Raw genomic sequence first — 122,287 nt, 5'->3', positions numbered from 1 at the left:
AGGGGTTTGGATGGGTCTTATGGTGATAGAGTGCTGAGGCCCGTTTTCAAAGAGCTGTGTGGCTAGTTGCCTGTAATAAACTTCCACCTTGGGTGATTTTAGACTGATCATTGAGTAGTGTAATGGACCCTTAAAGCAGGGACTGCCACCAGAGTGGGGCCCTGGCTCCCTTGCTGGATGGACACGGCGCTTGTGGATGGTACTATGAGAGGCGCTGCTGGGGGGGGCATGGCACCCGTGGAGGTCCTCCTGCACTGGGAAGCTATCCTCACCCAGTTGCAGAGAGGCACCAAAGACGCTTTCTTCAATGGACACAGCTCTGGACTATACAGTCCTCCCACCTACCGTGGGGTAGGGGGCTAGAGATGGGCCCCAGTTAACTCTCTGGGCAGAGTGTTCAGGGAGACATTGTGAAGGGCTCCTTTGTAATTATTGTGATTACTGTATAACTTGTGCTGTTGCTGTAGTCTGTTTGTTTATGTAATATACCTCGCTCCTCGCACAGGGACCATCATGGAAGATACCTCTCATGCTGGTAGCCGAGGCCAAGCAGGTTTGCAGTGAATTCAGGCCGACGGTAGAGGAACTGCAGAGCCGGAAAGTGTCAGGCTATACCCATTTATTGGAGGTTCACAAAGACCGGGGAGCAAATAACAAAAGAAAAAGAGCTCATAAAGGAAAAATATGCTTTTTGCAGTGAAAGGCAAAGGAGCAGGGAAAACCGCACCTCACAAGGGCAGGAGAGCAGTCTGGGAGAATTGCCGCCCAGGGGAAGCACCCGCAGCCTTACATAGTCCGCACACACATGGTGCTGCCACACACCCACGCACCAATCAAGCAAAGTGGTTGCAGCCGGTAAACCCTCGAGTAAGCCCAACACAGCCATTTCCCCCACAATATCTGTTGCATAGATTGAGAGGCAAACAACCCTGAAGGGGTGGAATGTTGGGGAAGCAGCTGTTAGGCTTGCTCGCTTGTACTTTGCCTAATTAGTGCGTAAGCACGTGACAGCTCCACATGTGTATATAGTCTATGTAAGGCTATGGGTGCTTGCCCTCGGTGCAGATTGAGGATTGTCTGCTGCCACCGTGAGGGCTTGTTTTAGCTGTCTGTTGATTGCTGACGTGAGGAGAGGTTTTCCCTGGCCTGTATGCTCGTCTGGGACTATTAAACGGGAATGGCCCAATGCTTTCTGGCTCTGCAGTTTCTCTACCGTCTGCTGGAATCCAGTGTGAACCTGCCTGGCCTCGGCCACCAGCATTACAACATACAATGGAATAAATATTATTCAGCCTTACAAAGGAAGGAAGTTCTGACATGTGCTACAACATTGATGAACCTTGAGGATATTATGCTCAGTGAAGTAAGCCAGTCACAAAAGGACAAACACTGTGTGCTCCCACTTCTATGAGGTCCCTAAGGTCATCAAATTCATAGAAAGTAGACCAGTAGTTGCCAGGGGCTGGGGGAGGGGCAACTGGGGAGTTTAGTGCTTAATGGGGACAGAGTTCCAATTTGGGAAGATGAGGAAGTTCTGGAGAAGGGTGCTGGAGATGGGTGCACAACATGCGAAGGTACTTAGTGCCACAAAACTGTATACTAAAAATGGTAAAATTGCTATGTATCACAAGTTTTAGAAAAGGGGGATTGGCAGAGGCGGATTTAATGGTGGGCACACCAGGTGTGCCCTGGGCCCCGACTTCTGAAGGTCCCCACAAAACCGCAACTTTACATTTTTTTCTAATGACACCAAGTTTGGTTTCATCTGTGCAGTTTTAACATTAATAGTACATTATATTGCCTGACCAGGCGGTGGCGCAGTGGCTAGAGCGTCGGACTGGGATGCGGAGGACCCAGGTTCGAGACCCTGAAGGTCGCCAGCTTGAGTGCGGGCTCATCTGGTTTGAGCAAAGCTCACCAGCTTGGACCCAAGGTCGCTGGCTCAAGCAAGGGGTTACTCGGTCTGCTGAAGGCCGGCGGTCAAGGTACATTTGAGAAAGCAATCAATGAACAACTAAGGTGTCGCAATGTGCAATGAAAAACTAATGATTGATGCTTCTCATCTCTGTTCCTGTCTGTCTGTCCCTATCTCTCTCTCTCTCTCTGACTCACTCTCTGTCTCTGTAAAAAAACAAAAAACAAAGTACATAATACTTTTTATTTATTTAAAAATATGGTTAACATGTGTTTTTATTTTCCCTGTCTCTCTCTTTTTTTCTTAAGGGGCCCAATATTTTCTTCTGCGCGCCAAGCCTCAACCAACCTTAATCCACCTCTGGGGACTGGACTAAAAGAAATGAGAGGCCCTGGCCGGTTGGCTCAGCAGTAGAGCGTTGGCCTGGAGCGTGGAAGTCCTGGGTTCAATTCCTAGCCAGGGCACACAGAAAAAGTGCTCATTTGCTTCTCCACCCTTCCCCCTCTCCTCTCTCTCTTCCCCTTCTGCAGCCAAGGCTCCATTGGAGCAAAGTTGGCCCAGGTGCTGAGGATGGCTCCATGGCCTCTGCCTCAGGCACTAGAATGACTCTGGTTGTAATGGAGCAACACCCCAGATGGGTAGAGCATCGCCCCCTGGTGGGCATGCCAGGTGGATCCCAGTTGGGCGCATGTGAGAGTCTGTCTGTCTGCCTGCCTCCCCGCTTCTCACTTCAGAAAAATACCAAAAAAAAAAAAAAAAAAAGAAATGAGAATGTGGCAGAGGAAGCACATGATCTGAGGGCAAGAAACCAGGAAGCCTGAATTAACTCATCAGAACCACGGAGCATCTGCAGCAGCATCTCATTTAGCTTTCACCTCTTGGGCTGCACTGGACCCCTGGCCACACTCCTGCCCCATCACTGTCACTCCATTCAGCAGATGACAGGTAAGGTCATGCTTCTCACCTCCCTCTTGGCAAAATGGAAAGGGTTTGGGATGGAGTGTCCAGGACTGAGTTTCAGTCCCTTCCCCTCTCTGGGCTTCAGTTTCCCATGCATGAGCGTGGGGGCTGGAGATCTGAGTTCCGTCTGGCTGGATGTTCCCAGCTCTGTAACTCTGGTCTGCTATCTCTGGGCTCTGCTTTCACAGTGGCTTCCTGTTTTTGTCCTTCCACTTCCTCTCCAGCTCTGCCATTGGGGTGACAGATTCAGAAGTGTGGAGCTACCTTTTTGTCTAGGGGCCCATGTGGGTTCCTGGGCCATCTGTGCTGGGCCAGAGCGAATACCTAACGGAAGGGACAGTCCCCTCCCTCTAGGGCTTACACCTGGGGTCTATGACAAACCTCATTTAGTGAAATCCTCTCTTGCCAATGAGAGGGGGACTTCCCTTACATTCCCATGGAGCCTCCTCTTCTTTCTAGACATGGAGGAATTTCTCTTTCAACTTAATGTCTGACATATATGTAACATACAAGTATATTATACACAGCACAATAATATGTTCAGCTCCAAATCCACCACTCAGCGCAAGGACGACATATTCCTAAATCTTGCATCTATCTGTGTGTTAGCACCCACCCAGATGTGACGACCCTCCCAAATTTGGGGTTTTTTGTTTTCTTGATTTTTTTAGTGTTTTATCACATATGCATGCCTGTTCTTATTCTATGAAGCAGTTATATAACATTTACTGTGTGCTAGGCACTGTTTTAAATACTTAAAAGTATTAGCTCCATTTTATTAAATCACCTTTGCATACCTGTGGTGAGCTCCACTTGGATGTGATGTCTTACATTTTTTATACATTGCTAGAGTTGGTTTGCTAAGTATTTTTTTTCCCTAATTATTGCTTCTATATTCATGAATGAGACTGGATACTAATTTTTCTTTTTCATCCTGTACTTGTCTCATTTTGGTGTGAAGGTTACCGCTGGCCTCATAGAAGCAGTCATAGAGGGCCCCAGCCCTCCCGTTCTCAGAAATAGTTTTATAAAATTAGAGTTATCTCTACTTAAATTTCTGTACAACTATCTGTACTAGGTATTTTCTTTGAGGGACGTTTTAAAATTACTGATTCAATTTTTAAAAACAGTTCTAGAACCATTGGGGCTTTTTATTTCTCTTAAATCAAGTTTCATAGCTATATTTTTCTAATATTTGATCTACTTTTTTCATATTTCTTGGAATAAATTATAGCCATTTTTAATTGTGGGTAAAGTACACATAACACAAAATGTATCATCTCGACCATTTTTTTCTGTCTGCTTCATTATTTATAGTTGAGGGATGTGTTTTATTTATTTATTTTAGAGAGAAAGAAAGAGAAAGGGGAGGGGGAGAAGCAGGAAGCATCAACGCGTTGCGTCGTAGTTGTAGTCACTCATATGCCTTGACCCGGCAAGCCGGGGTTATGGAACCAGCAACCTCAGCATTCCTGGTCAACGGGTGACCTCAACTTTCCGGGTCAATGCTTGATCCACTGGGCCACCACAGATCGAAGTGAGGGAAGTGTTTTAAAATGCCTTGCTATGATGGTGGCTTGATCTGTTTGCAGTTTTTTCAAGATTGGTGCTTACAAAGTTTAGAACCATTCAATCTTCTTGGTGAATTGACCCTTTAGTTTAGGCACTCGTTCTATCTCTAGTAAGTATTTTTGTCCTAAAAGACCTCTTTGTCTGATAGCAATAGGTGGCTGCTCACGCACATCCACGTTGTTTTGCAACTAACCTCTGGAATTTTCTTATACAAACCGGAAGTCCTACCCAGTAAACAACTCCCCATTGCCCCACCCACCCACCACAACCGTTACAACTGCCACAGTACTTCCTGTTTCTGTGAATTTGTAACGTGTCCCTGTTTTCATTCCTAATAATGTATACTCTGTTTTTACCAGAGCTTTGCCCATTCCATTAGTTTTTTCAAAGAACTAACTTCTGGTTGTATTGATTCTGTCTACAATATCTTTGTTTTCTATTTTATTGATTTCTGCACATTGTTATTCTGAGTTTATTTTTGGGTTTACTTTGTTTTGTTTGATTTCTTCTCTTTATTCCCTTTTGTGTCACATTTGTATTAACTTTTTCTAACAACTTGACTACTTAAATTGGATACTAATTTAACACTCTTTCCTAATATAAATATTCATGGCTAAAAATTTTCTTCTAAGTACCACATTTGATGTATCTCATAAATTTTAATGTTTTTTTCATTACCAGTCAATTCTAAAGATTTAAAAATGTGCTATTACTATTTTTTCTTTGACCCATGGGTTATTTAGGGCATGTTTTTATATTAACAAATATATGGAATTTTAAAGTTTTTAAAAATTTTGTATTCTCTAATTTATAGGTACATATCAAGCTTTTAAATTGTGTGTTTCAGCTCTGCTATTCATTTACTGATTATTTTTGTCCGCTGCATTATTCATAGTTGAAAGTGTATTAAAATTTCTTGCTACGATGGTGGTTTTATTTCTTTGTAGTTTTTTAAAGCTAGAGGTATACAACTTTAGAACTTGTATAACTTCCTGGTGAATTGACCTTTTAATTTAGGCACTTATGCTCCTCCTAAACATTTTTATCTTAAAAGTCCTCTAGTCTGATATCAGTAGAGTTTTCCTGGCTTTCTTCTGGTTAGTGTTTGCCTGGTCTATCTTTTCCAAACCTTGGACTTTCAACAATTCCATACTCGTGTTAGGTATGTCTTGTAAACAGCATAAAATGGTTTTATGTTTTATTTTATTTTATTTTTTTTTGGAGAGAGTGGGTGGAGACAGATAGGAAGGGAAAGAGATGAGAAGCATCAACTTGTGGCACCTTAACTGTTCATTGATTGCTTCTCAAACGTGCCTTGGTGGGAGGGGGAGGACACTCCAGCTGAGCCAGTGACCCCTTGCTCAAGCCAGCGACCTTGGGCTTCAAGCCAGTGACCTTTGGGCTTAAGCCAGTGACTCCATGCTCAAGTTGGTAAGCCCATACTCAAGCCTGCGACCTCGGGGTTTTGAACCTGGGTCCTCAGTGTCCTAGGCTGATGGTCTATCCACTGCACCACCGCCTGGTCAGGCTCTGTTTGTTTGTTTGTTTGTTTTTGCGAGAGACATAGAGTGACAGAGAGAGGAACAGATAGGGACAGAAGACAGGGAGGGAGCAAGATGAGAAGCATCAATTCTTCGTTGTGATACCTTAGTTGTTCCTTGATTGCTTTCTCATATGTGCCTTGACAGGGGGAGGGGGGGCAGCTACAGCAGACCGAGTGACCCCTTGCTCAAGCCAGTGACCCCGCGCTCAAGCTGGTGAGCCCGTGCTCAAGCTGGCGACCCTGGGGTTTTGAATCTGGGTCCTCTGCATCCCAGGCCAACGCTCTATCCACTGCGCCACCACCTGGTTAGGCTGTTTTAATCTTTTAAAAATCTAAACCGAGATGAGTTGTTAGAAATAACTGAGTCCATGACTTTCACTAAGCCCTGCTAACTAAAAACTGAGTTTAAAAGCCTGCACTTCAACAACAATCCATATTTGGTAAAAACCCTAACCCAGAATATTCTCTTCTGAGGTTGCGTTTGAACTATAAAAAAGTTTAAACTTTTTAATAGGTGTTATTTTTTAGAGTAGTTTTAGGTTTACAACAAAATTGAGGGGCTGGTACAGAGAGTTCCCATATACTCCCTGCCCCCAATATATGCAGCCTCCCTCACTGTCAACACCCCCAGCAGAGTGGTACGTTTGTTACATTCAGTGAATATACTGACCCCTCTCACCGAAGTCCGTTAGGTTTCACTCTTGGGTTGTACATTCTGTGGTTGGGACAAATGGATAGTGACTTGTATCCACAATTATAGGATCATAAAGAGTCGTTTCACTACCAAAAAATCCTGTTCTCTGCCTCTTCCCTAACCCCTAGCAGCCGCTGACCAGCCAGCCAACCTCTTGCTATTCCTAAATTTTCATCTCTGCTCTGTCGCCTAACAGCTCTGTGTTACGGGTATGTTAGTTATTCACCTGAGCCACTGCTCCTCATAGGCACAATCAGAATGCTCTTTCTGTTTGTAGTGTGGTGTGATAATGAAATAGTATGTATATATTAAAACCATAGCTTAGACCCTAGCAAAGAAAAGGCATCAGCTAAATGTTAGTTTCCTCTTTTCTGCCTCCTTCTCTTAGTCATCTGAAATCATGTTTTGCTGAGAATAAGATAGAGAAAAGTGCTCTGGTCACAGTATATCTCACCAGAAATCCAAGCACAGGGGAGGGGAGGGAGGACTCCCAAACCCTCTTTCCAACTTGGAAAATCCCTCTCCTTCTGCTTCCTGTTAAGAAAGTATTTCCAGAAGCTAAGTGATTTCAAACCGAGCTATGCATACAAGGTGGCAGGTAGCTGGGGCATCAGAGAGACTCAAAATCGAGGTCATGCCCATTGGCTCATCACATTGAATCTTCTGGTTTCCAAGGGAACCAGTCTGGATCACATGGAAAATTAGAGGATTTGTAAGGGTCATAGGCCCATGCACTAGTCCTCTTCTCCTGGCTGTTCCAGTGTCACTGATGTATGAATATGAGGCGCTGCCCTTTCATTAAACCCAGACATCAGACAGTAATAGATGAACACAGGGCAAGGATTAAAAAAATCAGACAGTCTCTTTGAACTGTAGCTAATTTTTTTTTTTTATCTTTCTTGTGATTATTAACAAATTTTTACTTTTTTTTTTTAAGGGAGAGGAGGGGAGATAGTGAGACAGAATCTTGCATGTGCCCCGACTAGGATCCACCTGGCAATCCCTGTCTGGGGTTGATGCTCAAATCAACTGAGCTATTTTTAGCACCTGAGGCTGAGGCTTGAATCAACTAAGCCCCTGGCTGTGGGAGGGGAAAAGGGAGGGGAGAGGGAGAGGGAGGGGGAGAGAATCAGATGGTCACTTCTCCTGTGTGCCCTGATCGGGAATCAAACCCTGGATGTCCATACACCGGGCCGATGCTCTATCCACTGAGCCAGCTGGCTAAAGCCAACAAATTTGGACTTTTTAACAGTATCTTTTAAAAATTTACATTTATTTAACTTTTTCTATGCATTTATCCTTATTTGATTTGTTTAATTGATTGGATGTTTGTTTCCATACCATATTAACTATTTTTTTTTTTTTTTTGTATTTTTCTGAAGCTGGAAACGGGGAGAGACAGTCAGACAGACTCCCGCATGCGCCTGACGAGGATCCACCCGGCACGCCCACCAGGGGCAACGCTCTGCCCACCAGGGAGTGATGCTCTGCCCACCAGGGGGTGATGCTCTGTCCCTCCGGGGCATCGCTCTGCCGCGACCAGAGCCACTCTAGCACCTGGGGCAGAGGCCAAGGAGCCATCCCCAGCGCCCAGGCCATCTTTGCTCCAATGGAGCCTCGGCTGCGGGAGGGGAAGAGAGAGACAGAGAAGAAGGGGCGGGGGTGGAGAAGCAAATGGGCGCTTCTCCTATATGCCCTGGCTGGGAATCGAACCCGGGTCCCCCGCACGCCAGGCCAACGCTCTACCGCTGAGCCAACCGACCAGGGCCAACTATTCTAATGGTTTAGAACTTATAAACTCTATCTCTTCTAGTCTTCCTTGAAATTTTTTTTTAATTTTTTTATTTTTTACAGGGACAGAGAGAGTCAGATAGAGGGATAGATAGGGACAGACAGACAGGAACGGAGAGAGATGAGAAGCATCGATCATCAGTTTTTTGTTGAGACACTGTAGTTGTTCATTTATTGCTTTCTCACATGTGCCATGACCAGGGGCCTTCAGCAGACTGAGTAACCCCCCACTCGAGCCAGTGGCCTTGGGTCCATGCTAGTGAGCTTTTTGCTCAAGCCAGATGAGCCCGCCCTCAAGCTGGCAACCCCGGGGTCTCGAACCTGGGTCCTTCCGCATCCCAGTCCGACGCTCTATCCTCTGCGCCACCGCCTGGTCAGGCCTTCCTTGAAATTTTACCATACTCCTATAACTGAAAGTGTTCCTTCCCTTCTGCACTACATAGGACTCTATAATGCTTTAACTATAATCATTTCTTATACATTATTGCCCAGTATGTTAGTTTTGAAGTTTATAAAACTTCTCAAAAAATATTATTATGGCAGACAATGATTATTGGGAGTTCCATACTCACTTGCCATTTTATTTTTTCATCTTTTCTTCTTGCATAGAAAAGTGTCCTGCAGTCATTTTTAGTTTTACCTGAGCCCTGTCTTTAAAAGTTCCTGTAGGGTTCTCATCTTGGGAGCAAGCTCTCTCAGACTTTTATTTGTATCTTTAATTCACCTTAATTCTTGAAATACAGTTTTTTTTTCAGAAATATGGTTCTAGGCTGAAAGTCATTTTCTTTCAACAAGAATATAAGTGATAGAGGTCCCTGGGTTGAGACCTAGGCAGCCCTGTGGAAGAGATGAGCTCACCTCCTAAACCGAAGCTCCAGTCTCTCCTCCCCTCAAAGTCTCTGCTATCTTCCAGAATCTGTGATTCCTTCCCCCTGGTGTCCAGCTACCCACTCTCTTGTACACATAGCTCGATTCTAAATCATTTAGTTTCTGGAATTGCTTAAAGGATAAAGAGTGCTTTTGTGTGCTTGTCAGATGTAGGTTGAGGGAGTTGGACTAAGAAAAATGGATGAATGGATTGTTACACTCCTGACAGAAGTGTTCAGTCATCAAGGGCTGGCCTTGTCAGCTGGACCCAGGGAAGCAGAAGGGAGGGGATTTTCAAGTTGGAAAGAGAGTTTGGGGCCCTGGCTGGTTGGCTCAGTGGTAGAGTGTCGGCCGGTGTGTGGATGTCCCAGGTTCAATGATGTCCCAGGTTCAATTCCCGGTCAGGGCACACAGGAGAAGTGCCCATATACTTCTCCACCCTTCCCCCTCTCGCTTCTCTCTCTCTCTCTCTCCCTCTCCCCTCCCCTCCTGCAGCCATGGTTTGATTGGAGGGAGTTGGCCCTGGGCACTGAGGATGGCTCCATGACCTCTGCTTCAGGCGCTATGAGGGGCTCAATTGCTGAGCAACAGAGCAACGCCCCAGATGGGCAGAGCATCACCCCCTAGTGGGTTTGCCAGGTGGATCCCTGTTGGGGTTAATGCGAGAGTCTGTCTTTCTTTCCCCCCTCACTGAATAAAGAAAAAAGAAAAAGAAAGGGTTTGGGAGGCAGTAACTGGAAGTGCTCTCTTTTCCTCTTCCCTCCCCTCCCCTGCTTTTGTCCCTTCTACTGTGGAACTCAGAGAGACTTAAAAAATAAGCCAGGGAGTATTTGATGGGGAAACAGTGGTCTGGGAAGGAACACCTGAGTTTCTTCTCTCTTCCTCATGATGTTCGGTGGCCTCCATCTCTGAGCAACTCCTTGGCATCGGAAGCTTGCTCTCCCCCTTTATTTGGAAGCAGTGATTATGGCATTCTAGGGTCTACTCATCATCAGCCCCCAAATCCTCTTCATTCTCTCTCCCAGAGGCTTCCTGGGAAGTAGACAGCTCCACCCCCCACCTTACCTCCCCTCTTGCCCTCAAAATCTTGTGAGGCAGAACGCACCCTGTGGGAACTCCCTTTATACAACGACCCACGTCTAGCCCTTACTCTCAAGGGCAGGTTTGAAGGGCCAGAACCTTCCACTGATGCCTGGCCAGAAAAACTCTTTCATTCCTGTAACAGAGAAGCATCATCAGCCACTCCCCACAACCCCCCACCCTCCGGAGCCCACCCTGCCCCCCCCCCAGCCAAGCACATTACCTGTGATAGTTCTTTGCTCCACCATGGAGCCTTCGCTCTGTTGGCTTCTTCACTCACAGGGGTTGGTGGGCAGAGGCAGGGGCTGGTGGGTCAGGGGCAGGACCTGGGGGCCCCAGAAACCTCACTAGGTCCTGTGGGGAAGGAGTCAGGCTGGCCGGGCTGCGTGGGCAGCTGGGGTTCACAGGCATTGTCTCTTCTAAGAATTGGGGCTCTCCGGGCATGAACAAAACTGCCTTTCCCGAAGCCTGCATGGCAGGGAAGGCCCCAACAATATCTCTGGCCATCTGTCACCTTGCATTTCCCTCCCAAGGATCTCCTGGGGATCAAGCCCCTAAGAATCCTTCTCTTGCCCCTGCTCTGGTGGGTTTCAGCAGTCACCGGGCTGCCTCTCATTCATTGTGCCCATTCACTCTCTCCTTAGTGCGTGACCTTGGGCAAATCACTTAAAAACTATATCGCTCTGTGACTCAGTTTCCCCATCTTATAGATGGGGACAACAGCACTACCTACCTTGTGGAGTTTGGGGTTTAATTAGTTAATATTTCTATAATGCGTATGCCCTGTAGTCAATAAATGTTCACCATTGTATTATTGTCGTTTTTGTTGGCAGAGACAGAGAGAGTCAGAGAGAGGCAGAGAGAGGGACAGATAGGGACAGATAGACAGGAAGGGAGAGAGATGAGAAGCATCAATTCTTCGTTGCGGCACCTTAGTTGTTCATTGATTGCTTTCTCATGTGCCTTGATGGGAGGGGGGTTACAGCAGAGCAAGTGACTCCTTGCTCAAGCCAGTGACCTTGGGCTCAAGCTGGTGAGCCTTGCTCAAAGCAGATGAGCCCATGCTCAAGCTGGTGACCTTGGGGTTTTGAACCTGGGTCCTTTGCATCCCAGTCTGACGCTCTACCCACTGCGCCACCGCCTGGTCAGGGTATTTCTTTTGTTGTTATTATTGTTCTTCAGATTTGGTGGAGACCACAGAGTTGCCACCAGAGCAGGACCTGTTGTGTGGGCCCCTGGGGCTGCCCCCTCAGTCTCCAGCTTGGATGGGAGGAGTGTTTCCTGAAGCCACACAGACTCAGATCCCTGGGCTGGGGTTCAGCCTGGCTCTCTTGTCCACCTTCCCTCTGTATCTTTCCGAGGCCCAGCTCCGGTCCTAGGGCTTCCCAGGTCCTGGCTGACAAGGCCAGCCCTTGATGACTGCACACAATGGTAAAAGCCTTTGGCCTCAGCAGCCAGAGAGAAGGGCTTGACTTCACCCTACCCTTCCCGCCCAGGACCGAAGTTTGGCCTGAGCCCTGAGAATGCAGGTGCATTCCTTTGGAGGGGCCCCATCTGGGGTGCCCCTGAGAAGGTAAGGAGGCCTGCCCCTCTCCTGCCTCTCCCAGCCCAGCGGTCCCAGGTCCTCCTAGCCTAAAAAGACTGGAGCCGTAAAAGGTTGGATGAGTCAGGATCAAAAGCCTTCTGGCAAGATCCTCCCTACCACTAGAACCCCCTTTTCCCCGGCTCACTGCTTCTGAGGAGCCCCGCCACAGGCGACAAAGCCTCCTAGAAACACATCGCAACTTGTTGGGGCCCTAGTCTCCTCAGACTAAGGCTGTCTGCCTGAATGGGCAGGGAGAACACCCCGTGCATGAGTCAGGTCTGGAAAGGGAGGCTGAAGATTTGGGCTACAGCTAGACTGACCCCCACGACCTCTGTCTGTGCCTGGGCTGCTGGGGGACTATCGCGGGGCACTTCCCGAGGCTCTGAGCCTCAAACTGTCCCTGGACCAGCTGAGTCAGGGACAGGCTGAGGTTGCAAGCTAGTCGAGTGTTAAGGTTTAAGTAGACTTGTGCTGAGCTGTTAACTGGAGCGCCTCCCGTTCCCACCTACATTTTCCGGGAAAAGCTCAGCTCTGTCTGTTTCGCTGCAATGACCCTGTGTCATGGACACGTCCTGACTTTGGATATTTCCTTCCCAGAGGGGACCACAAAAATGTGTCCTATGAGATTTGGGGTTCCCCAGATCTATAGCTTGTAGTGATCACTGTCTTCTGTGCCCACACAGCACACTGAAATCCTGTGTGCACACTCGTCACTCACACACATGCACTAACACACCCGTCACCGCCCTGCCCTCCACAGGAGCATTGCCCGAGGACTGGGTTACGGCCCGCTTATCAGCAGCTTCCCGGCTTCCTCTGCTAGATTCTTACAGGCCCAGCCCTGGGAGCCCACCTTCCACGTGGCCTCCCAAGAGCCGCTCAGATAATGAGAGGAAATGCAGTCACCAGCTTACAAAAGGCTGGAGATTCCAGGCTGCCACTGCAGGCCACCACTCCCTGATTGCACCCTCCGTCTCTCTCCAGAGTTGCTGTTCTCTGCAAGCCTGTGGATGTCACCTGAAATGTCCCCTTTTGGTTGCTGGGGCCTGCCCGCGGCCCTTCTTGCCCTGCTCTTCTGCCCAGGTGAGCCAGTGCCCGGGGTTCCTGACTTGGTATGTGCCAGCCCAAAGGGCGGGCCGCCCGCCCCCCCAGCTTTAGGTGGGGGGAGTGCTGTCCCTGAGGTCTCTGAGGCTTTGAATACAGTGGCTGTTGCCATGGATACACCTGCAACCTGGCTTCCCTGTGACCCAGGGCAGCAGGTGGACGTCCTGACCTTTTGGACACCAGGCTGAACGGCCCCACAGCTTCATGGCATCTGGATGTGGCAGGTCTTGGAGGCTGAAAGGTGGGCGGGGTAGGGGCCTGAGGAGGGGAAGGGGCTTCAGGAGGAGGTCAGGGCCTGCCCCTGCTCGTCTTCAGATAGGGCCTAGGAGACAGAAGGGGGTAGCAGAAGGCCTCACCTTCTGGCTATCCTCAGAGGAAAGCTGAATCCCCTTTCAGTGGGTCATGGGGACTGTGAGGGAAAATGCTACCGTGTGCCAAGCACTGTGTTTTGGACAACCTGGCAGGTACTTTTAATGTGCTCTCTCTGAACCTTCACAACAACACTGGGAAAGGAATTGCTAGCCCATTTTACAGGTGAAGAAACTGAGGCTCAGAAGGAGAAAACACCTTGCCTAAGGTCACATAGATGGTAGATGGTGAACTCAGGACACAAATTCAGTTTGCCTAATGGTAAAGTCCCTCTCTTGCCACTTCATTATATACTACGATCTGAGGGCTGAGTGGCGGCATGTGGGCGTGGCATTAGCACAGGACACAGGCTGGGCCTCGGTGGCTGGAATCGAGGACCTTCCTGGTCATTGCTGAAGGAGAGGTGAGTGCTGAGTCTTCATGGATCAAATACTTCCTGAGCCTGTTCACACAAGACATTGTGCTAAGCACAGTGGGAAACAGAGCCCTGCCTTCTAGAGGTTAAGGAGAGTCAACACAAATATGAATCACTGGTTCAATGGGTCATCGGCAAGGTGGTCCCATTTCCTCTCTGACCTCCTCCCCTGCCTTTGTCCTGGCTGAGCTTGAGCACCCTGGCCACCTCACTGTTCCTCGGACACACCAAGCCCACCCTGGAGCCAGGGTGTCCAGCTGCAGGTCCCTCTCTCTGGAACACTGTTCCCCAGCTACCTGCAGGGTTCGCCCCCCACCTCTCTCACGTCTGTGCTCTAACGACGTTCCTTCAGAGAGGCTTGTGCTAAAATGGCCACCCTACCCCACTCCCTATATTTCCTTTCCTTTGCCATCCGATGGCTTGCATATTTGTTTATTACTGTCTGCTTCGTTCTCTAGAATGTGAGCTCTGTAACGGCAGGGTTGGATTTGCTTTGTTCATTCCTGCAGGGCCGAGAACAGTACCTGGCACATAGCAGGCGTTCAAGGAAGAAAGGAAAGGAGGGAGGGATGGGTTGAACCCTGGGCCGCAAGGGGCTCAGAAGACACAGTCCACCTCCATCTCAATGAGGCCTTCGTGGAGGAGGGTACATTAGGGTCAGGCCCTGGTGGTCAAAGAGGATCCCTCTCCATGGACAGAGAGGGTGTGCATGAGGGAGAATAATCCGGAGGTGATGGGCTGGAAGAAGGACAACCAGAGGCAGGGAGACAGCCCGGGGTGGGAGCAGCCTCCTCGCTCTACACTCGGGGCAATAAGGCCCGAACAAGGGTAGAGCAGAGGGACCATGCCTGGCCTTTCTTCTGGGCCCCTCCTTCTTATTTTTTAATTTTTTAATTTTTTTTGTATTTTTCTGAAGCTGGAAACGGGGAGAGACAGACAGACTCCCGCATGCGCCCGACCGGGATCCACCCAGCTCGCCCACCAGGGGGCGACGCTCTGCCCACCAGGGGGCGATGCTCTGCCCCTCCGGGGCATCGCTCTTTTGCTACCAGAGCCATACTAGCGCCTGGGGCAGAGGCCAAGGAGCCATCCCCAGCGCCCGGGCCATCTTTGCTCCAATGGAGCCTTGGCTGCGGGAGGGGAAGAGAGAGACAGAGAGGAAGGAGGGGGGGAGGGGTGGAGAAGCAGATGGGCGCTTCTCCTGTGTGCCCTGGCCGGGAATCGAACCTGGGACTTCTGCATGCCAGGCCGACGCTCTACCACTGAGCCAACCGGCCAGGGCCTCTGGGCCCCTCCTTCTTGATCAGACTGTTAGTGACAGGCAGCTCCACTGCACAGGACAGAGGGGACATCTGCTGCTGTGTTTCTGGTTTTCCAGGGTCTGATGGGGAGGTGTATGTGTGGCCAGAGCAGCTGGTGGTGAAACACGGAGGGTCCTTGCAGATCAACTGTAGTACTAACTGTCACAGTCCCGAGAGGGGTGGTATGGAGACATCCCTAGACAAGACACTGGTGGAAGAGGACACTCGGTGGAAGCAGTACTCAGTCTACAACATCTCCGAGGACACGGTCATGCTTTGCTACTTCACCTGCTCTGGGAAGCAGGAGTCAACGAATGTCAGCGTCACTGTGTTCCGTGAGTGCTTCACACAGGGCCCTCTTCCCCCCACGGCAGAGCCTGTGTCTACTGCATGCTCCTGCCCCCAGGCCTTCCTGTCATGGCCGCCTCATTCCTGGGGCTCCTGGGGTGATGGGGAGCAAGACCCCAGCCAGGGGCTCAGAATCTGCTCACACCCTTCACTGGCCTCCTTGAGCCTGCTGGCAACCCTGGTTTGGAGCCTTGCTCAGAGAGGGTGATCCAGGCAAATTTTACAGATTTAAAAGTCCCCTCAGTCGCAGCTCCATCACCAGAACACCTCACATCCCATGACAAGTAGTGGGGCACCCTCAGGAGGGCTGCAAGCTCTCCAAGCCCTTTCACCTCGAGAGAGAAGGGGGAAACGTCACCAGGTGGTTTTATCTGCCCGAGAGCCCTTGGCAAATGTGAGACTGTCACACACACCTGTGCATGGGCCATGGAGACCGGGGTAGGCCAGGATTCTCTCTCGTCTTGGGACTAATGGTATTGCTTGGGACCTCCCCCCTTACTGATGTCAGTGGATCAAATGAATAGAAAGATGTCCTAAAGCCAACATAGTACCCTGGGGGGATGGAGGGGAGATATTCTGGTTCAAAGGGAAACCAAGGCCACACTGAGGGTCCTGTTTGATAAGAGATTGAGGTGGCTGTAAACCTGACCCTAGAGAACTAAGTCGGGTCAGACTTCAGCCCCCACCTCTTAAGGGAGAACCTCACAGTTCATGGCCCGGTTCCAATGAGTACCCCCTTCTAGTCTCTCTGAACATAATTATACAACTGAATTTTTGAAATTAGTTTTTAATTTCTGGAGAGAAAGGAGACAGATGCAAACATTTATATCTTTCTAGTTGGCCACTCAGTTTCTGTACCCTTTCTTTGTAGACACCTGACCACCTCCATTCTTGTCCATTCCAGAAGCCATCATGTTTGTAACACTACCACCCAGTACATCCTTCACTCTAAACTGCTTCCTGCTTCCTCTTTGTACTCTCGAGCAGGCCAGGCCCCAGCCAACTTCCTCCTCTACAAGTCAGCCAAGGACCTGAGAACACTGTGCTGATGGGGGATGCTCTTGGCCAGGTGGGTCTACTGGAACTGCACCCCCACCCTAACCAGACACCCCACTTCTCCCTGCAGACCCTCCAGAGGAAGTGCTGCTGAAACTGCAGCCCACTTGGGTGACTGTGGGGAGATCCTTCACCATAGAGTGCTGGGTGCCCACTGTGGCACCCCTTGAGAAACTCACGCTCACCCTGCTCCGTGGCAAGAAGCCCCTGTACAGACAGACCTTTGTGGGAACAACTGCTGTCCCCCAAGAAGCCAAGCTCACACACAACATCACAGCTCAGAAGGAAGACGGTCACCACAACTTCTCCTGCCTAGCTGAGCTGGACCTGCAGTCTGGTGATGAGAACATCATTCGCATAACCTCACAGCCCCAGATGCTTGACATCTACGGTGAGGGGGAGCCCCCTAGACAGAGGAAGGGAAGGAGAAGGCACTCACTTTAGGCTCGATGAAAAACCAAAACCTTAGCCCACTCTCTGCCAGCTCACAGGGTAGGCACCTAGGGGCCCCCCACCGAATCCTGAGTTCCCTCTTATGCTCCCTCCTCCCTAAAGTTCTCTCCAAGTCCCCAGGATGGACCTGGACTAGTTGGCTGACTACTAGTGAGCTGTGTGACCTTGACCAAGTCAACCTCCTCTCTCTGGCCTTGGCTCTACAATGAAAAGTTTGACCTAATTGACCCCTAAGTCTTTTAGAATTCCACTGTTCTGTGCTTCTTGATGGCCAAGGTGTTCCCTGTCTTCAGAGAGTCTGGTGGAAACTCACTCAGCTCTGCCCAGGGAGGAGTTGGCCTGAACCATATGCCACTGTCCAGGCCATGGTGTCCAGAGACCACACGCTGGTGGCAGGAGCTGATGGCAGGGGCACATCTGCCTTCCCAGTCTCAACTGAGGCCTGGCTGGTAGCCTGGACCCCAGCTTACCTTTCCCCTAGTTAGTACACCATTTGCCACTCATCTCTGTAGCACAGGGTTTCTGCATGATGGACGAGGGGGGTGTGGGAGGTTGGTGGTTCTCCCTTCCCCTTGGGCCCCCGCACTTAGGCCCAGAAGACTTCTAAGACCACTGCCCCCTTCTCTCTAGAGCCTGGGCAGGACAACCAGATGGTCATCATTGTTGCAGTTGTGTCAGTGCTGCTGTTCCTGTTTGTGACATCCGTCCTGCTGTGCTTTGTCTTCGGCCAGCAGTGGCACCAGAGGCGAAGTGGCAGCTATGGGGTGCAAGCAGCTTGGAGGAGCCTGAGACGGGCCTACCGGGCACAGCCTGTATGACTGGCGTGGCTGCCATCATGGCAGCCACTGAACTCGGTGTGGTTCCTCAGGGGTGTGGTCCAGCCCTGGCTGAAGGACAGTGAGAAGCAGCAGAGGACTCTGGGAACATTTCCTTTTCTAGTCTGAATACAAACACCTGGACGTAACTCTGTGCCTCACTGTCCCCTCCTGGGAGGATACTCGGTGACTGGGAGGTGGCTCAGCAGGCCCAGACCTGTCTCCCTTTCCTTCACAGGGGTCTTCTGGCCAGCAAAGGCTCTGCAGTGGCCCCATGCTGACCAGTCCAGACACCAGAAACCTGATGCCCACCCTTGTTGGGTTTTGAATGACAAATTCCTCCTGGGGGAACACTGGGGAGATGCACCTTGGCCCAGGAACTCAGGCCACGCCCAGTCTGGACAGGACATAGCCAATAGAGCCAGCTTCCTGGGAGGAGGGTGGGCCCAAGGGGACTGGCTCAGCTCCAGGACCCTCCCCGTCAGGACTCTTGCCACTCTCACTCTTGGCCTTTAGAGAGCAGTGGACAATAAAACCCGCCTTCTCCTCCCAGCTCCCACTCAGTGATTAGGCCAAATTGAGCCAAATCCTGCAGCCCTGGCCTTCCCAGAGAGAGGGGTGAGGGCCAGAGGTCTGGGAGGAGGGCTCAGGTTCCTGGCCTCCTCCTAGCCCCGGCAGGAAAGAGTGGGGCAGAGTTGGGTTTTCATGTGGCCCCCAGGCCTTGAACAGGACTCTAACTAGCTCTTCCTCCCGAGAAAGGATCAGTCTGGTTCAAGGTCTTAGTGGCCTGGAGAACAGACTGATTCATCCAGGAGGGGAGGGCCTGGCTGGGGTTGAGGCCAGAGAAGAGCTGCCAGGGATGGCTTCAAGCACTTGAGGGGCACTTGGGGGGCTCCAGGGCTGTCTCCAGTCCCGCAGAGAAGCTGGTGTGGGTGCCTGGCCCGGCGTCTGTCTTCATGGTAGGCTCTCCGCATCATAGTAATCTGGGGAAGAGACGGCAACCTTGTGCTGACTCCCTTCTACCTCAGTGGATCCCAAGAGAAAGGGGAGGGGATAGGCCAGTTGTCTGCAGCAGTGACAGCGGTAGTCCTCCCTCAAGGGAACATGGCCCTCCTGGCTTCTGGACCCCTCCCTAGGCCTGGGCCCCACTGCCCACCCACCCCGCCCCTACCTGAAGCCGGGGGGACATCTGCACCTACAGTCCCTGTGGCACTGGGCGGCGGGGGTGGGGGCACAGCTCTCCTGAGGCAGGGATGAAAAGAGAAATACCCCTCCATCAGAAGTGGCCTCTGTGGTTTCACCCATAAGGATCCCCACCCCACTCCACCCCCAGAACAGGGTCCTGACAGCGCCGACCCCGCCTCACTTACACCCCCCTTTTCCTGGAGGCAGGATTTCGCTGCTGAACCCTGGGTGCATCCTGCAAGTGGGTCCGAGGTGGGGGAGGAAGGAAGGGTGCTGGCCAGGGTGGCAGGGGGCCCGGCACAGGCAGCACACCAGGCAGGTAGTGGTGGTGGAATACCAAAGGCCCTTCCTCTTGGGCTTCCAGCTCCTCTTCCTCCTCCTCCTCACGCTCTTCCTTTAGATCCTGCAGGTAGACCTGGGTGGGGGGGAGGAGAGGGGGGTGGTGATACCGGATCTGGCTCTCCCCACCCCCGCTCCTCTGGTCCTCGAAGTCATTTTTCCAGCTACACATTAGGAAATGACTGCTGTTGACTGGTATTACTACACTCAGCAGGGCACTTTGCAGACATTTTATCCCTTATTTTGCAGGTGGGGAAACTGAGTCTGAAAGAGGTTGAGCAACTTGTCTAAGGTCACCCAGCTAACAAGAAGCCAAGCAGGAACGTGAAGAGTCCAGGAGTGACGCCAGAGCTGGGGGAGGGGGGTCCAGCCAGCTGCCCATGGCCTGCTGCCAGGCCCTGGGCCCACTCATCCCAGGGCCCCTTGAGGGCTCTGCCCACCTAGATGGCAGATACACGCCTCACCTGCAATCATCAAAGTCCCATCTGACTTTCAAGGGCTTGTTCAAAGGCCACCTGCTCCTCCAAAGAGCCTTTCCCCTCCCCCCAGCCAGTGTACCTCTCCTCTGCCAGTCACAGCCAGCATTGCTTTGTGTTCATAGTTGTTCATTCACTTGTTCAACAAACATCAACTGAGCCCCTAATAAACACCAGGCATCCCGCAGGCCCGGGCACAATGGCGCCTGTCCTCCTGGTCCTGCAGGCCAGTGAGGGACCATTGCGGGTACATCTCCTTGAAAACACCACCTGAGTGGTCTGGATTTAGGGACCCTCACCCCCCAATCCATGGAGGTTGGCACAGGACCTGGCACAAAAGAGATGCCAAACAGACCCAGGCAATTAGGGGCGGACCGGCTTCCCTTTCCTCTTTCTCACCTGGTCCTTTCTCTCACCGGGAGACTCCAGATAGATCCCCACCCCCGCCCTGCAGGTGGGCGGCTCCAGGGCCCACCCCCAGCCCTCGCACCTGCTCGCTGGGAAAGGCCGGCCAGGGGTTGAGCGCGGTCGCTGTCAGGCGACTCAAGAGGAGCTGGTGCATCTGCGCGTTCTGCAGCACCATCAGCTCCAGCAGGTCTAGGGGGTCGGGGGTCAGCGGGCGCGCCAGCCCCCTCCCGCTTAGCCCCATGCCCGACCCCAGGGCCTTTTCCCAGACGCCCAGCCCCGGGACTCAGAAGGGGTGGCGATGCGGCCCCAAAGCCCAGGCGAGTGCTGGGGTGGAGGGCGCACAGGGGCGGGGGGAGCCCGTGGCCTCACCTTCCTTCATGCGGCCTGGCTGCGGGGGCGGCAGTGGGACAGCCCACGGGAGGGGCTGCAGGACGGTCACCCAGGGCTGGGGGGAGAGGTGGCTCAGCCAGGCTAAGCGGAGTCGGGTTGGGGGGTCCGACCTCCCCCAGCCCGAGTTGCCTCCCCTAACCCGCAGGGCCTCGGACTGCTGGCCCTCCGCGCCCCTCTTGGCCTTCCCGCTCCCTGCCAGTCTCTCCTTCCCCGGCTGGGGTCGCTCTCCTCACCCCACAGAACTCCCTCCAGAATTCGTCCCCCACCTCTCACCCCGGGACGGCTTCCCAACTCTGCCATCGCCCTCCGGCCTCCCCGTAAAAGCCGCTCTGCGTCCCAGCTCAGCCCTCAACGTCCGGGCTGCACTCTGCGGTGGGGGTGACTCCAGCTCCCTCCACTCCCAGAGGCCACAGCCCGCGTCCTCCAGCAGGGTTGCCTTGGCGACACGACTCCAAAACCTACTCCCAGGCAAGCGCAGGTCCGGCCCCACCCGCTCCGGATGCCTGGGCGTTTGCTCTCGGTCGCTGCCTTCTGCTCTCCTCTCCCCACCACCCAGGACTTGGAGTCCCCAGGACGCCTCCCCGCAGGAGGCCTGTCCTTCTCCCGGGTGTCCAACCCCCCTGCTCCGGGAATGAGCATCATATCTTATTCCTCGGTGGAACTGCGACCCTTGTGTACCCCAGTATCGGGCCTGGTGGGGGTGGGGGAGGGCGGCTGTGTTTGTTGAGTGAATGAGTGAGTGGCTGGGGAGGCCCGCCCTAACTCAGAACTTTGTTTTTGTGTTTCAAAACTCAAATGCCTAAAATGATAAGTTAAGCAAAAATAGAGACTTCTGGGTTGTTCAGTGGATAGAATGTCGGACTGGGACGCAGAGGACCCAGGTTTGAATCCCCGAGGTCGCTGTCTTGAGCGTGGGCTCATCTGGTTTGAGCGCAGCTCACCAGCTTGAACCCAAGGTTGCTGGTTTGAGCAAGGGGTCCCTCGGTCTGCTGTAGCCCCCTGGTCAAGGCACATATGAGAAAACAATCAGTGAACAACTAAGGTGCTGCAAAAAAGAATTGATGCTTCTCATCTCTCTCCTGTCTGTCTACTGTCCCTATCTGGGCCTCTTTCTGTCTCTCTTTCTCTGTCTCTGTCACCAAAAAAAAAAAATAGAGAGACTTCTGTAGGATCAGGCCAGGCACGAGGGGCAGGTGAATGAGGAGGGCGGAGGATCTGCTGTCACTCTGAGTAAGAGGGGAGTTTTTCGCCAAGGGTGGTTTCTAGAGCAGACCAAAGAAGGAACCACCAACCAAGTTCACAGGAAAAGGCCAGGCCCTGGACAGAAACAGGTGGCTGGCCCCTTGCCTTCCCCCTGCCCCCTTTTAGTTGTTTGCTCCCTGCTCCGTGGCCAAGGTGAGCAGCTACTCCGTAGTCGGCAGAGCCTGGGGAGCTCAGCAGCAATGCCCCACTGTTGTCCCTCATCTTGGAAAAATGACCAAAGCATACATTCTTTGACAGGAAGTTATCAAGTTATTCTTTGCTTAAAAACAGGTGAGAGGAGAAATCTATTTCAGTAGTTGTGAATGTCCTGAGCAGCAGTCAAGGAAAATCAGAACAGGAAGCTGGGATTAGCACCCCCTCGATCGCCCTTCCCCCACCCTTCACTTGTGCTCAGCAACCCTTCCTGGCCATCCTGGTGTATAAAATCAGAAAGCCTATTTCCACCTCCTACTTTGAGCCCTCGTCCCTCTCCCCAGGGGCCTGTGGATAGTGCATTAGCTGTCCTTGTGGGACTTACAGCTTCAACAGCCATCAACAAAGAGAGATCAGGCCCTGTGGTCACAGGCCCCTAGGGAGTCAGAGGACACAAATGCGTCTTTCCATCTCCACCCTCATCCAAGGAGGAAGACAAAACCAGTCCTGTGCTCATCGTCCTCGACCTTGACCCAGGAGCTGCCTGTGTACCAGGCACCCTTCTGAATACTGAGGCATGGTAGTGTGTGCTCGCTAGTTCCAGTATGGTTGGGAAGTGTAAACTTCTCCATGAAAAGAGAGTGAAGGCCCCGGCTGGTGGCTCAGTGGATAGAGCATTGGCACAGTGTATGGATGTCTGTGGAGCCAGTGGCCAAGGCCATCATCACAGCCGCCTGGCCCATGCAGGTTTGCACTGGATTCGGACAGTTGGTAAAGAAACAACGGAACTAAAAGCTGATGGACCATCATCTTTAATCCTAGCTTGCACCCAGCAGGCAAAGTGAGCATAATATATTTTATCTGCCCAACAATCCACCCCTATGCTCACTTTACTACCCACAATCTACACCACCAGCATCCCTGTGCAAGGAAATTAGGCACATTACACAAATTACAACAGCACAAATCATACAGTTTCAACAATCACAAAGGTACACTTCACTAGTCGCTGAGCACTTTGCCCAAAGCTCAAAAAGTCCTCGGCCTTCTTTCTAACCATGGGAAAAGCTTCCTGGGGCAGGGGAGTGCTTCCAGCAAAGTCACCCCCCACCCCCATCAGGGTATTTCACATTATCCAAAATCCGTAAGTCTATCCAACAAAGGAGCCAATGCCCACTCTGGTCGTAGTCCAGGAATCAGTCCATGCACATGAGACCTCAGCCACCCCCCTCATCCCTGCCATTCTGGCAGGTCTTACACTGTCCCAAAGAGGAGCACGTGGCAATGGCAGTCAGCATTTCCATCTCTGCTCTGGAGAGCATGATGGCGACCAGCCCTATGTCCCAAAATTGCAGACCTACCGGGGCCGTAGTAGGTGCTCCTTCCAGCTGGGCTCTCATCTTATGGAGACTGCAGATTGCAACTCCAGCCCGATTCTCCTCATCCTCCAAAGAGGAACCGAAAACACCAGCTCCCACTGCCAGGCTCGAGTCCTGGGCTGCTGTCACCTTCTGCTCCGCAGACCTTGCAGCTCCGGACCCGGCCTCAGCCTCAGCCTCAGCCTCAGCCCCAGCGTCCCGCTGTTGCTGGCTCTCCACAATGTCCAGGGCAATCTGCAACTCACGAACCTGTAAATCCTCCTCCAGCAGTTGCTGTATTTCCAAGTGAATCTCACGAACCTCGTCAGCCTCCTCTGGTGCTTGCTCCAGCTCCAGGGTTGGCATCTCTTTCTCCCATGTTTGCTCCAGCACCTTCCACTGCTCAGTTTGCAGGTCCTAGGCAGCGTCTTCCACAGAGCTCTCAGTTTCCTCAAGCATGGCTGTAAAAGTCAGCCAGCCTATAACCCCAAAAGGACAGCCATGGGGAACCATAACAGCAACCTCTACTATGTACATCAAGGGTGGCGGCTCCATACTGATCTCCGAATCCTGCCGACTACACCAAATGTGGAGTCAGTGGCCAAGGCCATCATCACAGCTGCCTGGCCCATGCAGGTTTGCATTGGATTCGGACAGTCGGAAAAAAGACAAAGGAGCCAAAAGCTGATGGGCTATCATCTTTAATCCTAGCTTGCACCTGGCGGGCAAGTAAAAACACACACTGGGCTCCAAAACCCACTCATTCAGTGCTCACAAAGCTATTGACTTATCCGAGTTTCCTAGAATCAAAGGTTTCTAGCTCACCAGCCTTATTCACCTCTGTTCCCCATCTCCTTCCTTCTCCCTGTACAAACTCTGCACAAACGGGATTCTCACTCATCACTCCATCATCTTGGCTGCTTCTCCTGGCCTCCTCCACATGGCCTTTTTCTGCTCTCTCTTCTAATGCTAATCTCAGGAACCGAGAGAGAGCAAACTCCCGGTCTGCCCCCATTTTATAGTGTAGAAATCAAAACCTTTAATCCAATATACAAAATAGGGAAGTCTCTAATACAAAGTCACTTATCTGAGGCATGATGGGATTATACCACCCACATCAAAAAGGGTGGGAAAGGCTTAGTCCTAAAACCAAGCCCCAGGCTATAAGGATCCTGCCTGCCCACAGCCCGCCCCCAACACACATTAATATCACCTGGGTGACAGGCTTCCATGTGGGCAGTGCCATCTTTAACAAAGTGAGCATAATATATTTTATCTGCCCAACAATGTCCTAGGTTCGATTCCTGATCAGGGCACGCAGGAGAAGCCACCATCTGCTTCTCTTCCCCTCCCTCTGCCCCTTCCCTCCGCTTCCCCTCTCACAGCCAGTGGCTTGATTGGTTCAGGTGTGGCCCCAGGCACTGAGGAGAATTGGTGTTCCAGCATCTGCTCCGGATGGGTTTGCCAGGTGGATCCTGGTTAGGGCACATGCAAGGATCTGCTTCACTATCTCCCTTCCTCTCACCTAAAAAAGAAAATAAGACAGTGAAGATATAAGACTGTGCAAACTTTCCCATGAATGAGACACACAAGAAGGGGTCATGAAAAAAAGAGGACTCAATCACTGAGGGCTGAGTTCTGAAGGAGGGGAGGCCCTTGGGATGGGGCCCAGCAGTATGGAAGGGAGAGGGAACTCAGGCTGAGGACACAGCCTGAGCAAAGGTGCAGACGCAGGAATGGACAGGGCCTGCCATGACCCAATGGGTCAACCTTCCTGGCTGTGCTGGAGCAGGGGCAGAGAGAAGCTCAGACTCAAAGACCTACTTATGGAGTTTGGGATTCAACATGTGGGTAATGGAGAGCTCCTGGTGGGATCCGAGCAGGAGAGAAAAAAGGTACGACATGCACACAGCCATGTTTTAGGAAGATTATTTATCTGGTTCCTCACACCTTTGTTTATGTCAACCAGGATTAGAGAGAACACGTCTGATGGGAATGTGCCTTCCCAGGTAATGCTATTCAGTCACTGACAGTTTTGATATAGAATGTATCTGTTGGTGTGGAATGATGTCCAAAAGAGTTGAGCAAAAACACTCATTAAGCACAGTAAGACCTTATTTCTGTTTTTAAAATCACGTGTGTGTGTGTGTGTGTGTGTGTGTGTGTGTGTGTGCATGCACAGAGAGGGAGGAAAGGAGGAAGAGAGAGGAGAAAGAGAGAATGGTACAGAGAATAAGGAAGGAGGGAGGACGGACTGGAGGCAGGCAGGAAGGCAGGAAGAGCGAGTTGCTGCCAGGGCCTGCCCACACCCCCTAACCTCCCCAGGAGTCTCCTGCAACTGCTTCCTGCAGGAACCTGCAGTCTCTCCGCCTGGGGGCGTTTTCCAGCCACAGCCACAGGGAGGCTGTCCTGAGGTCATCCCAGGAGCAACCTTGAAGCATTAAGGGACAGGAGTTGATGGTAAGTTTCCCAGCCTCCTGGCCTCAGTAGGACACGTCTGAGGGGTCCTCCCCACAGTCTCTCAGGGGCCCAGTGGCCTTGTGCCGCTCACAAACAGCACACTTTATTGACTTTTTCCTCTTCTTGTCACTTCTCCAGTCCCTCACAGCACTGCCTGAGATTTCTTTTTTTTCTTTTTCTTCTTCTTCTTCTTCTTTTTTTTTTTTTTACAGAGACAGAGAGTCAGAGAGAGGGATGGACAGGGACAAACAGGAACGGAGAGATGAGAAGCATCAATCATTAGTTTTTCATTGCACACTGCGACACCCTAGTTGTTCATTGATTGCTTTCTCATATGTGCCTTGACTGCGGGCCTTCAGCAGACCGAGTAACCCCTTGCTCGAGCCAGCGACCCTGGGTCCAAGCTGGTGAGCTTTTGCTCAAACCAGATGAGCTCGTGCTCAAGATGGCGACCTCGGGGTCTCAAACCTGGTCCTCTGCATCTCAGTCCGACGCTCTATCCACTGTGTCACCGCCTGGTCAGGCTCTTGAGATTTCTTTCCCAATAAACTGCATGTGCCCAAATCTCCATCTCAGGGCTCTGCCTTTGGAGAATTCCACCAGCCTCCCACTTGCTCCTTGTCTGTCCCCAGGCTGCTGAAAACTCCTAGCCAAAGCTTCCAGGATAAATTTGTGTTTAAGTGAAGTGAAATACTGAAATAAACATTGTAAAATATTTGTCTAGAAGTATAGTGGTCAATGAATTAAGCTGAGGAAAACTGGAGTCCAGGAGGCAGCAAGAAGGCCGCCACACTCGTCAGTCTAACAAAAAACCCAGAGCAGGCTGGACGTGATGGCGGAAAACAGGCAGGAAGAGGCGATCAGCGGTCAGGTCAATACCTGCAATGAAAGATTGCGTGTTAACCCTGCGTGAAACTTATGTTTTGGAAGACAGGGCTGAAATAAAAACTACGGGGTTCTCTTCAATTAGATAGAGTTCTTTGTCAAAGGAAACTGAAGCATTAGCTCTATTGGAGGAAAGGAAAAGCCACACACATCTGCCAGAGCTATTTTGTTTACAGAAGATCTAACATCAGTGTAACGTGGAGGAGGCGAGTTTCCAGCTACTTTCCTGCCTACTCTTATTTCCTCTGAGTCACTGACCACTCCAACTATTTCCTTTCACTTTTTCTCAATGGGGACTCTTGTTTGCATCTTTGGGTGTTTTTTTTTTGTTTGGGGACTTTTTTTGTTTTTAATGTCCCAAGACAATATGTACCCAAAGTCCTCCCGGTTGGCATTGGTAAAATCTATTCCTGGGACTAAGCTAAACATAAAACAAAATGATTTCTAATCAAATGTGTTCATCACTGGGTTATTTTTAAGAGTTGAACATTGAACATTACCCAGTGTCTATAAATAGGGGAGTGCATATGTAAAACCAAGGGAATTTACTAAAAGGAAGACTGTGCAGTCATTAAAAGCCAGAGAACTGAAAAAGGAACTCCCTCCTCCCTTCCTCCTAAAGGACTAGAAAAAGGCCCAGTCTAAGAATTTAAGTGGTATTTTAGCGCTTCTTTCTGGTACAGAATTAGAAGCACCAAGCAGGAGGAAGACCCAGCAATGGGCCCTTTTCTTGGGTTTAGTTCCTAAAGAGGCATGAGTTGGAAGGAGCTAGAATATGAGGGCTGGAGGAAAGGAGGTACATGCTGCTTTACAGAACGACAGGACTCCCTGGGTGGGCCAAGGAGCCTTAAAAACACAGCAGTGAGGAACTTCCTGTTTTGTTTTGTTTAGAAACTCTGACAGTGCTGTTTCTGCAGGTCATGGTCATCCTTGTGAGGTGTGGGGGGCGGTTTTTCTAACAGGCCCCCAGTGGTACCTTTGGGGACTTATAAGGACATAGATTGCATCGGTGGGATGCCTGGTGGTGGGTACCCGGTTTCAAGGCCTCGTCCGCCACTCTCAAGCTGTGGGATGGTTTCAGAGACCTGCCCTCCCTGGCTTCCTGGAATTGAGGTGCCAGCCACCATTAAGTAACACCTCCTGAAGCTTCCAGAATGTCACCCCTCAGAAACTGAACAGCTCGGGCTGGGGCTTGGGGGTGGGACAAGGTGTGAAAAGGCCAGTTCCATTGAGTCAGGGTGGCATTTTCTGAACGGTGGTTCTGTTTTGCAGAACTCTCGTTTGTGGGCAACTGCAACTCAATCTAAACTGGCTCTCTGGCTCCCGTGTGTGGAAGGACGGGGATGGAGCTGCTCTGTAGTTCAACTGGCTCAGGAGTCAAAAGGTGTCTTCAAGGCCCTTTTCCTTCGTCTCTCCCTCTCTTTGGTCTCTCTCTCTGCAGTGGTCTCACTGCCTCCGCCTTCAGACAGGTGGGAGACACACCGCAGGTACTTTCAGACTTTCCCGTGACTCCAAACCTAGAGGGTTCTGAGGAGAGTGAGACCCCTTTCATCTGCATCAATACTTATAGATCCCGGGAGGACTGAGACTGCCCGCTTGCCTTCAGTTACATGGCCAGCTTTTGGACCAACAACTGTGGCCAAGAGGATTGGCCAAACCTAGGTATCACGGCCACCTCTGTGGCTGGGCGGGTGGCCATCCTGCAATCAGCAGCCCTACCAGAATCACATATTTGGAGTAGGCAAGGAGCAGTTTCCCAAAGGAAGGAAGGAAATTATCATGAATAGGAGGAAAAGAGTCATATTTAACATAAAGATTTGTTTTCCAATCAGCTCCATCCCTAATCCAAAAGACCTTGTGCAAATTAGAAATTAGCCCCTTCTTCTAGACATTTTATTACCATCTGCTGGAAAATGATCATTTTAAATACACTAACCTACAATGATGACAAATGTGATTGTTTCCCAGAATTGTACAGTGTATAACCCATACAACCGAAGGCAGCCACCCTGCCACCTTATATGCTGCAGTTCACTGTAATTACCCCAATTCCTCATTAAAGGAAGTCTTATCCCATAGAGCTTTGGACAGTGGCCAGGCAGAGACCAAAGGGGCAGAGCCATAAAGGGAATGACAGCTGCCTCCCACCACCTTGTTTCCAGTGCCAAGGGAGCAGAGTGCTATCAGTGGGACAGCGACCAGGAGTTCCAGACAGTGGCCATCAGCAAAGCAAACTAGAGCCAGAGCAGGGCCAGGAAAGATGACAGGGACCCCAAGGAACAGCTCTGGGGAGACAACTTGGGAAGGATAAGAGACAAAACGTTTGCTTTTCTACTGAATGCTAGAAGCAGCAGACCCTTGTAAAGAAGAGGCCAGGGTGGGCAGGCCCTGGATGACATTAGCAATAAAGCTGTGTGCGAAGGGTCAGGTCAGGGGGCAGAGCAGGATGAAGGACGGCACAGAGAAGACCAAGTTCCCATGTTGGCCTAGAAAACACACCTCTGAAGGTATGAGCTGATGCTCAAACTACAGCTAGGCCTGGCCCCCAGGGAGAGGTCTGCCTGAGGAGGCTGTATCCACAGAGTCCCTGGGAGGAGAGGTGCCATTGGGCCCCCGCCCAGGATGGAGCCACTCCCCAGGTCTCCATGAGCCCATCTCACAGTCCGCTCTGTTCTGGACTCAGCTCAGCTGGGGTGAGCAGGGGGGACGGGATGATGGCAGGGAGATCTGGGGGACAGGGTTCTGGATTTGCCCAGGGGTTCTCGCATTAATTAGCCTGTGGTAGGCTCTGGTGGGCAGGCTGTGAAATGGGGCATTTCACAACTGCTCCACTAGGGGTCACCGCAGCCCCAGAGTGGAGGAAGGTGGGGTAAAACCAACCTCATCCGTCCCCCACCACAGCCCTTCCCCAAGCTCTGAGAGAGATCTAGCCAGTGGGGTGTAATGGTGGAGAAATGACCCTCGAGACTGGTGTGTGTGTGTGTGTGTGTGTGTGTGTGTGTGTGTGAGAGAGAGAGAGAGAGAGAGAGAGAGAGAGAGAGAGATATGTGTGTGTTTGGGTGTTTTGTGTGTGGTTATATCTAGGTATTTTATGTATAGGTGTGTCTGGGTGTCTCAAGTTTGGGTAAGGGTGTGAGTGTGTCTGGGTGTGATGTGCAGGTGGTCTGGGTGTGTGATATGTAGGCATGAGTGTACAGATGGGCATCACTTGGTAAAAATCTAGTGACCACAGGTACACATATGTACATGTAGACAGGAGGGTGTATATGGGCAGAGAGCAGCTGGGTGTAAGTAACAACATGCATGGGAATGCAGGCAGAATGCATGAGTGCGACTGTAAGTGTGAGTACGTGCACACAGATGTACACACGATGAAAGTCTAGTGTCCGGGCGGGTGGCATTCGTGTTCACCTGACAGGACAGTGCATAGGGCTACATAATATAATAATGCACCTGTGTGCACACGCCTGCTGTGAGTGCAAAGTGTGTCTGTGGGTGTGAGCAGTGCACTGTGAATGACACGTTTGTGTGGATGTAGGAAGGGTGATTTACAGGGATGGCTGAGGGTATGTAAGTATGCAAGCACTAGGGGGCATGGACATGAGTGTGTCAGAGTGTGTGAGTGTGTGCCACAGGAGTGTTCCTGGAAATGAATGTGAAAGAAGGTTCACATATGAGAATAAGCTTTGTACATTTGTCATGGGAGGGAGAGCAACTGTGTGTACGGACTCGTACGTGTGCCCCCGTGAGTGTGTGTGCATGAGTGTGAGTGTGTTACGCTGTCACTCGGGTCAGAGGGGCCCAGCCCAGGCAGTCCCAGGCTGAGCCAGAGCACACCCGGTAAGGGAAGTGCGGCTGAAGCTCCCACCTGAAGATTGGCCCAGTCCTCAGGTTTCACTCATGACCCTGTGACATCAGCGGCAGCAGCTGTCTCAGCCGGGCCCGGCCCCCCGGCCAAGTCCCCCAGAGTCCCAGCCTTAGCTCGAGGTGGGCATGACAGCAAGCACTCTGCTCCTGTCTAACGGTGAGTACTGCGCCCCTCTGCACCCCTCCTGGGCAGGGCTCCCTGAAGGCTGGCCACCCAGACAGGCTGGGCACCCTGGCCCCAAGCCCAGCCTGGCTCCAAGAAGTCACCTCTTTGCCCTGGGCACCACTGTCCTGCCCACACCGGGCCTTGCTCTTTGGCTACCCCTGCGGAAGCTCCTGCTGCCTTGACCCTCTGTCCCCAACTTGCCACTCTGTCTTATCCTCTGCTCTCTGTGCCCCTGCATGGCTGGCTGTCCTGCCCTCGGCCAGGGTCTTTATTCTGATCACCAATGGCCCAGTGCTAAGTCTGAGCTCTGGATAGGCACGGGGTCGCCCAAGAGACAGAGCTGGGCTGCGTTTCTTCAGGAGGGGACAGTGGAAGAGCCAAACCAAAACAGAGTCTGGGTTCTGCCTGTTTGCAGCGCAGAGGCAGGGGTGTGGGGGGGAGGGCGGCAGGAGGCCGGTGGGGGGTGGCAGGCGGCCAGCGGCCCCTTTGCTCTGCTGAAATAGGAATCTGTGAGATGCCAGTGGAGGACACTTCTCAGGCGGCGTGGCCCGCCTGCCAGGCTTGCTTGCGGCAGACCCGGCCTCTCAACTCGCGTGGGGCACAGTTGGGCCCGTTTCCTAAAGAAGCGGGAAGGGGAGGGGGCTTGAGGAGTGACCCCACACAGCAGCCAGAAAGCCCTTTGTAAGGGAGAAAAGATGAAGCCAGCCAAGAGAGGGGACCCCTCCCCACGGGGAGGGGCACTCAGGAGGAGACTTGAGGTCAGGGCAGGAGCTCGGGGCCGAGGTGCCACACCAGGGCAGAAGGCAGCCCCCTCTCCCGCACTCAGGACCCCGGGGAGGGTGGGTGTGGCTAGCGGGAGAAGGAGGGGTGGTCTGAGCAGAGCTGGGAGGTGGCATTAGATGGCGTGTGTAGCTGAAGGGCAGTGGGCCGTGAGGGTTGTTGCTCACCAGAGGGGGCATTTATTCAAAAGATCAGGAAGTCCTGTCTAGAGGGTTCTGTGGGTGGGCTGGGGGCTGCGTGAGGTTTCCAATGCACTGGTGTGGGAGGGAGGCCTGAGTCCCTCCCCAGTCACTGGGTTAAGCACTGTGATTGACTGCTCATCCCCCTGATGGGGGGGCACTGGGTCAAGGAAAGGGCTCACAGCATCCCACTGTTGGGGAGGTGGCCCTCCAGGTGGGGACTGGACATGTCCCACTCCCACCCATACCGCCTGTAGCGGGGACTGCCCAGAAATAAATCACCCCAGGGCCTGAGAGGGTTAGAGCCCAAAGGAGCCTCAAAGGCCATTTCATTCAGCCTCTAATGATGACCCAGCTCAGGAGAACTGCCAGAGACAAGTTCGGGGCCAGCCGGGCTGGTCTGGAGAGAGGGGACTGACAGAAGGTGGGATGGGGCCAGGGGGGGCATTGTTGTCTCTCGGCTGTGACCAGGGCTGTGACTGTCCCATGGGGTCCTGAGCTAAGCTAAAGAGATCCCAGGAATGCAGGTCTGGGATTGAAGGCAGAGAGAGCTGACTCTCCCAGGGCCCTCCAAATTCTTCTGGGGTCACCCCCAACCCCTGGCCATGGTGGGCGGCAGTGTGGACAGCTGTGGTCATCTCACTAGCATTTGAAGCCACATCACCTGTGGGGGACGCCACAAGGGCCCAGATGTAACCCAAGGGCCCACCCTCATCTTCATCCCTGACATCTGCCTCTCAAGGGATTGGCTGGAACTCTGTCGGGATTTGTGTGGCCCTGTCCCGGCCCGGTCCTGCTTGTCATTTCTGGTTGGGAACCTCCATGGGAAGGGGGTCAGGACTCGAGGTCGCCTTCCCAGCTCTCGGCTGGCCTGAGGGCCAGGGCTACCCAGAATCTTCTGTCGCCAGGGTTTCTGTGTTCCGACACCAGGCCCAGGCCCGGGGAAGTCCTGAGTCAGGCGCTGAAGACATAAAACTCTTGTTGGGGGTGGTCCTCACAAGGTCCCTGCCTTTGGGCACCACTCTGGCCACCAGAACAGAGAGAAGTGTAGCTAGTGTCAGGGAGGGGGTGGGGGGCACGGTGGGGGTGAGGTTTGGAGAAGGCTCTGAGGGGAGGAGGGGGAGATATCATCAGAGAGGAGAGAGGAGATAGGTTCTTACAGAGAAAAGGGGCAAGTCCCTCTCCAGGTGACAGGAGAGAGACTCATTGAAGGAAAATAAAAAATCAGAGCCTTGGGGCCTCATAGCAGGTAGGAGGACAGGAGGGGACAGGGAGGGGACATGTCAACAACCGCAGTACAGGTTATACAAACCTCAAGCCCTCGACTCCTCTTACCAGGAGAGGTCAAGCCAGAGGGTCCCGTCACTTATTGGGGACACATGCTAGTGAGTGACAGGGCCCTGTCCTCAGTGGCCAAGGCCACTGTTCCTCAGGGAGGAGCTGACCCTGGTACAGGCTGGTGGGGGCAGAGCTCATTCCTGAGACCTGAGAGGGGAACAGCGGGTCCCCATGGGCAGCCCTAGAGTGTGGCAGGGACAGACCAGGGCTCCCTGGGGCTCCATCAGAAGGTGCTGCAGGGGCTGGGGAATCCCAGGTTTCCTCCACCTCCAGCGCCTGCCCCAGACCTTTCCTGTGCTCTGGCCCCCAACCTGCCTCATCAGCAACAGCTATTTTTATTCCCTGCAGTTTTCAGTCAACAGGGAAGGGGGAGGGGCTCGAGGAACCCAGGGCTGTCCCCTCCATGGTCAGGCTGCCCACCTCCCCGCAGGACCCTTAGCGGAGATGGAAAGTGCAATAGTCACCCGACCCCACTCTGTTTTAGAACTGGTTTGTGACCCTGCACCAGATAGGCTCTGGAAGGCCACGCAATATAGCTTGGTAGTCAAGAGTCAATGTCTTTTTTGTGAATGGAGAGCAGGGCTTCCAGCCCTAGTGTATTATGTAAATAACAACCCCCTGGGGGGTTCCTTACCTTCTCTGTGCCTCAGTTTCTCCATCTGTGAAATGGAGTGATAACAATAGGATCGTGGTGAGAATTAAGTGAGCTTATGACATGAAAGGTGCCCAGAACAGTGTGTGGCCAGTAGTTGTGTCTACAGAAGCATTAACTAGCAGTACCGACTGCGGATGTCCGTTCCCAGCTGTGGTTCTGCAACAAGTGTCTCGTTGTTGTGGAGTTGGGGTAACAGATGGGGAAGGAGCTGCAGGAAGAGGGGTCTGCCCACAGGGAGCAGGGCAGAGTAGCAGGGGCGGATTTCTCAGGTGAGGGAGGTCCTTTGTAAAAGCCCTGCAGAGCTGTTTCCATGAGGGTCCGGAGTTCACCAATGTCGTCGCTGTGAGACCCAAGAGCCAAGAAGCCAAACAGCAAAACAAAGCCCCTCTGGCTGTAGTATTAGCAAGTCCTGCCAGTGACTCTCAGCTTTTCTGGGGCTTATAAATTCTCCATCAGCCTCATTTTGGAGAAGACTCTTTTACCAGGGTAGAAAGTGAGGAAGCATCCCTGGAGGAGTTTCTGGGGTTGAAGTTCTCTGAGCAAGTGGTAGTCAGTGGATGGCTGGCTGAAGGGCAGGACTTGGTCCATCAGCCTTCCTTGGGGGTTTCAGGTCATAGGAGGGCTCCTCAGACAATTAGAAGACTGCTCGTCCTAGTGCTGGTGACCATGACCCCAACTCCTAAGGGCCCGGCTGGGGCCTGGCTGGGGCCTGGGACCTGAGCCCACCCTCCCCAGATGGTTAAGTGTGGGAGACTGCAAGCTGGCAAAGCCCTAGCAGTTTAAGGCTTAAGGATCTGTTTTGCACAGTCCTCTTGGCCTCTTGGTGGACTCAAGGCAGGAACAAGACCTGTCAGCTGTGGTCTGGGAGGGGCGAGGGCACCGGGCAGAGAGAGAGAGAGAAGAGAGCAGAGGTGAGATGGAGGCAGCATCTTGGGGTAACACAGGTAGGGGCAGGCATGGGGGGTGAGGGGTGGAGGGAGGCGGCCCTGTGAACAGGGGAGGATTTGCCCAAGGGCCGTGAGGTGGATCTAGACATAGTGTAAGAGAGGATGTGCACGCACAAGTTTGGAGGGGACATCCATGGAGCCGTAGTCACCATGCTTGTTGGTACCTTAGAAATTGCCAAGCCAGTGGAGGGTAGGAAGTCCCAGGCCGGAACTGATCAGCCTGACCATCTTCTGGAACAGCTGGCAAATGACTCATAGAAGCAAGGAGTGTGTGTTTGTGTGTATGTGTGTGTGTGCACAAGCAGGCTGCAGAGGGAGTTGGGGTATATGGGGGTCAATAGTGCATAGAAAAACTAACCCTTGAAGTAGTCTCTTTATCAAACTGTTGACCTGTAGGCCTCACCACCCATAGCTCCCAAAGCAAGGTTTTAGGAGCCTGAGCCTGGTTCCCCCAGAGCCTGCCAGATGCTTACCCCAACCCACGCCTTTCAGGGGCTTGGCCCAAGGACTCTGGTCTGTCCTTTGCAGAGAACAAACAGGTGAGGCTCAGACCAACCCAACCTGGGTGTGCCCTGTGTTGGGAAGGGTGGCTATGCCCAGCCCAGTTCTCCAAAGGGCTGGAGGAAGGTGGCATTTGTAGTAGTAGGCACTCAGGTTTGGCATCAAAGAGCTGCATTCGAATCCTTGCCCTGCCACTTGTTAGCTGGGATGATGAATTTGAAGCACTTGGAGTAGTGTCTGGCACACAGTAAGCACCAAATGAACGTATCCGTGGTTGTTTTTCATAAAAAAATATGTCTTAAGCCTCTACTTCATGGACCTGTGCATTTGGGGACCAGAGGAACCAATCTCTCTATCCCAAATAGACTCTTTTCCAAGTCGACAGAAGCTTGGAATTCAATATATTTATTTTATTTGAATGATTGATTTTTAGAGAGGAAGGTGAGAAGCATCAACTCATAGTTGCTTCACTTTAGTTATGTATTTTTAAAGATTTTAATTATTTATTGGTTTTTACAGAGAGAGAAATGGGGGTGGGGGGAGAACGGGAAGTACTTGCTTCACTCTAGCTGTTCATTGATTGCTTGTTGAATGTGCCTTGACCGGGCAAGCCCAGGGTTTCAAACCCATGAACTCAGTATTCCAAGTCAGAACTCTATTCACTACATTATCGCAGGCCAGGCCAGGCTAGAACTCTTCTATATTTTGAGGTGAGATAAATTCCTCTGATTTAAGGCTCAGTCTTGGAAGGGGAAACCCACTCGCAGGCCTTTGCTTCCAGAGAAAAAAGACTTCCAGGACCCACAGATGAGCTGGAAGGAGTTGGTCGGAAGAGAGCACAGCTCACAAAACTCAAAGACAGCCCATTGGTGGAGTGTTATTTCATCAGGTTCCTAACCAACCAGAAGCACTCTGAGTGGAGGGAAAGGTCAGGTTTGGGAGGAGGAGGCAAGTTGGAGGAAAACTGACCAATGTTCTTAGAGGGCCTTTGGGAATTGGCAGAGTACAGAGTACAGAGCTGATTGGGGGAGGAGTCGTGGGGGCTACCAATATATCCTGAACAGGAAGCCAAACTTGGCATACAGTAAGTGCACGGTAAATGTGGCCACCACTGTCATTCTTACTCCTTAGGGAGGACAGATCATCAGGCTGATTGAATCAGGTACCTAAAAAGGGGGGCTTGTTTTGACCCAGTGAACCTCACATAGAAAATACAATCAGCATCAGCCCACCCCTCACTCAGGAGCACCCCATGTGACTCAGATTGTTTCCAGAACTCTCAGGGCTCCTGAGAGTCCGGAGGTTTCTGCACTAGGCTCCAGGCTTCAGGCTGCCCTCCAAGACCTCTTAAAGCCAACTTCCTCTGCAGAGATTGTTAGACTGGGGGGGGGGGGGGGGAGGGTCATCCAAGCGACTTCCTCTAGGCCTTTGGCTTGTCAAGGCCAAGGCCTTAAGTGCTGGCAAAGAAAAACACAACTATCCTTCCATCTCCACCCCCAGCCTACCCTTGCCCTAGCTGATAAAAAGTTGTAACTTGAGATTTACAACTAGGGGGACATAGGGATCCATGTTGTATTCTTGGAGTTAGGCCACAGCAGGAATGCAGGAATTTGGGAAGTAGGCCACCCGGATGCCGGATGCTGTCTTTGGCCAGGACAGAAAAAGTTTGGACCTGTTTCAGTCTCCCAGGAAATCCTGAGGTTGAGCCCCACTACTGGTAACGCTTGAGGGGTCTTCACTGGCCACGTACAGCTCCGGGTGATTTTGCTCCCAATCCACAGAGAAACCAAGAAGTCAGATGCTAGTGGGTGACCGGAAGCTTTGCTGGATATGAAGAGCTGGCTAGGTTGGCAGGAAGGATGGTGACAGGGCCTAAGCATGGTCAGCAACTACCTCTGCATCCTTGGGATATGCCCAGGGGACAGCCTGTGGGGGGCACTTCACATCCATTTTCCATCTTCCGGAGAGTTTCTCCCCGAGGCTTTTACCTCTTAGGCCGGAGGGGCGTGGCTGAGGCTTCTTGGGGGGTAGTTTCAGGCTAATGTAGTGCAGCTAGGGTGGGTTTCTGGATGCTTGAAGGACCCTCCTTGAAAACATTTGTGTTCTAGGAGAGAAGATTCTAGAAGCATATGTTGGCAGGAGGTAGGGGAGGGGTGGTGCCTGTCATAAGCTTTATTTGGCCAAAAATTTGGGATAATCAGGATCACAGACATCCAGTTGTGAGGGATGGCCTTGAACTGAGTGAAAAATCAGGATCCAACAGGCTTTCACGAAAGACTGGAGGTGAAGAGGTACAGTGAGCAAGGGACATTTATGTAGAAATAGATGTAAAATCTTACACTTGGATTTATATTAACCTTGCATCCTGAAACCTTATTATAATCATTATCAGTTCCAAGAGTTTTTTTGTTGTTGATTTTTTCAGATTTTGTACATAGGCATTATGTCATCTGAAAACAAAGACAATTTTCTTTGTCTTTCTTCCCAATCAGTATATATTTTCTTTTATCTTATTGCATTCGCTAGGACTTCTGGTACAATTTTTAAAAAGGAGTGTTGAGAAGTGACATCCTTGTCTCGTTCCTGATCTTAGTGGCAAAATTTCTAGTTTCTCACCATTTGGTACTATATTAGCTGCAGGTTTTTTGTAAATGTTCAGGTTAAGGAAGTTCCCTCTATTCCTAGCTTGCTGAGAGTTTTTTTAAATCATGAATGGATGCCGGTTTTTTTTTCCAGTGCTTTTCTCTGCACCTATTCATATAGTCATGTGGTTTTTCTTCTTTTTTAGCCTATTGATGTGATGAATGACATCAACTGATTTTCTAACGTTGAACCTGCTTTGCCTACCTGGGATAAATCCCACTTGGTCGTAGTGTATAATTCTTCATGTACACTCTTGGGTTCAATTTGCAGACATTTTGTTGAGGTCCACCTGGATTTAAAAGAGAAAAATCAGGTGCACAACTGATAGGATGAAGAAAATTTAATGGAACCACAGCTCATGAAACAAAATGACAGGGGTGACTGCAAACTCCACCTTGTGAGCAGGCTACTGAGGAAGCACAATGCCACATGGGGATGAATGAATACAAAGGGTGTCCAGGCCAGGGAGAAGAGGCTTCTCCCTGAAGTCAGACTATATCTGGAATTGGGTGTTCCGATCTGGCAGCCCCACAGAGAGACCATGCCGGGCTGGACCAGCTCCAGGGAAGAGTGGCCTCACCCTCCAGTGTCCTCAGCCTCGGCTCCCTGCGTGCGGACAGCTGGCCTTGCCTGGCTCCCTACTCCCAACCCTTCCCCCCTCACCCGCCCCTGTCTTCTCATCGCCTCCAGGCCCCCAAGACGGCCTGACTTTACCCACCGCTCTGGCCCAAACTTCCGTTTTGAGAGCAGTTCCAGTGGGGCTTCTCACTTACTAAATGGGCTCTGGTCCTGGCACCCAAGGAGCTGGGTTTTAATTTTGGCGTGGTTTCTCATTTATCACTCTCTAAAATTATCTTATTTGCTTCCCTATTTATTGCCTGCCTCCTCACTCTGGAATGCAAGCTCAGTGAGGACAGGGACTTTGCCACTGCTATATCCCTGGCTTCCAGGACAGAGCCTGGTGCAGAGCAGATGCTCAGGAAGTGTTTGCTGAATGAATAAATGTATGATCGGGGGGGGGGGGGGAGTTTGTTACTCTCTGGGCCTCAGTTTCCCCATATAGAAAATGAGGGAGTTTGACTCATTGATCTCTTGGGTCCTTACAACTCTGGCATTCTTAAATTCAGTGGGAAGAGCTTGCCTGGAGCCCCTGGAAACCTTTAGCTGCCACATCTGAGGAGCGGGTCGAGGCCAGAGTCTGGCCTTGGGCTGGGAGAAGGAGGGTTTGAGCTATGCCATTGACCCGCTTTACTCCAGGTTGTGGCTGGAGGAGCCATGTGGAGATAGATCTGCCAGTGCAACACCCAGCCCATGACATGGAGCATTGTCATGCTTGTCCCTGCCAGGAAGTCACAGATGCATACACCCCAGGTGTCCTTCATTCCTCCACTGGTGCCCAACACAGGTCGTCCCATCTATTTATTCTAGATATATTGAAAGGGTGAGCAGAAGGCAATACATGCTGGTCCATTTCAACCCACCACCACTGAGGGGAGCTTTTCAAGGCTGCAGGATGAAGTCCAGATTCCCAGGCCTGTCATTTAAGGCCCCGACCCAGCTTTCCAACCCATCTCCTCGAAATGCCTACACAGTGGCTGACACAGTGTAGTTTTCCCTATGTCTTGCCTCTGTCTTTGCTCTGGCTCTTCCCTCTCCCTGGAGTGTCCTTTCCCTCCATTTCCCTGTGTTCATAACCTATTCACCTTTGTGGCCCAAATGAGGTCACATCTTTCCTTCCCCACATGGTATTAACCACTCATCCACCTGAACTCCCATACCATGATCACCTCCCATAACATGATCACCTCCCATAACATGATCACCTCGCCCTCTCCTCATATCATAGTCACATGTGCCCATGTTCACCTTCTCCTCAATTATCAACTCTTGGAAGGCAGGATACCCAACTGGTACATTTTTGTGTCCTACTCAGGGCTAGCTTAGCTTCTGCTTCTGGCTTATGAATATGTAGATGGATGGATGGATGATGGATGAATAGATGGTGGATAGATGGATGGATGAATGGGTGGATGGATGGATGAAATATATCAGAATCCATTTTATCCCCAGAAAGGTCTGTATTCAAGGCCTTATCCATTTATTCCTTCCACAAATACATACTGAGTGCCTACTGTATGTCCACCGCTGGGACTGGCTGCGGTGACTTAGACACAGTTCTTGCCCTCTTGGCATTTCATCCTGGTGGAGGAGACAGACAAATAAACAAGCAATTATCAAGTATGATAAATGATGTCAAGGAAAACACAGGGGACTGTGATAATAGAGATGGGAGGAGAAGAGACATGTGAGTCTAGACCAGGGATGAGAGGAAGAGCCATGTGAAGAGGGAGGGGATGAGAGCCCCAGGGAGAGCAGAGGCCCCAAGGCACACACGGTCCCAGGCAGTGGTCAGGGAGCCGGAAGGAGGCCTGGGGGACTAGGGCAGAGTGAGCAGGGAGGAGGGCACAGAGACAAGGGCAGGAAGGTAGGCAGGGGCTGGATCATGAGACAGTTAGGTTTTATTCTAAGTGTGACAGGAAGTTACTGGAGAAATTTAAGCAGGAAAAACATGATTTGTTTCCTGTTTTTAAAAAGATCATTGGCTGCTTTGTGGGACTGGTTTGGAGGGGGCAGCACCAAAGCAGTTAGCAGGGAATAGGCTATTGCAAGAAATCATCGTGATATGGATTGGGGAGAAAGGTGCGGTTAGGGATATCTGTATTAACAGAACTTTGGACAGATGATGTAGAAGGAGAAGGAAAAAAAAAAGAAAATCCAAAGAGATACCCCAAATATTTCACTTGTGCAACCAGATGGATGGTGGTGCCATTTTGAGTTGAGGAAGACTGTGGGTGGGACAGACAGTGGGAAGAACACAAGTGTGTCATTCCAGACACTGGAGGTTGGGATGTCTATTAGCTACACACATGGAGTGGTCAGTAGCCAGTTGAATGTCTCCGTCTGGAGTTCAAAACAGAAGTTTCTCATATTCCTGTAACACTATTTACAGTCACCGGAACGATGCCATCCAGACCCAGACTGAGTCTTGAGAAACTTTAGAGACTGGGGAGACAGAGGACAAGCAAAGGAAATGGAGAAGGAACAGCCAGAAGGCGGGAGGAAAATCATTGGGTGTATTCTCACGAAGGCGGACAGAACAGAGCATCTCAGAAGGGGGCTGCGGCCAAGTGGGTTGAATGCTTCTGAGAGGCTGAGAGAGGTGAAGACAGAAATCTGTTCAGCAGACTTGGCAACAGGGAGGGTGCTAGTGACTTGACAAAAGCCGTTTCAGTTGAGTTGGGGGAATGGAAGCCAGGCTGGAATGGGTTGGAGCATGAGCAAAAGGTAAGGAAGTCAAGACAGCTGGTGTTGACACTTTCCAAGAAGTTGGTTTATGAAGAGGAACAGAAAATGAGGGCAATAGATGAAGGGAAGTGGGTTAGGATGAGAGGTGGGGATAGGGTCATTGTCACAGCTACCATTATTTTGAAGAAGGGAGAGGTGGATGGTGGTGGAAAGAAGACAGAGTATAGATCTTTGGGGAGAGAAGACAGGTGGGAATCAGGCATTTGGATGGAGGAGGAAGGGGGTGGGCAGTGAAGAACGAGTTAGGTCAATTTGAGTGATTTGATGGTTTTTTTTTTTTTTGTATTTTTCTGAAGCTGGAAACGGGGAGAGACAGTCAGACAGACTCCCGCATGCGCCCGACCGGGATCCACCTGGCATGCCCACCAGGGGTGACGCTCTGCCCACCAGGGGATGATGCTCTGCCCCTCCGGGGCATCGCTCTGTTGCGACCAGAGCCACTCTAGCGCCTGGGGCAGAGGCCAAGGAGCCATCCCCAGCGCCCGGGCCATCTTTGCTCCAATGGAGCCTCGGCTGCGGGAGGGGAAGAGAGAGACAGAGAGGAAGGAGAGGGGGAGGGGTGGAGAAGCAGATGGGTGCTTCTCCTGTGTGCCCTGGCCGGGAATCGAACCTTGGACTTCTGCACACCAGGCCGACGCTCTACCACTGAGCCAACCAGCCAGGGCCTGATTTGATGGTTTATGATGGCTCCTGTGCTCTTAGTGAAGACTGGAGGCAAAGTCACCAGCTGGGAGCATCATGGGGAGGAAGTGTGGGAGGTTTCAGGAAAGAACACAAGGCATGACACGATCATTCCCCAGAAGTGGAAAAGTGAGGCTACCAGAGAAGCCTGTACTTACAGAGCAGAATGGAGGGCACACCTGGGGTTTGTAGCCATGAGGTCAACATAAAACCGGCCAGGTCCTGCCTTTGCTCCAGCAACGTCCAGCTGCCCGGGGGCTAACTCGGGACTGCAGAGCTGGGACAGACGGGCTGGGGCTCTCCAGGCAGGTGGAATAGAAGAAGGGAGGATGCTAGACGTGAGGGTATTTTCTAGGGAAGGATTATGATGATGGTTCTTGTAACGGAGGGTGAACGAGGAGGGAAGTCAAGTCAGAGGGGTCTGATAAAGAGGGAGAAAGTACAGGGTTGAAGGACTGAGAACTCAAATAAATCCATGGAGCACAGTGGCCAGCACATGGGCTGAGCTCCGAGGCAGGAGGTGGGGGAGGGCAGGGCTGGAAGAGGAGCTGCAGCTTCTGGTTACGCTGTAGGTTCAAGTGCGCTCAAAGGAGCAAGGGGCTAACGTGGAGCGTTCCACTAACTCATTCATTCATTCGAACAACTTAGAGCGAGCGTTAAGCACACTGCTTCCTAGAGGCAGTGTTTTTGTGTGTGTGTGTAGGTTGAGACTGGAAGGACAAATGAAAGCTCCCCAGGGAGACAAAAAAAAGAGGGGTACTCCGGGATGTAGACAGACCATACGCAAAGGCACAGGTGGGGAGGGAAATAGTTTAAGCCATTTGTAAAAATGGAGGTAGCATGGCCAGAGAGTGGGAGGGGGTTGGTGGCAAGGTAAAGATCGGATCATGGGAGGCCTCAGGAAGGCCACATGGAGGAGTGTGGACATACTATTAAGCAGTGGGAAGCCACTGAAGGATTAAGCAGGGGATTGACATGATCACGTTGGTGATTTTAGAAATGTGGATGGTGGGTGGAGGAGACCCTGGCAGTAGGTCGGGAGGCGTGGGGAGGTTATTTGAATAGAGTGGGTGAGGGGCGCTCACACTGCAATCGGAGAGAGCATCACCAGAGTGTGGAAACTGATCAGGTGTATCACCAGGATGCTCTCAGCAACCATGAACCAAAAGTGGGCCTCAGGAGGCCTGGCTAAGGAGGACATTTCTCCTCTTACATATAAAGACATCCAGATGTTACGTGGCTTGATGGGTGGAGAGGATAGGAGGAGAGGAATTTAGATGGAGTGCAAATTTTGAAGGGAAAGATGAGGAGTCTGTTTGGGGTCAGCAGGGGGACAGCAGGGAGGTGTCAGGCTGGCTGTGCCATCATCTATGGGTCTGGTGCCAATAAGCCAGACACCAGAGTCAGTGGGGACCCCAAATCTAGCCTGCAAGGAGTTTGGTGGGAGGACAGACACCAGCAGGCCACGCGCACAAGCAGAGCATGAATGACTGGGGCTCTGTGAAGCAGAAAGTGGGCAGCATCACCCAGAGGATTGTTGCCCAGTGGGGCCTGTGAACTGGGAGGGTGCCCAGCAGCCATGGGGTCCCTCCAGGGTCAGCCTCTTCTATATGGGCGTGTACTTGGGATTGGTGGTGGTGATGAAGGTGGCAAGGTGTGTGCTAAGTGGCAGGGTAAAAATGATGGGAACTGTGTGAGGGGCAGTTTCGGGTGAGGTATGTGTTTGTGTGTGCATGTGTGTGAACGTGGGCTCACACACATGTACTCCTATACACAGAACGGGGCCAATGAGCAGCTGGGGGACAGGGTCAGCAGGAATGAGCAGAGTCATCCCCGTGGAAACGTGACTCCCTGAGTGATGATGGTAGGGAGCAGCTGGGCGGCAGGGCCGGGGGCGTGGCCAGCTCTCCCCAATGGTTCTGCTAGCCCCCACCTGTTGACCAAGCCTGAGGAAGTGGGACACTGCTGGTCGTGTAGGCCCACTGTGAGAAAGCTGCCACCAGCGTAGCTCTGGATGTTTCTGGGGGGTCTGTCCAAGCCCCTGGGATGGAGCAGGGGCTCTGTCTGTCTGTGTGGATCCTATGGTGGCGACAGGTGACCAGGCAGCAGGGCTTCCCTTGTGCCTGCCTGCTGATGTGGGCCATTCCCCAGCGCCTTTGAGATAAGTGACCCACTACCTCCCTTCCACAGGGAAAGGCTGAGGATGGCTAGTCAGGCACCAGCAGAGGCCAAGGGACTGGCTCAGGAGACACAGTCCACACAGTGCTCCTGGGCCTCTGAAACTCCCGGGGTGGGTGCCCCTTGATCCACCCGCTTCATATAGGGACCACCAGCCTAGAACAGTCCCTGGGAGCTCTAGCCCTCACCCGCCATTGAAACCGTCCGTCTGCTGGTGCCCATGATCTTTTGTGTGCGTCCTCCTTTTCCACGTTAGCATCTGCAGACCCCCTCACACACACACTGCGTCTTCCTGCTCCATCTCCCCCTGCCTGCCCAGGGGTTAGATCCCACGGGTCCCATGGGAGAGAGCTGGGGGGACGCTCTGCAGGGCCTAGGACCCTTCCTTCTCTTTTCCAGCCCAATATTGTGCTTCCCCAAAGTCAGGACAGGACACTGCACCCCTGTTTCCCTTCCCTCAAGGCCAGGGATGGCAAACACACGCAGATGTGCCACAGTCTCCTTCCTCTCGCCCCTGGAGGACATCACTTGCAGTCACAGCAGTCTTTGCATTCAGTCTGGCTGCCCCTCAATGGTCTCTGCCTACATCTCCAGGCAGCCAGTGGCAGCCAATTCAAGTTGGCCCTCAAGGTGAAGTCCATTTGCCATTCCTGCTTAAGGCCGATCCCACCAGGCCCTTGTCTTAGTCCGTTCTCTGGGCCCACCAGCACATTTCACCTCTGACTCCTTTTCACCTCTCATTGGGATGGAGGCCACGTGGGCATAATAGCCTATTGTGATTCTTTCTGTCCTTGTAGGCTGAAACCACAATTTCCAGAACCCGGGCACAGGAGGCATTGCAGGGTACTGGGGTGTTAACCCCCAGCCGCCCAGGCTGAAGAGGATCTGGTTGGTTTGGCATCAGTCCTGAGGGCAGCCACCCCCCACTGGGGAGAATGTGGTGCGGGACTCGGGGGTGATGCCCCTGTGTCCAGTACCTGTGCAGCAGCAGCAGCAACAGCAGTGCCCAGGCCTTGCAGGCACTCCTCACAATCCCAACCGGGCCTGCGCACCCACCTCGCGGTGGCCACCTAGCACTCGGGAGCTGCACGCTACAGCTGCCCCGGTTGCCCACTGCCCTCCTTGCCCCTGAGCCCAGGATGCAAGGATGGCCCGCCCGTCTCTGCCCATCGCGGTGCCTCTGGGCCCCCCAAGCCTGCGTCCCTTCACCCAGGAGTCCCTAGCAGCCATAGAACGGCGGGCGGTGGAGGAGGAGGCCCGGCAGCTGCGGAACAAGCAGATGGAGATCGAGGAGCCGGAGCGAAAGCCGCGGAGTGATCTGGAGGCTGGCAAGAGCCTGCCTTTGATCTTTGGGGACCCCCCGCCAGAACTCATCGCCATCCCCTTGGAGGACCTGGACCCCTACTACAGTGACAAGAAGGTCTGGGCCTGGGAGGGCTTCCTCTGCCTGTCTGTCCATTGTCTATCTGTCTGCCTGTCCCTAAGCCACACCACTCTCTTCCTGCTTCAGACCTTCATAGTGCTCAACAAGGGCAAGTCCATCTTCCGCTTCTCGGCCACGCCTGCGCTCTACGTGCTGAGCCCGTTCAACATCGTCCGACGAGGCGCCATCAAGGTGCTCATCCACTCATATCCTGCCTGAGTGGGGCGAGTGCAGGGGCAGGGAGAGGGAGAGGGAGAGCTGGGGGAAGGGATAAGCAAAACGAGGTGCTCTGGGCGAGGAGCCCCGCTGTCCACCTGCCCTCCCCTCCTGCTCCCTCAGTTTCCTTGACCCTTCCCTCAACGCTGTTCAGCATGTTCATCATGATCACCATCTTGACCAACTGCGTGTTCATGACCATGAATGAACCACCTCCCTGGTCCAAGAATGTAGAGTAAGTCTCTCTCTGTCCTCGACCTTCCCCACCCCTCCCCCACCGCCACTGCCCCAGGACACAGCCCATCCCAGGTGTCTGCACTCTGAGGATTGTCCTGCAGGGAGATCCATACTGTCACTGTCACCCCATCGAAGCCTTCAGCCCCCACGGTGGAACCAATGTCCTCAGCCCCGTATTCATTTCTGTGCCCCTCCGCCTGGGAGGTCCCTCACGTCCACCCGTACCCCGTCCAGGCATGACCCGCCTGGCCCTGGCCGGCTCTCTCCCCGCCAGGTACACCTTCACAGGGATCTACACCTTCGAATCCCTCATCAAGATGCTGGCCCGAGGCTTCTGCATCGACGACTTCACATTCCTCCGGGACCCCTGGAACTGGCTGGACTTCAGCGTCATCATGATGGCGTGAGCAGGGGCCCGGGGTGGCCTGAGGCTGAGGACGGGGAGGGAAGAGTGGCTGGCCTTCTCAGAGGGGTGGACCCCAGGAGCCGTGGGTCAGGTGTGCCAGCAGTGAGCGGTGTGTGCAATTCCAGGAGCTGCTCTCCTCAGGGTCTGGCTTGGAGGCTCCTCTGCTACTCCCCCACATACTGTGCACAGCCACGTGCAGCAGTCCTGAGTCCTGAGTCCTGAGTCCTGAGCCCAGTTCCACGGGCCTCACCCCCTGCGGGGCTGGGCTATCCTGGCCGCCCCCACTGCTCAGCAACGCTCCTGCTCTCTCTCCCAACCCTCAGGCTCTGACAGGAACTCGGGGTGTTGACCTACTACTCTCCAGCCCCCTGTGGGAACCCCAACTACAAGGATTCTTTTTTTTTTTTTTAATATTTATTTATTTATTTATTTATTTTTTAGAGAGAAAGAGAGTGAGTCAGAGAGAGGGATAGACAGGGACAGACAGACAGGAAAGGAGAGAGATGAGAAGCATCAATCATTAGTTTTTCATTGCGCGTTGCAACACCTTAGTTGTTCATTGATTGCTTTCTCGTATGTGCCTTGATCGCGGGCCTTCAGCAGACCGAGTAACCCCTTGCTGGAGCCAGCAACCTTGGGTTCAAGCTGGTGGGCTTTTCCTCAAACTAGATGAGCCCGCACTCAAGCTGGCGACCTCGGGGTCTTGAACCCAGGTCCTCTGCATCCCAGTCCGACGCTCTATCCACTGCGCCACCGCCTGGTCACGCAGGATTCCTGATTTCAACCCTTTTGCCCACCCCCAGCTCTGACACAATCTCCCTTCCCTCCACGCCCAGGTACCTGACAGAGTTTGTGGACTTGGGCAACATCTCAGCCCTGAGAACCTTCCGGGTGTTGCGGGCCCTGAAAACCATCACAGTCATCCCAGGTAAGGGGGAGGTGTAGGGACTCTCCGCCCAGGTCAGCAAGCCGCCCCTCATGCCCAGGCCTGCAACCCGATCCTCTAGGTCCAGGAGCATGACCCAGGGTCACAAGACTCCCAGGCGGTGTTTGTAAGACACGCACCAAAGCCTTGACACAGAGGGCTCCCATGGCCAGTGAGGAGAAGGGCCCCGGGCTGGAGGATGGTCATTTGTGAAGCAGCATAGCAAGGTGGTTAGAGCACAGGCTCTGGAGCCAGGTCTCACCTCCTCCACTTACTGACTTTGACTTTGGGCAAGTGCTTAACCTGTCTGTGCCTCAGTACCTGGAAAGGTGGGGAATAATAGTGCCATGAAAGGGTTGTGATGAGCATTACAAAGGGATCAGTGATGGAAAGCCCCTGGCCCTGGGGCTCCATAGGAAACACACTGCTTACCCACTGAGCCACAGACCAGGCAATTCCAAAGTGATTCATCAAGAAGCAAGAAGTAAATAGAATCTGGATCTTCCAGACCAGGGGTCCCCAAACTATGGCCCGCGGGCCACATGCGGCATCCTGAGGCCATTTATCCAGCCCCCGCTGCACTTCCAGAAGGGGCACCTCTTTCATTGGTGGTCAGTGAGTCCTGGAGTACTGTATGTGGCGGCGCCACAAAGTGCGGCGTCGCTCATGTACAGTACTACTTCTGGTGATGCGGAACACACGCGTCACGGCTCCGGAAGTGCATCATATCACTTGTTACGGCTAGCAGTGACAAATATGGAACCAGACATTGACCATCTCATTAGCCAAAAGCAGGCCCATAGTTCCCATTGAAATACTGGTCAGTTTGTTGATTTAAATTTACTTGTTCTTTATTTTAAATATTGTATTTGTTCCCGTTTTGTTTTCTTACTTTAAAATAAGATGTGTACAGTGTGCATAGGGATTTGTTCACAGTTTTTTTTATAGTCCGGCCCTCCAACGGTCTGAGGGACAGTGAACTGGCCCCCTGTGTAAAAAGTTTGGGGACCCCTGTTCCAGACCGTCAAAAGAGCATGCAGAGAAATGGGAAGGTTCATTAAAGGAGGGAAAGATGATCTGAAAGGGGACTGGGCAGGCTCTGGAAGGAGGGCAAGCTGTCCAGTCTTGGTGTCGGAAAGTACCTTAGTTCTCCTCTAGACACAGCTCTCAGACTGCAGAGTGCGAAGGAGACTCTGATACCTAACAGGGAAAGTGCTTACAGAAGGCCACACATTGGCCACTGAACTAATGACAGTACACCTGTCCTTGACACCATGCTCACAGCATCCTTGGAGCACAGGAAGGTTTTTATAAGGAGATGGCTGAGCATCTCTTACCAATGCTAGGATAAGAAAAGACAATAAACTGATAGAAGCAAGAGACACTGTGATGAGGTCCAGAGGAAGAAGCCGTGACTCTTCTATAAATGCTGGGACTAGGTCCCTGGAATTCCAGAGGAGTTGTTTATGCCTTTGTCCGTCCAAAGGAGTCGAATGCAATGACAGCGCAGTCAATCTAGAGCTTCTCAGAGTGATCTCTGCTATTCCTTGGGGGTTAATAGACATTATAAGGAAAGGGGTTCTGTAACCAAGTAAGTTAAGGAAGTATAGTGTTAAAGTTTTTGTTTATTTCTGGAGGACTTATCAGAGCCTTTGATGAGTTGATCTACACAATGACTCTCCAAGAACAGACATACAGCTCAGCCTCTCCCAAACATTATGAGACCTTCCTCCACCCCCTTTAAGGGCATAGCTTGGGAGGTTAGTGTTTTGTAGAGTACACTTTGGCAACGCTGACCTAGTAACATTTATTAAGCTTCACTGTGTGCCTGTTTGTTGGCCTATGAATCAGGCAGCAGCTTGTGAAGGCCTTATAGTCTGTTCTTCTAGGGACTGAGATTCTGGGGCCATTTGAAGGCTCCTGATTAAGGATGTGATTAGAGAGGGGTAGGGCTAATTTGGGAAGGCTTCAGGGAAGTGGTGTCCCTAGTAAGTCAAGTCTTGAAGGAGATGGAGTAGGCAAAGGATTGGAGGGAAAAGGAAGCAAGTTACCACTCTGCCCTGCCTGATCCCCCGTCCATGCTCTTACCTACCCTGTGGTCAGGGCTGAAGACGATTGTGGGGGCCCTGATCCAGTCGGTGAAAAAGCTGTCAGATGTGATGATCCTCACCGTCTTCTGTCTGAGTGTCTTTGCCCTGGTGGGGCTGCAGCTTTTCATGGGAAACTTGCGGCAGAAATGTGTGCGGTGGCCCCCGCCCTTCAACGACACCAACATCACATGGTACGGCAACGATACGTGGTATGGCAATGACACGTGGTACAGTAATGGTACATGGTACGGCAATGACACCTGGACCAGCCAGGAGAGCAGGGCCAGCAACTATACCTTTGACTGGGATGCTTACATTAATGATGAAGGTAAGAATGGACGCTGGAAGGCAGTGGGGCCATTCCCAGCCCCGAGGGCTGCCCCCTGTGAGATAAATAGCATGGGGAGGATCTATCACTCACCACTTGGGTGACCTCTGACAAAGTCACTCGATCTCCCTGACCCTGAGAATCCTCACCTGTAAAACCAAGACAACAACTTTCTCAAAAGGTTAATGTGACAACAAATGCCAAGTTGCTTTAAAAATCCTGAAGCTCCCACTAGAAGAAGCAACAGTCCGTATTTCCTATTCCCTAACTTACACTCTCCCTGGCAAGGCCACCACCAGGCTCCCCCACACCCACACCCCACTCACAGACGCACACTTCACAGGCGCGCGCTCTCACATGGCCACCGTTAGTCACACAGTGCCTTCTGACAAATTAGAAAAGGGTATCCCTTCTTCAGCCTGGTGTCCTGGAGTCAGTCTAGCGTCCCCCGCCCCCAACCTCAACCCTCAGTCAGGGGCCTTGCGCAGGTAAGTGGTAGCCGCATGCACGCACATGTGCGTTCCTCCCATCTCTCTGTGCTCCTGCTGTGTTCCGACTGCACAACCACACTAGGCACTGGGCTGGCACCGCCTGGAGCTGAGCTCCCTGCAGTGTATCTGCCCAGAGACCTTAGGACTTGGGCTGCCCACAAAAGATTGGGAGGGGTGCCCAGAAAGCATCTATTTGGTGTGGTCCACACAGATGTGTCTGCAGGTGTGAAGTGGGTACATGTGCCCGCAGTGTGTCCACGTGGTGACATGTTTCTTTTGTGGCCTCTGACTCCCGAAGGGAACTTCTATTTCCTGGAAGGTGCCCTCGATGCCCTGCTCTGTGGGAACAGCAGTGATGCTGGGTGAGTGATGCTGGGGGAAGGGAGAGATGGCCTAGGGGTATCAGAAAATGGGGGCTGATCAGGGCCAAGGGCCGGGATGAATGGGAATGTAAGGAAAGCCTGTGGGCATGGATGGAACACTTTCCTGTTTGGGGGACCAGAAGGACTGAAGGATATTTTTTCCATTGGGACTGCCCTATATGCCCCACAGCTGGGACTCTCCTCCCTCCCTGAAACTAGCACCCACTCTATCCCCAGGCACTGCCCCGAGGGTTACGAGTGCATTAAGGCCGGGCGGAACCCCAACTATGGCTACACCAGCTATGACACCTTCAGCTGGGCCTTCCTGGCTCTCTTCCGCCTCATGACACAGGACTATTGGGAGAACCTCTTCCAGCTGGTACTGCTGCCCCCGCCCTGCTCTTCAACCCTAAACTCCCTCCTCCATTTCTGCAGCCTCTTCATAGCCTGGCGGGACCCCCAGCAGGACCCCTCGGTGCTCCTAGAGACAGGTTCCTAGAACCCCTCCCCCACACTGGGCACCTGCCCAGGTCTGAGCCGCAAGCCCTTCTTCCTTCTCCACTGTTAGAGATCTGGGCCTGGCACCAGTAAGGCAGCTTAGAAGGTCAGCTCTACCCAGGCACAATTATTTAGCTTCTACTGTTTGTAGGTTGAGTCTGGAGCAACAGTGCCTTCCGGACCCTGGTGATGTTTCTAACACTGATGATATTAATGGAAATAGTAATAATAATAATGACTATCTGTTGAGCTCTTAGTAGATGCCAGGGACCATTGCAAAGCTAGGATTGAAGTTGACACTAAAGCCTATGTTTACCATTTTCTATCCTGGTTCTCTGATCTCAAGATGTCTGGCTGGGGTCCTCCGGGCTCTCAGAGCCAGGAGACCAGGAATGTCTGGGTCTCAGGTATACATTTGGAAGCTCCCCAGAATATGGTTTAGCCTGCCAAGGATGACCATACTCTGCCTCAAATCACCAGGTTCTACAAGGGATGCCCTCTGTCTATCTGTCTGGGCAATGGGAGTATGGAGAGGGGTGGTTGATGAAAACAGGCAGAGCACCATGTGATCCTTTCTGTCCTGTCCCCACCTTCAGACCCTTCGAGCAGCTGGCAAGACCTACATGCTCTTCTTCGTGGTCATCATTTTCCTGGGCTCCTTTTACCTCATCAATCTCATCCTGGCGGTGGTGGCCATGGCCTATGCTGAGCAGAACGAGGCCACCCTGGCTGAGGATCAGGAGAAGGAAGAGGAGTTTCAGCAGATGCTGGAGAAATTCAAAAAGCAGCAAGAGGAACTGGAGAAGGTCTGGACTCAGGGAGAGGTGGCCAAGGACCCCGGGATCTCCCTGCCCCTCGGCCGGGGTTCTTCTGGGCAGGCATAGGGTGAGGGAGAGGAAGAGGAAGGGGCTTTGAGGCAAGGGGAGCAGAGGTCCCAGGCTGGAGGCTTTGGTCGGATGGGAGACCTCCAGGCAGTAGAAAGAGTATTTTGCAGGTCTGTGTCTCAGTTTCCCCATATGTAACAAGAAATCTGGAGGAGTTAAACCTGAAGTAGCCTCTCAGCTTAGATAGCTATGATTTTGTGATTCCTTCTGGGTAGAATAAGGGTCTATGTCAAGAGAAGGTGGGTCTTGATGAGGCCCCTGGGAGCAGCTGCCAACTGTCTCATCACAAGAATTGTAGGCTCAGTCAAGGCTTCAGAGAGTGGAGGATCCTCAGGGATGGGGGGCCTCAGTCACTTTGGGCCACCACTGAGGTTGCCCCCCAACCTGCACTAGGCTCAGTGCAGGTCAGGAAGAGGGGCCCCCATCCTAAAGAACTCATGAGGAAGCTCTGAAAAGATTAGTCTATCCTCCTGGCTCAGGAATGGATGCATGTTGTCCATCACTCTGCTCTTCCACAGGCCAAGGCTGCCCAGGCTCTGGAAGGAGGGGAGGCAGATGATGACCCAGCCCATGGCAAAGACTGCAATGGCAGCCTGGACACGCCACCTGGGGAGAAGGGGCCCCCGAGGCAGAGCTGCAGCGCAGACAGCGGCATCTCAGATGCCATGGAAGGTGAGGGCCTGGCACCTCCATACCCATCCTACTCTGCCTGCCCTGCCCATCAGACCACACAGGGTCCTGGGGCGGTAAGGTGGGGCTGGCTGGGCCCAGCTTCAGGAGGACAGTAACTTAATATTGGCATCGAAGAAATGGCCATGATAAATATAGTGCTGGCTTAACCAGCCCCAGTTTTGGCTGCAAGGCCAGGTTGCTGTTGAAACTAGGGGCTTCTGGGAGGGCCTTGGGGGTTTCCAAGGCAACAGAGGACAGGATAATAATACCCACCAGGAAGGCCCAGTGTTCTGGAAACTGGAGATCCTGCTCTTCAAATGTCTTCTGGGTAAAAGTTAAAGGCCAAAGGTCAGGTTCTGCATAGGTAGAGTCACAGACTCCCTCAAATCCTCATGCTGCTCCCCGAGTCTCAGGAGGAGTATAAGAATGAGGTAATGAAGAGAGGGTGGATTGATACACAGTAGTAGTTGATGGATGGATGGATGGATGGATGGGCTGAAAGATTAAAAATGGGAAGAAACATATAGGTATATGGGTGGATGAGAGGGAGGGAGGGAAGAAAAGAGAAACAGAGGGAAGGAAGAAAGGAAATCTGTCATAGAAGAGATCTGGTCCCCTAAGGACTTAGAGGTTCTAGAGGACTTTGCAAACCCCTAGGGGGCACCATCTCACCTGACCTTGTATGACAGGCATCCAGGTATCTGTGTGCCCTGCCAGAGAATGCCCCAGGGAGTTCTGGGCAGAGGTGGCAGAGCAGATCACTCAACACTGCCCTTGCTGGTTTGGTTGTGAGGAGTTTTGGCAGTAGCACCTGCAGTAGCACCCAGGTTGGGGATGAGGTGAGGGTGTTAACGGTTAGACTAGAATGTGCAGCCTTTCAGAGAGGCACAGTTTGCTAGCTCCTAGTGGAGGTGAGTGTCAGCCAAGCCCACCCCTTGGGTATCCCAATAATGCACACAAACCCAGGTTCCTGTATGGGGGGCTCCCCCTACTCCTTATTCTTCCTCTATGAGATGGGAGACACTAATAACATTTACCTTATAAATTTCTGGTGGAAATTAAATGAGATCATGCTTCCCACAGGAAGCCCAGGCCTTGAAGTCCTGGAGGAGGGGCAGCCTCATCCATGGGCCTTACGGAAACCCAGGGCCTTTAGAGCTGGGGTGGCAAGAACGGGTCCACTCTCATGGGAAATAATGAATTGGATGGGGACAGTCTGGAGGAGCCAACATAACTGCCAAAAAGAGAAAGAGCCCACAGGGAGTCCCAGTCTTCTTGGTGGCATTGGCCAGCAGCAGGTGGAACTGAGACCCGATCCCAGCAGCTACCTCCTACCACTCCCTGGGAATCCTCAGGCCTGCCAGAGCAGAGTGTGGGATCATAGTCTGGGCCCCTGACGGGTGTGGGAGTCACTGAGGGGCTGGGCTTTGTGGGGTGTGTCAAGAAGGCTAAGCTTGAGCCTGACCAGGCTGTGGCACAGTGGATAGAGCATCAGACTGGGAAGCAGAGGACCCAAGTTCAAAACCTCAAGGTCACCTGCTTGAGCGCGGACTTATCTGGCTTGAGCGAAGGGTCGCTGGCTTAAGCATGGGACCATAGACATGACCCCATGGTCGCTGGCTTGAGCAAGGAGTCACTCAGTCTGCTGTAGCCCTGTGGTAAAGGCACATATGAGAAAGCAATCACTGAACAACTAAGGAGCCGCAGTGAAGAATTGATGCTTCTCATCTCTCTTTCTGTCTGACTGTCCCTATCTGTCCCTCTCTCTTTCTTTGTCAAAGAAAAAAAAAAATAGAAAGCTAAGCTTGAAATAGGGCATCGAGCGAAGGCTGGTAAGGTAAAGGTCTCTAAGGGAACAGGTCTTTGGGGGAGGGGTATAGAGAGCATGTCTCGAGTTTGCTGCACTGAGAGGTGTGTCTTAGAGTAGGTGGTGCTGAAGAGTGGGGTTGGAGATGTGGCGATCTAAGGGGCAGGGCTTCGAATGGGGTAGCCTGGAGACCTAGGTGGAGGAAGGTAGCATCTGAGAGGGTGATTCTCATCTCGTGTCTACTTCACCTTACTCCAAGAGCTGGAAGAGGCCCACCAGAAGTGCCCACCGTGGTGGTACAAGTGTGCCCACAAAGTGCTCATATGGAACTGCTGCACCCCATGGGTGAAGTTCAAGAACATCATCCACCTAATCGTCATGGACCCCTTTGTGGACCTGGGCATCACCATCTGCATTGTGCTCAACACCCTCTTCATGGCCATGGAGCATTACCCCATGACGGAGCACTTTGACCACGTGCTCAGCGTGGGCAACCTGGTAGGCAGGGAACAAGGAGAGGCGGTCATTCCTAGGCAGGACAGGAGAGGGCAGAGGGCCCAATGGGACTGTCTGGGCCATGTGGAAATATGGGACAGCATGGGGTGCATATGCAGACAGGCTGTAGTTATTATCCCAGCATATGGGGGGGCATGAGCTGATGTACAGGGAGGTGCATGGGGTGATCCTTGGGAAGTGGTATTTGGGCTTCCGGGTGATTGAGGGCAGAGAGAGTGGAGATGAGTTGTTGGAACCCTTACCCTTAAGATTGGGACTCCAGGAGATCCGGAGTTCAGGCCATGCCCTGGATGTAGAGATGAGGGAGCTGGGGCCGGGAGTGGGGAAGCTAGGTGACCAGTCTCTCCACTTTTAGAGGCTGTCGGCTGTGGGCCTGAGAGGGACTAAGGCAGTGGTCGGCAAACCGCGGCTCGCGAGTCACATGTGGCTCGTTGGCCCCTTGAGTGCGGCTCTTTGGCCAGCTCAGGAGCACCCTAATTAAGTTAATAACAATGTACCTACCTATATAGTTTAAGTTTAAAAAATTTGGCTCTCAAAAGAAATTTCAATCGTTGTACTGTTGATATTTGGCTCTGTTGACTAATGAGTTTGCCGACTACTGGACTCAGGGATCTGGAAGTGGGGCATATAGCCATGGGCTCCCAGGCCCAAGGGGCCCCCGCTCACCCTGCAGGCCCCAGGGTAGTCTCCCAACTCTTAGCCCCCGCCTGCTACTCTTTCTCCAGCATGGCCAGGCCTGCTCCCCTTTCCAACTCTTCCTGCTCCACTATTGTTGACACACGCTGATCCGCCTGCTTATCCCTACCCATTAGGGGCATTATCACCTCGTTTCCAGCCCTGGTGGAGCCTGACAAAGGGAAAAAGCCGCCTCCTCCTCCAGCCCTGCCCCACCCTTCCCAATTCCCTTCAAATTGTTCGGGATGGCACATGGGAGAGATGCTCCCCCCACCCTGAGGGTCAGGGGGTGCGACTTAGGGGGAGTAAGATGTGAGGACTGGGGCAGGACCGGGACTGAGTGGGTAACAAGGGAATCAAACCCTGGACTTACTGGCCTACACGGCAGGCTGGTCTCTTTCATGTAGATGCCTGAGGCAGCCGTGGCCAGGCTCAGCTGGGGGGGGCAGGGTGTGCCCTGGACTTGGCGCAGCTGCTGGGGTGTGCGTGATGGGGCCGGCCGACCACTTGCCCAATCCTTGCCCACCCCCTGCCCACTCCGTGCCCACATTCTGCTGTTGTCTGGGCACCTGCTATGGCCAGGGACAGCTCCTGGGCGGGGCTCAGCATGTGCCGGGGCAGCTGGTGCCCAGCGGGGGGTACATGCCCAGGGAGCTTTCAGGGGCTCTGCAGCCCTCAGACTCTATCAAGGATTGGGGGGTTTGCTCTTGCCTTCTCATTGTTCCTGACTTTGCCCCCTTTTGGCCCCTGCCGTAGACTTCTGAGTCCAACAAGATGTGCAGGGTCCTGGGACCCCCCAGCAATGGAGGTAGAGAGGCTGTAGGGTATAGAAACCGGAGACTGAATCAAGCAGGTTTGAGATCTAACTCATTTCCCATTTCCACATGGGCGGCAGGACCAAGTTCTTTCCACTAACCTCTCTGAGCCTCAATTTTCTCTTCTCTGAAACGGGTGTGATAATCCCTTGCAACTGCATAGAAATCAGCATACCAGTGAGGTCGTGATGGGAACCTCAAAGCGCTCTGTGAGTGTTAAATATCAGTATGAGTAGGGTGAGATGCCAAGACATTGGGCTGGCCCACGGTCACACGGCCAGAAATGGATAGGCCCAGGTCTCTCCCCATCTGCCCTGTGGAATGTCCATCCCACTCGTCACTCATGGACACACACATGGACCATGGGTGCCACCACTGGCCTCAGGGTTCTGAGCCCCCCGGGTTCTGCCAGGTGGGAGTCGGTCGGGTAGGAGACTCCCAAGGCCCAGTGTTCCCTGTGGCTCTGACAGGGACTGCATGTCACCCCACAGGTCTTCACGGGCATCTTCACAGCAGAGATGGTGCTGAAACTCATTGCCATGGACCCCTACGAGTACTTCCAGCAGGGCTGGAACGTCTTTGACAGCATCATCGTCACCCTCAGTCTGGTGGAACTAGGTCTGGCCAACGTGCAAGGGCTGTCGGTGCTCCGCTCCTTCCGTCTGGTGCGTCAGCCCCAGGGCCAGGGCTGAGGAAGGGCAGTTGGGAATTTCCTTACAGAAAATGGGGAGAAAGGAAGCCCTCTCCCTTACCACACAGGGCTGCTGAGGGCAGAAATGACAGCCCAAAGAGCTTGATTCCTTAGTCAACCTTTGGATAGCCATGGAATGGAGACTTTAGCCTGTACTATACACCTAAAAGCTGAGGCTTGGGGCACTCTTCCGGAGTAGAATTGGAACTTTGAATTAGTGTCCTTTCCACCACCCTAGAGGAGCACTTTTATTATTATTTTTTAAACTTTATGATGGGACTTTTTATGCATCCACAGAAGTATAAAGTATTGATATAAAAAACCTCTGTGCACCAATCACCCATCTTTAGCAGCCATCAATATTGTACTGTTCTTGTTTCATTTGTAGAGGAAGTAGGTTAAAGCAAATCCAACATATCATTTCAGTGGTAAATCCCTATCTGTATCTTTAACAGATAAGGACCCTTTTTTTTCTCCTTTTGAACTAATGAAGAGCATGAGGTGGTAGGCCATGAACATTCCCATTGAGCAGAGAGGCAAATTGAGAACTGTGGCCACTGAGGGGATGGGGAATCAAGCTACTCAAAATGATTGTCTCTCCTAAAAATGGGGTTCCTTTGAGTTGGCCGGGTGTCCCTGGGTCTCATTCACCCCTGCCCTCTTCCCCCGCCTGGCAGCTGCGGGTCTTCAAGCTGGCGAAGTCGTGGCCCACACTTAACATGCTCATCAAGATCATCGGCAACTCCGTGGGGGCGCTTGGCAACCTGACGCTGGTGCTGGCCATCATTGTGTTCATCTTTGCTGTGGTGGGCATGCAGCTGTTCGGCAAGAGCTACAAGGAGTGTGTGTGCAAGATCTCCTCGGACTGCAGCCTGCCCCGCTGGCACATGCACGACTTCTTCCACTCCTTCCTCATCGTCTTCCGCATCTTGTGCGGGGAGTGGATCGAGACGATGTGGGACTGCATGGAGGTGGCCGGCCAGGCCATGTGCCTCACGGTCTTCCTCATGGTCATGGTCATCGGCAACCTGGTGGTGAGTGAGTCTGGCTGGGTGGCTCCCCCCCACCGCCTGGGAAACCCAAGTGCCCAAAATGTGGCCCGTTCCTTTACTTCCTTTAAATGGGGCTGTCATTTGAGAGCCCTTTCCCTATTGAGGTTGAACTGTATGAAATAACTGATACACGTGTCCCCTTGGCCCCCTAAAATGGCAATTTAAAAATTTTTATTTTTCAGTGACAGTTTATATTTAATATTATTTTGTATTAGTTACAGGGTAGATAATTGTATACTTTATAAAGTGTTTCCCCTGATATTTCCATTACCCATCTGGCACCATACACAGTTATTACAATATTATCGACTATATTCCCTGTGCTGCACTTGACATCCCTGGGACTATTTTGTAACCACCTCTTAATCCCTTCAGCTCTTTCACCCAGCCTTCCAGCACCCTTCCCTTCTGGCAACTGTGGGCCTGTTCTCTGTGTATCTATGAATCTGTTTCAATTTTGTTTTGTCATGTATTTTGTTCATTAGATTTCACATATAACTGAAATCATATGGTATTTATTTTTCTCTGACTGTCTTATTTCACGTAGCATAATACCTTCTAGGGCCATCCATGCTGTTACAAATGGTAAGATTTTATTCTTTTTTCTTTCTTTCTTTTTTTTTTTTTTTTGACAGAGACAGAGGGAGGCTGAGAGAGGGACAGGTGGGGACAGACAGACAGGAAAGGAGAGAGATGAGAAGCATCAATTCTTCATTGTGGCATCTTAGTTGTTCGTTGATTGCTTGTTCATTGATTACTTTCTCATATGTGCCTTGACTGGGGGGCTACAGCAGAGCAAGTGACCCCTTGCTTAAGCCAGTGACCTTGGGCTTCAAGCCAGCAACCTTTGGGCTCAAATCAGCAACCATGGAGTCATGTCTATGATCCCACGCTCAAGCCAATGAACCCATGCTCAAGCTGGTGAGCCCGTGCTCAAACCAGATGAGCCTGCACTCAAGCTGGTGACCTTGGGGTTTCGAACCTGGGTCCTCTGCGTTCTAGTCCAATACTCTATCCACTGTGCCACTGCCTGATCAGGCAGACTTTATTCTTTTTTATGGCTGAGTAATATTCCATTGTATATATGCACCACCACGTTTTTATCCATTCACCTGTTGATGGGCACTCGGGCTGCTTCCGTATCTTGGCTGTTGTATATCATGTTGCAGTGGATGTAGGCGTGCACATATTCTTTCAAGTTAGTGTTTTGGGTTTCTTCAGGTAAATACCCAGACGTGGAATTGCTGTGTCAAGGCAGTTTCATTTTTAATTTTTTGAGGACCCTCCTCTATTTTCCACAGTGGCTGCACCAATGTGCAATCCCACCAGTGGTGCATGAAGATTTTCTTTTCTACACATCTTTGCCAACACTTGCTTGTTGATTTATTGATGAGAAGCAATCTGACAGGTGTGAGGTAACAGCTCATTGTGGTTTTAATTAGCATTTCTCTGATGATTAGTGACCTTGAGCATCTTTTCATATGCCTATTGCTCAGCTGTGTTTCTTCTTTGAAGAAGTGTCTAACTCTATTAGGTCCTCTGCCTATGTTTTAATTAGATTGTTGGGGTATTTTTTTTCTTGCTGTTGAGTTGTTTGAGTTCTTTATAAGTTTTGGATATTAACCCCTTATAAAATATATCACTGGTGAATATCTTCTTCCATTCAGTAGGTTGTCTTTTTGTTTTGTTAATGGTTTCCTTTGCTGTGCAAACATTTTTTAGTTTGATGTAATCCCATTTGTTTATCTTTTCCTTTGTTTCCCTCAAAATGGCAACTTTTGGTCATTGAATCCAATGGTTCTCAAATTTTAACCTGCTTAAGGGTCACTTGAAAGTTTCTTAGAACCTAGAAATGATAGTCATTTCTTGACCCCACCCGAACCCCCCGAGTTGAATTCAGCAGCTCTGGGCCAGGGCCTGGGAATCTGTGTTTCCAACAAGCCCTGGTGATTCTGCTGGTGCCAGCCCAGGGACCACACTGTGAGTAGTGCTGTTGAAACCTAGTATTTTGTACAAAGTAACATCATAACTGGAATCAGACAGATCCAAGTTCCAGTCCCAGCAGCTCCTTTGCCATCTGCATGACCTTGACCCAAAAAACTGCTTTCTGGTTGGCTGGGTTCTCTAGCTTTACACAAAAGAAATGTGGTAGGTGTCATACGGAGTGGCTGGGGGGAGCGAAGGTGACAGTGTGCCGGAAGGCTCAGTGTGGAGTTGGTGTCTGAAGATCCCGGGCCTCTTGGCCTTCTCCCACTCATTCACCCTCCTCTGTGCCTGGGAATTGGGCCCTGGGCGTTGGGAAGACCCAGAGGTGGCACAAACTGCATCCATCTTGCCACCTTCTGTGGCTCAGGGCTTGGCACATGGGGCTGGTGCAGAGGAGGGGTGAGCGGCTGATGAGAAACAGGCTGTGGGGCTGTGGTCCAGCCGACCAGCATTTCTGTGGCTAGATCCTGGCAGGCATCTGTCCTCACCCTGCTGACCCGAACTCCTCCCCTTCTCTGGGTGGGGTGATGGGGGGTCAGTCCTACCAGGAGTGCTATGCCCAGCTGCCCCCTGCGGTGGCGGGTGCCTTTCTGGGCAACAGGAGTGGAAAGATGCAAGTCTCCATGTTTTGCAAAGGCCTGTGGAATCCTTGGGCTGCTGGGTCAGCACTTCTCAGATATCACTGAGCTCCAACTGGGGGCAGAGCAGACGGGTGGGGGGCAGTTGTCACCTCAACTGAGGAGGAGACCCTGGGATGAGGTCTTAAGCTTCCAGGGACAGCTAGCTAGACAGGAGAACTCAATCTGGTTGTCCCTGGGAGGGAGGTCTTGGGGAGTGAAGAGACAGGGAAGTGCCCAGGCAGAACACTAGGGCAGGATTAGGGTGCGGGTAGCGCTCTCAGAGTAGCGGTTTGTAAATGTAAGTTTAAGGACCTGGGTGTGACTGAAAGGGTCTTCAGGGGGTTCTCTCTGTATGTATACAAACTCGGAACATTTCAAGCCCCTACTTTGCCGCTACTAACTGGGAAACCTTGAGCAAGTGATTAACCCTATCTGGCCTCAGTTTTTCTCATCTGGAAAATGGGGGTGCTGATAGAGGTGACCTACTTCCCTGGGTGGTCCTGAGGATGACATGACACGTATCTAAGTGCTTAGCAAAGAGGTGACCCACCAGGTCAGGGAAGTTCAAATGTCACAGGCATGTGTGGTGCGGATGCCTGCCACCGACATCACGCTCCCGAGTACTCAGCTCCTGCCAGGTGCCGGCTTTACTGGCATTGTCCCGAATGCTTCTCAACAGTGCTGTGAGGCAGGTAGTGTTGGCTCTGTGCTCTGATAGGGCAGTGCCCAGAACTGTACAGCTAGTGAGAAACTGAGCCTGGACTAGAACCGGGGTCTATGTAACTCCAATAACAATAAGATCAATAATAGCATCAGTGGTGATAATAATCATAACATCCACACCCACAAGAACGACAGCTGACCTCTATTTCCATTTATCCCATACATGGGACACTTTCTGTGTGCTCCTCTCTGCTTTGTAAATGAGGAAACAAAGGCTCAGAGAAGTAAATTAGTAATCTATGAATTGAGGAAGGCATACATACACACACACACACACACACACACACACACTCTCTCTCTCTCTCTCTCTCTCTCTCTCTCTCTCTCTCACCACTGACACCTTTTACCGGCTCAGCTCTGTAGTCCTCCCACTTTGCTCAGAGGGAGGAGGCACTGTCAGCTCCTTGGGCACTGTCCCTGCCACCCCTCCCCCCCCCCCGGCTCATGGAAGCAGGTGTCTGCTGAGGGCTTAGGGGCACCCTGCCAGGGAGTGTGGGTACCCGTGTCCCCTGCACCCATGGCACTTGGGCACTTCCTCTGAGCTTCTGTGAAGAGAGGAAGTGACGAGGTCATAGGTCACCCACCCCTCAGAGCCCCCAGGGGAACATGGTATCCATCCCCCTCCTTCCAGCCCCCTGCCCCCGCCTTGCTGGAGGAGGCTATTTCTGTCCCAGGCAGGAGCCGTGTGCAAACCCTGCTGACCCAGAGAGCAGCTAATTCCCATCTCAGATGTGTTTCTGGCAACTGGACACCTCCCCTCAAGAGAGGGAAAGAAAGACCAATAAACTTCAGTGGGGAGCAAGGCAGAAAAGTAGCTAGGGGCGTGGAGGTGAGGCAGACCCCCCTAGCATATTCCTCTGAATCAAGAATATATATACAGTAGATAACATTCATTTTTTAAAGATATTATGATGACATGATAGTTAAGACGATGACAAAAAGACCTTGGAAGACTGTAGTGAAAGTTAGACAGTGACAGGCACATGGAGAAGATGGACAAGGGTGGCAGATTCACATAAACAGCCCCCGCCACAGGTCCCCAGAGAGAGAACCTGGCCCTGCCTTCCAATACTGCACACATAACAGCAAACATGCTTTTAGTACCTACTGTGTGCTAAACAACAATGTGAGGAGGTAGGGACTGGAGTCACCCCCATTATACAGGTGAGTAAACTGAGGCACAGAACCTCAAAGCCAAGCAATGTGGTCTCAAAGCCTCTGCACCTATTTTTACCACCATGCAAACTCACTGCATTGTCTTTGTCTAACCAAGTGTCTCTCTACCAGACTAGAACTCCCTGAGCCCACTTGCTCCTGTGAACACTGGAAAATAAAATAGTATTAGTAAATGTCTGTCCACTGGAAAATAAAGTAGACAGGGAGTGGGGGTAGACCAATAGTCTCTTAAGTCCCTTCCAGCAGGGCTATGGAAAGAGAACCAGGTGAAGCAGGGAAACCCATAGGAGAAAAGGAATCCAAAATGCCCCTTCCAGAGAAATAGGGGACATGCCTCTCTCAAAGTCCCTCTTATCAGGCAAGAAAATATGGCTCAAAAGATTTAGGTTCCCAGTAAGTCCTGGAAGCTAGTAGGTATGCACCCTGTTTTTTGTTCTGTGTTCCCCAGTAGTGGAGCTGGGGGACAGTGTCATGGAAAGAAAGAGTCCCTGTTACCCAATAGACCCACAAACCCCACCTCGGCTTGGTCAGCAGAGTCCTATCCTGTGCTCAAGCCTCAGTTTCCTTATCTGCAAAGTGGGGATGATAGTAATACTCCTCAGCTCCATGAGCCGTCATGAGGATCCCATTAGATGATGTCTTTTTAAATGCTCAGCATAGGGTAGGCCTGATCTGGAGGCCTGAGGACCCCCTCATGCTGGCTGAAGATGGTACCCTCAGGGGCCTGCAGGCTAAGCTGAGTCTCCCCCACCCCTGCTCCCCAGGTCCTGAACCTCTTCTTGGCCCTGCTGCTAAGCTCCTTCAGCGCTGATAGCCTGGCAGCTTCGGACGAGGATGGCGAGATGAACAACCTGCAGATCGCCATCGGCCGAATCAAATGGGGCATCAGCTTCGCCAAAGCCTTCCTGCTGGGGCTGCTTCGTGGCAAGATCCTGAGCCCCAAGGAGATCATGCTCAGCCTTGGGAAGCCTGGGGAGGCAGCGGAGGCCGGGGTGAATGCCTCCGGGGATGAGAAGAAGGAACTGCCCCCTGAGGAGGGTGACAAGGACCCAAGGGACAATCACATCCTGAACCACGTGGGCCTGGCCGATGGGCCTACCCCCAGCATTGAGCTGGATCACCTCAACTTCATCAACAACCCTTATCTGACCATCCATGTGCCCATTGCCTCCGAGGAGTCCGACTTGGAGATGCCGACTGAGGAGGAGACTGACACCTTCTCAGAGCCTGAGGATGTCAAGGTGAGCCCATCACAGAGCCTGGGTAGGGGGTCAGACAGACATGGCTTGACGTTTCTGTGCGATGTTAGAAGCCTCCAAGCCTCCATTTCTCCATCTGTAAAGTGGGGGTAATGGTATCAACCTGTGTCATTGTGGTGCGCATTCGATGAGTTGATGTGTGTCATGCACATAGTGAGATCTCTGTAAATGGTGAATGTTATTACTGTTATTTACATGATTATTATGGCCTGTCTTGCTTGTCCTATTACCTACTCTCCCTTCACTCCTGTTCCACAACTGCACCTGGGCCCCATGTCACCAGTAGGTAGTGCTCTGGGAAAGGCTGATCTTACTTGTAGCACCTCTACTCCAAGGCTAGAACCCTGAGGCCTCTGTTTAGCCCACTCTGGGTCCTTGCCATTGTTATCTATTTCTGTTTAGACCCCACATGGGGTGGTCCCTCCCTCCCAGTGTGGGCCAAAGTGCCAGGCTGGGCTGGGGACTCTGAGGAGAGGTGTGGTGGGGTGGGCCGATGAGGTTGGATACAAGAACAGAGCGCCTCGCAGGAACCCTGACCCATGCACCCAGCCTGTGCAGGGGACCTGCTGCTTGGCTGAAACGTCCCCTCCCCATGTTCCTCCCCTGCCAGGGTGGCAAGGGACTGGTGGTCACCCCCAGAAGCTCAGGCTGAGGGGCTTTGTCTGGCCTGCTGGAGAAGCTGACTCTCAGCCCCCCACCCGCCCTGCTCTGGCAGGGGAAGGACTCGCATACGCTCGGGCTGGGCCCCCTGCCTACTCCTCCCTCTCGGCCATGGCCCTGGGCCCCGCTGGGTGCTGGGGCCTGCACGAACTTTGCCCTGAAAGTTCTTGACTTCTTATTCCCCCTGAATATGCGGCATGCTGACTTACCAGGGGCCGGGTGCCTGCCAAGCTATAAATACCCGGGCACGATGGCATGGACCTCGGTATGAGGATCGGGGGTGGGGAGGGCTGGAGAACGCCCGGGGCCAAGGCCCTGGACACGCGTTAGAGGGAGGCGAGTGTGGCTCCAAGGGGGACCGTGAGGGGGCACATGGGCAGAGTGAGCGACTCAGTGGATGCCCTGGCTGACCTCATGTGCTGTGCCTCGGTTTCCCTTTCTGTCAAATGGGCCAAAGGACTCCCTTGGTTTTCTGGTCACCATTCTGGATCCAGAGCTGGCCTCTAGCTGCCCTTTCCATCTTCCTCTTTGGGGCCTCGCCTCCAGCCATGACAGGGTCCCCCCAAAGAGGGGAGTCTGGGCTGGGAAGCTGGCCGAAGGCAGCACCAGGAGGAGGTGGGGGGGCAGGTAGGAGAACCAGCCTCTCCAAACCACTCGACTCCCATCAGGTTCAGCTGGGAAAAGTGTCCATCCTCAGCCAAACAGCCCCTGGGGGCAGGAAGCTTAGGTCTGGTGATATCACATACTGTTATCTGGGGTTGTGGCAACCCCAGTCTGTCCTGACCCCCATTCATGCCCTCTCAAAAGTACCGTTAGGCATCTTATTCCTCTGCTGCCCTGCTCACACCTTCCCATGCCCCCTGGGGCCTCCCAGGACCCCTGGGGCCAGGTCCCCCCAGCCTCCGCCCCCCAGCCCGCTACTCCCCCACCCTCCTCCCTTACCGGAGGCCCTTACCTGTCTCATGTCCTTACCACCCCTCCCCAAGCCTCAGCCCTGCCCTGCTCCAAATCTAAGTGCCATGCGAGCAGGACCATGACTTCCTTGGTCACTGTGGTTCCACAGCGTAGGCCGCAGTGCTGGTTTGAGTGTGTGAATGAATGAATGAGTCAGTCAGCTCCGCCCCCTCTTTCTTCTTCCCTCTGGTCTCCCACCCTGACCTCCTCTGCCTCGCCTGGTGGGAGGACCCAAGGGTCATGTCACCCTGTGGCCCTGCAGAAGCCGCCACAGCCCCTCGACGGGAACTCCTCCGTCTGTAGCACAGTTGACTACAAGCCCCCCGAGGAGGACCAGGAGGAGCAGGTGGAGGAGAGCCCGGAGGAGCAGCCCGAGGAGTGCTTCACGGAGGGTGAGCTCACAGCCTGCCTGGCGCGCCCCAGCCCCGCAGACTCCAGCCTTGCCTCCTCGGGAACGTCTCGGGGGCAGAGGCATCACCAAAAGCACGTGGGGCCTTCCTCTAATGCTACTGTGCCCTGCAGAGCCAGGCAGGTGTCAGAGCCGGGGCCTGCCAGCCCCTCTCCTGAGCCTCCAGTGTGTGCAGTGGGTGAGGACAGCCCCCTGAGGGGCTGTGAAGAACCCCCATAGAGCCAACATGGAGCAAGAGCTCAGGAAAGTCTTCTCAAAGACTGTCGCCCTCCTCAGCCTTGTCTTCAGGGAGAAAGGCCCGTGCATCCCTGCAGGGGACAGCTCTGGAGAAATAATTTTGCCCAAATAGCCCAGGCCATGTGAACTGAAGGCTGCCCGGGCAGCGTGGGAGAGGATGGGACAGCTGATGGTTCTGGTACCTGAGCTGGTGGCCTGTCCCCTGTGGGTCTTCCCTCTGCATGTCCATCTCTGGCAGCAGTTGGCACATGAGTGGAGTGGAGGGAGGGCTCATGGCTGCCGTCAGGGGGAGGGGCTGGGCCCGTTTCCATCCACTGGTGGAGGACGTGAAGCCAGGTGTCGGGAGGAGGTGAGGACTCTGGGTCTGGGGGACAGTGAGGTGCAGTTCTAGAGGGGGCGTCCTGGAAGGTGGCGGGAATGTGCTGACAGTGCGTCTGGAGGCAGCCCCCAGGCCCGTGACGCAGTACCCTTGCTCCCCCAGCCTTTGTGCAGCGCTTCCCCTGCCTCTATGTGGACGTCTCCCAGGGCCGCGGGAAGAAGTGGTGGACCCTCCGCAGGGCCTGCTTCAGGATCGTCGAGCACAACTGGTTCGAGACCTTCATTGTCTTCATGATTCTGCTCAGCAGTGGGGCCCTGGTAGGTGCCACCCTGGGGGACAGGCGTGGGCAGAGAGAGAGGTGCCAGGGCCCGAGCAGGCCCGCCAGGGCTCCCTCCTACCACACCGCGGGAGGGACGCAGCCTGGACAGTCTCCAACCCAAAACCCTAGAGGAACTCACCCAAACAGCTTCTCCCGCAGGGGACTCATTCACCTCCATGGTGGGCACGGGGAGTCTGGGAGGAGCCACCATCTTGGCCCCCCTGCCAGTCCCCGGGAATCAGCAGCATTAGGCAGGGTAGCGGACGTGGCGGCTGCCCTGGCCTCCCGGGCCGTGGCCACCCCTCCGTGCTGGTGCCCCCAGGCCTTCGAGGACATCTACATTGAGCAGCGGCCAGTCATTCGCACCATCCTGGAGTATGCCGACAAAGTCTTCACCTACATCTTCATCATAGAGATGCTGCTCAAGTGGGTGGCCTACGGTTACAAGGTGTACTTCACGAATGCCTGGTGCTGGCTGGACTTCCTTATCGTGGATGTGAGTCTGTCCCTGGCCCCACAGCCAGACCTAGAGGCCATTCTTGTGGCCAAAGGACCTTAGGAAGCCCCAGCTCCAGGGGAAGCAGTTGCCCAAGGCCACATAGCACTTCAGACCCTCACATAATGAGACCGGCCCCCAAGCTCCTTGGACACAGCAGCCCAGGAAGGGGAAGGACTGGCTAGGGAACCTCCCCTCCCCTGAGAGGAAGGGTAGCCTTGAGGATAAGACAGTGAGCAGGAGGGTTACTCACCATCCTTGCCAATATCTGTGGAGGACTTGGTGTCCTCTCTGATGGGCACACAGGTCTCCCATTTAGTGATGACATCACTGAGATGGAGCCCAGGCTCCTGCAGGGGTTGGGACAATTTCTACTAGACAGGACCACTCACTAGGGAAGGAATCTGGCACAGACACCTAGAGCTGTGAGTCCAGGAAGGCCCCTTGTGGTGGACCTGTCCTCAAGGACTGTGCTGCTGGGTTTTGGGGGAGCCAGGGACCTGCACTCCCTGACACCCCTTCCCTGTTGTCCCTTTGCAGGTCTCCATCATCAGCCTGGTGGCCAACTGGATGGGCTACTCGGAGCTGGGACCCATCAAGTCCCTGCGGACACTGCGGGCCCTGCGTCCCCTGAGGGCACTGTCGCGATTTGAGGGCATGAGGGTGGGTGTTAAGGAAAGCTTTGAGTGGGACGGGGTGTTGGGGGAGCAGCCACCACAGAACAAGGTGCAGGGATCACATGTCTGTACTCTGATCACCACCAGGGGGAAGCAGAGAGTTTGGCCCATGGCCCTGCTGAAAACCAGGTTCTGGGTCCTGAGACATCTCTCTCACCAGCCCAAGTGCCCATTCCTGCCCTCAGTGCTGCTCCTTAGGTCCTCTCTGCTACCACTGGGGGGCAGCAGAGGCTGCTGCTGCTTCCAGGAGGGCATGAGGGCACAATGGCAGGGAGGAGAGGTGGACCAAAAAGTAGGTCTGTAGATTTATGGGTATTTCTCCCCAACTCAGAATGGGACCCCCATGGTTCTGAGACTTAAGCAAGCAGGAAGATATTTGTGCCCTTGAAGTCAGGGTCATGCCAAGTTTGAAAAGATCCCCTTGGACCCTTGAGGATGGAAGTGACTGGTAAACACAGGGTTTGGGTGAAACAGATGAGATTTTCCCAGTAAAGGGAGGTCTCCTGGAAACAAGACACCCCGCCTTCCCAGCTGAGACAAATCTCGGTGAAGTGACTGGTTGCAGGCCCTCAGTGCGCTCAGCCTGAGTGGCTCACTCCCGTTTCATACAAAGGGCCAGCCAGGGCTGGGCCTCCCAGCCCAATGGAGGGAAAACGATTCTGAGGGCAAATGACCTGCACACGGCCACGTAGCTGTTTGGTGACCCAGCCAGGAATAGAGCCCCCTGAGTATCACTAGGCATGTGTCACCCACTCTGCCTGGAGCTCAGGAAATGTCTTCACCTTGAAAAGGGACAATTCTCAGTTTTGGCTCAGTCTGAAAAAGTGAGGTTGGTCTGTGTGATTAGGGCTGATGGGGCCCTGGGTTCTGGTCCTGGGGTCCAGCTGCTATAAAGACCCTGGTGGCTTCTTTTCTGTGCCTGTGTCTCTGAGGCTGTGAGCCAATGAGTTGAGGACTGGTCACGGAGGCTGAGTTTCCTATGGGGGCCGAGGAAAGAGTGTTTGTCTCTTGCCGGTGAACCATGGCAGGTCGCTTCCAGAGAAGCCTGGCACCCTAACTCTGGGCTGATGGCTCCAGCCAAGTAGAGAGCCTTCTCCACCACCAGGCTGGCAGCCCCTAGCCCTCCACTTTGCTCCCCCATCCCCAGCCATACGGATCAGCAGACTTCCCCAGGCCTGGCTCAGAGTGGTCCTCCTCCAGGAAGACCTCCCTGAGGAGCCATGCCCAGCCCTCCCTGGTCTCCTGGTTAGTGTAGGTAGGGAGCCGTCTCCCAGAGGAGACCAGGTTCCCTCCACCTGCCTGGGAGAAGATCTGGCAATGATTCCATCCCTGGCCCCCCAGGTGGTGGTGAACGCCCTCTTGGGAGCCATCCCCTCCATCATGAATGTGCTGCTTGTCTGCCTCATCTTCTGGCTCATCTTCAGCATCATGGGCGTCAACCTGTTCGCTGGCAAGTTCTACTACTGCATCAACACCACCACCTCCGAAAGGTTCGACATCTCCGAAGTCAACAACAAGTCCGAGTGCGAGAGCCTGATGCACACGGGAGAGGTTCGCTGGCTCAACGTCAAGGTCAACTACGACAACGTGGGTCTGGGCTACCTGTCCCTCCTACAGGTGGTGAGTGTGACCCCCTGGCCCTGCAGAGACCTGGGGTAGGTGTGTCCCCCATCTTTCATTATTCCTGAGCCCATGCTGTTTCCAGGGGGGCAGAACCCTGAAGCAGTAGTGTCTAGACCTCTGGTCTCTATTTGATACCTGCCCAGAGGGGCTGGGGGCAGGCGACCCATCAGAAAGACCAGACTAGATGACAGAGGCAGCAAACAGCCCCCTCCCCTCACACCTGCCCACATTCTTTCAGGCCACCTTCAAAGGCTGGATGGATATCATGTATGCAGCCGTGGACTCCCGGGAGGTAAGTGAGGGGTCACTGATGTACAGCTGGTGAGCGAACCAAGGGGGAGGACTCAGACCAGAGACACAGTGGCACACTGTCCCCACCCCCACCCTCTTCCCTCATGCTGTTTCCTGGGGAGCCCCTGAGACTCTGAGGGGCCCAAGGCCCCTCCTGCCCACAGTGAGTGAGACGGAGCACGGAGCAGCCAGCGTGTGTCTGTCTCCAAGCCCACCCAGCACCCCCTCTCCTGTCCTGTGGCCCCTGCAGCAGGAGGAGCAGCCGCAGTATGAGGTGAACCTCTACATGTACCTCTACTTCGTCATCTTCATCATCTTCGGGTCTTTCTTCACCCTCAACCTCTTCATCGGCGTCATTATTGACAACTTCAACCAGCAGAAGAAGAAGATGAGTATCTGGCCCCGTCGTCCCAGGGCCTTCCTGCACCATATGCCCTCCTCCCCTCCTTGGTCTACCCAGCCCTTCATAGTTCACAGCTGCTGCCTCCCAGCCACCGTGCTATCACTGACCACAGCTGAGGCAGCAAACCTGGCAACCTTGAACAAGGGACTTGGCCTCCCCGAACCTTGGTTTTCTTATCTATAAAATGAGGGTGATGTTACCTACCTCTCTGGGTCATTCTGAGGACCCAATGAGATACTGATGGAAAGTGGCCTAAAATAGACCATGAGGCAGCACAGGTCCCCTTCCCTCTGTCTCCCCCCTTCTCCCCTCCCACACCCCCAATCTCTGGTCCCTCCAGGTCTCCCAGCCCCCCTCCCGGGGTGGGGGCTGCTTTCAGGGTGATATCTGAAGGAAGGAGGTCCTGGAGGCAGAGAAGGGGGACCTCCCAATCTTACGGGTGCCATCCCATTATACTTTGGAGGGAAAGACATCTTTATGACGGAGGAACAGAAGAAGTACTATAATGCCATGAAGAAGCTTGGCTCCAAGAAGCCTCAGAAACCAATTCCACGGCCCCAGGTACCTGCCCTCTGGGCCCCTCTCCCTGTAGCCTGAACGAGGCTCCTGCCTGAGGGGGCCACCAGGACCAAAATAATGCCTGCTTTTTGCCCACCGGGCTAGGTCACTGGGTGAGGCTGGGTCCGCCTGCCAAGAGGGGTGCCTCTTTGTAACCATACAAAGGCACTGTATGTGCAAGAAGCAGCTGCCTACTAAATGCCAGTCACTGGTTTACCCCTCCCCCAGCCCTGCTCAGTCCCCCAGTGTGCATCCATCTCAATGGGTGGCTTCCGGGGCAAGGGCCGGGCACCCTCTCCAGTGCTGCATTGGCTTGAGGGCAGGATGAGGGGTTTCTTGGGGGCCTTGACAGGTGGAATGGTCTCAGAGCGAGGGAGGGTGCCCACAGACCCCACAGAATGGGTCTGCCCTCTGTTTCTCTCTCTCATGCTATGATGTCATCCTGTGTCTCTTGCCTACCCCCGTCTTGCGTGGGCCCTGACCACTCTCCCCACTGTGCCCCCATGTGCGTCCCCACGCTCCCTTCTCTGCTACAGAACAAGATCCAGGGCATGGTGTACGACTTTGTGACAAAGCAGGCCTTTGACATCACGATCATGATCCTCATCTGCCTCAACATGGTCACCATGATGGTGGAGACGGACGACCAGAGCCAGCTGAAGGTGGATATCCTGTACAACATCAACATGATCTTCATCATCATCTTCACGGGGGAGTGTGTCTTCAAGATGTTCGCCCTGCGCCACTACTATTTCACCGTTGGCTGGAACATCTTCGACTTTGTGGTTGTCATCCTGTCCATTGCAGGTGAGCAGGGCCAGGCTGGGCTGACTTATTCAGGAAGGCCGCATATTCCTGTCCTCATGCACCTGGCATGCTTACATACATTGTCACACATGCACGTGTGTGTGTGCACCTGCCATTAACATTTCACACACAAAGGCACATACAGGTAGGCTCACCTGCACACACATGAGCACACTTCAGGGAACGGTTACCTGACAAGCGATGCACGCTCAGATGCCCATGTGCTCAGTGAAAAACATTAAGAAGATGGTCCCAGCATCCATATGCCCTAGAAAAGTGCATGGACATGTGTGTACTTGTGATGGTAACGAGCAATCCTTTATTGAGCATTTATGATTTGCCTGACATAGTGCTGTGCCCTTTAGAGGCATTAGCTCACTAATTGTTCATAATAATTCTACAGGCAGATATAGCTACAGATGAGGAAACTGAGTCAGAAACGTTAAACGACATGCCTAGATTCAGAAACACAAAGCTGCCTCCTCTCTCTCTCTCATCTGTGGCATCTGTAAACAGTCTTGGGAATGGGCCTTACCCTCACCCCCAACAACTTTGGCATATCCCACATCCATCAGCTGTGTTGAAGCAAAGATGTAAACCCCTGGCCCCAAGGCTCCGGGAGGGATTTGGCCCAATGGGCAAGGCCATCCAGGCTGTGCTCCAATGGTTAAGCACCCCAGGCCTGGCCCCCTTGAGCCCTGCATGCCCCCTCTCTGTAGCCCAGCCTCCCACCCTAGGACAGCAGTCCTCACCATTTCCTCCCTGCAGGTCTCGCACTCTCTGACCTGATCCAGAAATACTTCGTGTCCCCCACGCTGTTCCGTGTGATCCGCCTGGCCCGGATCGGGCGCGTACTCCGGCTGATCCGCGGGGCCAAGGGCATCCGGACACTGCTCTTTGCCCTCATGATGTCACTGCCTGCCCTCTTCAACATCGGCCTCCTCCTCTTCCTGGTCATGTTTATCTACTCCATCTTCGGCATGTCCAACTTCGCCTATGTCAAGAAGGAGTCAGGCATCGATGACATGTTCAACTTTGAGACCTTTGGCAACAGCATCATCTGCCTCTTTGAGATCACCACGTCAGCTGGATGGGACGGGCTCCTCAACCCCATCCTCAACAGTGGGCCCCCTGACTGTGACCCCACCCTGGAGAACCCGGGAAGCAAGGTCAAAGGGGACTGTGGCAACCCCTCCATCGGCATCTGCTTCTTCTGCAGCTACATTATCATCTCCTTCCTCATCGTGGTCAACATGTACATCGCCATCATCCTGGAGAACTTCAACGTGGCCACCGAGGAGAGCAGCGAACCCCTCGGCGAGGATGACTTTGAGATGTTCTACGAGACGTGGGAGAAGTTCGACCCTGACGCCACGCAGTTCATCGCCTACAGCCGCCTCTCTGACTTTGTGGACACCCTGCAGGATCCACTGAGGATCGCCAAGCCCAACAAGATCAAACTCATCACGCTGGACCTGCCCATGGTGCCAGGTGACAAGATCCACTGCCTGGACATCCTCTTTGCCCTGACCAAAGAGGTCCTCGGTGACTCGGGGGAAATGGATGCCCTCAAGGAGACCATGGAGGAGAAATTCATGGCAGCCAACCCCTCCAAGGTCTCCTACGAGCCCATCACCACCACCCTCAAGAGGAAGCACGAAGAGGTATGTGCCATCAAGATCCAGAGGGCCTACCGCCGGCACCTGCTTCAGCGCTCCGTGAAGCAGGCATCCTACATGTACCGTCACAGCCACGACGGCAGTGGGGACGGGGCCCCCGAGAAGGAGGGGCTGATTGCCAACACCATGAGCAAGATGTATGGTCCTGAGAATGGGGACAGCGATGTGCAGAGCAAGAATGAGGAGAGGGTCTCCACAGGGGACACTGGACCTGCCGTGGGGCTCACGCCCATCAGCCCCTCAGAAGCTGCCCTCCCTTCCCCCCCACCCCCAGGGCAAACAGTACGCCCAGGGGTCAAAGAATCTCTGGTCTAGCAGGCAGCAGCAGAGCGGCCTGCTGAGGCTGCCGAGCCCTGAAGCTCCCTCAGAGTGGCCCGCTTGCTGAGGGAGCAGGGCTTCGAATCTGGGACTGGTCGGCTCCCTGTTGGGAACAGGATGTGGCTACGCTGGGACTAACTAACACCCAGGCCAAAACACCTGTCCCCCCGGCCATGGAAAATGGGAATTGTCATCGGAGGCTTCAAGCTGGGCCTGGGCCCCCGTCTCTGTGATGTCGCCCTCAAGTGGCTCTAACCTCTTCATGGACCCTGCTGCTCCTCTCTTGGCTTGGGGGTACAGCCAAAACATCAGAATCTCTGTCCCCCACTTGGGGCAGAGATGGCCTACAATAGAGGGATTGGCTGCCCTCCGACCACCAGAGTCTTAACGGCGGCTGGCCTCTCCCCAGGAAGTGGGCCCTTCAAAGATGTCTTAACTTGAGTGAGAGCAGACACCTGACCCCAGGCCGGCCAGCCCTCCCCAATCGGGGATGCAGCTTTGCCCGCCCGCCAGGCTCAGGGATTCCCTGGGAAAGGAAGACATGGCTGATCTGAAACGGCTCCACCAGCCTGACTGGCCACTGGGTCCGGACTCATCGGGCTGGGGGTACGGCCCCTGAAACCGTTTCCCAGTATGTCCTCCACCCAGACCTCCACTCCCCCGGCTGGCCCCTGGGGGGGAGCACAAGGGGGCAGTGAACGTGGGGGCTGCCTTTTTCCAGGACGCATGGATGGACAGTACATGTTGCATCTACCTGGGGGATCACTGCGCTGGGGGCTGTTCTTGGCCTGAGCACCCAGACCTGGGTGGGGTCAGGGACCCTGGCATTCAGGAGAAAAAACCCTGTTCCCTCCCTCCCTTCCTCACTCCTCATCCTTCCCTGCCCCCAAAAGTGATCCTAAAAATATTATAGCTGAGCCCATGTTAGAGATTTCACACCGGGCCATGCCAGGCCCACCTGGCTGAGGCCCAAACTTCCAACTTCCTGCTGCCTGGAAGGTTGGGCGGCCGCTTTGCTGGCGTGGCCGATCAGGCCATGGCAATGCAAGGCCTCCACTGGCTCTCCGATAACAGAGAACGAGCCTGGGGGAGGGGTCCCTGGATCGATTCACTTGTGTGGATGTTTAAGTGTGTGTACCCTCGTGTCCCACGATGCCTGCATATGCATTTGCGTCTGGGTGTATTTGTGTAAATGTGTGTCAGTGTACCCCGTAGTGTCTGGCTGGTATGTGTGTCTTCTGTGGAGGCTTGTCCATGTGAGTGTGCCTGAGCTGTGAGTGTGTGTATGAGTGTGAACACGTGTGCTAAGGTTGAGTCCCCGTTGGCCTTACAGAAGTTCCTCTTCTGTTTCTTCTTGTTTCTTGTGAACAGTTTGATTAAAACTCAGGAAGCAGCAAAACCGCCAAAACAACATGTGTGTTGTGTGTGCACAAGCCCACAGGCCAGATCCCTCCTTTCTGCCTTCCCTGCCCTCTGGCCCTGCCTGGGCATCCCTCTCTCAGCCCCTAAGACTCCGCGGTTCTCCCTTCCCTGGTTGTTTTTGTCGTACCATTGCCCCAGCCCTGCTCCATGTCTCCTGCCTGTGTCCCTGTGGAAGGAGACCCCACTCCATCCAGCCCTTCTTTCGGTGTGTTCATCCCCCCAAGGGGCAGCCTCCTCCTGACCAGCACCCTTCCCACTGCCTCGCCCTCCCCGGGCCCTGGACTGGCGTGGCCCCAAGAGCCTCTGCATCAGTTGGACTGGATTGACTGTGTACAGACTGTAGAGCCTCCCCCTGGCTGCGCCCCCTCCGTCCCTGCAGACCCACACCTATGTGCACCTTGTCTAGGTAGGAACAGGCCCAGCCAGGCTAGCAGACAGGTCCCTTTGTACAGTTCTTATAATAAATCCCCCATCTCATGCCTCTGACGTGTGGGCATCTTCCTTCTGTGGCTCCAGGTGGGCATGTCAGCAGGGGCTGAGGGCAGCAGGCAGCTAGGAGAGCTGGTGGGGGTTGGGGAGACCCGGGAGCCTCTGGGAGGGGGTAGCCCCAACTCCCTCCTCTGGCCTGTTTGTTTCCTTCTGCCCTCCTCTGGAGCCCAAGGGGCCAGACGAGGTTGGGAGTCAAATCCCTCCTTCCCTCATGGGTTCACCCCACCCTTTTCCCACCCATCATGGCACCCAAGAAACAGGTATTGGGACCCTACATCCCCAGCTTCTCTCTGGAAGCCCTTCACTTCTCTGTCCCCACCCCAGAGGCCCCAAGGTGCCTGTGGGGGCCCATAGTGTGGCTCCTGCCTCTCAGAGATACTGTCCCCCCCAGAACCCTGCCTCTGACCCCTGACCCTAGAGAGTTAAGGATCCCATGGGTCTAAGAGTAATATTATGAAGTGGTTTATAATCCCAATGGGTGAAATATAATTTTGTTTCCTACAACTTGATTTCTGACTGCCAGACCTATATTCCTTTAAACTAGTAAACAATCTCTTTCAAGATTTTTGTACCCCCCCTTTTTGGGGGTCTTAGGTTACATGGCTCCCATGGGGGTTGGGGAGGGATACACACCGACCACCCTGCCATCCCTGAGCCAGGTCCCTCTGCCATGTCCCAAAGGACCCCCTCCACCTCCTCCACCTGCTGTCTTCTTCTGACTGGGGAGGGTCCAGCCTCCCTGCAGGGCTCTCTGAGCCCTCTCTTGGGTGCTGACCACCCTCCCTGGGGGCCTGGCTCCTTCTGATTTGAAGTTTCTCCAAACCACCCTGGGGCCCTATCTGGCCCCCAGGACAGGAGAGCTCTCCGAGTGCCCCAGCCCGCCCCTCTGCTGAGCCTTGAATGACAGAAGAAACAAAAAGGCAAAATGCTGAGAAACACAGATAGAGGTGAACATTTCAGAATCAGCCCCACTCCCCAGTTATCAGTGCGACTCATCACCCTCTGAAGGGTGGACCGTGGTCCCGGGTTCCTCACCAGCAGATGCAGCGTTTCCTTAAGGCACTCAACAGCCCTGTGAAGACTATTTTACGATGATTTCTATTTTTTATAAACGAGGAGATCTGGTCTCCGAAATGGTAAGAATGTGCGTTGGTGAAGTGGGCATATGAGGCACAGAAATTCTGCTTTGTGAGACACTGTCCCTCCCACTGCAGGGCCTTTAACACCGCCGGCCCCTGAATGCTGGTGGCACCAATTGGTCCTTGCAACCAGCAAAATGGCCCTGATGCATTTCCAAGTGCTCTCGGGGTGGAGCGGGACCACCCCTCATTGGGAACCACCAGGTAACTCGGGGAGACTTTCTGACTGGTACCCAGCAGGGCCAGGGTTCAAACCCATATCCTGTTAGCCAGCAAGCCCCCTCCTACTAATGGAACAAACGGCCTAGGATGTCAAGTTCAGCTGGAGGACCAAGAGAAGCCAGGGAGAGTGGACTGGCAGAGGGGCAGAGGTCTGAGCCCTTCTCTCCAAACTGAGGTTCTACCCTCTCCCATCTTTCCAAGGTTGCTGGGCACCCCCCTTGGTTCCCCAAGTCCCAGTGCCCCTTCTCCCTCTCCCTACACCCCCATCTCTTGTTTTGAGGCCACCTTCCCGGAAAGGTGGGCGGAGGCTGCCAGATGTTGGGATGTGTGACAGGGGAGCCAAGGGCAGAGGCCTCATGTTTCCAGGAAAGAAAAGGCGTCACAAGCCCCAGACAGAGCTTGCTACTGTTGTCACTGGGGAGGGAACAGCACAGCCCCAACTAGGACAAATAACCTTGCAGGCGGTGGGCCCCCCTGCCCCCACCCCCTCCTGAAAGCAGATCCCTGCCTGGCATGAATGGGGATGAGTCCAAAGGACACAACTGCGTCCCTGTCCTCCAGGCAGGGTGTGTGTGGATGTTCATGTTTGAGGGATGTCAGCTGCTCCACCCAGCCCTTGTGCCCCTTGTAGTCACCCTGGGCCCCAAGACCAGCCCCTGAGCAGGCCCCGTGCCACAGAGCCTGGGGAGCAGCCCTGCGCAAGCACACACATGCACACACACGTGTGCGTGCCCACGCCTTCCCCCGTGATCTCCACCGCTGTGGGGGACACCCCCCCCCCAAAGCTGAGCAAGGCTTCAATCTGCAGGAGGTACTTTGCTAAAAGCAAGAGACCTTTTGATCCCTACCCTCTTCTTCTGGGAAGCTGTCTCCAAATATTCTCATCAACACCAGGGGCCTATCGTCCTCAAGTTGACCTCAGGCAATGTTTATAATCTTGGATTGTTTGTTCTGTGAACTGAACATCTGACACCTTTTCAGGGAAATGTTTTGTCATTTGTAACATCTGGAGACAGCAAGAACATCTGGGGCTGCTTGGAACAAGCCGCTCCTCGGATGAAATTCTAACCCTCCTGCCTCCGCTTTCCGTAGTGCCAACCCTGGCCTGTGCTCCTTGAGGGCGGCCCGCACTGTGCCAGGTGAGCCTAGGCCTGGGGCACAGAGGACAGCCTCCAGACCTCTGCCACCTTCGTCGCCCACCCTGGCATGAGCGGCAGGTTCACGTCTCCCTAAACCCCAACAGACCCACCAGCAGCACAGGCTGCTTGAACAATGGAGGGTGGTGGGGAGAATGAGAAGCAGCAAAGGATGCAGAGAACTGAGCGTTTTTCTTCCCCTCCTGGTAGTTAGGAGAATAGAGAGAGGGGACGAGAGAGAGAGAGAGAGAGAGAGAGAGAGAGAGAGAGAGAGAGAGACGCTACCAGGAAACAAAACCTGGAGCTAGCTCAGGGGCAGGCTAGGCTGTGCACTGTGCAAGTGCACCCCCACCCCCACTGAGGACGAGGGCTGGGCCTGACCCAGGGGCACTGAGCTGAGCTTAGACAAGCTCCTGATCACTATGGTTGCATCCACCACTCTGCTGACTGGTGAGATAAAACCAGAGAGTCTCTTACTGTCAGAACCTGGAGGCTTCCCAACTTGAACCTCTTGTCTGTCTCCACCCAAAGATACCTGGAGCTGTGAGCAACAAACACTTCAGTGCCCTGGGAGTCTCCTGGTGGCTGAGTGGTGGGTTTTCTCTGAGCTGTCTCTACCTAGGTGCACCCCTTTCGGCCGCTCCCAGCAAACTCTCCCACCCAGTGAGGGAGGGAGGCCTCACCCCTGGACCAGATCTTCTCCCAAATGGCTGCCACCCGATAACCTCTGTGGCTTTCTTACTCCATAGGGTCAAATCTCCATCAACCCCTAACATGGCTGCATGCCCCCCCATGCATGTCCTGGGCCCAGAGCTGCCCCCCAGCACCCCCACACCACCCTTTCTTGGAGCTCCTCCTCCCCAAGGGTGCAGGCTTGTCCAGGGCAGAGGGACCACTCTCAAGTTCATCTCTAGGACCCGGAGTATTCAGCTAAGTGCCTGGGAATCTAGACTTCAGGATGGGAGGCTGACAGGCCCAGGGCATCGGTGGGGTGCGACCCATGGAGGAAAGCACAGGCAGGTCCCAGCCATAGGAACATCCACCACAGATCTGAGCTGTGGTGCCCAAGCTGGGTGACTTTTGAGCCTTAACAGCACAGCTGACAAGAGAGCCCGTCCTTCCCCAGGGTCCCCAGAGAGCTGGTGCCTCCCCTGGGTCCCGATTTGCATGGCAGGAAGGGGCCTTGTGGGGAAGAGGTGGGGAGGGGACAGGCGACAGCACAGGCAGTTACACGCTTTCCCCCCAGGAGCTGTGGTCGTCATCACAGGCTTGGGGTCAGAGCGGAGCGGGACCATGGCCAGGCTGGCGCTGTCTCCTGTGCCCAGCGACTGGCTGCTGCTGTTGCTGATGCTTCTCTCAGGTACAGCCCCTTCCCCGAGGCCCCCCGGCTCCCCTCCATTGCTCTGTGTCCACTGCTTCTGTCTCCAGCTCTCTTCTGCCTCCTCCTGTCTCTCACACTGTCTGCCTCTGGTCTCGCGCTGACTGCCCTGGGGTCTGGCTCCGGGGGTCCCAGCCGTGCTGGCTGGTGGGCTCCAGGCGCTGCAGGCTGAGCTAGGCCTGAGGGGGTGGTGGTTCTGACCCAGGAAGAGCCAGGCCAGGGAGGAAGAGAGGAAGAGAGGGTGGTTCACCCGCTGAGGACACTGTGTGGGGGGAGGTAGGGGAGGGGCTATCCCCAGCCAGACCCTGGGACGTGTGTATTCCGGGAAAGGACCCCCCTGGAGGACAGGAGAGCCCTTTAGCTGTGACTTCCCTCCTGTCTCATCCAGATGCCTGCTCAGGGCAGAAGAAGGGCTGGGCAGTAGATCTTCTGGGGCGACCCCACCGCTCTGCTGCCTCTCCAGAGCAGGGCTGGTGGGGGGAGCGGAGGGGCCTCGAAGCTGCGGTCAGGGGCGGAGGAAGCGGGTCTGGGGATGAAGAGGGCGGAGGGTATGCAGAGGCGGGGCCGCCAGCTTGCTAGAGGCCCTGACCTGGCCTCGCTCACTTCCTCCCAACCTGCAGGTGAGACCCTGTTCGCAGCCGCCGCTGAAGTAAAGGATTGTCAAGGTCAGCCACCTCCCCTGCCCCTTCTGGGGGGCAAGGACGCCTGTGTCCAGTAACAGCCACTGTCCTTGTGACAGACCCTGTGCCCTTGTCTCTTTGGTTCTCTCCACAACTCCCTTCCTTAGGCCTCCTTAGCGTCTCCCTCTCCAAGGCCTGGTTCTGAGGCCCATTTGCCACCCCCCCCACTCCACCCTCCTGCCAGTTGTCATCTTTATTAGACACAAGTGTTCTGGTCCCAGTGTCTGAGGAGCTGGGTTAGGCAAGATGGGGATTCCCACTCAGCCCCAGAAAGAGCTCCTAACCTTAGGGACTCAGACAGGATACAGGGGCTCCGGGTTCCCAGGGGGCCACTCACTGGGCACAGTGAGGCGGGGGGGGGGGGCTTCTGGGAGCAGGTGGGTGGGGAGACGCTGCCAAGCTGAGAATGAAGGTTTAGGAATAAGAAGTGGAACAGGCCCACGCAGTGGGTAGAGAGAGGCGATGGAGAAAAGAGGGCAGGGGTTGCTGTGAGGCCTCAATGACGAGGCTGAGGGTATCTATGGGGAACCGCCCAGAATTGCAGACTAGCCCAGGGCAGCTCCCTGGCAGGGCGAGACAAGAGTGCAGGCAGCTAGCTGTTCGGGCATGAGGAATCCAAAGTTTCCAGGGCATGGGAAGGAACCCGAAAGTTCCAGGGCCTTTCTAAGGGAAAATCAAATGCCAGGCAGAGGTGAGGTCCCGTGGTTTGGCCTGTGGCCTCTCCCATGGCTCTGTTCCCCCACACTCTGCCTGACTGGCCCACACTCTAAGAAGCAAGGACAGACCAGGGGGACTAAGCCCGGGGTTTGTGTCCCCTAGGGTGGGGGGCCCATGGTGGGGGGCCCATGGTGGGGCTGGCAGTCAGGAAGATGCTGGGTGAGATTTTGATCCTGGCCTTGGCGCCCACAGGAGGGACTTGTCTCCGGATCTGGCAGTACCCGCGTTTCACAGCCAAGAAACGAGGCTCCACGGTGAAAATACATTGCTACATCAATGTCATGGGCTCGGTGAGCTGGCTCTGGAAGCGGGATATCAACTCGGAGTCCAAGTTGCTGGCCAAGGAACCGGACCACATCGAGTATAGCCAGGACAGCACCCGCGCCACCCTCGTCATTAAAAACGTCCATTTTCAGGACAACGGCATCTACTTCTGTCAGCAGAAGCACCCGGAAAAGGGCCTTGTGACAAGCTGTGGCACCGAGCTCCGAGTCATGGGTGGGTACGGGCCTTGCCCTTTAGCCAGGGAGGGGAGAGTGGATGGGGCCACAGGGTGTTCATGGAGCCATCCACCCCCTACACCACCCAGCCTGCCACCACTGTGGGGCCACATGGTGGAGATGACTGGGGCCCTAGAGCACCCAGAAGAGCCACTGACAAGAAGGCCCTGGGGGATACAAACCCAAAACAGTGCCCCAGGATCACCTTCCCCCCACCCCCCTCCAGGGTTCAGCACCTTGGCTCAGTTGAAGTGGCGGAACACACTGAAAGACAGCATTATCATGATCCAGACCCTGCTCATCATCCTCTTCATCACAGTACCCATCTTCCTGCTGCTGGACAAGGTGACCTCAGGGGGCAGGGAGGCCACCCAGGGGCGGGCCAGACATGGGCAAGGTCTCCATCTCCACATCTCCCCAGCCTGAGTCTGCCCGTGGACTCACTTGTTCCATCACTCCTTCATTCATTCAGTTGTTCTTGCAGAGCGCACCTCATCCCCTGACCTGGCCCCTGACCTGGCCCCTGACCCCTGACCCCTGACCGGGCCGGTCTCCCTGGCCCTATCCAGCCTGGCCCAGAAGTGGGTGGGGTGGGGAAGCCAACACCCTGCTCTTCCTCTCTTGCCTCACCAGGACGACAGTAAGCCTGGGATGGAGGAAGACCATACCTACGAGGTAAGGAGCAGGGGGACCCACAGCTCTGAGGGCCGTGGGGGAGGTTGGCAGGATCATCTTTTGGGGCAGTTGGGGTGTGGCTGAGGCCTGAGCTCCACTCCATGTCTCCAGGGCCTGAACATTGACCAGACGGCCACCTACGAGGACATAGTGACTCTGCGGACAGGGGAGGTGAAGTGGTCAGTGGGTGAGCACCCAGGCCAGGAGTGAGAGGCCAGCCCTTCCCATGCCCCTGAGCACAACCTGCTGGGCCCTCATTGACTTCTTTTGAGCCACCTGGCTTCCAGTGTGTCCCCTTTGCCTTGGCCCCCTGTTGGCCTCCAGAGCTGACCCACCAGATCTGCCTGCCTGCCCCTCCAGCCCCTGGTCCCCAGCTCTTGCCAAAGGGACTGGAATAGAAGGGCCACAGGACAGCGATTTGGAGCGGGGTGTTCTCTAGGGATAGACTGGACCCAGTCTTCTCGGGGTGCTATGTGGGGACCCATCCCACCTTCAAGTCAGGGAAGGCATAGCCTTGTCTGGAACCTGCAAATGGACTCTGAGCAGACAGCTTCTTGTTGGAGCCTGAGAAGGCCAGGGCCCACCCCAACTTAGCCACCGATGGCCACCAAGAGCATCATCCCTCTCCTCCCCCCCGCCCCTCGTACCACACTGGGCTCCTAGCCTTGAACCCATTCTCCTGTGGAATAAACAGTGTATCTTAAGAAACCACACCCAGGCTTGTGATATCTATGGGTATGGGGTGAATGAGAGCATCTGTTAGAGCACAAATGTTTGGGGACCTGTGGACCTGTGGGGCAGGAGAGGGGACAACTGTCACAGAGCTCATGGACTTCTCCTGGGCTCATTGGCTACTTCTCTCTAAAGGTCCAGTTGGGACCTGTGGTCATGTCTTCTTTTATTCTCTTGCTCTGTCCCTGGCTGGGCCCAGAGCAGCTGAAGAAAGGCTAATCGGATGGGCGCTTCGCCTTGGCGGGCAGTGCTCATCCTGCACTTGCTGTAGCCAACAAGCAGTACTTGAGTGCTACTTTGTAGGGCAGGGGTCTCAGCCCAGAAGGAGCTCCCCCTGCCAATCCATCCCAACCCTGCTGAACTTCAAGGCCCTTCACACCGGGAAGCCCTCCCCAAGCGCCCTGGGCCCTGCCCAGCTCCCGGGAGGCCCTCCCCAAGCACCCCGGGCCCTGCCCAGCTCCCGGGAGGCCCTCCCCAAGCACCCCGGGCCCTGCCCAGCTCCCGGGAGGCCCTCCCCAAGCACCCCGGGCCCTGCCCAGCTCCCGGGAAGCCCTCCCCAAGCGCCCTGGGCCCTGCCCAGCTCCCGGGAGGCCCTCCCCAAGCACCCCGGGCCCTGCCCAGCTCCTGTTCAGACCCCAGGCCCTGCAGCTCTAGCGTAGCTACAGCCTGTGCTGGTCTTGCTTGTCAGTTAAACTAGAAGCTGCCTGGGGGCAGGGGTTCCCCTGCTTCTACCACACACCCCCTCCCACCCCACTGGCCCCTACCAAACCTGGAAATTTATTTTTGCAGAACCATCTAAGAGACTCGTAAAGAGGAAGGCTTTGTGGTGGTCAACTCTGCGGGGGGTGGGGGGGAGGGGGTTAGTCAGGTGACCCCTTCATTTTCCAAACATCACATCAGAAGCCCCATAGAGTTACAAAGTCGCCGCAAAATGGTCCCCAGGGCCCTACAGATTGGGGCTCCGACCCACCAGCTGCTGGAATGACTGGAAGCAGCTCACAGCTGGGAGCTCAAGTGCAGTTGACATCAGTGTCCCAAGCCAGGCCCTGCTCTACTTCCCGTTGACCTTGGGGAGACCCCAAAACACTTCTTTGCCATTCATGCTCTGGATTCAGACGGGAGAAGTCCCTGCCCTCAGGGAACTGGAGAGCCAAGGCCAGCCTGTGGGGACGTGTGAGAGCAGTACCAGTTTTTACCAGCTTCCCCGGAGTTCTGGGTGGGCAGGTGCTGAAGGCACCCGGACTTGGGGTTCAGCGGTGCTGACTTGCAGCCAGACTGGGCCCAGCCGAGCTGGCTGCTGCCTCCCTGGTCTCTGGGCTGCCACAGGGAACTGGCTTGTTTTGGCATCTGGCGCCGCTAAGCTGGAGCTCTTCCTCTTGGCTGCTTTGCATAATGGCACTAATTCTGTCCTCCTACCTCCGCGCCAGGGACCTTGGGCAGCTTGGCTGGGGGTGCAGGGCAGTCTTCACTTCTCCCCCCCAGCAGTCTCCCCCTGCTTGGGGCTGCTCTGAGTTAAGGGAGGCCTTGACTTGACGGAAAGACAACTTACAACCTCTGAGTAACTGCGTTTGCCAAATGCTTTGAAGTGTTGTCGGCGGAGAATCATTTGAATGGCAAGGCCTGTCTTCTCCACCAGACACCCCCAAAGCGTGTTTGCCTCCATGGTTATGACATAGAGGCCATCTCTGGTCTGTGTGTCTGTTTTAGGGTGTCATCGTGTCTGACTTAGGCGGTAGAAACACAGTGGGTGATGCTAGTGAAGATGATGAATGCTTCAGGCCTCAGTTGCGAGAGTCATAAAACCTGCCTGAGAAAAGGGAGTTGAACCAGATGCTGTGTGTGTTTTTTAGTGATTATACAGTAAAATTGACTTTTTTCTTTTTTTTCGGTGACAGTTTGATGAATTCTATCTAGCACATATCCAGGTTCGTATAACCGCCATCACAAAAAGATACAGAACGTGAACCAAAATCTTTTACTGGACCCCCCAGATATTTATATATGGTGTATCTTTTCATGCCAATAAAATTTCATTGAGCACCTCCACGTTCATTTACATGATCTTGCCTAAGCCCCAATGTACCCTGGAAGGCGTCCTTTCTCAGCAAAGGTTTCCCATTGCTCACAAGTCCCAAAGCCCCAATGGCCCCACTCCTTCCTAAAAGGCCAGATGTTGGCACCACTGGCAACCTCTGGGAGTCCATTGAGCCGCTGCTTGGCCCTCTCCCTCACCAGAATGCAGCTCTGAGGCCCCTTGGTGGTGGGCACATGCCCCACTGCCCACTGGGGAATCCAGCCCGGTCCCTGGGGCCCTGGTGTATGCACAGGCAACTTCCTCCTCTGTTCTAGCTTGACTTCCTGCCCTCTGGCTGCAGGTGCTGCTAGGCCTCAGGCACTCTGACCTAGGGTTTGGGTGTTTTCCAGCAGATTGGAGGTGAGAGAAAAACAAAACAAAACAAAACACCAAGAGTCGGCCCTGTCTGGGCATCAGTGGCAGGTTGTGTTGGTCCCTGAGCAGGTGTCTAGCCTGGCTGGGTCCTCCGGGAAGGGCCTCAAAGGCCATGTCGGCACACACGGTTTGGGACTTGCAGATGCTGTCCACATGCTCCCACTCGTTAGATGACCTCAGGAGCTGGATGCAGGCCCACATGGGTGAAATTTCCGAACCTGTCTCTGCTGCACCTGGTGCTGGCGCCCTAGGGACCTGCCAGTGACTCAGTTGCAAACAAAAACAAAAACAAGCAACCCCCACAAACCTTCCACTTGTAACCCCTCAGCTGCCGTTGCCAACCCAGAAGCTTTCACTTAGGTGACTGCACGGAACGAAACTTAACAAGTATTAAATTCCCAATTCAGAGTAGTTTGGTTAAAACATATTTAGATGAATCCCAATGCAATCTTCAAAGTAAAAAAAAAAAAGAGGGAGAGACATTTTTCTCTGGGACCCAACACCACGTTCTCACTTGCACACGTGGGAGGGCTGGACACCTCGCAAGGTCCCTTGCAGGGCTCACACTCTGAAAGTTGTGAATCCGTGTAGAACATTTCTGTGTACTTGGGATCAGCGCCTGTCTACTGCCTACTGATTGTCTAGTTTTTTCATTTAAGTGTTCATATTGCTGTGCATTGCAAGATCCTGTATTTTTCATTATTATTTTTTGTGTACTTGTTATTTTAAATCACTCTACTCTGAGGACACTGGGACACAGAGACACATCATCACCTGCCTTGTCATTTCCGGCCGGGTGGATATTTGAGTTCTTTCCTTGGCACGGTCCTTCTTACCATTCAATCCACTCAGCGGATGCTTGCAGAGTTCCTGGGCCTGGGACTGTGCCAGCTGCCAGTTCCCCCGACTCTCACCTCTGTATCTTAGCTATTTCCTTCATGGCGGTTTTTACAACGTGAAATATCTGTATACATTTTAAGATTATGTATTTATTTGTTTGCTATTGTCTCTCTTCCTGTAGACTGGTAGCTCCATCAGAAAAAGGATCATGTTTTTTGTCCATCTAGGTATGCCTGTCAGCCTAGGATAGTGTCTGGCATATGGAAGGAGCAGCAACCACTTGGTGAATTAGTTAGGACATGAACGAATGAATGAATGAATGGCACGAATACAGCCTCAAAGAGCTTACAGTCTCATAAAGGGAATAAGATGTCCACATGCACCCGGGGTGGATAGTTCAGTTGGTTAGAGCATTGTCCTGAAGCACAGAGGTTGCCAGTTCGATCCTCGGTCAGGACACATACAGGAACACATCAATATGCCTGTCTGTCTCTCTCTCAAATCAATCAATCAATCAATCAGTAAAAAAAAAGAAAAAAGATGTCCACACGTAACCATAGAATAAGGTAAAAGGAGGCAGAAGTTATTTTCAGCTGAGGTCACAGATAAGGAAAGCACCCCAGACTTCCCACAGCTGCTGGACACACTTTGGTTCTTATTACTTCTTTTTTAATCTACCTGTCTCCCTAGGGAATAATCCACCAAGAGGAAATTACTTAGTAGGTCCCATTATAGAGATTGCTGTGCACTTCTAGATTGATTGTTTGGAGAGCCTCAATCAGTTGTAAACAACACCCTCTAAGACAACGGTTCTCAACCTGTGGGTTGTGACCCCGGCGGGGTCGCCTAAAGCCATCGGAAAATACATAATGCATATCAGGTATTTACCTTCCAAATCATAACTGTAGCAAAATTACAGTTATGAAGTAGCCACCAAAATTATTTTTTGGTTTGGGGTCACCGCAACATGAGGAACTGTATTGTGGGGTCACGACATTAGAAAGGTTGAGAACCACTGCTAAGACCTATCCCCCATGCTTGAACCCTCCAGCTAACCCAAGGGTCTGATGAGATAAAGGAAGTGAAAACACCATGCACACTGAAACGTGCAATACAAATGTGAAGGGTGAGGTGGGCTGTTTCATTAAATCAGCTGCCTCGGGTTGTTTTTCTGCCACTTGTCTTGGTGCCTGAGCTGCAGTGCCTTGCATTCAGTTGCCCCCACCTTTCTTGTACATCTGAGTGGACACGTGGTATTGCCCTGCTAATTTTGCACTCAGGAGAGTTCTGTCCATGCCTAATAACTCCACTGTCCTTCCTACATGAAGTCTCCAAAGAGCTGGGTACAATGGGAACACCAGACTCTGGGCGTTCATCACTCAGGAGCTGGGAGACTCTTGGCAAACTGCTGTATCTCTTTGAGCCTGAGTGTCTTCTGTTAAATAGGTCTCCTCTGCCTATCACCCAGGACAGTGCCTGGCATATGGTGGGCACTCAGAAATATTGATCTTCTTCCCCAGCGTCCCCAGAGAAGCCCATGGGAATCCCCACATAATATTCTCTAAAGACTTTGACTCGCCCTGAGTGATCAGCGTCGTGTTCAGACCCGTGCTGGAGGCAGAGAGGCGGGCAGGTTGTCCCAGGGATAATCCCAGATTTTGGCCTCCAGGGAGGCAGGGCAAAGTGAGTGGTAGAAAGTGTAGACCTCGAATGACCAAGAAGGGAGCAGAAAGAGCTGCCACCAGTCCCTCTGCAGCTGTTCCTAAGATCAGGATGAGCACGACTCTAAATAATTAGATGGCCCTGAATCCCACAGGGACCTTGGAGGGGTTCTTAAAGCCTGGAAGAGGCCACACTTAGATCAAGAGCAGGTCTGAGAGCTCTCACAATAGGTGCAGAGAACCTCAGAGATGGTCAAAGCCAGAAACATGAAAGGCTTCCCAACACGCTGAGATTCATGGATTCCAAGCTAATGAGGGATGCATCACAAGCCTTTCAAGGCTGACCTCAGGGGTGTTGGTCACAGCTTCTCCCCACTGGCCACCATGCAGAGGCCACTGGTGGGCAGTCTCTGAACCTGGAGAAGCCAGGGGCCTGCCCCGGGTGGTGCCCAAAGAAAGGGTGTGTGACTCCCTGCATTGGAAGGAAAAGCCAGTCTAATTCCAAGTGTATCTTCTCCTAGCAATGAGTCATGTCTGTGGTCTCCATCACTAAGGGCCCTGTAAAGGTCCAGACCAGAGGAGAGCATCACCAACATCCACTCCACACCCTTCAGTTCTTCTCTTTTTGGGACCAATAGTTGCTGCCATGGTAACCTTTTTTTTGTGTGTGTGACAGAGACAGAGAGAGACAGATAGGGACAGACAGATCAGAAGGGAGAGAGATGAGAAGCATCAGTTCTTTGCTGCAGCACCTTAGTTGTTCATCAACTGCTTTCTCATATGTGCCTTGACGGGGAGGGGGGCTGCAGCAGAGCAAGTGACCCCTTGCTCGAGCCAGCGACCTTGGGTTCAAGCTGGTGAGCTGTGCTCAAACCAGATGAGCCTGCATTCAAGCCGGCGACCTCGGGGTTTCGAACCGGGGTCCTCCATGTCCCAGTCTGAGGCTCCATCCACTGTGCCACCACCCAGTCAGGCTGCCATGGTAACCTTTACGTAAAGGTATATCCCCATGGGTCCCCAGAGTCCTGTGGACCAACCTAGTTCTGGGTCAACGGATGTGGGTTTGGGGAGAGGAGCCGCTCCCTGCTCTGGCCAGTCCTGCCTGTTCTTGGCGGTAACCTACGTGGTGGAGAGCCTCAGCCACACCTCACTGGTGCCACACTATGTGGCTCTTGGGCAGTCCCCAACTTGAGCTTTACCCCCTCACACCTAGGGGATTCCTGGAGCTTTTCTCCATGGTCCACAGCTCACATACAAGGTCCCCAGCATTAGCTAGAAGCCTGTCATGAGGGGTTCCACATCAGCGCCCCTTCCCCCAGTGACAGAAGGAAGCAGTGGCGGGGGAGGCAGAAGGCTGTGAGGGGCTCAGAGACCCTCCCCCACACCCCACCTGGCTCTCCTTCTTTGGTGGAGTCAGAAGAATGGGAGGAAATTGTTGCCCCCACCTTCCTCAGGGCCTGTAGCTTTGATGACACTGCACCCTGACCCTCCGACAGTCCTGCGTGGAGAACAGCTCCACGGGCCCCAGTTCCCTCCCTAGCAGATAGCTTATCCAGGGCATGGTTCTGGGTAATGGGTCAGGAATGGTGGGAGGAAAGGGGGCTCTGTCTTCTGGCCCTCATAGGGGAAGTGGCAAGGTGCCAGCACTCACACTGTGGGCCATGAGGGTGCTTTTCAGTGTTGGTCACTAACACTTCTAGAAGGGTTGGTTGGTTGGTTTTCTCACAAGGTCAAGTGCTAAATGTTCCTAGACTCAGGGGGCAAAAAAATTAAAACAAAGGGAAATGTGTTTTTTTTTTCCTGCTCTTCTCCCTGGGGGGTGATTTGAGGCTGGTAATCTCCAGATGTTGAAACGGACAAGACTATGAGCACCAGTAGGCTGGAAGGCAGCGGTCCTAGCCTTCCTGGTACTAGACTTGCCTGCTGTCTGCTCTCCAGCAACCATCCTGTGTCTCTGGGCTGTCCTCACCTGGGATACAGGGACAACAACCTTTCCTTATCGGCTGGTTAGAGCATCGTCCCAAAGCTCAGAGGCTGCTGGTTCAATCCCAGATCAGGGCACACACAAGGACAGCTTGATGTTCCTGTCTCTCTCTTCTCCATTCCTCTCTCGCTAAAATCAATACATTTAAAAAAGAAAAGAAAAGAAGACAAAATGAGGCAAAGGGACCCTTGTGATGAGTGGGCAGGATCCCTGTGTTCAGAGAGATGTGAAGTTAAAATAACCGAGTGGTTCCCAGAACCCAGCCTGCTTGGGATGATGCAACACATGGGAAGAGACTTTAGAGATCTTCGGCCTTGGTTGAAGTAGCTCACGCAAGTCAACTGCTCTGTAAAATTGGGTGATGATCATGCTCCCTGCACAAGATGGTCATGAGGGTCAGACGTGACCCTCATGTGAAGACAGAGTGGGAGGAGACTGCAATGAGTGGAGAGAAGACCGCCAGGGTGTCGTACCCCGAGTTCCAGGGCTGGGGACAGGATGAAAGCTCTCACGTTCTCTTCAAACATTGAGATTCTCTGAGAGTGAACAGGGCTGCGAGAGGAAGCACCTGTCCATCCCAGAGATTTCTGCTTCCTAGTTAGCATCTCTGTGCACGTCCAAAGGCACACCCATACCTGAAGTTTCAGTCCTTTTGCCTTCCCACCTGGGGGAACCCCAATGCTAAGGGAAAGGAGAAGGCCGTTTGAGGGGGCTGGTGCCCCCTTGTGGTCAGTATTAGCACTGCATCCAGCTGCCTGAGGCCCGACCAGGTGATGAGATAGATGGTCTGAGGATAGTGATCAAGGCCAAAGTAGAGCCTGGAGCTAGATGGTGCCCAGAAACCCTGGGATCTGTTGCTGTCTTGACCCGCTTCCCCAACACACACATTCTCTGTGATGGGTGGAGGGAAACTGCAGGGAAGCGGAAAGGCATATAGCAAGGAAGGGGTCGACACAGCTCTGAAGGCACAGCCATCCTGACACAGCCTCCTTTTGGGGGACCAGAGGAGCCCTCCTCACCCTGGTGGACAACTTCAAGCGATATCCTGCCAGCATACGCCTGGACTCAGACTTCTTTCTCCCTTCTGCCACCACCTACCCTTATTAAAAAGAGGACAGATTGGGTAGTCTCTCTAGCTGAAACCCTCCGGACACAACCCTCAGAGGTTGGTGGCAGTAGAGAGAGAAACAAGCCTGGGGGACGTGACCTCAGGAGAGGAGCGGGAACAGGGTGAGTGCGAGGAGGTTCTACATTATCCATCAGCCTGTCTGATGAGAGGCCCGGCTGTGGGCCTGTACATAAATGCATAGAGAAAACAGGTGGGGGCAGAGGGGGAGAGATGGGGCCAGGGTATAAAAAGGGTCCGCGAGGTACCAATTCCAGGATCCTAGGACCCAGATCCCCAAAGCGCTTAGGGACCTGTGGACAGCTCACCCCCTGTGATGGCTGCAGGTAGGCACCCCTCAAATCTCCCTGGGCTTGCCGTGTACTGAGGGCACAAAACAGGGCCCTGCAGGTGGACGGGCACAACCTCTGGGTTTGGGGCACCTGAATGCGGGCATAAACAACCATGCCCAGACATTTGGCCAAGTTTAAAATGCTCCCAGTCCCTGGGGGTGGGGGAGGAGGAAGGCAGGCCCCTGGGGCAGGAGCGGGCTGGCGCACAAAAGCGACTTAGGCTTTCTTCTCTCTGGGCCACCACCTCGACCTCCATGTCCCTCTCTAGGCCCTTGGACCTCCCTGTTCCTGGCTTTCTCCCTGCTCTGCCCGCCCTGGCCCCAGGGTGTGGGCGCCTTCCCCACCATGTCCTTGCCCAGCCTGTTTGCCAACGCTGTGCTCCGGGCCCAGCATCTACACCAGCTGGCCACTGACACCTACAAAGAGTTTGTAAGCAACCCAGGAGGCCGGTGGGGGGAGGGTGGCTGAATTCACACACACACACACCACCCCACTCCCAAAGAAAGGGGAGAAAACTAATGGGTTCTTGCCCAAGCGAAGATGCTGAAAGGTGAGTGTGAACTGAGGGGGTTCTGAATAAAGCAGTGATGAGACTCGCGCACTGGCTGAGCCCTGGCGAACATTCCTTCTCCCAGGAGCGCTCGTACATCCCAGAGGGACAGAGGTATTCCATCCAGAACACCCAGGCTGCCTTCTGCTTCTCCGAGACCATCCCGGCCCCGACGGGCAAGGAGGAGGCCCGGCAGAAATCTGTGAGTGGCCCCCATGTTCCAGCCGAGGAACAGAGGCCTCCCTTTTTCTAAGAAGGTCGCCCCTTCTCTCCACAGGAGCCCTGGGCAGCCATGCCTGCACCCGGTCCCCCAGGTGGCGGAGGGTGGTCGTGGATGGTGGGATGGCGGGGGAAGGCCTGCAGGGGCCGGCCGGGAATGGGGTTGCCCGGCGCTGACCACCCACCCCTTCCCCGCAGGACATGGAGCTGCTCCGCTTCTCGCTGCTGCTCATCCAGTCCTGGCTTGGGCCCATGCAGGACCTCAGCAGGGTCTTCACCAACGGCCTGCTGTTAGGCACCTCCAGCCGTGTCTACGAGAAGCTGAAGGACCTGGAGGAAGGCGTGCAAGCCCTGATACGGGTGGGGATGGTGTTGGTCCCCAGCCCTGGGGCCAGGCCCACCCTCCCCTGGACCTGGAGGCCCAGCTGGCTTTGCTGCGGTGTCAGGGATGTACATGGGCCAGGGAAGAGATACTGCCACTCTCTTTGTAACAGCCCGGCCTTGACCCAGGAGAAAGTGTACTCCTCATTTCCCCTGGGGACCCTCCACGCCTTTCTCCGAGTCCTCAAGGGGTGGGAGGAACATGGAGGGGACAAGAGGGACCTGGAGGGGACAGGGGGGACCTGGGGGGACAGGGGGGACCTGGGGGGACAGGGGGGACCTGGGGGGGACAAGAGGGACCTGGAGGGGACAGGGGGGACCTGGAGGGGACAGGGGCAGCCGCTGGCAAGGACTGAGCTGGTCTCTCCTTCCCTGTTGCAGGAGCTGGAAGATGGCAGCGTCCGGGCTGGGCTCATCCTCAAGCAAACCTACGACAAGTTTGACACAAACTTGCGGAGTGATAACACAGTGCTCAAGAACTACGGGCTACTCTCCTGCTTCAAGAAAGACCTTCACAAGGTCGAGACCTACCTGCGGTTTACCAAGTGTCGCCGCTTCATGGAGAGCAGCTGTGCCTTCTAGCTGCTGAGTTATCGCTGTGACCTCTCCCCAGTGTCCCCCTCCCAACCCTGGAAAGGGTCACTCCAGTGCCCACCATCCTTTCCTAATAAAATAGAGTTGCATCACAGTGTCTGAGTAGGTGTCACTCTGTTACGAAGGGTGTGGGGGAGGGAGCGCGGGGCAAGGGGCAGGCTGGGAGGACAAGCTTCAGGAATCCTTTTGGGTCTATGAAGAACCAGGCTGCTGAATGATCACCCCGTTCTTCCTGGGTAAGAAAGAAGCTGACACGGTACTCAGTTGGTTGGCACCTCATCCCAATACGCCAAGGTTGTGGTTTTGATCTCTGGTCAGGGTCCATGCAAGAATCCACCAGTGAATGCATAAATAAGGGGAACAACAAATCAGTGTTTTCTCTCACTCTCTCTCTCCTTTGTCTCCCTCTAAAATAAATAGAGTTTTAAAAAGCTGACACATTCACTCCTCTCTGTTACACACCAAGTCCGCTCCCTAGGTCCTTGGTGCCAGCTTACTGAACAGTCACAATGAAACCAGAAAAAAATGACCCACAGGCCCAACTGTCTGTCGCCATGGAAACCAACTACATGGCCTGACCAGGCGGTGGTACAGTGGATAGAGTGTAGGCCTGGGATGCTGAGGACCCAGGTTCAAGACCCCAAGGTCACTGGCTTGAGTGCAGGTTCATCCAGCTTGAGCGCGGGTTGCTGGCTTGAGCGTGGAATCATAGATATGCCCCAAGGTTGCTGGCTTGAAGCCCAAGGTCACTGGCTTAAGAACAAGGTCACCGGCTCGAACAAGGGGTCACTCACTCTGCTACAGCCCCCTGGTCAAGGTATGTATGAGAAAGCAATCAATGAATAACTAAGGTACCACAATGAAGAACTGATGTTTCTCATCTCTCTCCCTTCCTGTCTATCTGTTCCCCTCTCTCTCTGTGTCTCTAAAAAAAGGAAAAAAAAAACCCAAAAAGGAAACCAATGACATGACACAACTGCTGGTGAGAAGGAAAGAGGTTTCTTCAAGTGCTGGCTGCCTGAGAAGATGGAGAGACCCTGTCCTCAAAAACCCACCTGCCTCTCTTGGTGCAGGCAGGGGGTCTACAAGGAGGGAGAAGGCATAAATAAAAGAGAACAGAAGACTCCAAAGGAGGGGGTTGAGAGTTCTCCACTGAGGGGACTCAGCACAATTTGTTCAGATAACTGATTGAAAGCCACACACACATCTTTCAGGGCTGGCACATCTGGAAGTTGGACTCCATTCCTTTGGTTGTTACAGGAATCGAAGCTAGCAAACAACTTACAAATTAGGATTTTTGTTTCATGTAACAAATGTCCACAGATTCCCACAATCGAGCTGCCCTCTTTGGCCTTGAGTGAGCCAGAATCAGAACTGCAGGCCCCAGCTAAGTGCAAGTGAGAAGGGCAGGAGCTTATGTTTTATTCTTGTTCGCATGTTAACCTTCAATGTGCGTCAGCCGGCGGGGAACAGGCCTTTTAACTGTAATGAGAGTATGGCTAGAGGTGAAAGTACAAGATTGATGATATACATTTGATTCATTACAGAATACATAACTGTGATTACCAAACTATTAATATTGAATCATGGCTACAAGAGCAACAAACTGGATTTAACTTTTTACAGGAATCCTTTTATAAACTTACTTTTTTTAGTACGCTCTTATTTAGCTCTATTTTGTGGCTAGTCAGCTAATATCAGTAAGTCAGTCATATAGCATATTTCTTCCCAGTTTCAGTAGGTCAGGACCACCCCTATAGTATTCGGTGGCATTTCCTGCCACCTACCCCAGCACCACAACCCCAAATGTAGCCCCAAGAGCGGAAAGAAAGGAAAGCAAGACAGCTATTAACTACAGAAGCAAAACACCCACCATGTGAGAAAACAATGAAAGAAACCACAGAATTAACTCTTGTGCAGACACTTTAAGGGAAATACACATTGGGCCCCACTGCCTTTGGGGAATGGGAACAAGGCAAAATGGCTTTGGGACAAACAGAACCAGAATGTTTGGGCTCTGAACTGGGGCAAGAAAGATTCTAGATTGGGGATTGCAGATCAGCGCTGACAGGGGCCAGACAGATAATTACATAATTAATGAGGGCCGCGAAGGAGAAGATAAATCTTTTTTTTTTTTTTTTTTTTTTTTATTTTTCTGAAGCTGGAAACAGGGAGAGACAGTCAGACAGACTCCCGCATGCGCCCGACCAGGATCCACCCGGCACGCCCACCAGGGGCGACGCTCTGCCCACCAGGGGGCGATGCTCTGCCCATCCTGGGCGTCGCCATGTTGCGACCAGAGCCACTCTAGCGCCTGAGGAAGAGGCCACAGAGCCATGCCCAGCGCCCGGGCCATCTTTGCTCCAATGGAGCCTTGGCTGCGGGAGGGGAAGAGAGAGACAGAGAGGAAAGCGCGGCGGAGGGGTGGAGAAGCAAATGGGCGCTTCTCCTGTGTGCCCTGGCCGGAAATCGAACCCGGGTCCTCCGCACGCTAGGCCGATGCTCTACCGCTGAGCCAACCGGCCAGGGCGGAGAAGATAAATCTTAACTGACAGCCTCCATGCGAGGAATACAACATGGAGGGGTGAGGACCAGAACCACCTGAAGAACTCAGGCCTTCGCTGAGGCGGGCCCATCCAGCCTGGTCATGTGGGACTCTGGGAACAGGGCTGCCGATCTTCTGATTCTTCGAGACAGACAGGACATCCAGACCTTGAAGTGAAATCTAATTTTTAAACATTGGCAATTAATTCATATGGAAAACATTTTAAGGGGAAAATTTAACCTATATGCTTTGGTCTTCAAGCACTCAGTGAGCAATTTGTTCTAAGAGCAGTAGATTCAGATAACTTGGTATAAGGGACAGAATCCCAAAGACTTGGATTTAAATTTATGTTCATGAATAGATTACTTAAGTTCTGTGAGACCCAGTTTCCTTACAAGGCTTACCTGAGGATGAAATAAATTCATGGTTCTGAGGTGATTGGCACAGAGCCACACTCAAGAAATTGCAGCTGTTTTTGCATTGTTTTTGAGGGTATCTTGTGTTTTCTGGTGGAATGATTAAATACTTGTTATTAAATCATATTCTGTTTTCCAAATGTTCCTTTTTTAAATTTTTCCAAATGAAGTTGAAAGGGCACCTAGGCTAAGTAACTAGTGACCTGTAAATCAATACTTAGATGCTTGAAGTAACTGTATTATCCAAATATGAGTTTACAAAATCAGTAATTCTTTTACAATGCAGACAATCACCCTCCTAGTTAGTCTTCTTAAAAAGTTCACTGGTATTCATTTTCAGTATTTTACATCTAGTATCATAAGTCTTTGGGGAGTGCTTGAAAGGTGAAATAATCAGAATCTTAGAACTCTGTTTCTTAGCTCAGAAACTGTTCATTTGCCTTAGATCATTCTTTTATCATCTGACTTTAAAATCATGGCATTTTGGAGTTAAAGGGGCCTCACAGGTCATACTAATTTATTTTAATTTAGGAATCTTACTCTAGAGCAGTGGTCCCCAATCCCCCAGGCCGTGGACCGGTACTGGTCCATGGACCATTTGGTACTGGTCTGCAAAGAAAGAATAAATAACTTACATTATTTCTGTTTTATTTATATTTAAGTCTGAATGATGTTTTATTTTTTAAAAATGACCAGATTCCCTCTGTTACATCCGTCTAAGACTCACTCTTGATTCTTGTCTCGGTCACATGATACATTTATCCATCCCACCCTAAAGGCTGGTCTGTGAAAATATTTTCTGACATTAAACCAGTCTGTGCCCCAAAAAAGGTTCGGGACCACTGCTTTAGAGCATCTCTTACAGATGGTATTCACCTGTGTGGCACTAGTGTCAAGGGAATCACTGTTTCACAAGGCAACTCTACTAAATTGCTCTGGTTTCAGAGAAGTATTTCTTACATTAAAGCTGAAATCAATATCCTTGTAATACTCTTCATTTGATCTTAGAATTATTTGGAAATCCCATGGTCTTTAGAAGCTGATGTAATTAGCACAAACATATAATTATATCTTGGCTTGAATAAGTGTTTTAAAAGGAAATGTAAGCCATCCTAAGAAGTGTTTGTTGAATGAATGTGGCAGGAGAGGGATGCCTCCAGGGGTGGTACAGCTACTAGTAAGAGGATCCTAAAGTGTCATGAGAGTAGTCAACTGCAGGGGGCGCCACACTCCACAGAGTATCCATCCACTCAGTTCCTTGGCGGGGGTGGGTGGGGGGGGAGTGTGGGGGGGTGGAAGATGGCTGAATCCACTCCACCCTGCTGGTTGAGAATTACAAAGATGTTAGCTGACTTTGTAAAATTTTAGAATTTAAAAAGATCTTAAAGACCATCTTCCCTAAACACTTTGATTTAACAAATGTTATTCTGCTTTGCAGCTCTTCAATTAGGCAGCGAATGGCAGCCTCCCCTGCAAACTAGAAACACCTAGTATACTAAACAGCCATTCTGATTTTATTGGTCTGGGAAGGGATCCAGGCAAGAGTGTTTTTAAAGCTGATTCTCAGATACAAACTAAGTTGAGAACCACTGACTTCAGGACCACAAAAATGAGATACATGGGTCACAGCTATTGTATTGGTTACAAGGGGCAAAAGCAGATGAGAGACCTGGGCTGGTTGTGGCTGACCCTTTTTTTAATTCTAACCAGTTATTCAAAATGTTTCTAATAATAAGGTGACCAATTGTCCTCCTTTAGAGAGCACAGTCCTTTTGTAAGTTCTGTCCTCCCTCAAAAAGTGTCCTCCTACATGTCCTCCTTTTTGATATTGGAAGACTAATCTGTAAATGTCCGTATGCAATCAATGCAGAGTCTATCCATTGTGTATGATGTGATGTATTTGTATCTAAATGAGTACTTTATTCTTACAATTATTATTAAAAATTAACAGGCATGTAAGCATAATTACAATATAAAATGTTACAAATGTTTTTATTATGCACTTATATTATAGTGTATTATTGTTGCAATGAATAAAATATTTCTTTTACTTACAATATTGTTTTCTTCAATTTATTTTTTCTTCCTTTTCATTGTAAAAAAGTTGGTCACCTTATTAATAAGCCAGTAACAAAAAGGTAAGTACTGGATGGTTTCTCTCGTCCGAGGCACTTAGAGTAGTCCCATTCAGAGACAGAAAGTAGAACGGTGGTTACCAGAGGTGGGGGGCAGGGGGACCAGGGAGTTGTTAGCAGCTTCTGAGTTTCAGTTTTACAAGATGAAAAGAGTTCTGGAGATTGGTTGCACAACAATGTGAATGTGCTTCATACCACTGAACTGTACACTTAGAACATTTAAGATGGTAAATTTATTGTCTATTTTATCACAATGTTTGAAAATTTTAAATAATTTCTAATGAAAATCTTCCCAAGGAGAAGAGTAGCAAGATTTGCACAAGAGAGATAACACTAAGCCTAGACTCAACCAGCTCTACAAACAAAATACCCAAACATAGACAATGAGAAGACAAAGAAGTGTAATACAAATGAAACCACAAGAGAAACACCCAGGAAATAAACTGAGTGATATGGAAATAACCAAACTTCCAGATGCATAGTTCAAAATAATGATTGTAAGGATGCTTAGGGATCTTAGACAAAAATGGATGGTCATAATGAACACCTAAATAAAGAAATAACAAGTATAAAAAAGGATATTGAAATATTAAAAAAGAATCAGTTGGAGATGACATATACAATATCAGAAATGAAGACCACAATCGAAGGAATTAAAAACAGGATGGATAGAGCTGAGGATCGAATCAGTGAGTTGGAGGACAACTGGAATGAAGGCATGAACACAGAGAAGAAAAAAGAAAAGAGACTCAAAAAGACTGAGGAGACTCTTAGAGAGCTCTGTGACAACATAAAGAGAAACAACATCCGCATATTAGGGGTTCCTGAAGAAGAAGAGAAAGAACAAGGGATAGAGACTTTGTTCAATCATATCATAGCTAAAAACTTCCCTAAATTAATGCAGGAGAAACTCTCACAAGTTCAAGAAGCACAGAGAACTCCATTAAAGAGAAACCCAAAGAAACCTACACGAAGACACATCATAATTATTTTATTTTTATTTTTATTTTTTTTGTATTTTTCTGAAGTTGGAAATGGAGAGGCAGTCAGACAGACTCCTGCATGCGCCTGACCAAGATCCACCCAGCATGCCCACCAGGGGGCAATGCTCCACCCATCTGGGGCTTTGCTTTGTTGTGACCAGAGCCACTCTAGCACCTGAGGCAGAGGCCATGGAGCCATCCTCAGCACCTGGGCCAACTTTGCCCCAATGGAGCCTTGGCTGTAGGAGGGGAAGAGAGAAACAGAGAGGAAGGAGAGAGGGTGGGGTGGAGAAGCAGATGAGTGCCTCGCCTGTGTGCCCTGGCTGGGAATCGAACCTGGGACTTTGCAATGCCAGGAAATGCTCTACCACTGAGTCAACCAGCCAGGGCCAAGACACATCATAATTAAAATACCAAAGCTAAGTGATAAAGAGAAAATACTAAAAGCTGATAGAGAAAAAAAGGCTATCACCTACAAAGGAGTCCCCATAAGGATGACATCAGACTTCTCAACAGAAACACTTGAGGCCAGAAGGGAATGGCAAGAAATATTCAAAGTAATGCAGAACAAGAACCTACAACCAAGACTACTTTATCCAGCAAGGCTATTGTTTAAAATTGAAGGAGAAATAAAAAGGTTCCCAGACAAAAAAAAAAACAACAAAAAAAACACAACAAAAAACAACTCAAGGAATTTATTACAACCAAACCAATGCTGCAGGAAATGTTAAGGGGCATGGTGTAAACAAATCAAAGTGGGAAAAGAATATAGCAAAAGAAGAATACAGCTTTAAAGAATAAAATGGCAATAAACAACTACATATCAATAATAACCTTAAATATAAATGGATTAAATGATCCAATCAAAAGACATAGGGTAGCTGCATGGATAAGAAAACAGGACTTGTACATATGCTGTCTATAAGAGACACACCTTAAAACAAAAGATGTAAATAGACCGAAGGTAAAAGGATGGGAAAAAAAACATTTCATGCAAATGCAAATGAAAAAAAAGCTGGGGTAGCAATAATTATAGTCCAGACAAAATGGACTTTAAAACAAAGACTATAGTAAGAGGTAAAGAAGGCCGCTACATAATAATAAAGGGAGCAATCCAACAGGAAGATATAACCATCAGAAATATCTATACACCTAATATAGGAGCACCTAAATATATAAAGCAGACTTTGATAGATATAAAGGGTGAGATAAACAGCAATATTATAATAGTAGGGGATTTTTTTTTATAAATTTTAATTTTAATGGGGTGACATCAATAAATCAGGGTATATACATTCAAAGAAAACATTTCCAGGTTATCTTGTCATTTAGTTCTGTTGCATACCCATCACCCGAAGAGAGATCGTCCTCAGCCACCCTCCATCCAGTTCTCTCTGTACCCCTCCCCCTCCCCCTCTCCCTCCTTCCCTCCCCCCACCCCCCGTAACCACCACACTCCTGTCTATGCCTCTTAGTCTCGCTTTTATGTCCCACCAATGTATGGAATCCTGCAGTTCCTGTTTTTTTCTGATTCGCTTATTTCACCCCGCACAATGCTACCAAGACTCCACCATTCCACTGTAAGTAATCCGATGTCATCATTTCTCCTGGCTGAATAGTATACCATGGTGTATATGTGCCCCATCTTCTTCATCCAGTCCTCTATTTTTTTTTTACAGTGATTAAAAGCCTTTAAGCAAACTCTTGGCCCATACAGCAAGAATCCATAAAAGAGTAGTGTCCTTAACATGTTCACCAAGTCCAAGTTGGCCCCATCACCATGCCAAATCCCTGAAAAATGCAACCCAACCACAGTTCAGTCTGTTAGGAGCTGTCACAGGGAGCAGGAGTCCAGGAAAGTTCCCCACAGGAATAGTCCGCATGGCATTGGAATTGTTGTCACCATTCTATACTTTGCAGCTCATGTCCAAGTCCCAATGACCGCTGCTTCTAGCTGGTAATGATTCAGGTAGACTGGAAAAAGCCATTTGCAGCATGCGTGGAATAGTAGGGGATTTTAATACCCCACTAACATCACTAGATAGATCCTCAAGAAAGAAAATTAACAAAGAAACAGCAGACTTAAAGGACACACTAGATCAACTTGATTTAATAAATATCTTCAGAACTTTTCACCCTAAAGCAGCAAAATATACATTCTTTTCAAGTGCTCATGGTACATTCTCTAAGATAGACCACATGTTAGGGCACAAAAGCGGTCTCAACAAATTTAAGAAGAATGAAATCATATTAAGCACTATCTCTGATCACAATGACATGAAACTAGAAATCAACCACAACAGAAAAGCTCAAAAATTCTCAAACACATGGAAACTAAATAGCAGGTAGTTAAATAATGAATGGATAAAGAATGAGATCAAAGAAGAAATAAAAAAATTTCTAGAAATGAATGATAATGAGCAAACAAAAACTCAAAATTTATGGGACACAGTGAAAGCAGTACTGAGAGGTAAGTTCATAGCACTACACGCACACTTTAAGAAGCTAGAAAAAGCTCAAATAAACAACTTAACCCTGAATCTAAAAGAAATAGAAAAAGAACAGCAAATAAAGCCCAAATGTAGTAGAAGAAAGGAAATAATAAAGATCAGAGTGGAAATAAATGAGATAGAAGCTAAAGAAACAATACAGAGGATCAATGAAACTAGGAGCTGGTTCTTTGAAAAGGTAAACAAGATCGATGAACCTTTAACTAGACTCACCAAGAAAAAAAGAGAGAGGACTCAAATAAATAAAATTAGAAATGAGAGAGGAGAAATAACAACTGACACAACAGAAATACAAAATATTGTAAGGAAATACTATGAAGAACTGTATGCCAAAAAACTAGACAACTTAGATGAAATGGACAAATTCCTTGAAACATACAATCTTCCAAAAATCGATCTGGAAGAATCAGAAAACCTAAACAGACCGATTACACCAAATGAGATAGAAACAGTTATCAAAAAACTCCCAACAAAGAAAAGTTCGGGCCTCATGGCTTCACAATTGAATTCTACTAAATATTCAAAGAAGAACTAACTCCTATCCTTCTCAAGCTATTTCAAAAAATTCCAGAGGAAGGAAGACTTCTGAGCTCCTTTTATGAGGCGAGCATAATTCTGATTCTAAAACCAGGCAAAGACAACACAAAGAAGGAAAATTATAGGCCAATATCCCTGATGAATATAGATGCTAAAATCCTCAACAAAATATTAGCAAACCGGATCCAACAATATATGGAAAAAATCATACACTATGATCAAGTGGGATTTATTCTGGGGAGGCAAGGGTGGTACAATATTCGCAAATCAATCAGTGTGATTCATCACATAAACAAAAGGAAGGAGAAAAACCACATGATAATTTCAATAGATGCAGAAAAAGCATTTGATAAAATCTAGCACCCATTCATGGTCAAAACTCTCAGCAAAGTGAGAATACAGGGAACATACCTCAACATGATAAAAGCCATCTACGACAAACCCACAGCTAACATCATACTCAATGGGCAAAAATTAAAAGCAATCCCCTTAAGGTCAGGAACAAGGCAGGGGTGCCCCCTTTCACCACTCTTATTCAACATAGTCCTGGAAGTCCTAGCCACAGCAATCAGACAAGAAGAAGAAAAATAAAAAGCATTCAAGTTGGAAAAGAAGAAGTAAAACTATCATTATTTGCAGGTGATATGATATTGTATATAGAAAACCCTAAAGTCTCAGTCAAAAAACTACTGGACCTGATAAATGAATTCAGCAAAGTGGCAGGATATAAAATTAATACTCAGAAATTAAAAGCATTTTTATACACCAACAATGAACAGTCAGAAAGAGAAATTAAGGAAACAATCCCCTTCACTATTACAACCAAAAAAAAAATAAAGTACTTAGGAGTACATTTAACCAAGGAGACTAAAGACTTTTACTAGGAAAATTATAAAACATTGATAAAAGAAATCAGAGAAGATACAAACAAGTGGAAGCATATACCGTGCTCATGGTTAGGAAGAATAAACATCATTAAAATGTCTATATTACCCAAAGCAATCTATAAATTCAATGCAATACCAATTAAAATACCAATGACATATTTAAAGATATAGATCACATTTCCAAAAATTTATATGGAACCAAAAGAGAACATGAATAGCCTCAGCAATCTTAAAAAAGAAGAATAAAGGGGGAGGTATCACACTTCCTGATATCAAGTTATACTACAAGGCCACTGTATTCAAAACAGCCTGGTACTGGCATAAGAACAGGCACATAGATCAATGGAACAGAACAGAGAACCCAGAAATAAACCCAGAGCTCTATGGACAACTGATATCTGACAAAGGAGGTAAGGGCATACAATGGAGTAAAGACAGCCTCTTTAATAAATGGTGTTGGGAAAATTGGACAGCTACCTGCAAAAAAAATGAAACTAGACCACCAACTTACACCATTCACAAAAATAAACTCAAAATGGATAAAAGACTTAAATGTAAGCTGTGAAACCATAAGCATCTTAGAAGAAAACATAGGCAGTAAGCTCTCCGACATCTCTCGCAGCTATATATTTGCTGATTTATCTCCATGGGCAAGTGAAATAAAAGACAAGATAAACAAATGGGTCTATATCAAACTAAAAGCTTTTGCACGGCCAAAGACAATAAGAACAAAATAAAAAGACAAACTACACAATGGGAGAACATATTTGACAGTACGTCTGATAAGGGGTTAATAACCAAAATTTATAAAGAACTTGTAAATCTCAACACCAGAAAGACAAACAATCCAATTGAAAAATGGGCAAAAGAAATGAATAGACACTTCTCCAAAGAGGACATACAGATGGCCAATAGGCATATGAAGAAATGCTCAACATCACTAATCATTAGAGAAATGCAAATTAAAACCACAATGAGATATCACCTCACACTGGTCAGAATGGCGCTCATCAACAAAACAACACAGAATAAGTGCTGGCGAGGATGTGGAGAAAAGGGAACCCTCCTGCACTGCTGATGGGAATGCAGACTGGTGCAGCCTCTGTGGAAAACAGTATGGAGATTCCTCAAAAAATTGAAAATCGAACTGCCTTTTGACCCAGCGATCCCACTTTTAGGAATATACCCCAAGAACACCATAGAACTGTTCCAGAAGGAGAAATGCACCCCCATGTTTATGGCAGCATTGTTCACAATAGCGAAGATCTGGAAACTGCCCAAGTTTCCGTCAGAGGACGAGTGGATTAAAAAGCTTTGGTACACATATATATGGAATACTACTCAGCCATAAGAAATGATGACATGAGATCATTTACAATAACATGGATGGACCTTGATAACATTATACGGAGTGAAATAAATAAATCAGAAAAAACCAAGAACTATATGAACCCATACATAGATGGGACATAAAAATGAGACTCAGAGACATGGACAAAAATGTGATGGTAACATGGGAGGGGTGGGGATGTGGGGAGGGGGTGAGGAAGGAGAGAGGGGGGTTGGGAGAGGGGAGGGGCACAAAGAAAACCAGATAGAAGGTGACGGAAGACAATTTGACTTTGGGTGAGGGGTATGCAACATAATCAAATGTCAAAATAATCTGGAGATGTTTTCTCAGAACATATGTACACTGATTTATCAATGTCACTGCATTAAAATTAATAAAAAAAAAGATGCTCATATTGTGCATAGAAATAGAAAAAGCAGGACATAGTTCTGGACATAGTAATTTTTTAAAAGAACAGAAAGCAATTCTTGTAATTGACTTTGTGCTACCTAAGTGTATAAAAGATGTAAAATGTGTATTTGGTGCTACTATTCATCTGTGACTTCAATGCCATCTACAGTGATAATTCTGTCTATTTTATTTTATTTTTTTTTATTTTATTTATTTATTTTTTTATTTTTTTTCATTTTTCTGAAGCTGGAAACAGGGAGAGACAGTCAGACAGACTCCCGCATGCACCCGACCGGGATCCACCTGGCACGCCCACCAGGGGCGACGCTCTGCCCACCAGGGGGCGATGCTCTGCCCATCCTGGGCGTCGCCATGTTGCGACCAGAGCCACTCTAGCGCCTGAGGCAGAGGCCACAGAGCCATGCCCAGCGCCCGGGCCATCTTTGCTCCAATGGAGCCTTGGCTGCAGGAGGGGAAGAGAGAGACAGAGAGGAAAGCGCCGCGGAGGGGTGGAGAAGCAAATGGGCGCTTCTCCTGTGTGCCCTGGCCGGGAATCGAACCCGGGTCCTCCGCACGCTAGGCCGACGCTCTACCGCTGAGCCAACCGGCCAGGGGCAATTCTGTCTATTTTAGATATAGAACTTAGGTTGAAATATCAGCAATCTTCCCCTGAGTGCCTATTTCACATATAACTTTAGAACTAAAATTTAAAAAGTTTTTGCAAAGGATTTTGACAAAATCATGCAAAAAAGGGAAAGGGAATTATGAACAGAATCTAAGCTCCTAAAGACCTTAAATTTTGGCCTCGCCTGTGATGGTACAGTGGATAGAGCATCAGCCTAGAACCCTGAGGTCACTGGTTCAAGTCCCTAGGCTTGCCTGGTCAAGGCACATACATCAAGCAAGCAATGTACAACTAAAGTGAAGCAACTATACTTCTCACTCCCCACACTCCTCTCTAAAAAAAGAAGAAGAAAAAAGATTTGCACTAAAACATTCAATAGGCAGAATTCAAGTAATCTTAGAACCCTGGAATGATGTTTTTCAGACTCTTTGTAATCTTTTATTTTTTAAAAATTTTAATTTTTTTACTTTTTCCATTTCTTTACCCAAACATTTTTAAGTTTGTAAATTGAATTTCTTGGGGGTAACATTGGTTAATAAAATTAGATAGGTTTAAACTTTCAGGTGTACAATTCTATAACACAGTCCATGTAATCTTTTAAATTTAACCTAAAATGAACACTTCTGATTTCTTCTGTCAGCATTCCTGAAACCCATACAGCGAATTCTGTCTCTTTATACACACTGGAGGACAGAACTCACCATTTCTCCTTTCTTCACCTGTCCTTCTCCGAATGAAAAAACCTGGGTTTCTAGGTCAAGCAAACATGACACTTTGCCATACAGCTTTTGTATTCAGACTCCTCCATGTCAATGGCTGAGATAGATTTCAAGTGATACAGTATTAGAGTCACTAGCTCATTCCAGGTTAAAGGAGGTTAAGTGTGGATCTGCAGAGGCAAATGAAAAATATTTGGCACAGAAGAGAGTTTTAAGTTATACTCAGGGCCATTTTAAGTTAGGATGGTGCCTTAAAAAAGAAAAGAGAAAAAAAGTAAGAGAGTTTAACGACTTCCAGGCCTCCATGGACAGCACAGCATCTTGCTGGAGAAGCCGGCTGCTTCCCTAACACAGCGCTCAGAGACGTAGACTGAAACCATGTGCATCAGCAGTGGTGCTAATGCTTGGTGTGTGCAGGAGTTCTTATCTGAATCTTCCTAAATCGAGTCTGTGAACTCAGTGATATATTATTACCAGAGTATGTCAATATTGTAACTTCTTAAGTGTGCTGGCATTGTTGGGATGGGTAAAATTGAGTTGGGAAGGTGCTTCAGGTTAGCTATCGCTGTGTAACAAACAACCCCAAAGCTTCATGGTGAAAACAACAAGCATTTATTTTCACAGGAATCTGGGGGTGGGGCAGGATGCAGTGGGCATCTCCTCTTTGCTCTCTGAGGCAGGAGAACCCACGTCCATGTTGCCTCCAGTGCATGGCAGCCATGTAGGCTCTGCTGGCTGATGTAAGAGCAGCGGGGGGAGTGGGCCAGAGACTCCAAGTCCACGGGCCACGTGGGCTTCCTCACAACATGGTGGCCAAGTTCCAAGGGCAAGCACCCCAAGAGAGCAAGGAGACCTTGTCCCTAATCCCACCTCAGAAGCCACAACCACCCACTATTTATGAAAACAGTCACAAAACCCATTGAATTTAAAGGCAGGGGTTACAGACTCCACAGAAAGAGTAAAAAGCTCAGATTACAAGAAGAATAGGTAGAATAGAACAGTGGTCCCCAAGCCCCGGGCCGCGGACCGGTACTGGTCCATGAGTCATTTGGTACCGGTCTGCAGAGAAAGAATAAATAACTTACATTATTTCCGTTTTATTTATATTTAAGTCTGAACGATGTTTTATTTTTTAAAAATGACCGGATTCCCTCTGTTACATCCATCTAAGACTCACTCTTGATGCTTGTCTCGTAAGTTCGACAATTATATTTAAAAATACCACAGTTTTTACGCCGGTCGCATAATTTTATTTTGTGCATTTATCCATCCTACCCTAAAGGCCAGTCTGTGAAAATATTTTCTGACATTAAACTGGTCCATGGCCCAAAAAAGTTTGGGGACCACTGGGATAGAGGATAGTGTTATGGCCGTCTTCAGAAAATACAATCTACCATATTAACAAATCTAATTTAAGAAGTAAGTAATTTAAGAATTAAAGTAATTTAAGAAGAATAAAAAGTAAAATTTACCTTATTTTCAAAATGTATGCCATATTTTTTAGAGAATACTGCAAAAACCACTTAACTTTTCTTTAAATACATTCCTTCCAGCTTCTTTACCTATATTTTTAATGCGTTCATCATATCTCATATTTAGGTATTTTATTTTTCCTCCTTTTCTTGCTCTGATATATTTAGCCCTTACTAGTTTAATTTCCTTCTCTAGTTGCTCAGCATAGATTATCTTCCAGTCCTCTACCTGATGTCTCAGCTTCTCCTCTATGTCCTTGTAGACAGCGTCAGAGAATGGAGTCCCCCCGTTCTCCTGCACCATCTTCTCTATCAGCTCCACCAGCTCCTGGACTTGACCTTCCCTCTCAGCCTCGTCTGCACCTGGGCTGTTATTGAAGGCACAGCTGCGGTTCCCACACTCCCAGATGATGTTCTTTAGGCCCATGTCTGCCTCTCCTATAAAGTGACTCAGGCTCTGACCCTTCCCCAAATTATCTTTGCGTGTGAACAAGACGATCATGTACTTCATGGCTGCCTTTCCAAAGATGTGCTTGATCAATGCAACCGTTTTATACTCTTCCTTCGTGAAGTAGCCCAGCTGCACAACCAGGAGGATGGCGTGAGGCCCAGGTGAGGACTGAATGACACACCGGCTGATTTCCTTACAGGTTTTCATCAGTGTCTCTTTAGTGTCAAAGAGCCCTGGGGTGTCCACAACAAGAAGGTCCCTCCCCTTCCAGTTTCGTGTTGCTCTCTGACACTCTTTGGTAACAGCTTGGGCAGCAGCCTTAGAATCAAATTCACTTCTCCCAAGGATGGTGTTTGCTGTCGCACTTTTCCCATTCCCTGTTTTTCCCACCAGGACAATCCTCAGAGCGTTGTCCTGATGCCAGCCATGTTCTTGTCAAGAGGCTCTGGGGTGTAGGTGCCCACAAAACCTTAATGCAGGGAAGGAGAGGGGGAAGGGTTTACTTAGGTAAGAGGGCACCATTCCCAAATCTCTTTTCTTCATTCTTTCCTCTCTGAAAATGTGTAATAGTTTATGACATTGACACCAGTGAGAGCAGAGGGATGACACAGCTCAGTTACTGTGGAAGAAATAATAAAGTAGTGTTTTCCCACAAAGGAGCACAAGGTCTGGGTACTTTCACAGGGGAACTCATCTAACCTTTAAACATCTGATCATCTCAGTGCCACATAAGCTGATTCTGTTCATATAAAAAAGAATAGAAACTTACAATTATCTCTATGAATCAAGTATAATACTGATCCCAAAACCTAACAAAGATTTCACCAATAAATAAAGCTACAGATATGTCTCATTTGGAAATATTATTACAAAATCCTAAATAATTTATTGGGCATCAAAAAACATAATGCACCATGATGAAGTGTGACTTCTTTTAGAAATACTGGGATGGTTCTAAATGAGAAAATTGGTTGTCACAACACATTCCACGTTAATAGAAGAAGAAGAAAATTAACTAGATGCAGAAAGGACGCTTGACAAAATGCAACACTGATTCATGTTAAAGCATTTCATAAGATTGAAATCAATGGATACTTTTCCAACATGATTTTATATAACCCAAATTAAAGTTTTCTTGCCATCACTCTTTTTTTCCTGCAGGTGAGAAATAGTAGGTTAGAAAGTTAAATAGTGATCATAAAGTTAAAACAACGGGTTACAAAGGTCATTTAGATGAAGAAAAAAGAATGATCCGGCACCATCAAGAAAATGAACAAAGAGGTTGGACTAGCTCCACCAGGAGTCACACATCGTAGTTTCTGTAATTACAGCAGAATGATGTTTGTTCACGAATGGAGAGATCAGAGAAATGAAAACTGAAAATTCTAAAATAGACCAAGTTAATCATATTATAATATATGCACTTTTAGTCACTTCAATTGCATTATGTTACAGATTCCGAGGGCAGCATTTCACATCCATAAGGACAAAGACGGTTAGTAGAGCGACTGTGGGGTAACCGTGGAACCACGTAGAAAAGATAAGACAGCACCTGTGCCTCACGCCACTCAACTGCCATGCGGATGAGAAGTTTACATGTAAAATCGAATCCATATAAATAATAAAACAAACATGGTTAATCTCTTTGTAAGCTGGTGTTAGGGGGGATATTTCTAAGATTTGAAATAGAATGAGGAAAAGGACTAGTAAGTGTGGTTACATAAAAATATCACACATAAGACAAATAGACGGTGACAGAGAATGATTTGTCTTTAGGTGATAGGCACACAAGACAATCAACAGTTCAAACACTATAGAGCTGTTCACCTAAAAGCTATGTATTCTTATTGATTGATGTCACTCTGTTAAAATTCATTTTCTAAATAAAATAAAAAACTTAGTTCTTAAGATTGAATAAAAATATTGTCACTTTTTAAAATGAGGACATTGATGTGTCCTTGAAACGCTAAGACACCTGCCCAAGGTCACAGTGCTAACAGGTACCAGGCAGAGCAGAAATCCAATTACAAGTCTGTCTGACCAGCACGTCCCCTCCTAACCACTGCACACGGCGCCTCTTCCTGGTGTCTTCTCAGGCCTGTGATTCTAAAATCCCATCAAAGTAGAGGTAGATGGAGAGAGGGCAGGGAAGGGGGTCCACACTCTTGCTGAGTGGAGAACTGGCAGGAAGCCTGTACCTAGGGAGTTCACAGGAGGGTTTCTCATGCACTGTTTCTCCAGAATGGCCAGTCCTCCCCCAGGGCACCCCCTCCCCACCTCATACATCACACTACTGGGGTCACAGCCTCTCTCTGCTAAATCATGGAAAGGATTCCACAAACCACATTCTAGATGTCCTCTGCCATCAGAGACGAGGGTACCCCTGGAAAGTCCCTGCTCACCCTGGGGTCCGGCTTCTTCTTCAGTCAGGAGAGGGGTTTAGATTGGGTTGTCTCTGAATTGTCTTTGAGCTGTAAAAACCTGCTTTGGGGACACTATTATCCTATTGAGGAAAAAGGAAGGCTACTCAGGCAGCCTTGTTACAACAGCAAATGTATGAGATGCACCAGTCAGCACACGTGTCCTGTTAAGTATGAGACGTGCTTGGCTGGGAATCCTGTTGGTTAGAGCATTGCTCATATGTGCGAAGGTTGCGGGTTTGATCCCAGGTCAGGGACATACAAGAATCAACCAATGAATGTACAAATAAGTGGAACAACAAATGAATGATTTCCCCTCTTATCTATATCTCTTTCTCTCTGTCTCTCTACCCTTCTTTATAATATCAATAAAAGTTTAATAATAACTAAATACACATGAGACGTATGACAATGTGCTAATAAAGCTCCTTTCTCCCCCTCCCGGCCTTTCACCATGGCCACCCTGACAGCATCTCCCTGCTGAGCTGCGGGCTAGTCCCTGGTCCCTGGTTCCTTCCCGGACCAGTCCCACCCCTGCTCACTCCCCAGACCTCCTGCCTTCACAGCTCTGTCCTCAAGGCCCCTCTCAGCCAGGCTCACCTTCTATTCAACAGGTTGAGGAGCTCTCAGATTTTCTCCAAAGTAGTCCTCTGAGCTGGTGCTTATGCTTTAACTGTGAGGAAGGGGAAAGTGCTTGAACTACCCAAAACACTGAGCCAGGGAGCTCGGAGTGGGTGGGGTCCATGGAGGACTGTTTGCCTTTAAAGAGACAGAAATATTGCCCATAACCTGCTGGCTGCTTCAGTTTTACCAAGTTGAAATCTTTCCTCTGTGAGCCTGCTCTGGTACCAAAATTTCCAAAGCTACAGTCGGTGTTTGGGTTATATCAGGGGTCCCCAAACTTTTTACACAGGGGCCAGTTCACTGTCCCTCAGACCATTGGACGGCCAGACTATAAAAAAAAAAACTATGAATAAATCCCTATGCACACTGCACATATCTTATTTTAAAGTAAAAAAAACAAAAAACAAAACGGGAACAGATACAATATTTAAAATAAAGACCAAGTAAATTTAAATCAACAAACTGACCAGTATTTCAATAGGAACTAGGCTCCTCTCACTGACCACCATTGAAAGAGGTGCCCCTTCTGAAGTGCGGCAGGGGCCGGATAGATGGTCTCAGGGGGCCGCATGTGGTCCGCGGGCCGTAGTTTGGGGACCCCTGGGTTATATGGTGGATACAAGAAGCCCTTATTAATGATGTAATTCTTTTTCTTCTTCTTCTTCTTCTTCTTCTTCTTCTTCTTCTTCTTCTTCTTCTTCTTCTTCTTCTTCTTCTTCTTCTTCTTCTTCTTCTTCTTCTCCTCCTCCTCCTCCTCCTCCTCCTCCTTCTCCTTCTCCTTCTTCTTCTTCCTTTTCTTCTTCTTCATTTTAGTGAGAGAAAGAGAGAGGGACAGACACTGATAGAGAGACAGGAAGCAAGAGATGAAAAGCATCAACTCATACTTGTAGCACCTTAGTTGCTAATTCATTGCTTTCTCATATGCGCCCTGACGGGGGTGGGGTGGGGTGGGGGGAGATACAACCAAACCAGTGACCCCTTGCTCAAGCCAGCAAATTTGGGCTCAAGCCAGCGACTTCTGGGATTTGCAGCTGGGAAATGACCTTAGTCTTGCCCAGAAAGCCAGACACAGTGTCTGGTAGTGTTCCCCAGTGCAGAGCGTGACTGCAGGGGATTTGGGGAGAAGGGAGTTGGATCTGTGACTTGGCATATCCTTGGGGTGTTTGCTAGTGATTATACAATCTGGGTTTTGATTGTGGTCTTTCAGGAGGGTCTCAAGTTACCAATTCTGAAATTAACAATACTCAGGCACGAAGCCATAGAGGCTGGTATCCAGGGGAAAAGAGGAAGAGGAGGATGGAGAAAAGTCTTCCAGTGACCACACAGCTTCTCTGGTTATTTCCATAGGGCTCTTGCAAGCTTGAAAGTCGGCATGACCAACAATTAAGCAGGCACCTTTCCCTCCCACCCTTCCTACCGCCTCCCACCTCAGGCCAGACAGGCAGCTTATCTGAGATTTACCCGGGGGTGGATCAACAGGCTCTCATTGTTTCCAGGTGAGAGGCAGGCTGTCACAGTGTTCACAGTTGACAGGATGTTCTAGTTTTCTTTTGCATCACCATAAAATTATTGAGAGTATTATACATTTTGATTCACTAGATTAAAAGTTTGATCACTCGGTGCTTAAGCTTGAGGATGGGCACTAAGAGGACCCGATGCGGCTGGAAGCAGTGGACAGTAGGGTGAGCACCTATGGAGGGAAGCAGCTAGCTTTGGAATGATGGTGTTAATGACCATATTATTGGACCAGTTATTGGCATTAAGAACTTATCTCACCCTGAAAGACCCTAGGTAATAGTTTTTAACTTCCAATAAAGACACCGTTCAGAACCAACTTTGTAATTCATAAGGTTCGGCTCAAAAGGAAACTACCAGACACTTTGATAAAAAATAATGGAGGAGTTCAAGATGATATTACAGAGCATTAAACCAAGTAGGCCCCCTCCAAGCACAGAGCCCTGTGCAGCCCTGAGACTCACAGCCATGAAGCTCACTGTGACCAGGAATCTCACACCACACCTCTGTCCTCTCCTCCACCTTTTCTCCGGTCTCCTCATGTTCCATCCCCACAACCACCCAGAGGCTGCCCTTCTGCATTTGTGCACATTTACCAGAATATGTCCTTCCCACCCCACCTCACACCTGTCCTGGTGGACCACAGAGGCCTCAGTGATGAGCGAACGGGGGGAAGGGTGTCTTAGAGAGACGTTCTGACCCCTGCCTGACCCCGTTCCTCAGCACCCGCTCCCTGCCCTGGGCTCCCAGGACCTCCACCCCCTCCTCCACACACACCGCATCCGCTCTGCCCTGACTCTTTCTGAACTCAGACCCTTTGCAGAAGAATTTAGCGGTTGTCAACAACTTACACAACACTACAAGAAAAATATTAAATTGTGGTTTTTGAGACAGACAGAGGACCTGAAGGGCTCCTGAAGTCTTCAGGGGAGCAGGCAGACCGCCATGCTGGTGTGAGCTCAGGGTCCTGAGACCACCCCTGCCCGAGAGCGTCCCCAGGCCCCTAGGCTAGAACAAGCTCACCCTCCCACAGAAGACTGAACACACAGTTTTACAAACGCTCACAGACACAGCCCGTAGTGTGCTGGTTACCAGCAGGATGGAGGGGAGGGGGCCGTAGGGTAAAGGGGGTCAAATATATGGAGACTGCAGATGACCTGACTGTGGGTGATGGGCACACGATGCAATGTACAGATGATGTATCATACCACTGTACAATCAAAACCTATACAGTACTATTAATCAATGTCACCCCAATCAATTTAATTTAAAAAGAAAATAAATAGTACTATGTAAAAATTACAGGAGGGCATTATACCTTAAAAAGTAAGACAATATAAGCTTTCATGCATAAAAAAAAACACAAAACATAGCCCTGGCCAGTTGGTTCAGCAGCAGAGCATTCGTTGGTCAAGCATGTGGAAGTCCTGGGTTCAATCCCCACTCAGGGCACACTAGAGAAGTGAACATCTGCTTCTCCTCTGCTCCCTCTCCCCTTTCACCTGCCCTCCCCCCTCCCCATCTCTCTTTCTCTCTCTCTCTCTCTCTCTCTATCTCTCTCTCTTTCTCATCCCCTCCCACAGTCATGGCTAGAATGGTTTGAGCAATTTGGCCGTGGATGCTAAGGACGGCTCCATGGCCTCTACCTCAGGTGCTAAAATTGCTCAGTTGCTGAGCAATGGAGCAGTGGCCTCAGATGGGCTGAGCATCCCCCTGAGGGGGCTTGCCAGATGGATTCCGGTCGGGGCACATGTGGGAGTCTGTCTGCCTGCCTTCCCACCTCTTTTGTTTTTTTTAAATTTATTTATTAAATTTAATGCAGTGACATTGATAAATCAGGGTACATATGTTGAGAGAAAACATCTCCAGATTATTTTGACATTTGATTGTGCTGTATACCCCTCCCCCAAAGTTAAATTGTCTTCTGTCACCTTCTATCTGTTTTTCTTTGAGCCCCTCCCCTCACCCAACCCCCTCTCCTTCTTCGCCCCATCCCCCCTCCCCCTCCCCTCCCCCAACCCCCCACCCCCGTTGCCATCACATTCTTGTTCATGTCTCTGAGTCTCATTTTTATGTCCCATCTATGTATGGATTCATATAGTTCTCAGTTTTTTTCTGATTTATTTATTTCACTCCGTATAATGTTATCAAGGTCCATCCATGTTATTGTAAATGATCCGATGTCATCATTTCTTATGGCTGAGTAGTATTCTATAGTATATATGTACCAAAGCTTTTTAATCCACTCGTCCTTTGACGGACACTGGGCTGTTTCCAGATCTTCGCTATTGTGAACAATGCTGCCATAAACATGGGGGTGCATTTCTTCTTTTCATACAGTGCTATGGTGTTCTTGGGGCATATTCCTAACAGTGGTATAGCTGGGTCAAAAGGCAGTTCGATTTTCAATTTTTTGAGGAATCTCCATACTGTTTTTCACAGGGGCTGCACCAGTCTGCATTCCCACCAGCAGCGCAGGAGGGTTCCCTTTTCTCCACATCCTCGCCAGCACTTATTCTGTGTTGTTTTGTTGATGAGCGCCATTCTGACTGGTGTGAGGTGATACCTCATTGTGGTTTTAATTTGCATTTCTCTAATGATTAGTGATGTTGAGCATTTTTTCATATGCCTATTGGCCATCTGTATGTCCTCTTTGGAAAAGTGTCTATTCATTTCTTTTGCCCATTTTTGGATTGGATTGTTTGTCTTCTTGGTATTAAGTTTTACAAGTTCTTTATAAATTTTGGTTATTAACCCCTTATCAGACGTATTGTCAAATATGTTCTCCCGTTGTGTAGTTTGTCTTTTTATTCTGTTTTTGTTGTCTTTAGCTGTGCAAAAGCTTTTTAGTTTGATATAGTCCCATTTGTTTATCGTGTCTTTTATTTCACTTCCCCGTGGAGATAAATCAGCAAATATATTGCTCCGAGAGATGTCAGAGGGTTTACTGCCTATATTTTCTTCTAATATGCCTATAGTTTTAAGGTTTACATTTAAGTCTTTTATCCATTTTGAGTTTATTTTTGTGAGTGGTGTAAGCTGGTGATCTAGTTTCATTTTTTTGCAGGTAGCTGTCCAATTTACCCAACACCATTTGTTAAAGAGGCTGTCTTTACTCTATTGTATTTCCTTACCTCCTTTGTCAAATATCAGTTGTCCATAGAACTATGGGTTTATTTCTGGGTTCTCTGTTCTGTTCCATTGATCTATATGCCTGTTCTTATGCTAGTACCAGGCTGTTTTGAGTACAATGGCCTTGTAGTGTAACTTGATACCAGGAAGTGTGATACCTCCCACTTTATTTTTCTTTTTTTAAGATTCCTGAGGCTATTCATGTTCTTTTCTGGTTCCATATAAATTTTTGGAATATGTGATCTATATCTTTGAAGTATGTCATTGGTATTTTAATTGGTATTGCATTGAATTTATAGATTGCTTTGGGTAATATAGACATTTTAATGATGTTTATTCTTCCTAACCATGAGCATGGTATATGCTTCCACTTGTTTGTATCTTTCTTGATTTCTTTTATCAATGCTTTGTAATTTTCCGAGTACAAGTCTTTAGTCTCCTGGGTTAAGTTTATTCCTAGGTACTTTATTTTTTTGGTTGTAATTGTGAAGGGGATTGTTTCCTTAATTTCTCTTTCTGACTGTTCATTGTTGGTGTATAAAAATGCCTCTGATTTCTGAGTATTGATTTTATATCCTGCCATTTTGCTGAATTCATTTATCAGGTCCAGTAGTTTTTTGACTGAGACTTTAGGGTTTTCTATATACAATATCATATTACCTGCAAATATTGATAGTTTTACTTCTTCTTTTCCAAGTTAAATGCCTTTTATTTTTCTTCTTCTTGTCTGATTGCTGTGGCTAGGACTTGCAAGACTATGTTGAATAAGAGTGGTGAAAGGGGGCACCCCTGCCTTGTTCCTGATCTTAAGGGTATTGCTTTTAATTTTTGCCCATTGAGTATGATGTTGGCTGTGGGTTTCTCATAGATGGCTTTTTATCATGTTGAGGTATGTTCCCTGTATTCCCACTTTGCTGAGAGGTTTTTTTTAATTTTTTTATTTATTTTTTGTATTTTTTTGAAGCTGGAAACGGGGATAGACAGTCAGACAGACTCCTGCATGCGCCCGACCGGGATCCACCCGGCACGCCCACCAGGGGACGACGCTCTGCCCACCAGGGGGTGATGCTCTGCCCCTACAGGGCGTCGCTCTGTCGTGACCAGAGCCACTCTAGCGCTTGGGGCAGAGGCCAAGGAGCCATCCCCATCGCCCGGGCCATCTTTGCTCTAATGGAGCCTCGCTGCGGGAGGGGAAGAGAGAGACAGAGAGGAAGGAGAGTGGGAGGGGTGGAGAAGCAGATGGGCGCTTCTCCTGTGTGCCGTGGCTGGGTATCGAACCCAGGACTTCTGCACGCCAGGCTGACGCTCCACCAGTGAGCCAACCGGCCAGGGCCTGCTGAGAGTTTTGATCATGAAAGGGTGCTGGATTTTTATTTATTTATTTATTTATTTTTTCATTTTTTTTTTTTTTTTCTGAAGCTGGAAACAGGGAGAGACAGTCAGACAGACTCCCGCATGCGCCCGACCAGGATCCACCCGGCACGCCTACCATGGGGCGACGCTCTGCCCACCAGGGGGCGATGCTCTGCCCATCCTGGGCATCGCCATGTTGCGACCAGAGCCACTCTAGCGCCTGAGGCAGAGGCCACAGAGCCATCCCCAGCGCCCGGGCCATCTTTGCTCCAATGGAGCCTCGGCTGCGGGAGGGGAAGAGAGAGACAGAGAAGAAGGCGCGGCGGAGGGGTGGAGAAGCAAATGGGCGCTTCTCCTGTGTGCCCTGGCCAAGGGTGCTGGATTTTATCAAATGCTTTTTCTGCATCTATTGAAATCATCATATGGTTTTTCTCCTTCTTTTTGTTTATGTGATGAATCACATTGATTGATTTGCGAATATTGTACCAGCCTTGCCTCCCCAGAATAAATCCTACTTGATTATGGTGTATGATTTTTTCCATATATTGTTGGATCCAGTTTGCTAATATTTTGTTGAGGATTTTAGCATCTATATTCATCAGAGATATTGGCCTATAATTTTCTTTCTTTGTGTTGTCTTTGCCTGGTTTTGGAATCAGAATTATGCTCGCCTCATAAAAGGAGCTTGGAAGTCTTCCTTCCTCTGGAAGTTTTTGAAATAGCTTGAGAAGGATAGGAGTTAGTTCTTCTTTGAATATTTGGTAGAATTCAATTGTGAAGCCATCAGGCCCCGGACTTTTTTTTTGTTGGGAGTTTTTTGATAACTGTTTTGATCTCATTTGGTGTAATCGGTCTGTTTAGGTTTTCTGATTCTTCCAGATTGATTTTTGGAAGATTGTATGTCCCCCCCCTTCTTCTGTTTCTATAAGCAGAGGAGATTCAGGCGCTCCCTACCAGGTTTGTTGTGGCTTCTTCTTTGCTCCTTGGTTTTTGAGAGCTGTTCTGGTAGTCCAGAGTTGGGGTTTCACGCCAATTTTTCCTATATTGATTTGTATTCCAGTTTGGTGGTGAGAGCTGGGTTTCTGTGCTTCCGCCTACTCCGCTGCCATCTTCCCATCTCCCCACCTCTTACTTAATAAAAAAAAATTAAAAAATTGTAGCCAACATCAAACACAGCCCCGAAATGACAGGAAAGTCAAGGCCAAACGCTGCAGAACAAGAAGCACCCCCCAAAACGTTTTTTTCTCGGCCCACATGCTGAGATGGAGAGAGAGCCTGAAATAATCAAACAACCGAGAGAACAAGCAGCAGCTGGCACACAGCTAGGACACCTAGCTGGGGGAACTCGGGGAGACACAGCCCTTTCCTGCAGCTAGAGGATTCTAAACTGAGTCTTTTCAATAGTCAGAGATAAGAAATTGAATACCAGAGGCCCTGGCCCTGACTCAGTGGATAGAGCCAGAGTCAGACACCTGAGTTTTTAAAATGGCAGATTTCCCCTTCACATGGAGTTGGGGCAGTTCCCCTGCTGCTCCTGCTGCCACACAGGGTGGGGGTGGTATTAATCCCCTCATTGCTCCCGGGGCTGCAGCACCTCCGAGTCCTCCAGAAGGAGGACTTAGAGTGTTTAAAAGACTCATTTCCCCCCTGTCTGTGCAGGGAGTGACATCTCTCCGCCTGTTTGAACCATCAAGTTAGATCCTGTCTGAGTGGAATCCTTGCTCTGTAACAACATGAAAGCTTGTATGTAAGAGATCTTGTTACATTTACAGACCTTTGCAAAACAATTTTAATCAGTCGTTGGCTTATAGATGTGTGTCAATAGTCAGCTAAAATATGGACTAACGGACTCCCTGATGGAACCGAGACTGAGCCACCCATGTCAAACAGAAACAAAATCCAAAGCAAATATCAAGTTCAAACAATCAGGTACTCTCAAACCAAGTCCTCTGGTCTTAGACCCTTATCTCACACTTACTAATACCATGAAAGATCTCTCCAAGCTTTAAATGGCACAAAGTCCAAAGGGCAGAGACTGAGGACTCATGGTGCATACCTATTCAACTTACCCAGTTGTGGTGCCTACCAACTCCCTTAATGATCTTTGCCTTCTTCCAATAGAGCAACTGTAGGGGGCTGACGCCATTGAGAGGGAGAGCAGGGAGCGTCTCTGGGATAAGAGACTGCTGGCAGCTGTCATCTACAAATCTCCTGGTCCCAAAGTCTCAAGTTCCTAAAGTCAGAATCTGCTGCAGTGAAATTCTACAATAGAATTCTGAAGCAAACGGGCTGTTTATTCAGTCACATGTTAGTCAACAGGTTATTGTTTACAGAAATAATGTTTAAAGGATGGTGGGGTGGGTTACAAGATGAGTGGGGACCACAGTAATGACTAGAGGCCACAGTCAGGTGTCTTTGTTCTTCTCTCTGGATGAAAGGGAGCCTGTTGCTCACAGGGGCCACCGGACAACCAAAGAGCAGGAACGAAATGACTCACAAAAGGGTGACAGATTGTTCCCTATTTTTTTTAAGTAAAAATTAAAAAAATAGAATATGGTCTCACATCACAAAAGAGCTCAAGCCCTTTGCCTTCTGTGAGAAGGAGAGAATTTATGAGGTGTCATCCCAGATTCTCCCTCCTGGAGTGTGGAGAGTTGAATTCCTCCTCTTTCCAGAGGGAGACAGTCAGCTTGGTGCAGGAACACTGCGTCCTGTCGGTGGGACCCTTCCCTGTGATTTCAAACTCTCCTGTGAACAAGCTAAAGGCTACTGAATGCTTGACACATGTAGTTATTGTGGGAACCAGCCGCAGAACTTAATGTCAAGTATATACGAAATGGGATAAAGCAGAGGACAGTGGCTCATGATCGAGGACGCAGAGGGCAGTGTGAAGAAGAGAGCTCAGAAAGTTCTCAAAAGAACAAGACAGATTTGGGACTCTCCATGCTGTGGGGAAGTACCCTGAGCCCAGTTTCAGCAAGGCTCCAAAGGGGAGGGTGGAAACCATTTAGTGAGGTCTCCTGTTCACCAGGAATTTGGTACAAGATGGTGTACCACTCACCATGATGGCAGTGTCAGCACACTGAGACAACCAGCAATGAGAATGCACAATTAAGAGCTGACACTTTGTCCCGCATACCCAGCCTCAAACAGGTGTAAGCCCTGCTGATGTCTTGGATGAGACAGGAACATTCCCATAAGCAGGGCAGATGGGAGGAGGATTCTTACTTGGGTTATTCAGCTGCGCTGACTCCTCTGTTGTAAACATGGCACCAGAGATTGTCCCGCCCTGTTCTCTGCATCACAGGGAAGGGCCCTGGAGACGGTGCTTGTGGTCCCTTTTCGGATAGGTCTGCGTTAGGGTCTGCCACTGGGGTCTTCAGCAGATGTTTCCATCATGAAGGATTTGTGCCAAATAATGATAAAATTCTCATCTGACAGGTTCAAAGGATTTAAAAATATCTATATCACTAATTTAAAATGTTTCCACCGAGTTTATAAATTTCTACATAGATTTGGCAATCCTTCAAGACATACACTGTTTGTTACTTGACCAGTTTCTTATATTTCAAGTCTCATATAGTTCTAAAGAAAAATATTTGCAATTTTTCAAATTTAAATCAATTAGTCCCTGAAATTATTAAAAAGGTCTTGTCTTCTATGGACAATTGTTTGGTAACATTGTGGGAGATTTTTCAAGGTCTGTACACTTTAAAATTTTTAAGTCATTTCTTAAAATTTTCCAATAGAACTTTTAAACAAAACTTTCCATTACCAAAGCAATATTTTCTTTTATCATCTCTTCATCTAAAACTGTTCTTCTTTTGGGGAGAGGGGGTTTGCAATTTTACCCCAACTGTTTTATACCTGAACCAAGTTCCAAGCTCAGATCATGTTAATAAGTGTTTAGGGCCCTGGCCAGTGGCTCAGTGGATGGAGCATTGGCCCAGCATGCATACATGCTGGGTTCGATTCCTGGTCAGGGCACACAGAAGTAGCGACAATCTGCTTCTCCACCCTTCCCCCTGTCCCTTCTCTCCTTCTTCCCCTCTCACAGCCAGTGGCTTGATTGGTTTGAGCAAGACCCGGGTGCTGAGGTCCTGATAAACGTATTTTATCTGACTCCAGCTCTGACTGTGGCCCTAAGGGGAGAGAATCCTTGCTGGGTAACAGAATTTGTTTTCAATATCAACTAAGATGCTTCAGTATCATTTCCTTACTGATTTTTGCTTAAGTAACATCCAGGTGGGCATGCCATTTTAGGGTTTTTAATTAAAAGAGATCAGCAGCAACAAAAAATATTACTAATAATTGTAGAGAAGACAAGATGTTTCATTTGTCCTTGACAACTTTTTAGGGAGAGGGGACATCAGGAATGCACGTCTTCTGTAGCTTGAGGTTTTTAACAAAATTGTTTTATTGATTCATTTTTAGTGAGCAACAGAGAGAAACATCGGTTTGTTGTTCCACTTATTTATGCACTCATTGGTTGATTCTTATATGTGCACTGACCAGGGATCAAACACATAACCTTGGCATATCAGAACTATGCTACAGAGCCAGGGCCAGCCACTTGAGTTTTTAAAATGCCAGATTCCCCCGTCACATGGAGTTGGGCCAGTACCCCTGCTACTCCTGTTGCCCGCACCAGGTGGGGCTAGCATTAATTCTCCATTGCTTCTGGGGCCGCAGCACCTTTGTGGCCTCCAGAAGGAGGACTTAGAGCAGGAGTCGGGAACTTTTTTGGCTGAGAGAGCCATGAACGACACATATTTTAAAATGTAATTCCATGAGAACCATACAACAACCTGTGTACCTTATGCATTATCCAATAAAAATTTGGTGTTGTCGCGGAGGACAGCTGTGATTGGCTCCAGCCACCATAAACCATGAACATGAGTGGTAGGAAATGAATGGATTGTAATACATGAGAATGTTTTATATTTTTAACATTATTATTATTTTTATTAAAGATCTGTCTGCGAGCCAGATGCAGCCATCAAAAGAGACATATCTGGCTTGCGAGCCATAGGTTCCCGACCCTTGACTTAGAGTGTTTAAAAGACTCATTCCCTCATTTCTCCCTTTCTGAGGTTTACTGTCTGGGCAGAGAGTGACATCTCTCCCCCTATTTGAACCATCAAGTTAGATCCTATCTGAGTGGAATCTTTGCTCTGTAACAACATGAAAGCTTGTACATAGGAGATCATGTCCCATTTACAGACCTTTTGCAAAACAATTCTAATCAGTTGTTGGCTTATAGCTGTAAGTCAATAGTCAGCTAAAATATGGACTAACGAACTTCCTTATGAAACCAAGACTGAGCCAC

General features: G+C 50.8%; 6 protein-coding genes across 10 annotated transcripts; 4 read left to right on the top strand and 2 right to left on the bottom strand.

Moving 5' to 3' along the window:
• The first annotated feature begins 2,720 nt into the window (after nt 1-2,720).
• ICAM2 (intercellular adhesion molecule 2) lies at nt 2,721-20,325 on the top strand. 3 transcript variants are annotated; one of them, XM_066386403.1, is made up of 6 exons: nt 2,721-2,860; nt 12,992-13,090; nt 15,274-15,531; nt 16,671-16,991; nt 17,684-17,907; nt 19,642-20,323. In XM_066386403.1, exons 1-5 carry the CDS (start codon nt 2,854-2,856, stop codon nt 17,869-17,871), a joined length of 873 nt encoding a protein of 290 aa, XP_066242500.1. In that variant the 5' UTR covers nt 2,721-2,853; the 3' UTR covers nt 17,872-17,907; nt 19,642-20,323. The 3 variants fall into 3 exon arrangements, with proteins under 3 accessions (XP_066242500.1, XP_066242501.1, XP_066242499.1); XM_066386404.1 differs by lacking the exon at nt 17,684-17,907 and having other exon boundaries at nt 19,642-20,325; XM_066386402.1 differs by lacking the exon at nt 19,642-20,323 and having other exon boundaries at nt 17,684-18,017.
• PRR29 (proline rich 29) lies at nt 18,156-21,221 on the bottom strand. 2 transcript variants are annotated; one of them, XM_066386405.1, is made up of 6 exons: nt 20,940-21,221; nt 20,646-20,721; nt 20,359-20,465; nt 19,239-19,468; nt 19,040-19,110; nt 18,156-18,851 (listed from the first exon to the last, which is right to left on the bottom strand). In XM_066386405.1, exons 1-6 carry the CDS (start codon nt 20,964-20,966, stop codon nt 18,823-18,825), a joined length of 540 nt encoding a protein of 179 aa, XP_066242502.1. In that variant the 5' UTR covers nt 20,967-21,221; the 3' UTR covers nt 18,156-18,822. The 2 variants fall into 2 exon arrangements, with proteins under 2 accessions (XP_066242502.1, XP_066242503.1); XM_066386406.1 differs by having other exon boundaries at nt 20,933-21,219.
• Nucleotides 21,222-30,716: 9,495 nt separating this feature from the next.
• SCN4A (sodium voltage-gated channel alpha subunit 4) lies at nt 30,717-75,552 on the top strand. Of its 2 annotated transcripts, none has more exons than XM_066386400.1 (25): nt 30,717-30,788; nt 44,863-45,485; nt 45,576-45,694; nt 45,850-45,939; nt 46,216-46,344; nt 47,184-47,275; nt 49,376-49,690; nt 50,480-50,543; nt 50,781-50,922; nt 51,638-51,847; nt 52,444-52,597; nt 54,664-54,902; nt 56,902-57,075; nt 57,779-58,135; nt 63,423-63,899; nt 65,794-65,923; nt 66,659-66,813; nt 67,138-67,311; nt 67,852-67,974; nt 69,330-69,608; nt 69,850-69,903; nt 70,153-70,290; nt 70,762-70,866; nt 71,400-71,670; nt 72,439-75,552. In XM_066386400.1, exons 2-25 carry the CDS (start codon nt 45,213-45,215, stop codon nt 73,662-73,664), a joined length of 5,490 nt encoding a protein of 1,829 aa, XP_066242497.1. In that variant the 5' UTR covers nt 30,717-30,788; nt 44,863-45,212; the 3' UTR covers nt 73,665-75,552. The 2 variants fall into 2 exon arrangements, with proteins under 2 accessions (XP_066242497.1, XP_066242498.1); XM_066386401.1 differs by having other exon boundaries at nt 30,763-30,788; nt 45,204-45,485.
• A 3,732-nt stretch (nt 75,553-79,284) lies between these two features.
• On the top strand, nt 79,285-82,731 carry CD79B (CD79b molecule). Its single transcript, XM_066384948.1, has 6 exons — nt 79,285-79,435; nt 80,074-80,118; nt 81,043-81,348; nt 81,577-81,695; nt 81,984-82,025; nt 82,137-82,731. The coding sequence occupies exons 1-6, from the start codon at nt 79,369-79,371 to the stop codon at nt 82,233-82,235; spliced, it is 678 nt and encodes a 225-aa protein (XP_066241045.1). The 5' UTR covers nt 79,285-79,368; the 3' UTR covers nt 82,236-82,731.
• An 8,720-nt stretch (nt 82,732-91,451) lies between these two features.
• On the top strand, nt 91,452-92,881 carry GH1 (growth hormone 1). The gene is made up of 4 exons (XM_066385015.1): nt 91,452-91,578; nt 91,785-91,901; nt 92,117-92,278; nt 92,681-92,881. Exons 1-4 carry the CDS (start codon nt 91,495-91,497, stop codon nt 92,879-92,881), a joined length of 564 nt encoding a protein of 187 aa, XP_066241112.1. The 5' UTR covers nt 91,452-91,494.
• A 14,470-nt stretch (nt 92,882-107,351) lies between these two features.
• On the bottom strand, nt 107,352-113,055 carry LOC136406599 (GTPase IMAP family member 7-like). Its single transcript, XM_066386582.1, has 2 exons — nt 112,978-113,055; nt 107,352-108,328 (listed from the first exon to the last, which is right to left on the bottom strand). The coding sequence occupies exons 1-2, from the start codon at nt 113,053-113,055 to the stop codon at nt 107,492-107,494; spliced, it is 915 nt and encodes a 304-aa protein (XP_066242679.1). The 3' UTR covers nt 107,352-107,491.
• Between the last annotated feature and the right edge of the window lie 9,232 nt (nt 113,056-122,287).

Source organism: Saccopteryx leptura, chromosome 5 (genome assembly GCF_036850995.1).
Source record: "Saccopteryx leptura isolate mSacLep1 chromosome 5, mSacLep1_pri_phased_curated, whole genome shotgun sequence".
Classification (NCBI taxonomy): Eukaryota; Metazoa; Chordata; class Mammalia; order Chiroptera; family Emballonuridae; genus Saccopteryx; species Saccopteryx leptura.
This window is presented reverse-complemented; position numbering and strand designations above follow the sequence as displayed.

Coding starts and splice junctions, on each gene's coding strand:
- ICAM2 (XM_066386403.1), top strand. Junction 13,091..15,273: donor TGCCCTGCTCTTCTGCCCAG/GTGAGCCAGTGC, acceptor CTGGTTTTCCAG/GGTCTGATGGGGAGGTGTAT. Junction 16,992..17,683: donor CCAGATGCTTGACATCTACG/GTGAGGGGGAGC, acceptor CCTTCTCTCTAG/AGCCTGGGCAGGACAACCAG.
- PRR29 (XM_066386405.1), bottom strand. CDS start 20,966: ATGGCAGAGTTGGGAAGCCGTCCCGGG. Junction 20,722..20,939: donor AGTTGGGAAGCCGTCCCGGG/GTGAGAGGTGGG, acceptor CTCTCCCCCCAG/CCCTGGGTGACCGTCCTGCA. Junction 19,111..19,238: donor GCCTCCAGGAAAAGGGGGGT/GTAAGTGAGGCG, acceptor TCCCTGCCTCAG/GAGAGCTGTGCCCCCACCCC.
- SCN4A (XM_066386400.1), top strand. CDS start 45,213: ATGGCCCGCCCGTCTCTGCCCATCGCGGTGCCTCTGGGCCCCCCAAGC. Junction 49,691..50,479: donor TGCTTACATTAATGATGAAG/GTAAGAATGGAC, acceptor TGACTCCCGAAG/GGAACTTCTATTTCCTGGAA. Junction 65,924..66,658: donor CGAGGAGTGCTTCACGGAGG/GTGAGCTCACAG, acceptor TTGCTCCCCCAG/CCTTTGTGCAGCGCTTCCCC.
- CD79B (XM_066384948.1), top strand. CDS start 79,369: ATGGCCAGGCTGGCGCTGTCTCCTGTGCCCAGCGACTGGCTGCTGCTG. Junction 80,119..81,042: donor TGAAGTAAAGGATTGTCAAG/GTCAGCCACCTC, acceptor TGGCGCCCACAG/GAGGGACTTGTCTCCGGATC. Junction 81,349..81,576: donor CACCGAGCTCCGAGTCATGG/GTGGGTACGGGC, acceptor ACCCCCCTCCAG/GGTTCAGCACCTTGGCTCAG.
- GH1 (XM_066385015.1), top strand. CDS start 91,495: ATGTCCTTGCCCAGCCTGTTTGCCAACGCTGTGCTCCGGGCCCAGCAT. Junction 91,579..91,784: donor CTGACACCTACAAAGAGTTT/GTAAGCAACCCA, acceptor TCCTTCTCCCAG/GAGCGCTCGTACATCCCAGA. Junction 91,902..92,116: donor AGGAGGCCCGGCAGAAATCT/GTGAGTGGCCCC, acceptor CCTTCCCCGCAG/GACATGGAGCTGCTCCGCTT.
- LOC136406599 (XM_066386582.1), bottom strand. CDS start 113,055: ATGCAGAAGGGCAGCCTCTGGGTGGTTGTGGGGATGGAACATGAGGAG. Junction 108,329..112,977: donor AGGTGGAGGAGAGGACAGAG/GTGTGGTGTGAG, acceptor GGCTGGCATCAG/GACAACGCTCTGAGGATTGT.